At 39.2% G+C, this 144,179-nt stretch overlaps 1 protein-coding gene and 1 pseudogene across 2 annotated transcripts; one reads left to right on the top strand and one right to left on the bottom strand.

Moving 5' to 3' along the window:
* The first annotated feature begins 19,711 nt into the window (after positions 1-19,711).
* Hnrnpa1-ps23 (heterogeneous nuclear ribonucleoprotein A1, pseudogene 23) lies at positions 19,712-23,893 on the top strand (annotated as a pseudogene).
* Positions 23,894-37,905: 14,012 nt separating this feature from the next.
* On the bottom strand, positions 37,906-122,644 carry Rspo3 (R-spondin 3). 2 transcript variants are annotated; one of them, XM_017589545.3, is made up of 6 exons: positions 122,452-122,589; positions 93,091-93,282; positions 91,293-91,439; positions 86,194-86,391; positions 39,609-39,781; positions 37,906-38,253 (listed from the first exon to the last, which is right to left on the bottom strand). In XM_017589545.3, exons 1-6 carry the CDS (start codon positions 122,546-122,548, stop codon positions 38,236-38,238), a joined length of 825 nt encoding a protein of 274 aa, XP_017445034.1. In that variant the 5' UTR covers positions 122,549-122,589; the 3' UTR covers positions 37,906-38,235.
* Between the last annotated feature and the right edge of the window lie 21,535 nt (positions 122,645-144,179).

Raw genomic sequence — 144,179 nt, 5'->3', positions numbered from 1 at the left:
TGAGTCAATGATTTCTATGGAATCTTCTGCTCCCGAGATTCTTTCTTCCATCTCTTGTATTCTGTTGGTGAAGCTTGTATCTACAGCTCCTTGTCTTTTCTTTTGATTTTCTATGTCCAGGGTTGTTTCCATGTGTTCTTTCTTGATTGCTTCTATTTCCATTTTTAATTCCTTCAACTGTTTGATTGTGTTTTCCTGGAATTCTTTCAGGGATTTTTGTGTCTCCTCTCTATGGGTTTCTACTTGTTTATTTATGTTTTCCTGGAATTCTTTCAGGCATTTTTGCGATTCCTCTCTGTAGGCTTCTACTTGTTCTCTAAGGGAGTTCTCCACGTCTTTCTTGAAGTCCTCCAGCATCATGATCAAATACGATTTTGAAACTAGATCTTGCTTTTCTGTTGTGTTTGGATATTCCATGTTTATTTTGGTGGGAGAATTGGGCTCCGATGATGCCATGTAGTCTTGGTTTCTGTTGCTTGGGTTCCTGCGCTTGCCTCTCGCCATCAGATTATCTCTAGTGTTACTTTGTTCTGCTATTTCTGACAGTGGCTAGACTGTCCTATAAGCCTGTGTGTCAGGAGTGCTGTAGACCTGTTTTCCTGTTTTCTTTCAGCCAGTTATGGGGACAGAGTGTTCTGCTTTCGGGCGTGTAGTTTTTCCTCTCTACAGGTCTTCAGCCGTTCCTGTGGGCCTGTGTCTTGAGTTCACCAGGCAGGTTTCTTGCAGGGGAAAAGTTGGTCCTACCTGTGGTTCCAAGGCTCAAGTTTGCTCGTGGGGTACTGCCTAAGTCCTCTCCGCGGCGGCAGCAACCGGGAAGATCTGCGCCGCTCTTTCCGGGAGCCTCTGTGCACCAGGGTTCCAGATGGCACCTTTGGTGTTTTCCTCTGGCGTCTGGATGTGTGCAGAGTGCAGTCTCTTCTGGTTTCCCAGGCGTGTCTCCCTCTCTGAAGGTTTAGCTCTCCCTCCTACGGGATTTGGGTGCAGAGAACTGTTTATCTGGTCTGTTTCCTTCAGGTTCCGGCGGTGTCCCAGGCGCAGGGATCCTGCCGCTCCTGGGCCCTCCCCTACGGGAGCCCAGAGGCCTTGTACAGTTGCCTCTTGGGCCAGGGATGTGGGCAGGGGTGGGCAGTGTTGGTGGTCTCCTCTGCTCTGCAGCCTCAGGAGTGCCCACCTGACCAGGCGGTGAGGTCTCTCTCCCACAGGGTTTGGGAGCAGAGAGCTGCTGCGGGCCGGGATCCGAGCGTAACTATTCTTTTTCTGTGTTTTTTGGCTTGAAGTGTCTTTTCTAGTAGCTAGAATTTTGCAAAGGCTGAGACCACGACTACCTATTCCTGTCAACATAGATATCAGCACATATTTATTAAATCAATGACAATGAGAAACATGAATGATGATCTCATCAATTAGAGAAACAATGTGATAAGGGCTATTTTGTAATAGTATCTAGAATAGACAGAATTCCTTATTGTAGTTAAAATTCTGGTGAATGAAAAATTCATGCTAAGTAGTACTCATTAAAAGAATCTTAATCCAGTTGCTCTATTTGGAAGTGATACTCTCTGCTATGCTGATTCTGTGGTCCCTGACTGTGACGTTGTGTCATTTCCACCCCTGGAGAGTGGATAAAACCGTTTGTATAATGGGCTATTACTCTCAGAACTAGGTTACTACTCAGTTGGCTGAGTGATCTCAAAATGGAAACTCCTCACTGACCTTGTTACAGCAGAGAAGCTCTCACAAGCCTGTAAGTAGAATTAGTCGAGTGTCCAGGCTGGAAAAGTGAAAGCATGAATGATGTAAACTGACTGTGGAGGTTGCACTGTAAAGAACTGTAGGTATTTTCTTGTAACCAGTGATGGGTTAAAACCAATAGTGAGAAATGAAATAAGGATTCAGCACACAACTTCCAGGAACTGAATGTATCAACATATACAAATAAGGTTGGAGAAGAGCCCGACCTGCAAATAAGGAACCCTACATTTTGGTAGGTTTTGTTTGATTGATTGATTGATTGTTTGATTGATTGATTGATTGACTGATTGTTTTTAATAAGAACTGAAGCAGAAGAACCATTTAATTCATTTCAAGGTTCCCAATACTTAGACAATTGAATTGTTTGGAGGATCTTAGTTTGTGCTTCTTGTTTTCACAGTTTATGTACACTATATTATCTTAGAATGCCCAGACTTTGTTCTCTTTTGAAAGATTAAATAATTCACTGAAGTTGCCTAACTGAGAATGTGTAAAACACATCCTAGAAAAGCTGAGGGGCCAGTAGAAAATTCTACACAAGGAGTTTCCAACTCTGCCTGGAACTAACCTGGATCCACAGCTCTCTGTACGCAAATCCCACGAGGAAGAGAGCTGGACTCACAGAAGTTTGAAAATCCTGAGAGTTCAGGGGAGACGACCACTTCTGCTCACATTCCTGGCCTCAGTAACCCACCTAGAGCCCTCTGGACACAAGAACCTAGGAGTAGTCATGGAAAGGATCCTTCTGGTACTGTCTGCTCTCAGAGCTGAAAGCCAGTCTCTAGGACCTCTGACATATCAGAGAGCAGAGGTAAAACCACCACTTCTACTCCAAGGGACCAGCCTGGACCTCTCAGGACACAGGAAGCCAGGAGTAGTCTGGGACAGGATCCTTCCATTTTCTGCTTGCACCAGGGCCTGACCTTGTGAAAAAGCATTCTGTACTCAGATCCCAATGGGAGAAAGCCAGTATCCAGGAGCACTGTCACACAGATTTATAGGGGGGACAAGCTGCAGTCAGAGACAGAAAGTCGAGCTAACACCAGGGGCAACCAGATAGCAGAGAGGCAAGCACAGGAACCTAATCAACAGAAACCAAGACTACTTGGCATTATCAGAGCCTAGTTCTTCCACCAGAGCAAATACTGGATATCTAAACACACCGGAAAAGCAAGGTTTAGATTTAAAATCACATTTCATGATAATGATAGAGGACATTAAGAAGGACATAAATAACTCCCTTAAGGAAATACAGGACAGCATAGATAAACAAGTAGAAGCCTTTAAGAAGGAAACACAAAAGTCCCTTAAATATTTACAGGAAAGCACAACCGAACAGGTGAAGGAATTGAACAAAATCATCAAGGATTTAAAAATATAAATAGAAACAATAAAGGAAGCACATAGGGAGACAACCCTGGAGATAGAAAACCTAGGAAAGTCATCAGGAGTCATAGAAGCAAGCATCACCAACAGAATATAGAGATAGAAGAGGAAGTTTCAGGGGCAGATGATAACATGAAAAACATTGACACAACAATCACAGAAAATGTAAAATACGAACAACTCTTAACCCAAAACATCCAAGAAATCCAGGACAAAATGAGAAGATTAAACCTAAGGATAATAGGTATAGAAGAGAACAAAGATTCCCAACTTAAAGGGCCAGTAAATACCTTCAGCAAAATTATAGAAGAAAACTTCCCTAACCTGAAGAAAGAGATACCCATAAACCTACAAGAAGTCTACAGAACTCCAAATAGATTGGACCAGAGAAGAAATTCCTCCCATCACAAAATAGTCAAAACACCAAATGCACAAAACAAAGAAAGAATATTAAAAGCAGTAACGGATAAAGCTCAAGTAACATATAAAGGCAGACCTATCAGAATTACACCAGACTTCTCACCAGGATCTATGAAAGCCATAAGATCCTGGGCTGATGTCATACAGACCCTAAGAGAACACTAACGTGAGCCTGGACGACTATATCCAGCAAAACTCTCAATTAACATAGATGGAGAAACCAAGACATTCCATGACAAAACCAAATTTATATAGTATCTTTCTATAAATCCATCCTACAAAGGATAATAGGTGGAAAAGTTCAACAAAAGGAGGGAAACTACACCCTAGAAAAAGCAAGAAAGTAATTTAATTTCAATTAACCCAAAAGAAGATAGCCATACAAACATAATTCCACCTCTAACAACAAAAATAACAGGAAACAAAAATTATTGGCTCCTAATATCTCTCAAATCAATGGACTCAATTCCCCAATAAAAAGACATAAACTAAAGACTGGATACTTAAAGAGGACCCAGGCTTTTGCTGCATACAGGAAACATTCCTCAGTGACAAAGACAGAACCCCTCTCAGAGTAAAAGGTTGGAAAATTTTTTTCCAGCAAATGATCCCAAGAAACAAGATAGAGTAGCCATTCTAATATCAAATAAAATTGACTTCCAACCAAAAGTTATCAAAAAAGATAAGGAAGGACACTTCATATTCATCAAAAGAAAAATCCACCAAGATGAACTCTCAATCCTGAATATCTATGCTCCAAATGCAAGGGCACCTACATCATAAAAGAAACCTTACTAAAGCTCAAAGCATAGATTGCACCTCACATAATAATAATGGGAGACTTCAACACCCTACCCTCATTTAATGGACAAATCATAGAAACAGAAACTAAACAGAGACATAGAGAAACTAACAGAATTTAGGAACCAAATGGACTTAACAAATATCTATAAAACATTTCATCCTAAAAACGAAAGAATATACCTTCTTCTCAGCACCTCATGGTACCTTCTCCATAATTGACCATATAATTAGTCACAATACAGGCCTCAACAGATACAAGAAGATTGATATAGCCCAATGCATCCTATCAGATCACCACAGACTAAGGCTTGTCTTCAGTAACAACAAAAATGACAAAAAACCCACATACAAATATAAGTTGAACAATGGTCTACTTAATGATAACTTAGTCAAAGAAACAATAAAAAAGGAATTAAAGACTTTTTAGAATTTAATGAAAATGTAGGCACAACATACCCAAACTTATGGGACACAATGAAAGCAGTGCTAAGAGGAAAACTCATAGCTATGGGTACTACCAAAAAGAAACAGGAGAGAGCATACATCAGCAGCTTGACAACACACCTAAACGCTCTAGATGAAAAAGAACCAAATATACCCAACAGGAGAAGATGGCAGGAAATAACCAAACTCAGGGCTGAAACCAACCAGGTAGAAACAAAAAGAACTATACAAATAATCAACAAAACCAGGAGCTGGTTCTTTGAGAAAATAAAAAAGATAGATAAACCCTTTAGTAGACTAACCAGAGGGCACAGAGAGTGTATCCAAATGAACAAAATCATAAATGAAAAGGGAGACATAACAACAAAAACTAAGGAAATTAAAAAAAAAATCAGATCCTACTTTAAAAGCCAATACCCCACAAAACTGGAAAATTTGGATGATATGGGTATCTACACAGACCAGGTAGCAAAATTAAATCAGGATCAGATAAATCATCTAAACAGTCCCATAACTCCTAAAGAAATAGAATCAGTTATGAAAAGTCTCCCAATCAAAAAAAAGCCCAGGTCCAGATGGGTTTAGTGGAGTATTCTGTCAGACCTTCATAGAAGACCTAATACCAATATTGTCCAAACTCTTCCACAAAATATAAGCAGAAGGAACACTACCCAATTCCTTTTACGAAGCCATAATTACACATATGCCTAAACCACACAAAGATCCAACAGAGAAAGAGAACTTCAGAATTTCTGTTATGAATATCAATACAAAAACACTCTAAAATTCTCGCAAAAACAATCCAGGAACACATCAAAATGATCATCAATCATGATCAAGTAGGATTCATCCCAGGGATGCAAGGATGATTCAATATCTGGAAATCCATGAATACAATAGACTATATAAACAAACTCAAAGAAAAAAAACCCACATGATCATTTCATTAGATGCTGAGAAAGCATTTGACAAAATTCGACATCCCTTCATGATAAAAGTCTTGGAAAGATCAGGTATTCAAGGCCCATACAGAAACATAGTAACAGCCATATATAGCAAACCAGTAGCCAACATCAAACTAAATGGAGAGAAACTTGAAACAATCATACTAAAATCAGGGACTAGACAAAGCTGCCCATTCCCTCCCTACCTATTCAATAGTAATTAACGTCCTAGCCAGAGTAGTTAGACAACAAAAGGAAGTCAAAGGGGTAGCAATTGGAAAGGAAGAAGTCAAAATATCACTATTTGCAGATGATGTGATAGTATTCTTAAGTGGCCCCAGAAGTTCCAACAGAGAAGTCCTAAACCTGATAAACAACTTCAGCAAATTGACTGAACATAAAATTAACTCAAACAAATCAGTAGCCTTCCTCTACTCAAATGATAAACAGGCTGAGAAAGAAATCAGAGAAACGACCCCCTTCACAATAGTCCCAAATAACAGAAAATACCTCAGTATGACTTTAACCAAGCAAGGGAAAGATCCGTATGACAAGAATTTCAAGTCTCTGAAGAAAGAAATTGAAGATCTTAGAAAATGGAAAGATCTCCCATGCTCATGGATTGACAGGATTAATACAGTAAAATGGCCATTTTGCCAAAAGCCATCTACAGATTCAATACAATCCCCATCAAAATTTTAACTCATTTCTTCATAGAGTTAGAAAGAACAATTTGCAAATTCATTTGGAATATGTCCTCAACAATAAAAGAATTTCTGGGGGAATTACCATCCTTTACCTTAAGCTGTATTACAGAGCAATAGTGATAAAAACTTTATGATACTGACATAGAGACAGGCAGGCAGATCAATGGAATAGAATTGAAGACTCAGAAATGAACCCACACAACTATGGTCACTTCATCTTTGATTTAGGGGCAAAAACCATCCAGTGGAAAAAGATAACATTTTCAACAAGTGGTTCTGGAGCTTAGCATAAAGAATGAATGCAAATTGATCTATTCTTATTGCCCTGTAGAAAGTACAAATCAAATTGGATCAAGGACCTCCACATAAAACCAGATACACTCAAAATAACAGAAGAAAAAGTGGAGAGGAGCCTTGAACACATGGGAACTGGGAAATTTTTCCTGAACAGAATACCAGTGGCTTATGTTCTAAGATCAAGAATTGACAAATGGGACCTCATAAAATTGCAAAGCTTCTGTAAGGCAAAGGAGACTATCAATGGGACAAAACAGCAACCAACAGATTGGGAAAAGATCTTTACCAATCCTGCATCTGATATAGGGTTAATATCCAATGTATACAAAGAACTTAAGAAGTTAGACTTCAGGGAATCAAATAACCATATTAAAATGGGGTACAGAGCTATACAAAGAATTCTTAGCTGAGAAATATTAAATGGCTAAGTAGTACCTAAGAAAATGATCAACATCCTTAGTCATCAGGGAAATGTAAATCAAAATAACAGTGAGATCCCACCTCACACCAGTCAGAATAGCTAAGGTAAAAAACTCAGGAGACAACAGAAGCTGGTGAGAATGTGGAGAAAGAGGAACACTTCTCCATTGTTGGTGGGATTGCAAGCTGGTATAACCACTTTATACCCAAAAGATGCTCCAACATATAACAAAGACACATGCTCTACTATGTTCATAGCAGCCTTATTCATAATGGCCAGATGTTGGAAGGAACCCAGATGTCCTTCAACAGAGACATGGATACAGAAAATGTGGTTCAGCTACACAATGGAGTACTACTCAGCTATTAAAAACAATGACTTCATGAAATTCATAGGAAAATGGAGGGAACTAGAAAATATCCTGAGTGAGGTAACCCAATCACAAAAAGAAACACACATGGTATGCACTCAGTGGTAAGTGGATGTTAGCCCTAAAACTCAGATTACCCAAGATACAATCTACACATCACATGAAGCTCAAGAAGAAGGATGACCAAAGTGTGGATGTTTCAGTCTTTCTTAGAAGGGGGAACAAAAACATTCATAGAAAGAAATATGGAGACAAAGATTGGAGCAGAGACTGAAGGCATGGTCATTCAGATCCTGCCCCACCTGGGGATCCAGCCCATTATACATACAGCCACCAAACCCAAACATTATTGCTGATGCCAAGAAGTGTATGCTGACAGGAGCCTGGTATAGCTGTCTCCTGAAAGGCTCTGCCAGAGCATGACAAATACAGAGGCAAATGCTTGTAGCCAATCATTGAACTGAGTATTGGGTCCCCGTTGGAAGAGTTAGAGAAAGGATTGAAGGAGCCAAAAGGGTTTGCAACCCCAGAAGAACAACAATACTGACCAACCAGAACTCCCAGAGACTAAATCAACATCCAAAGAGTACACATGGTCAGACCCATGGCTCCAGCTGCATATGTAGCAGAGGATGGCCTTGTTAGGCACCAATGGGAGGAGAAACTCTTGGTCCTGCCAAGGCTGGACTCTCCAGTGTAGGGGAATGTCAGGGCGGTAAGGTGGGAAGGGGTGGGTGGTTGGGTAAGGGAATACCTTCATAGAAGTAGGGGGAGAGAAGATGGAATAGGGGTTTTATGCATGAGAAACCTGAAAAGGGATAACATTTGAATTGTAAATAGAAAAATATCCAATAAAAAATAGAAGGAAAAAAGAGAATTGTATACCATGCATATTCTATGTTGGAAAAGGAAGAACCGAGGCTGCAAGTGCCTCTGACCGGCTAGAACTGCTTCCATTCAGTGGCGTGCCTCTTGAACTCTTCAACTCTCTATACAATTACAACTTGATGACCTAAGATCAAATCTTAGACTTTCAATTACACAGAGGCAGTAAATTTTACAACCATGTTTTACTTTGTAGCTCTGTTAGTGTAGAACTTGTTAAGTAGTCTAGTGTAGCTTCAAAATCATGCTGGAGGACCCTGCTTCAGGTCTTGAACACTGAGATTACAGTTGTGGACTTCAATACTTGGCTTTTATGGTTGCTTCTTAAGGGTACCTGTGGTGTTTTGGATATGCTGGGTCCAAGGAAAGTGGCACTATTAGTAGGTATGGCCTTGTTGGAGAAAGTGCATCACTGTGAAGCTTCGAAACTCTGCCCAATGCAGAAGAAGCCCTCTTCCTAGCTGCCTGCAGAAGACATCTCCTGGATGCCTTCAGCTCCTCCAGTATCATGTCTGCCTGGACATTACCATCTTCCTGCTTTTGAAACTGAAAGACAGCCTCAATTAAATATTTTCCTTTATAAGAGTTACCTTAATCCTGGTAACTCAGAAACCATAACTCAGACAATGCTTGTGATTTTTTTACTTTTTACCCATATGTTTTTCAGTCTTTTAAAATTTTGATTCCATTATTGTATTTGATATATTCATGCTGCAAAACCTTTCAGGCACTTAATAACATGAAATATTAAAGGGAGAAAGAGGAGGGCTGGAGGGATGCAGGGAGAAAAGGAAAGGTGGAAGAGAGGGAGAGAAATGGCAGACACTACAGAGTGATTTTTACAACTGGGTAAGTTGGGAGTCACAAAGGTTAAGTGAATTACCCAAAGCCACTTACTTTACAGGTTGTAAAGCCTGGTCCCCAAATAGGGTGTTAAGATTTAGGCACTTTACAGACTGAGGAATGCTTGACTCTTCTTAACAGAGGGCTTTCCTATCTTACCTTAACATGTACAGTTGAAGGTCGCACCTTCTCTACCTTGACATCAAATGCTTCCCGATATTTTGTAATAGACAACTAAGCTCATAGCTGATTTGAGGGTTTTTTGCATTGTTAATAGAAAGAGACTGAGCGAGAGAAAACATGAAAACACAGTATGTTCAGATGAGCATTTCCATCCGTGTGTACTCTACTAATCACAAGTCAAACCCATAATAAAAACAATGCTTCAAAAAGGAAACAGGCCACAGTTGTTCCCAAGTAAGTTTCCAACACTAGACAACAGAACAAATAAGCAAACAAACACACCAAAGACCAAAATGGAGGAAGGAAGAGGATACAGAAGAGTATAAGACAAAATTAAAAAAATAGGCTTTTCAAAAATAAATCCACTCTGGGTTTTATATTGCAGTTTTTGCAAGTCTTAAGCAGTTCCTGCTTGTGTCATGCATTATGGATATAGTCAGAGCTGTAAAGCTCTTTGAAGCATAAGGAGTATCAGAGAACCTAGAACATTCTGCTCCATCTGCCTTTGCTCTCATTTCATTTTACAATTGGACCTAAGATTGCTTGCTCTGCATTATATCATTCTTCAGGGATCAGTTTAGTTTTTGAAAACATTGAAGTCCAATAACCACTTTTGTACACTGAGAAAAAAGGATAAGCTAGAAGATAAAATATAAATGCTAAGCCCTCTCTCAGAGTCTCTCATTCACAGTGGCATCCACTTCCTCCATGGTGATGTGTGTGGCAAACCCAAAACCTGGATTTCTTGGCATTTGGATCTCTCATTACCACACAGTTGGTGAGTGTTTCTATTGCTCAGAATGGCTTCGCAGACTCTTGTAGGTTGTTTTGAAGCTCAGCCCTCTGAGAAAGAGCTTCTGCAGCCGTTCCTGCTCCTTGGGATACTGACTTCCACACAATGGCAGGGTGTTGAGAGCCTTCAGTGATGTTTCCTCAGCCACATCAAAAAGCAGAAAGGAATAAGGTGAACTGACTCATTTTCTATGCATGCAACCAGCAATGCTATTTTATTTTAACTGATTTGCCAGCTACAATGTTACCCTCCTTTGCACTTAGGTCAAACTTCCCAAATTTCAGGTAATACCTCACACTCGGTTAGTTTATCTTGGAGTACCTGTAGAAGCCAGCAAACTAGGAAGAAGGTATTTGGTATTTGTGATGGAGCATGCCTTAAGAAACAAGGGTCAACAGAACATGGGTGACGTTAAAGCAGGAAGAACAACAGAATGATTTAAGGAGAGTTATTCTTGTGGTTTAGTTATGCAGACATGACATCAAACTGCCTTCTAAGCATCTATGCTTGTATCCACAAACAAATGTCAGCCTTAAAATCCATTGCATTCACGAACTCACCACTGCTGTGGTTACATGCACTGTGTCTGCCCAAGATTTGGTCTGTCAAATATCTAGCCATGAATGGTGGAGAAGCTTATGGGACTGTATTCTTACCTGCTGAGCTATTGGGTGATGGATTCTGGGAGAGGTAGAGTCATTGTTTTCACATGTGTACCTACTATTAAGCACAGTAGGTTCCATGTGATGGTCCCCTCCCCACAGTCACCCTGATGACCATAGTTAAACTCGGTGGATTACAAGACAAAAAAAGATATGACCAGGAGAAATTGACCTGCAGAGAGGAGTGGATGATTGACGGGTGGGTGGGAGTTAAGAGTGATTGGGTGTAAAAATAATCAGTGTGAAATACACACATGTATGAAATGGCCCAACAACACAATTTCATTAATAAGAAACTCACATAACCATAGAAATGTCTACTCATTGTGGGCTATTTTATAAAGGAATCAAAAATAAAGTTAAGAGACTATTTTAAATGTGATATGCTATAAATTGTAAAAAAAATAATAATAGCATTAACATCAACACTAATTTTGATTTAATGATGTCATTTCTCACTCCATCAAGTTATAAACTAGAATTTGAATCAGGAGTTCAAATCATGACCAAGAACAAAAACTTCATGATGACATCATTACCTAGTGAAGTATTTTACTAGAACTTTCAGTATATGAATTATAAATTTATGCTCTCTGTTTTTTCAAATACATTCAGTAGCAGCCCACGGTACACAATCTTGTTTAATTCACCTTGTTATATTGTGTAGCAGCTTATAACACTTTTACAGATTGGCGTGCTTTCAGCTATTCAATTAAAAATGGGATGTTTTATTAATGTAGTCAGCTGTTGATACAAACCATCCTGTATTTTCATATTCAGCAATATGCAGCTAAACTCTCTCCATTAACTTCTTACTTAACAGCTAAAAATAGAAGCCTAATGTAATGTTTATAGTACAGATCCAATGATAAATATAGAATTCTAGTTTTCTGCCCAGTGGAAATTTAAGCTGGAATAAAAGGCACATGTTCAAGTTTCTTCTGAGCTAATGGTAAAGAAATGCTTGCTTTCCAGTTATATATTACTAGGTACAAGGTCAGACAAGTCATTTTCTTGTGTTTTCATCCTTTGAGAAAAACCTTAGGTCCCATGTCTGCTCCGCCACAGGGCTAGGCCACTCAGGGAGCCAGGAGAAAGCTGAGTGCTCTAATCCCAAACTGTCATGGCCTGGGTATTGGCCTGTAGGGAAGCTGCAGGACTTTGCTCTCGGGGTGGGGAAGCATAGTCTGAGGAGCAAGACATCCTGAACTGGCTTGGGGTTCCCTGGCCTGCAAGGAGGCCTGGGCCTTCTGGTTCTCAGGCTCTCAGACTCCCAGGCACCACTGAATGCTGCGGAAGGGCTGAGAATGGAGTGGGGGCCTGTGGGCTATATCTAGCCGGAGGCTGAGGGGGAAAGACAGGAGCTCTGGCTGGTCCTGCCAGGAGAGAGTCCTTGGCAACAACTGAAGGCTGGTTTGAGCTGATCTTGATGCCTGTGGCTGGGAGAACAGAGAGGCCTTCTACAGGAGATTAGACGGTGGCTCTATAGGTGAAAGCCTTCTCCATGGTTCCCCACGGCAGATCCTGATGAAAAGAGACAGTCCATGGTTTTAAGGCATTTATTGTCATGGCAGAAAGAGAATGTGTAAAACTATACCCCACTTCTCAGGGTGGGCCTGAGATTAAATACATTTTGCAGGGAGGAGTGCCTGGGAAAAATGTTTATTGGCTAAGCCCTCCGGGCCTTTGGTACCTCATTAAAATGGAAATCTGTCTTGAGCCTACTTAACCACAGGTTGTGTCCTCTACATGTGGAGGCGCTTGGGGCATTGCCTTTACATGACTGATGGCCACAAATCTATGGGAGGCTGAGGGTGGTGGCAGGAGCCTGGTACCTGGGAAAAAGCGAAACTCCTACCTTTGCTTCAGGGTCTCTAGGATTTCTAGCCTTAACTCAACTAGGGACCAAGCTATCTTTCACTGTACCGCACATGTCAGCGTGTGCACAGACACACACACACACACACACACACACACACACACACACACACACAGAGAGAGAGAGAGAGAGAGAGAGAGAGAGAGAGAGAGAGAGAAAGAGAAAGAGAAAGAGAGAGAGGCAACTAACTTTTAAATTGTTTTATTTCCCCAACATATTCACCTTAAGGAGCCATTTCCTGAAGAACAAGTGGGAATTCCAAATGCTGCTCAAAGTTCCCTGTGGCTATCTGACAACATTCTAAAATTAATATGAAGCATCGGACACAGCTTTGCCATAAAAGGTGGCAGCATAGGAAGGTTGAGTCACAGCAATGTTCGCACCTCAGGCTCTGCCTTGCCCATGTTACTTTCTTCCTTTGTGGTGGTTGTTGCTTAAAGTTTTTACATTTTACAGAATTATATTAATTAGAAGACATGGCAGTGTTTTTAAGGGTATCTTTATGAATAATAGTTAGAGAAGCAGCTATGAAGAAGCAGGCTTCGTATCTTACTGAACAACTCGTGTAAGAGATATTGGTAGAAATCATCAGCAAGTTGCATATCAGTATGCTAGAGTACCTGTCACTGTCACCTCAGTAACCCAGGCAGAGCTAAACAGATAAATTAAATTTGAAACAATAAGGGAACAAAAAAGGAAAAAAATGATGTATGGCATGAGAAAAATTAGGATAATAAAAGAGTTACATGAGCTAGAATGATAGATTTGGGACAAGTGATAAGAAAATCATGGCCCCTCTGTACCCAGATCCCATGGGCAGAGAGCTGGATTCTCAGAAGTGCAGACAATTCTGAGAGCACAGGTGAGACCACCACTTCTGCTCACATTCCTGGCCCAAGAGAAACCCACCTCAGGACACAAGAACTGAGGAGCATTCTGGGACATGATCCTTCTTGTTTTCACCTGCACCCCGCAAGACCCTGTGCCACAGCTCTCTGTACTCAGATCTCATTAGGAGAACGTTGTCTCTGGAAGTGCTAGCAGGGAGGTCAAAAAGCCACTGTCAGAGACAGCAAGACCAATGAACATCAGATATAAGCAGATGGCCAGAGGCAAGAGCAAGAACCTAAGGAAGAAAGAAGGCCACTTGGCATCATCAGAACCCAGTTCCTTCACCACAGCAAGTCTTGGATACCCCAATACTGCAGAAAGCAAGGTTTTGATTTAAGATAAAAACTCATGATGATGTTAGAGTACTTTAAGAAGGACATCAATAACTTCCTTAAAGAAATACAAGACAACACAGGTAAACAAGTAAAAGCTCTTAAAGAGGAAACACAAAAATCACTTAAAGAATTAGAGGAAAACTCAACCAAACAGATAAAGGAATTGAACAAAACCATCCAGGATCTAAAAATAGAAACAATAAAGAAACCACAAAGGGAGACAACATTGGTGATAGAAAACCTAAGAAAGAGATCAAGAGTCATAGATGCAAGCATTACCAACAGAATACAAGAAATAAAAGAAAGAATCTCAGGGGCAGAAGATAACATAGCAAACATTGCCACAACCATCAAAGATAATGCAAATCATAAAAAGCTCCTAAGCCAAAACCACCAAGGAAATCCAGGACAAAATAAGAAGATATTTATTATAGGTTTAGAAGAGAGCAAAGATTCTCAACTTAAAGGGCCAGTAAATATCTTCAGCAAAATTATAGAAGAAAACTTCCCTAACCTGAAGAAAGAAATGCCCATAAACCTAAAGGGAGCATACAGAACTCCAAATAGATTGGACCAGAAAAGAAATTCCTCCCATCACATAATAGTCAAAACACCAAATGCACAAAACAAAGACAATATTAAAAGCAGTAAGGGAAAAAGATCAAGTAACATATAAAGGCAGACCTATCAGATTTACACCAGACTTCTCACCAGAGACTGTGAGAGCCATAAGATCCTGGACAGATGTCATAGAAAGCCAGCACAGGCTACTATATCTAGCAAAATTCTCAACATACATGGAGAAACCAAGATATTCCAAAAGAAAACCAAATATCTTTCCACAAATTCAGCCCTACAAAGGATAATAGATGGAAAAATCCAACACAAGGAGAGAAACTACACCTTAGAAAAAGCAAGAAATTAATCTTGCAACAAATCGAAAAGAAGATAGCTACAAAACATAATTCCACCTCTAACAAGAAAAATAATAGGAAATAACAATCATTGGTCCCTTATATTGGTCTCTCAACATCAATGGACACAATTCACCAATAAAAAGATAGACTAACAGACTGGATATGGAAAGAGGACCCAGCATTTTGCTGCATACAGGAAACATACCTCAGTGACAAAGACAGAAACTCCCTCAGAGTAAGAGGCTGGAAAACTATTTTTCAAGCAAATGTTCCGAAGAAACAAGCTGGAGCAGCCATTCCAATGTCGAATAAAATTGACTTTCAACCAAAAGTTATCAAAAAAGATAAGGAAGAACACTTCATATTCATCAAAAGAAAAATCCACCAAGATGAACTCTCACTCCTGAATATCTATGCTCCAAATGCAAGGGCACCTAAATTCACACAAAAAAAAAATTACTAAAGCTCAAAGCACACTTCATACCTCACACAACAATAGTGGAAGACTTCAACACCCCACTCTTAGCAATGGAGAAACAGAAACTAAACAGAGACACAATGAAATTTGCAGAAGTTATGGACCAAATGAATTTAACAGATATCTATAGAAGATTTCATCTAAACAAAGAATATACCTTCTTCTCAGCACCTCATGGTACCTTGTCCCAAAATGATTATGTAATCGGTCATAAAACATGTCTCAACAGATTCAAGATGATTGAAATAATCCCATGTATCCTATTAGATCACTACAGACTAAGGCTGGCCTTCAATAACAGCAAAGAGGACAGAAAGCCCACAAACACATGGAAGTTGAACAATGCTCTACTCAATGATAACTTGGTCAAGGAAGAAATAAATCAAGAAAGTTAAGACTTTTTAGAATTTAATGAAAATGAAGGCACAAAATACCCAAAGTAATGGGATATAATGAAAGCAGGGCTAAGAGGAAAACTCATAGCTCCGAGTGCCTCCAGAAAGAAACTGGAGATAGCATACATTAGCAGCTCGACAGCACACTTAAAAGCTCAAAGAAGCAAAGACACCCAGGAGAAGTAGATGGCAGGAAATAATCAAACTCAGTGCTGAAGTCAACCAAATAGAAATAAAAAGAACTATACAAATAATCAACAAAACCAGGAGTTGGTCCCCTGAGAAAATCAACAAGATAGACAAATACTTAGCCAGACTAACAAGAGGGTACAGAGACAGTATGTAAATTAACAAAATCAGAAATGAAAAAGGAGACATAACAGAAACTGAGGAAATTAAAAAAAAAAACTTTAGATCCTACTAGAAAAGCCTATAGTTAACAAAACTGGAAAATCTGGATCAAATGAACAATTTTCTAGACAGATCCAAAGTACCAAAGTTAAATCAGGATCAGATAAACCATCTAAACAGTTTCATAACTCCTAAAGAAATAGAAGCAGTTATTAAAAGTCTCCCAACCAAGAAGAGCCCAGGACCATCTGGGTTTAGCATAGAATTCTATCAGACCTTCATAGACCTCATACCAATACTGTCCAAACTATTCCACAAAATAGAAACAGAAGGAACACTACCCAATTCCTTCTATGAAGGCACAATTATGCTTATAACTAAACCACACAAAGACCCAACAAAAAAGAGAACTTCAAACTAATTTCCCTTATGAATATTGGTCCACCATGGTCAAGTAGGTTTCATCCTAGGGATGCAGAGATGGTTCAATATATGGAAATCCATGAAAGTAATCCACTATAGAAACAAACTCAAACAAACAAACAAACAAACAAACAACCTAAACAAACCACATGATCATCTCATTAATGGCTGAGAAAGCATGAACAAAATTCAATATCCTTCATGTTAAAAGTGTTGGAAAGATCAGGATTTCAATCCCATAACTAAACAAATTTAAATCAATATACAGCAAACCAGTAGCCAACATCAAACTAAATGGAGAGAAACTTGAATCAATTGCACTAAAATCAGGATCTAGACAAGGCTGCCCACTCTTTCCCTACCTATTCAATATAGTACTCTAAATCCTAGCAAGAGCAGTTAGACAACAAAAAAGAGGTCAAAGGGATACAAATTGGAAAGGAAGAAATCAAAATATCATTATTTGTAGATGATATGATAGTATACTTCAGTTAACCCAAAAATTCCACCAGAGAACTCCTAAACCTGATAACTTCAGCAAAGTGGCTGAATATAAAATTAACTCAAACAAATCAGTAGCCTTCCTCTACTCAAAGGATAAACAGGCTAAGAAATTAGGGAAATGACACCCTTCACAATAGTCATAAATAATATAAAATACCTCAGCGTGACTCTAACCACACAAGTGAAAGATCTGTATCACAAAAACTTAAAGTCTCTGAAGAAAGAAATTGAAGATCTCAGAAGATCTCATACTCATGGATTGGCAGTATTAATATAGTACAAATGACCATATTTCAGTAGCAATCTACAGATTCAATGCAATACCCATCAAAATTACAACTCAATTCTTCATAGAGTTAGAAAGAGCAATTTGCAAATTCATTTAGAATAACAAAAAACCCAGGACAGTGAAAACTATCTTCAACAATAAAAGAACTTCTCGGGAGAATCACCATCCTTTACCTTAAGCAGTAATACAGAGCAATCATGATTTAAAAAAAAAACTGTATGTTATTGATACAGAGACAGGGAAATAGATCAATGGAATAGAATGGAAGAACCAGAGATCAACCCACACACCTATAGTCACTTGATCTTTGACGAAGGAGCTAAAACAATACAATGGAAAAAGACAGCATTTTCAAAAAATGGTGCTGGTTCAACTAAAGGTCAGCATGTAGAAGAATGCAAATCAATCCATTCTTATTGCCCTGTATAAAACTCAAATCCAATTGGATCAATGACTCCACATAAAACCATATACACTCAAACTAATAGAAGAAAAAGTGGGGAACAGCCTGGAGCTCTTGGGCACTGGGAAAATTTTCCTGAACAGAATACCAATGGCTTACACTCTAAGATCAACAATTGACAAGTGAGACTTCATAAAATTGCAAAGCTGGGTTGGGGATTTAGTTCAGTGGTAGAGCGCTTGCCTAGCAAGTGCAAGGCCCTGGTTTCGGTCCCCAGCTCCGAAAAAAAATTGCAAAGCTTCTGTAAGGCAAAGGACACTGTTAATAGGACAAAACAGCAATCAACAGATTGGGAAAAGGTCTTTACCAATCCTACATCTGATAGAGGGCTAATATCCAATATATACAAAGAACTCAAAAAGTTATACTCCAGAGAATCAAATAACCCTATTAAAAATAGGATACAGAGCTGAAAAAAGATTTCTCAACTTATGAATATCAAGAGGCTGAGAAGTACCTAAAGAAATGTTCAACATCCTTGGTCATCAGGAAAATGCAAATCAAAACAACCCTGAAATCCCACTTCACATTAGTCAGAATGGCTAAGATCAAAAACTCAGGAGACAGCAGATGCTGGAGAGGATGTGGAGAAAGAGGAACACTCGTCCATTGTTGGTGGGATTGCAAGCTGGTACAACCATTCTGGAAATTAGTCTGGAGGTTCCTCAGAAAATTGCACATAGTACTACCTGAGAACCCAGCTATACTACTCCTCAGCATATATCCAAAATGTACACATGCTCCACTGTGTTTATAGCAGTCTTATTCATAATGGCCAGAAGCTGGAAAGAACCCAGATGTCCCTCAACAGAGGAGTGGATACAGAAAATGTGGTACATTTATGCAATGGAGTATTACTCAGCTATTAAACACAATGACTTAAGGAAATTCATAGGCAAATGGATGAAAATAGAAAATATTATCCTGAATGAGGTAATCCAGACACAAAAGAAAACACATGATATGCACTCAGTGATAAGTGGATATTAGTCCCACATATCAGATTTCCCAAAATACAATCCACAGACCACATGAGGCTCAAGAAGAGGGACAACCAAAGTGTGAATACTTCAGTTCTTCTTAGAAGGGGTTACAAAAATATTCATAGGAGGAAATATGGAGCAAAGTTTAGAGCAAAGTGTGCAGGAAATGTCATCTAGAGACTGCTCCAACTGGGGATCCAGCCCATATACATACAGATACCAAACCTATACAATATTGCTGATGCCAAGAAGTGCATGCTGAGAGGCTCTGCCAAGGCATGACAAATACAGAAGCAGATGCTAGCAGTCAGCCATTGAAGTGAGAATGGGGTCCCCATTGGAGGACTTAGTGAAAAGATTGAAGGAGCTGAAGGGGTTTGCCACCCCATAAGAACAACAATACCAACCAGAGCTCCCAGGGACAAAACCACCATCCAACTACCATATGAACAGAGCCATGGCTCCAGCTGTATATGTAGCAGAGGATGGCCTTGTTGGGCACCAATTGAAGGAATCTTTCGTCCTGCCAAGGCTGGACCCCCACCCCCCCCAGTTTAGGGGAATGTCAGGGAGTGGAGGTGGGAAGGGGTCGTTGGATGGGTTGGGGAAGAAGCGGGAGGAGGATGAAATAGGAGGTTTATGGACGGGAAAGGGAATAACATTTGAAATGTAATAAAAAAATCCAATAAACAGAAGAAATGTAAATAAAAATATAATAAAACAAAAAATAAATAAATAAGAATATCATGGCCCTTCAGTAAAGAAATGACACACGATCAAGGTATTAAGAGCAGTTGTCACAGACGAAGATCATTCCATGGTGGTTTTTATTAACCAGAAATTTAAAAGAAGTGAAAAAGCCATCATAGTATCTAAAGGAGTTAAGGAAGCCATGCGGAGTGGGACGCCTGCCATCTTTGGGGCTGGAGAGAGTGGTGCTGCTGATGTTTCTACTTCAACAACAGGGCCTGAGAACGATGTAATTTAAGGTTCATCCTGAGCTAAAGTTTCTTCAGAGACAACATGTTAGTGTCTTATGATTTCATTTGGAGTCTTTAAAAGCAACTACTCAATTGTGCCGTCAAACCAACATTTGAGAGTTCAAGTGATGGTCTAAGTTTTATCAAACTCTAGCAAGTTTGGTGCATCTACGGGCTTCTCAATTGAGAAGTCATGTGCTGCGGTCTGAGTATAAACCTGGGGGAGATAGAAGAGTGGGTAAGTCAGATAGGAAGCTGCAGAGATTTGGAAAGGGATAGAATCTGAGGAATGAAATGGTAACTTCAGCTTAAAAATCTTCACATCTGGGAAAACCCTGGCTTTCCCCATGCTGTCACTACTTCTTCCCTCCCAGTTCCCCCACTGGAGAGACATGACTGCTCCTCAAAGACACATTGCCAATCCCATAATCTTCTTTTCCCCTCTTCTAATTTCTGTCTTGGTAGTTCTCAACCCTCCTAGTCTGCAACCATTTAATACAGTTCCTCATGTTGCAGTGATTCTCCAGGCATAAATTTATTTTTCTTGCCACTTCACAACTATAATTTTGCTACTGTTATGAATTGTAATATAAATATCTGATACTTATGATACTTATCTAATGTGTGACCCCTGTGAAAGGGTTGAGACCCACAGTAACAGAACCTCCATTCTATGTTGATGACTGTCACTTTTGTGTGGATCGTAACCCAACACTCTCACTTCAGGACGTGCATAAACACAGATGACACCAACTCAGACTTAAACAGTTCTGGGATCACCATTACTAGAGTACCATTTTTTCACAATCACCTCAATTTTCTGCTGTCTATTCCTTTTGGTCTTCTAGTAATATTCTGAGTGCCAAATTTATCTTAATTTCTCATCTGCACACTTGGTTCATTTAATCAGTAATCTGAGCTCATTTTCCTGGTTTATAAGCAGGAAACCAACCTCATCTATCTGATGCTATAAATGGAGGTCAATGATGCAAATCAACATTGCTTTCTTGCTAAGAGGAGACACTGAGTAATCCATGTTATTCACCCCATGCGTATAAATCTTGTAATATGTTACTTTCAAAGCTCTTTTTGAGACTGGAAGTTGTATGTCCTTTCTAAAAACCCCATATCTAACCCTAGATCAACCAGTCCCTCCCTTTCCCATCATACATCTGGCTGCCAAACCCCAATGAAAATAAAGGCCCTGACAGCATGGCTTGCTGCCACTACAAACTCATAGTTTCCCACATCACTGGAGCTATTAGCCCTACACAGTAAGACTTCTAACTACTCATTGTCCGCTTCCTCTCTTGTGTCCCACAACAATATTTTTGAGCCTTTACTACTTTGATGTTCTCCATCATTTTTAGCAAATGAATTCTACATCAGAGAGGAACATGCAGACCCTTTTGGAAGTACATTTTTCCACTTCCGGATTCTTCTCACGATGCACACTGTTAAATAGCTGCCCCATGTATTGGATATCTATGTGCTGTTTGGATCACATCTTTCTATTTCTGTAGGCGCCTTGGTTAAATCAGGTATATTTTGAGGGCTTCCTTTCTTTCTTTTTTGATTCTCATTTATCATATTCCCACATCCTGAGACTCCCTGATCCCAAACTATGCTTCATTGTCTCAATCACAAGCCCCACCTTGCAGATGTTTTTCGTTACTAAAATCAACAGGCACATTTCAGTCCTTACCTTATGTGCCCTCTGATTGCTTGAGATTCTTGCCTTCATCTTCCTGATGCCCTTTCCTTGCATGGTTTCCATGGTATCACTCCAACTTGATTCTCCTGCTTTATCTGCCGTATTAAAAACTCTGGTCCATTTGTAAGATATTAACTACATTTAACAAGGATCCTCTGTCATCTAAATTTCTAATGCTAATCTTCTCCACATCTTTATAGCTAAAGGATAATTCAAAAGAATTCATATGAAACTCATTTCTGGCGCCCTATATAGCATTTCAAACATATGCTGCCACAAGCTGAATTGTCATCCTCCTGGTGTTAAATTTACATACCGTCTGTCTTCTGGGGCTTGACAAACAGTACCACATTATACCCTCCCCTCTTAGGCCAGAAGTTTATTTAATCTGCTTGTAGAGTCTTTTCCAATTTTTCCATATTATTTTAAAGTCTATTCTTTAATTATCTTCCTGTGATTGCTGTTATATCCATGGGTTTTGTTGTATTTTCTTCAAAAGCCCCCTCCTTTGTTTCTTTCTGCCCGAAGGCACTGGATTATACTAACCATCATGTTCCTGTTAAAGAGCCATTATGTTCAACTGAAATTCTCTCCATACTTCCTATAACTCTCAACTTTAAACACAATTTAGTAGAAACTAATTTATATTGAACTAAGTACTCATTATATGACAGTAACTTTTTTGTTCCCTATAAATTCATCGTAAACATAATCTTTCAGATTAAAAATAAAATAGGAACAAATGAAGATTAAACCATTAGGAGATATATCGAAGTCAGAATTCAAGGAAAATACTTTAAAACACAACCAAAAAAGGGCCTCATAATGCCTCGTATTTTTTGTTACAGAAATAACACAAAGCTGGCGTAGTGTCTTGGTCTCTAGATTATTTATTTCCTCACAGGAGGCTGAGCTCCACTGGCTTAAAAGTATGTGCCAAACTCTAATTTATACATTCAGTTCCCTTAAACATAGCTCAATCAAACAGAATTTTAGACATTTAGTGACTGCCAGCTGTGTGCTCTTATAAAACTTCTGACCACCAATAAAAGTTTTGCAATTACAAGATTCCAAGATACTACGTTTCAAACACAGTGGAGTAGAGGCAGAGGGTGATAGGTCTGAGATTTAAAATTTACTCTTGGTAGACGCACTCAAGAATTTCTTCAGAGGACCTTCCAGAATATGTGGGATATGTCAACAGAATCGCTATAGGTGAACAAAACAGAGCAAGAAGCTGAGAGAAGTGGATGTAGCAAGGAGGCAGCTGACGTAGATCTACCAGTAAGGGTTCTCAGCCAAGAACTGTTTAAGAAACCGAGCTACTGGATTTTCTCAGTGGTTATGACTGGGATGTGCAAGAGAAGGAAAAGGATAAGAATGGGCCCCATCCTTTATAGTGCGAACAATAGAAAGGTGGAAGAGCTGTGGAACCCAAGAGAGCTTCGTCAAGAGAAGATTCCCAGAGACCAGGTGTCTGCTTAACTGTAAAAAAAGATCTGAAGAACATCACTTTTGAGGTTATTTTGAGCAGTATGGGGAAATGAAAGTGATAGACATTATGACTGACAAAGTCAGTGAAAGAAAGAGGGTTTTTGCTTTAGTCACCTTTGATAACCATGACTCTGTGGATAAGATTGTCATTCAGAAATACCATACTGTGAGTGGCCATAACCTTGAAGTAAGAAAAGCTCTGTCAAAGTAAGAGATGTTTAGTGCTTCGTCCAACCAGAGAGGTCAAAGTGCTCCTGGAAAGCTTCTTGGTGGTTGTAGAAGCGTTTTTGGTGGACAAATTTGTTCGAGGAGGAAACTGCAGTGATCACTGTGGTAGCTTTGGTGGGAGCTGTGGTGGTGGTGGCAGTAGGGATGGCTATAATGGATTTGGCAATGATGGTGGTTATGGAGAAGGTGGCCCTTGTTATTCTGGAGGAAGCAGAGGCTATGGAAGTGGTCAGCAGGGTTATAGAAAGCAGGCAATGGCTATGGTGGGAGTGGCAGCTATGACAGTTGTAACAGGAGAGGAGGTGGAGGCAGTTATGCTGGTCATGGAAGGTACAATGATTTTGGCAATTACAGTGATCAATCTTTAGATTTTGGACCCGTGAAGGGAGGAAACGTTGAAGGCAGGAGCTCTAGCACTTATGATGCTGGAGGCCATGACTTTGCTAAACCAAGAAACCAAGGTGGCTGTGGAGGTTCCAGCAGGAGTAGAGCAGTAGCAGCAGTAGCTATGGCAATGACTGGAGGTTCTAGTTACATCCAGGAAACAAAGTTTAGAGTAGAGGAAAGCCAGAGAAGTGACAGAGAAGCTACAGTTTACAACAGATTTGTGAACTCAGTGGTAGCAGGGCTAGCAACTACAAAGAAGACATGTCTTTAGACAATATTAATGTGTATGGACAAAAATTCTAGGACTGTTATTTGTGACTAACTGTATAACAGATTATTTTAGTTTCTGTTCTGTGGAACGTGTAAAGCATTCCAACACAGGGTTTTACTGTAGACTATTTTCACGTATGGTGTTGATTGCTAAATGTAATAATCTGATCATGATGCTCAATAAATGTGCCTTTAAAAGGGGGGAGAGAGAGAGAGAGAGAGAGAGAGAGAGAGAGAGAGAGAGAGAGAGAGAGAGAGAGAGAGAGAGGACCTAAAAGAGAAAACAGAAATATCTTCTTACTGGAATTGTTAAGTATTACAGAGAATAAAAAAAGAGAGAGAACTGGAAAGATGTGTTGGGGCAAGTCAGATGGAAATACTGTTGAAACTGATATTTGTCCATTGCAATTAATAGTTTTAGTTGTGATTCTAGGCTTGTCACAGGTTACAACTTAATAAAACTGTTTATTATGTTAAATATATTAAAAGTAAAATAAGTTATTGACTTGAGAAGGAGGGGCATGGGAGGGGTTCGAGGCAGGCTGGAGGACAGAAAGGGAGAGGAGAATGAGGTAATTAACACATTGGAAAAAGGAAGGAAAGAAAGAAAGAAAATCATTCCTTTTTCCCCTTTGCCTCACATGCTCTTGTCTATTTTCTTTACAAAGAAGACCTGTTTAAAAACATTAGGTCCCAGCCCACTGTGTGTTATAGCTCTAAAATGTATTATTGTTGCTAAATAAAAGTACTTTCAGCACCTCCCCCAAACCATCACCACCAGCAGACCACAGCAGGCCTGAATAAGTGATACCATCACTGGCCTTGAGTGCCCTCTTTCCCAGCAATGCCAGAGCTCCTCTGTGTCCTTGTCTTCATCTGCACCTGCAAATTCCTTATGTTTAATTCCCTTTCCAACATACCATTCTATTCTCGTGATTTCATTGAAACAGTTAATGGAAGGTTCTCATATTGGCAGATCTAGGGGGACGTGCCAATATTAAATAGCTTGATTTATTATGTTATTTGATTTACTTCTATCCTCAATGGCTCAGTGCTACCATTTTCTTGGTTCCTCACCTATATACCTTTTGTTTCCCCAGTCTCAGATTCTTTTGTAATATATTTTTCTTCTACTAATGTTTAAGAACTGATAATTTTACTTGGCCCATTTCTTCGCTTCAAATCAGGATTCCTTTGGCTTGCCTGCTTTCTCTCACTGGGGGCTCTGTGCCATGGCCACCACCTTTCAATGCTTCTGAACATTTGGTCCCCCACTTCGGTCTTTATTTACTCAGGCTCCGTGCACTGTGGATTGGCCTATAATTTTATACTTCATGGTCCCAAACTGTTGCTTATTCGTCTTCTTTACTCATTCTTAGCAGAATGAGTAAAGCGCCACTTGCTCCTCTCCAACAAACAAAATCTTGCAAGGGAAATAAAATAAAACCATGCCATTGCCTTCCATAAATGTAAAACAACAAAAGCAAAACAACAAAAAATTCATCACTGTTTAAAAGGCAATGTCAATAGCTTTCTCATATATATATATATGTATACATATATGTATACATATATGTGTGTGTCTGTATATATGTGTGTATATGTATATGTACATGTGTGTATATGCATATATCCTCACACACACTATTTGTCATTGGTTTCTTGCCTACATAAATACTAAATTTCTTACCAGAGTCTGTAATTCTTCCAAGTGCAAATTCTCCTTTATTTATATCTCCTCTCATGGTCAGGGCCGCCCCATGCATCATCATTGCTCTACTTTGCTTTACAAGCAAAGAAAAATAGTCAAATTTGAGGAGCAGATTCGGGCTTTTGTACAGTCATCCTTGATGTCTTTTCCATGCACAGCTGAGTAATGGGCCTCATTCCACTCAATGACCCCATTGTTGTGCATATCAGTAAGAACACATTAACAGCATGTGGATACAAATGGGTGTTTCTTCCTCTAGGAAGATTCAAGGATGACAGAGTATCTTATGAACACGAGAGGATGTATCAGGAGCATTAAGCATGCTTCCGTCAAACAATAGATATGACAGGAATACAGTCACATGTATGTAATGTATATATTTATATGTTCATGTACTTTTATGTAAGTGCTTCTGTTTTAGACTGACTGTTTAAATTCTCTTTTAAACAGTAGCAAGCCTAACAAGCAATAGTTCCCAAGGACCCATCTTGTGATTCACATACTCTGTATTTTGTTTCATTATCCCATGTAGTGACTCTATACAGTAATAAATTGCTCATTTGTATGTAAAGATACTGAGAATCAGAGCTTAAATCACTTTTTCCAATGTTGCAGTGTCAACATTAGAGAGATTTAAAGTGTGTGTCTTCCTGTTCCCAAAGCCTATGTTTTTTCCACTAACACACCCAACAGCCCTGCAGGCCCACCTGATGTGCCAGTGTTCTCCAAGGAGTCCATCTGACTAATCCTGGCAGCTTCTCTAGAAGGTGCATCTGGCTGTCCCTGGAGACACCAGATGGAGTGGGACAACTGGGAGAGAAAAAGGGACAGATGAGCAAATTCTCTGCAGGCTCTGGGTAGAGGACAGCGTGACAAGGCACAAGCAAAAGACTGGTGATGTCCGTTCCTCCTACTTCTCTTTTCTCCTTCCCTGCCCTCTGTCCTCCCCTTTTCTTTCTGTTGAATTATGGTGTGTCTCTTCTCGCCTGGTTCTGCTATGCTGTGCTACACTGAGAAGCACACACAAAATGGAAACGGTCCTCTTAAAAATCTCAGTAGGAATCCATCTTTGCTTTTATTTAAACTATTAATTATGAAAAATCAGGATGAGCCTTTTAAATTTGTTACAACTCATTACTTAGGTATGTCTTTGGAGAGAGTGCCTGGAATTTAGGGCAGCCTGTACACAGCCCACCTACAAGGAGCAATTAGGTCAATTCAATCAAAGGCAGAGAGCGTTGCGTATCATGGCTATTAGCTGTAAAAACAAAATGTTACAGTGAAGCTCATCGTGCTGGTTTGGAACATCTGAGAAATACATAACTACATGTCACTAGGAACAGGCTGTAGCTCAGGCTCAGCTAAACGATCCTTCTCTGCCAAATGGCCCTCCGTGGAAGAGAGACACGTGCACTTTAAAAGTATTTCTACAGAATGAAATATTGTTACGTATCTATCAAATACTTCAGAAATATTTACTTTTTCTCTTTTTTTTTAAACGAGATTTGTGATTGGGAAAAAGAGATAGAGGAGGGTACACAAATTAGGGGTGGTTTTACTTTTATTTATTTTCTCTTAAATTTACTAAAGCTTACGTGTTTGAGTATTTGGATTGCATGCACGTCTGTGTGCCACGTACATGCCTGGAGCCTGAGGAGGTGAGGAAAGGGTGTCAGTACCCAGAGACTGCACTTGATGGGGACCGGTGAAGTGCACGAACTGCTCGAAATCGAACACAGGTCCTCTGCATATACAAGAACAGCTTTTAATCACTGAACCATCCAGCCAGATGGTCATCTGAAGTTTTCTTGGTTCTTATTAATAAGACCTAATGATTTTTGAAGGGGTATTGTAGTTTATTAACACATTCTATGAATTTCTAGTACCTTCGTTTCTTTGGTATCATAGATAAAATGCTTAATGCATTATCTACAAAGATCTTGTTTAGGGCATTACATAGAGTAAGTGAAAGGATTGGGGGACAAGGATCTACATATTTGTAAGACTTGCCTGCAGTGATTCGAGTATTCTACTGCTTAAAGGAGCTTGGTCACCATGGAGTCTCTTTATAAACATTCATTGAGTGAGGGAACAACAGACACACATTGAATGACTGCAGGCAGCATGGAGCTTGCTCTCTTTGCTTATTATAATGAGAGATGTTAAAAACCATAACCACAATAGCATGGCTGTGCCTTGCTAACACATTATAGTTGAGACTTTGTGATTGTTTTTAACTCAGAATATAAAACATAGTTTTTATTTCTTATAACTACAGGAATAACTAAAGCTAACTATGAAGAGAATTAATATGTTTTACCAAGATCAACCCAACTTGAGAAAAGAGATTTTGCAGACAGTATTATGTTTGAGATTTTAAAGTAAAACCAGTTTACTCTTTGGTTTGCTTTGGTTGACAGTGGAAACCATTTCTCAAAAGAGAAATCCATTGTCTATTAGCAGTACTAAGAAAAGTCAGCTCCCCCCTCACCCCACTGCGTGCAGAGCCTTCCCTCCAGATGTTATTTCATATTTATTTTGCAATGTTTATTATGACAGTCCAAGATGTTGATGTCTTAGAGATACATCTGGGAGTTTATTTATAGTCAAGCAGCTTCTGGAGGCGAAGAAAGTTTACTTTGGGTATGGGCTAAGCCACATAAGCACCAGAAAAACTGGGTGTGTCTGGCTTCCTTGAGTGTGTCCCTATTACCCCTCATTTTCTTTCCTTGTGAGGACTGTTTCATTCTTTTCTTTCTGTTTGTGTTTTTAGTACTGGCGGTTTTGTACAATTCATGTTACCTTGCACAGCAAATGGGAGAAAGCCATGGCTGGGCGGATGAAAGACCAGGCACATTTGCTTATGAGTATGGCTGCCATTAGAGGTGAGACAGGAGTAGATGAACTTTCTCAAGGCAACCAGGATGGAGAGCATTTGGCTGCATGTTGACAGGAACACTGATATTTCTCAAGGGAAACTTAGGCCAGGAGAGCACGGAGGACACAGATGTCCACCTCTGCTTGTGAACCAAGTTGGCTCGGAGACGCTCATGGATGAAAGATTCTCTCACCTTTTTATGCATTGTATACTAGAGCGGTGTCAAACTGTAAAGGCAGAAAGAGGAAGCTCAGATAAGTTTTCATTTCTTTCCCTTAACTACCTCAGGCCCATTTTGGTAATTGATGTTGAACAGAATTTATTTCAACAACCATTTTATAATACAAAGCAACACTATCCCTGGCCTCAGTAGGCTGTTTTCCTTACTTCACTTTGCTGTGTTCCTCAGAGTGTGCTTAGTTTTACTCATAAGAAATACAGTGTGTTCGTAAGAGGTTAGGGGCATTAGGAATCTGAGAATCAGGGAAGGCTGGGAAGTGCTTGAGACACTTGCCCCTAGGATTCCACTGACTTGGCAGTGAAGCCCTTTGCAGGAGCCTGACCCTGAGGGTAACTCTGAATCCCTCAATGCTCTGCCCTCTAGGTCTTCTCTTCTAAGGGCAGTCTGGGGAAGGGTGTTTTCTGAAGTGTTTTCAACTCATTTGTAACATAATGTTTGTTTTGTTTCCAAAGGACAGAAGGGAAGGCAATGCTACTAGATGTCACGCCCACCTCCGCCCGCAAGGAAGACACAACACGGTTGGATTCTTCTCAACAGCCTTTACTGCAGGACACCTTCATTCTTGATACAGGGAGGCAGCGGAGGCAGCAGCCAGCCCTAAGTGTTACAGCTCCAAAAGTGTTACAGCTCCAAGTGTTACAGCTCCAAGTGTTACAGCTTCAAATGTTACCGCTTCAAATGTTACAGTGCGGAGCGGCAAAGCCGCTCGCCTTATATACACAACAGTATGCTAATATTCTTTCAGGGATTGGTGGGGCATGAGTCACCCCACTGTCATCCCAGCTACTTGTCCTCCAGAGATTGGTGCGGCATGAACTTCCATTAGCATAGTACCGCCCCAGCCAGACTGCCGGCAGGTGCAAAACCCCACGCATGTGCAGTACTGTTGTTCACCACAGGAGGGCGCCAGATTCACCTCATTATCATACAGCTGCCCTGACAGGGGACAAGCATGCGCGGTAAGTTATTCACATTCGGACGGGGCTGGCTGTCGGCGCCATCTTTACTTCGCCGCGCCGCTCCCTACAACTAGATACTTCTTTGAGGAACTGTAATGATCTCACTCCCAGGAAGTGTCTCCTTGATAAACAAGTTGCCTGTGTCTAGCCATCATAACAGACAATACCATTCAATGTTCCTCAGGACTTAATTTTAGTTTTTAGTCATTTGAAACACTGCTGAATGTTGATTTTTTGTTCAGTCCAGGAAGTCATTCTTTATTACAATGACACTTTCTTTGAAATTGATGGTTAAAAACCCTTGTTTTATATTACTTAAAAAATGAAACAATTTGTATCCCTTTGACCTTTTTTTGTTGTTTAATTGCTCTGGCTAGGACTTCAAGTACTATATTAAATAGGTAGGAAGAGAGTCGGTGCCTAGTCTAGTCCCTGATTTTAGTAGGATTGCTTCAAGTTTCTCTCATTTAGTTTGATGTTGGCTACTGGTTTGCTGTATATTGCTTTTACTATGTTTAGGTATGGACCTTGAATTTCTGATCTTTCCAAGACTTTTATCATGAAGGGGTGTTGAATTTTGTTAAATGCTTTCTCAGCCTCTAATGAAATGATCATGTGGTTTCTTTTTTTGAGTTTGTTTATATAGTGGGTTATGTTGATGGATTTCCATATATTGAACCATCCTTGTATCCCTGGGATGAAGCCTACTTGATCATGCTAAATGATCATTTTGATGTACTTGGGTTTGCTTTACAAGAATTTTATTGAATATTTTTGCATCGATATTCACAAGGGAAATTGATCTGAAGTTCTCTTTCTTTGTAGGGTCTTTGTGTGGTTTATGTATAAGAGTAATTTGGCTTCAATTTGCAGATGATACGATAGTATACTTAAGTGACCCAAAAATTTCATCCGAGCACTCCTAAACCTGGTAAAGAACTTCATTAAAGTGACTGGGTATAAAATTAACTCAAATAAATCAGTAACCTTCATCTACTCAAAGGATCAACAGGCTGAGAAAGAAATTAAGGAAGCAACACCATTCACAATAGTCACAAATAATATAAAATACTTTGGTATTACTCTAACCAAGCAAGTGAAAGATCTGTATGACAAGAACTTCAAGTCTCTGAAGAAAGAACTCTTCATAGAGTTAGAAAGAGGAATTTGCAAATTCATTTGGAATAGAATTGAAGACCCAGAAATGAACCCACACACCTATGGTTACTTGATCTTTGACAAAGGAGCTAAAACCATCCAATGGAAAAAAGAGCATTTTCAACAAAAGGTGTGGTTCAATTGGAGGTCAGCATGTAGAAGAATGCAAATTGACCCATTCTTATCTCCTTGTACAAAGCTCAAGTCCAAGTAGGTCAAGGACCTCCACATAAAACAGGATACACTGAAACTAATAGCAGAGAAAATGAGAAAGAGCCTTGAACACAGGCACAGGGAAAACTTTCCTGAACAGAACACCAGTGGCTTATGCTCTAAGATAAACAATTGACAAACGGGACCTCATAAAATTGAAAAGCATGTGAAAGGCAAGGATACTGTCAATAGGACAAAATGGCAACCCACAGATTGGGAAAAGATCTTTACCAGTCCTACATCTAATAGAGGGCTGATATCAAGTATATACAAAGAACTCAAGAAGTTAGACTCCAGAGAACCAAATAATCCTATTGAAAATGGGGTACAGAGCTAAACAAAGAATTCTCAGCTGAGGAATATCGAATGGCTGAGAAGCACCTAAAGAAATTTTCAACACTCTTGGTCAACAGGGAAATGAAATTCAAAACAACTCTAAGATCCTATCTCACATCAAAAACTAGAAAGAACCCACATGTCCTTCAACAGAGGAATGGTTGCAGAAAATGTGGTACATCTACACAATGGAGTACTACTCAGCTATGAAATTCTTAGGTAAATGGATGAAACTAGAAATTATTATCTTGACTGATGATCCAAGTCACAAAAATCACACATGCTATGCACTCAGTGATAAGTGGATATTAGCTCAAAAGCTCGGAATACCCAAGGAATAATTCACAGACTATATGAAGCTCAAGAAGAAGGAAGACCAAAGTGTTGATGCTTCAGTCCTTCTTAGAATGGGTAACTAAATACTCATGGGAGGAAATGAAGGGACAATGAATGGAGCAGGGACTGAAGGAAAGTCCTGCCCATCGGGGGATCCATCCCACATGCAGCCACAAAACCCAGTCACTATTGCTGATGTATAGCTGATGGATGTCTCCTGAGAGGTTCTGTCAGAGCCTTTCTGATACAGATGAGGATGCTTGCAGCTAACCATCGGACTGAGTACAGTGACCCCAGTGTAGGAGTTAGAGATAGGATTGAAGAAGCTGAAAGGGTTTGCAACTCTATGGGAAGAACAACAATATCAACCAACCGGACTCCCCAGAGTTCCCAGGGACTAAACCACCAAGCAAAGAGTTCACATGGAAGGACCTATGGCTCCAGCTGCATATGTAGCAGAGCATGCATTGTCTGGCACCAATAGGAATTGAAGCCCTTGGTCCTGTGAAGGCTAATTTCCCCAGTGTAGGGGAATGCCAGGGTGTTGAGGTGGGAATGGGTGGGTAGGAGTGAGAGCATCTTCATAGTAGCAGGGGGAGGTGTGGTGGGGGAATTGGAGAGGGGGGAAAAGGATAGCATTTGAAACGTAAATACATAAACTATCCAATAAAAATGAAACAAAATAAAAAGCAATAGTATGCTTTCACTTTACTTGTATTAAATGGAAAGCATTAATATTTATTGTGAGTACCAAGTGTGATACATGAGTTATTTTAAAATAACAGAAGTCTTTAACCTCCACTGAGAGACTTGATAATTCTTTTTTTCTTCATCTTTATTAAACTGGGTATTTCTTATTTACATTTCAATTGTTGTTACCTTTCCCAGTTTCCAGGCAAACATCCCCTAACCCCTCCCTATCCCCTTCTATATGGGTGTTCCCCTCCTCATCCTCCCTCCATTACCGCCCTCCCCCCAACAATCCTGTTCACTGGGGGTTCAGTCTTGGAAGGACCAAGGGCTTCCCCTTCCACTGGTGCCCTTACTAGGATATTCATTGCTACGTATGCATTTGGAGACTTGATAATTCTTTTCAGAATATTCAAATCTATTCTGATAGCTTTCTGGGGAGTATCACAACACTGTCAGTTATGTGCCATCCATTATGGGTGAAGGAATCTGTGCTGCCATCAGCTTGACTTATTTATTTACATGATGCCTTTCTGATGGATGGAAAGTGTGTCTATTAGCTTGTTTTATATTTATGTCTCAAAGAGAGCACCATAAACACGAACTAAATGCTCCTTGTTAAACAATTTTACTTAATAACTCATTGATTCCTAATTATATTTTATTAATTTAGTCTTTATCTGTTATCTAATTCATTTCTTGGAAAAAGGTATCAGAAAGGCTGTAGGCATGGAAGAAAATTATTAAGACCTTTAAAATGCATCTGCGCAAATGATCTGTTCTAAACATCATGGATCTGATGATGTAAATTTGGAGGTATCTATAATATCTAGTGATCCTAGACATACATGTTCTAAAATGATTTCTTCCTTTCTTTAAATAACACTATTTTGGATCCTATTAGATGTTCTGTATGTACAACTCACATATCTTCTTACTCTTTCATGTGTACATAACAAGTTGGTCTTTCAACATTCTAGTCAACAAGGGAATATGTTGATTATGTGCAATAATTCCCTATTCTTTTGCCTCTATGTAAAAACTCCAGCATTAGAAAGGAAACTGGTAATCAAGAAAACAAGGAGTTCCCTGTTTGAAGCTGACTCAACTCTGTAAAGTGACCCTGCTTGTCCGTGTCTTGGATAAGACCGAAATATATTTTGCTGGGGCATTTGAAATCTTACTTCTTCTTCTTTAGAGACTTTAAGGTACTGAGGTCAGATGGTTGACAGTTTGAGGCCAAGCAGGTCTGGGATGATCACATCTGGGAGCACTCAACCAGTGATTCACAAAGGACTCCAGTTCAAGTGTCAAGAATTAGTAGAGTTTATTTTATTGTCTTTGGCTATCACAATATTTACGGTTGTTGTTCTTGTTGTGCTCCTAATGCAACTCTAATGCTGGAAGCTATAGGAACCAGAAGTCTTGGGGGTGCTCATCTTAGGCACTGGCACTTCCATCCACTCATTTTGAGAAAAGTTCTCAACACTATTCTCTAAGAATAAAATCCACAGTGAGGCAGCAGTGTGAGGAATATGGAAGGAAAAGCAGTCTCTTCAATATGGAAAGTTAAAACTTCCCTGATATTTGCCAGCTCTCCATCTTTATGAATAAAAGTTTAATTTCTTTTAGTATTTCTTGATTGACTGATTTGTGTATGTGAGTGCGTGTGAGTGTGTATAAGTGTACATGTATATGAGTGTGTATGTGTGTATGTGTGTGTGTGTGCACGCGTGTGTGCATGTGCACGTGTGTGGAGTGGCATAGAGCGCATGTGGATGTCAGAGAACAACCTTCATGAGTCTGTCCTCTCCTTCCACTGTGTAGATTCACGGGGTCAAACTTACACTATCTGGCTCAGTGGTAAGCGCCTTTATCTGTCAAGCCAATCTTAACATCTCCAATTTTGGGCAATGAAATACTCCAGTTGTTTATGTGCCAAATTACTTTATGGTTATGTAATTTTTGTCTGCTGAAATGCTTATGCTGTTGGTATAATAGGAAATGGGTATTTGTACTAGTCAGGTATCCCTGTATCTTAGTGGCTAGGAATAAGTCATTGCTGTCTTGGAACCTCCTCATTCACTCTCATCTGTCTCTCTCTCTCTTTTCTCCCACTCTAACCTTTCTCTCCACCATCATTTCTCTCTTTGTTACATCAACCAGATGAACAAGAAAAGGTGCATGAACATTAGAACACATGGACTCAGGGTCAGAATGTGGCTGAAGACGTCACGGCATCATTTGAGGTTGCTTTACCTGTTCCAACATTGAAAAGGCATTTCTGCATTTCCATGTAACTGCATGAGAGCTAAGGGAAAGATGACCATCATTGTGTGAGCAAATAAAGGACAACTGAACTGAAGGCTGCAAAATCCTTCTGGGTTCTGGGATTCAGACCTGCTGATGTCTTTTGACTGATATTTGTTTTTCTCCAATAGCACATGATGCTTATTCTCATTTTCAGTCCTCTTGCCACTCCTTATTTACTACCCCATCCCACTAGGAGCCATGGTTCTGCTTTAGGGGTAAGTCTGATCCTGGGACATTCCTCTAATAAAACTTCTCTATCCTCTCTATGAGATAGATTCTTAGATCATGACATGTTACAGTCAACCTTGCAACAGAAATGAAATGATTTTTAAAAGATAACAGTGAATGGAGGTTGGAGTTGGTTAGAGATAGGCTTGACTTCCAGGCTTACTGTGTCTGGTCGAGTGATTGTTGGATACTTTTCTGTGGCTCAAATCTCTCATTATCACTAACTTCTTTAGAGGCATTTTGACAGAATTATATAACACATCTTACTGAGAACATTACTGGCTACCATAAGAAAGACTCAGCTATTTCTCTTTTTCTAAAAAAATGAAACAGAACAGTAACAAAAGCAATGGAATAAAATAATAATATGTTAAATTAGCGACAATATGTATTATTGTTTAAAATGGGATTTTTTTCTGAGTTACTATTGAAGGCTCAGTAATAGATGGGACATTCATTATGTAACTTTCTTTGGAGTTCATAGCATATGATAGATGAAGGGTGGGCAGAATCCAGGAACTGCAGTAAGGGTCAGGGTTGTGGAGCACTAAATTCTAAGCACTCTGGAATTCATAGCTGTTGTGCTTACCTGCATGAGAACTGCATGAGACTCAGTTCATCAACAACCTGTCACTGGTGAAGGGGAGACCATGGGGTCCCTGAGGGTTTATAACCTGTTAATGGGGTCAGGAAGGTAAGTTTTCTGTAATGGTGTAGCTACTGGCCAAGATGTCAGTGTACCTGTAAATCACTCCTCACCCATGCTGCTGTGAGTAACTTTAAAAACCTCAGTGGGTCACAAACCAAACCAAACCAAACCAAACCAAACCAAACCAAACCAAACCAAACCAAACCAAACCAAACCAAACAAAACCAGAAGAACATAAGAGTAAAATAGGACCCAGTTCCAAGGAAGAAGAAGAAGAGGAGGAGGAGGAGGGGGAGGAAGAGGAGGAGGAAGAGGGGGAGGGGGAGGGGGAGGAGGAGGAGGGGGAGGGGGAGGGGGAGGAGGAGGGGGAGGAGGGGGAGGAGGAGGAGGATAGTTAATGGAGTGTGAATATGATCAAGATAACTTATGTACACAGTGGACATATACGGGCATGTAAGGAAACCCATTATGATGCACAGTTAATATATACTAGAAAAGAATTAAAATGGGATTTCTCAATTGATCTACCAAGAGCTTTCATTAAACTTTTAGTGGAAGATGAATTCCACACACACTCCCTCAGCATGGGAGAAGTTACACCTCATAACAAATATGCCTGAGAAAGAATTCTTTCCCCTTTAATTTGCCTAAAGACAGTACTACAGAGAAAGAGTTTAGTCAGTCATTTTGCTATTCAAGCAGAGCTCAAGGAGGGCTGCTTATTTGAGTCTACATGGCTATTTAAAAAATGTGCGTATTTTTGAGAATAATCATTTTTTTGCTTTAAGAATCAAACACAAATAATAAATTGTTATTCATTCTTGGGTGACTACTGGTCTGTTTTCACAATTCTTGAATTTCAATTTATTTCTTAAAATCATTACTGAGATTCTGTATGTTAATCAAAAAAATTGATTTACCTGTTTGACTCGTAGACACCATTTTGTGTGTGTGTGTGTGTGAAATTTACTTGTTTACAGAATAATTGTTATACTGAGTCGTGATCTTTTTTATTCTCATTGCATTCTTGCCAGAAAGGACAGAGACTACAAAAGGCCACCAAGCTGGTCCAGGGTTGCTTAAATTATAACCCAGTGTATGGCAGAATTTAGGCATTAACATTGCCTATGTCTAGGTACTGCACACTCTCCACTTTCTTTCTTGTACGTTTTGTGAGGACCAGCCTCTATTCTTGGGAGTAGCTATTTTATACACCTTTTCTTCCCTCTGTTATTCGTTTCAGTATTTGAACAACACTAACATTAGCCAGGGTAACTCAATAACACTGGAGCAGTAGTTAGGTCTGCCTCATCTTACATATGTCTACTTTCCTGAAAAACAGAGTTTGAATCATTTCCAGAGGACATCTTTACCAGTGAAGATTCACTAAGAACATCACGATGATGCGGAAGAAATGCCGAATGTCCTCTGGCCTGAGAACCATCTGCCAACCCCAGTCTTGTTGCAATGGAAAATGGAGGCCCCCAGTGGTTAAGTGACATACCAAATGACTGCAGACCTACAAGGACAAACGTTCAGGTTACAGAACAGCTATGATGTTTTATATGTAGAATTAGGAGATTAAGATAGGGGTATGAAGTAGGTACCTACAGATATGTGATGTTCTACTCTATGCACTTTATTTCTATATCAAGAATTTCCTGAACATTTATTACTGTCAGCAATGTCTTGTAAGGTGAGTGCAAGTTTTCCCTAAGTCAGTGGTGAGCTCAAGGAGGGCTGTTTATTTGAGTATTATATGATTTCTTATGCTTAAGGATCTACCCAGGTACACTGAAATTTTAATAGAAGTTATTATGTCTTCATGTATATTCTACCAAAAGTATAATTAATATTAATTGTAACTTGTTTTTTGTTGTACCTAATATATTTAAGTTTTGCAGCAAAGATGTAAATGTCTTGTGGAATAGAGGGCCATATGGGAACACATGACAATAATTTCCCTCTCTTTGCTCTGTCTTTGTTGATTGTGGTCTTTTTCTAACTTTACCCGGAAATGTTAGTGGTAGAATAAAAATATTGATGAAGAGAAGTATATGTAAAAATATGGTGGTGACCCACACACACCAAAATGGAGCTGCTGTTTGATACACCCAAAAGCTCTTAAGTGAAGACATATTCCACTTAACATAATTCTGTAAAAGTTTGATTCCCTTGGGTAACATAAACTTTACATGAAGCTTGAATGAGAACTCTCCAAAATAGAGGGTATAGATCCAGTTGACTGGAAAGTTTATAGCACGCAGATGAGAAATGAAACACCAGAACAAGAAACAGGGATGCACTATTTCAAAGTTTTATGTCTTAAAAGAGAAGTGGAAAACCATTTAAGCCAGGTGGCCCACGTGAGCAGTACAGTTGGTGAAGAAAGATGGTCCAGAGACAGACAGGTGGAAGGCAGACTCAGTGCAGTTTCTTCAGGAGGCAGTGACCTTGAGAGGGCTGGAACCACGGTACCCAGAGTGGCTGCAAATCTGTTGTTGTTGCAGAAGGCTAAAGTGGACCATGAGCGTCTGTGTCACACACTCAGGGACTGCCTCCTCCTGTGCAGGCCTGCCTGGGTCCTCTGGGAAATATAGCTGAGGCTTCCTGTTAGGGTGACTCCAGTTCTCAAAAGAGATCCACAGACTGAGGAAATATGGAGAAGAAAAGGCTAAATGTTGAAGAAGCAGAAGGAACAAAGTACTCATTTCTAAGAAATGAAGGGGAGAAGGGTCAGTGAGATCATTTAGGTAGGCTCATGTGCCCATAATATTTTATTAAAGTAAGAAAGATTAATAAATATCTCCTGCATTCCATAAGTAAGCATCTACTGGCTCAGGCAACAATAGATTCATGGAGGAAACATCGAGAATTCTAAATTTATAAGAAACAGGTTCTCCACAGAGCAGATTCCTTTTTTTTCTAGTTTGTGAGTCTATAAATCTTACCCAATAAAACAAAGTGAGCCGAGCTTTAAAAACTATTAACAAATATATTTATTGTGGTGGATTTCTCTCCTACTAGATACACCTTGTTAGAAAGTAGTATCCCTTTAGTTCCAGGTGGACCGTTAAGCAGGCAATAAAATAGTTTTCCCCTCATTAAGAAAAAAAAAAACACTCAAATTTGCAAACATGTCACATTCTTCTCACTATAGTTCTGTTTTCCATAAAGTCAGAATTTTCTTCTAAGAAGTATGGTTTCCTTTTGGAAGAAAGTTACAGGCACATGTTACTTATATAAACCAAGGTGTAGCAGAAGAGTAACCACACAGTGCTAATATAGGTTGGAGCCCTGTCCAAAACCTCTCACAGTTCTGGAAAGCACAGATGATCTCCGGTTCTATGATTTCTTCCACAGCGTGCCTTACTCCAACCCCACACAGTATATTTAACTCTGCTATGCACGTTCAGTTTCTTGCAGATGAGGGCAACAGAAGTAATCTTAAAACACTTGCTTCTGTGATGATAAACTCTAGGATTTCAAATGCCAGGCCCTTATTCTGAGCGTTCACTAGTTCTCCAGGACAAATCCACCCTGTAAATGGAGCGATGTTTCTCTCCCCTGACAAAGCTTTGTTGAGGGACACTACATTTTTGGAGTTGCAGAATTATCTTTTGCTTCTTAAAGACAATTATTTGGAGAGTAGTTTTTATAAAGAAAAGGTGGTTCTTCTCCCGCTGTCATCGTTACATTGAGGATATCTTATAGCTTATCGATAGTTATATACAAATTTTCTCATCTTTTAAAAATACACAGAAGCACATAAGATAACCGTCTGAAAGTATCCCTTCTTTGAATGTTTGGCTCTTTGCTGTTAACTATGCTTGTATGAATATAGCAAATATTAGGAATGTTGTTTAGACAGAGTGGTAACTGATGTGTTGTCCGTTTGTAGTCCTAATGGCCAGAACAGTGTCCTGGACATCTGGTTGAGATAGCAGCATCATGAGTCTACAGTGACCTCACAGGACCCTCTAGTGTACAGTGCTGACTGATACCGATTTCTGTTGTTTCTCTCGGGCTCTTCTCTTCTGTTGCTGCTGTCTCTCTTTGCTTTCGTGCTGCTCTGAGGTCTCTCTGCTGGACTCCAAACCTTTGCTGTCAGAGGAGCTTGTTTCCTTTTTATCTTCTTTATTGAGTTTTTTTCGTTTTCGCTCTCTTCCCTTTTTCCCTAAAATAAAAGGACATTCATTTAAAAAATCATGTTTAATTATATTCTCCTTGGTTATTTTAACTTGCTAAATAGAGCAATTTTTCCCCTCAAGTTACATATTATACTCATAGATAACAAACATCCTCTTTAAGCCTTTCACTCAGTTGCTTTTGTCAAACCAGTAGAATTTGTGTGACTAATAGAATTAAAGGGCTTATTTTACATGACAGTCACTTACGCACACTAAATAGAAACTTTCCATATATTTTTTACCACATGAAATCTCTATTAATATGTAAATTTATCTGGCTCATATTTAAGGCACTCTTTTATACTCAAATTTACAAATAGTAGTTACATATTTGCAACCTGTTACTCTAAGAGAAGAGAATTGATTTGTATAACAAATATGGAAATGATAGTTCATATTGCATACCAAAATAATTATGAGTTACTTTAGCACAAAGTAAATTTAATTGCATTGCAATTTCTCTATGTACAGGGTGTGTTGATACAATTTATTAATACTGCTACAGTATAACTTACAAGGACAGAAACATTTTGTTTTAAATTGATCAAGCAGATATTTCTCAGATATATGCTGTATTTTGTGGAGGCTCTTGACCTTGAAGTGGGTTTGTAACACAGATTTAATTCAGACTCATACTGTGAGATGATTATTTTTTCCATTGAAATCAACATGACTATAAAGGTATTCATGTGGGTAGGCACACTGTATCCCATATGGAGCCAAAATGAATGGGAAATTTTATGCACTTTTATTAAGTAACTATGAAAATTTTTCATATTTTGAAAAGACACCAACATGGATAGATTTTTTTCCTATTTCCTTAAGAAAAGAAAATTAACTTCTGTAAGGTAAACTTTCTACATAAAACTTATAATTTTTAAGGATATGGTTTTAGCAAGATTCATTAACACATCTGTAATAAGACATTATTTATACTAGAATCAATTCATTATAAACCAAAACTTGGAACCAACTAGTCTTTGATGTGAGAAGTCTTAGACATTCATCCCCCACACTCTGATCCATGCAAACTTTGAAACCCATCTGATTACACTGAGGTGTTCATTATGGACGAAAGTACTTTGGAAAAGTTATTTGTATGAGAGAACCAAAATATTTTTATGTCATGAAACAGGCTACGAATAATGAATTTGGTGGTTTGCCTTCTCTTCTTGTGTTCTGGCGACAGAATCCCGGGGAATGGTGTTATTAATGCTTCGTATGTATACTAGGGACACCTCGGTCTCCTCAGATTAATGATTTTATGTCATGAATATCTTTGTCATGAGCTTGTATTTATAAATCACTCCAATTGTTTCAGAAAACTTGCCTGGTTGAGTTTAACCAAGTACATGTCCAATTGTTGAATGCTAGTGAAACAATTAATAAAAAAATGAGAGATCAGAGGAGGGCGAAATAAGCATCAAGTTACGTAGTTATTTGAGGCATAGGGAGGGGGACAAAAGCAGTCAGCTATGACTTCTAAGCTCAACTACTTATTCACTGGTTGTCCAAATTCATTTTTCTATTTCTGTTAAGGAGTATTGTGTCTGTAAAATTTCTAAAGACAGAGCCCAGGCCTTCTTATTGGTTTTAATGATATATTGGTAGAGCTGTCTTGAGTAAAGTAACTAAACAAACAAACGAACAACTCTGAAGGTCAAATTTCCCTTTCTAACCACGCAGCATAATTTCAGCTCCTTAACACCTCACAGGCCTAGCTGTTCTTTCTTCTCAGGAGTTGCTTGAGAGCAATGGATGACATAATATCTCTCGTTTCAGGGCCACCTTGAGGGTGTTTGAGTTCAACTCTAAAAAAAAAAGCCAACAAAAATCATTCCAACGTTCTACAGGAATTACTGACCTCAAACAAAATGTTATTTTAATGGAAATTATCCAGAAGTCCAGTGTTTGACATTGTTCCCTAGATGATAATCCAACACATTACAGCTGTGATCCCAGCCACAATTTTTCTTTTTCTTTTTATTGAGTATTTTATGTATTTACATTTCAAATGTTATCCCCTTTCCCAGTTTCCCCTCTGGAACCCCCCTATCTTATCCCCTCTCCCCCTGCTTCTATTAGGATGCTCCCCCTTCCACACATCCACTCCCACCTCACCACCCTGGCATTCCTCTATACTGGGGAATCGAGTCTTCACAGGACCAAGGACTTCTCCTCCTATTGAGGCCAGACAATGCCAATCTCTGCTTCATATGTGACTGGAGCCATGGGTCCCTCCATGTGAACTCATTGTTTGGTGGTTTAGTCCCTGGGAGTTTTGGGGAGTTTGATTGGTTGCTATTGTTGTTCTTCCTGTGAGGTTGCAAAACCCTTCAGCTCCTTTAGTCCTTTTTCTAATTCCTCCGTTGGGATCCCTGTCCAATGGTTGCCTTGAGCATCCACATCCAGCCGTAATTTTTAGAAACATAAGAAATGTATTGGATCTTTCTTGGTTATGGCTTTATTTAAATGTTTTTTTTTTTTGGCCACTTACAACAACCAGTTCAACTTCCCAGGTATTTTTGCTTATTAGCAAACTGATATGATTATTTCTTAGACAGAATCATGTTTGGAAGCATCTTGAAGTTTAGTATTATGGCTTTATTGTCCAAGAAATAGCTATTTAGTCTGGGTGGTGAGTGAAAACGGAGTCCCAGCTAAAGCAACAGAAAGCTAGCACTTCGTGCATGGTCGCTGCCCGCTGGAGGGTTATTATTGCACAAGAAGAAAAAAATGGGGCTCTTCTTTTCTTCGCAGGCCATGTGTTAGTAGTTGGAAAGTTCACTATTTTTCAGCACAAATAATACATTTTACTCTTGTCCAAGAAATAAAGTAGATGTTCCCAGAGTGGCTGCAGCCCATTAAAAAAAAATCACGTGCAATTTGGGATAATTTTGTAAGGTTTTCATTAAAGGGAACTTCTGTTTCTATTGTAGTAACTTGGTGAGTTTTCATTGATGTGGTTAATAGTTATTTTGTGACTCTTTTGCAATTTTGCAAACTAAGCATTTCAATTAGAACAATCTGGTGTGTGTGTGTGTGTGTGTGTGTGTGTGTATGTGTATGTGTGTGTGTATGTGTATGTGTGTATGTTTGTGTGTGTGTGTGTGTGTGTGTGTGTGTTTTCCTTCACTGTATTTATATGTGTATTATACTCATGACTACGTGTAGGTGGGCCTGACTGGATTGTGACATCTATTTCCCTCTGTGTTCTAGCTATGTGAAGTAGGTTTGAGAAGAAATCATCAAAGAGAAATTCCTGTTAGTAATTTGGTAAAATCTGAACCTGCTAGGATTTGAGTGTCCTCTTTAGAACCCATGTTAACATTTAATTGCCACAGTAACCTTAGTTTTAAAGGGGCCTTGAAAGGGTGATTGCATTTTGGGAACTCTGCCCTTGTAAATAGATGAATGTTGTTATCATGGCAATGGGTTATTGCAGGGATGGATTCCTGATAGCAAGAACGAGTTTGGTTCATTTCTCCTCTCGGCCTCACACAAACACACTGGCTTTCTAACATTAATCATGCAGCTGGAGACTCCTCATGAAACAGCAATGCCGCATCCTTCGCCTTCTCCAGATCCACGAGATAAGTAAGCTTCTACTGTTTACAACACAGTCTGCGAGAGCCTTTTAGAAAAGCAGAAAATAGACAACATAGTCTTGTAGAGAGCCACTTGCTGTGGAGTTTAGAATACCATCCTTCGGGTCAGAGAACACTGGTCAGATTCTTTGTCTAATTCAAGTAGTTGCATAACGTTTTGCAAGTGTATGATAAGCCTCGGGATTAACTGATACTTCAAATACAAACAGTCCTTTCTCTTTGCTGAACTATTAAAGGTCGAGTAAGATGTTTGTAGAACACTCTGCATGGTGCCTGACATGGCAGCCATGCGATAAACAAAAGCTAATATTGTGATCATACAGCATCGGCATGTTATTACTCTTCGCCTCATGCTAAAGGTATGCTCTAACCTGAAGCCACGTGTGAGGAACACAAAAACCGTGGTCACATGACTAGCAAGCTCTCACAGGGAACACGCAGGAAACACAGGACTCCGCTGAGAAAAACTTCGTGTAATTCTTCAGATCATGTTTAAGTTATACCTAATCGAAGGACAGTTTGCCAGGCAGATGAAGAAAGAGGTCAGAGTAAGCAGTGGGTGATGCCAGCATGTGACGGCATGCGAGGACATGGTGACCTGGGACGCTGAAGGTACACTTCCGTGGTTTGATCAGAGTCTATATATAGGGAGTTACTGAGAAGTCCTGGATTCGATAGCCACCTTTGGAATTTGTCCCGAAGTGCCAGTGTCACTGAAAACCCTGGAAGGACAACTATCAGAATCCCAGAACACAGCCGAATTTAGAGATTATGTGATAAGTTTTGAAGGGGGGGGGAAAGCAACTGTATATTTTAACATGTGATATTTCAGTTTCCAGAAGCTTGTTCTATGTGACGAATCCACAAAGGGAGTTCAGCTGGTATTTATAATTCAGCCTGACAGTTTTATACTTTTAATTTTTGTCAGCTTCCTACCCTCACACAAATGTCTTTTAGACATATTCATCGCCCGATGCACTCCTTTAAGACACTGACTTTCCAAAGAGTAACTGGAACCTCTGTGCAGACAATGAAGCCATACCTGATTTAAGGACTTAATAAAAATTAGCATCACAATTGTGAATATGCAATAGATAATGTTGAGATTGTGAATTTATTTTCTACTGATGAGAAAACCACATATAGACTTTTGCGTAAGCACTGTCTCGAATCTTCTATAGCTCTGCCTCTAAACATAGATGACTTTTTAAAATGCAAGTTCTTACACACTGTGTCTGGAGACTAAGGCTTGCTTTTTATAGAGTCTGTAGTTAACAAGTACAGCCTAACTTCATGTTTCCTTTCCTTTCCTTCTTTCTTCTCCTTCCTTCTTTCTTTCACTTTCTTTCCTCCTCCTTCTTTCTTCTTTAAGTATTTTCTTTTATTGCCAATGATTTTTATGTGAAATAGAATTATATCTCTTCTTCCCTCCCTTTTGCTCCCTCCAACCCCTCTCTCAAATTCTTTCCATGTCCTTCACCACTCTCACATTAACAGCATCATTTTCTTTGTTACTGCTACATACCATATATATATATATATATATCTTACATACATATACAATCTTATACACACATATAATGTATTGAACAATAATTATGCATATATAAATATACGTTACATATTATATATGATATGTATCATATATATATGCACACATACACACACATATATACAAGCTTATGAGTTTATTTTGATATCTGCCACACCTGAAAACTGTATTTATAGAGAAATAGGAGAAGCCAATTTTCTTAAATACATGCTATTAAAGTTTAGTTGAGATCACATGGTTACTAATGATACATTTTCCATAATGTTATAAAATTTGCCATGACTTATTAATTTGTAAGGCAAGTTTTAAATTAGGTATATTTAAAGTAGGAACTGAGATGGGATATGAAAATTAGTTGCAAGCAGTGTCTTAAAAATATGTCCAAATCCAATTATGACCAAAAAAGATGAATAAACTTTTAAAACGGAGAGTAGAATATATCTTGAATTATTTTCTCTTCATATATTCCATGGTATATATTCTGTATTAGACATGAAAGTTCCATGGGAAATCATAAACCTTATATGTTCAATGTATGTTCAAAAATGTGAATGAGAGGAGCTTTTCCTAGAATCATAAGTGAGAACAATTACTTAGATTATAAATTCCCAGGGTTTTTTGTTTTTGTTTTTTTCTTCCACTTAGAAACGTTTAATGGAGATATTTGAATTGTAGATAGAGAACAAATACTTTTTATGAGGATTGTATTCCATGTGATTCGAAGATATTAGTATTAAATAATATGTCATTTGGTAGAAATGAAAAAAAAATGTTTAAAGGGTTTATTTGTAAAGTTCTCAAAATTTCCATTAGGGGGAGCTAAGGAGCTTTAAGTAGTTCCTCGTTTCAAGAAAAGCTAGGCTAAACATTTTAGTAAAATCTATAAGTGTATTTCCCATTGTAGATTGAGAAATAAACATCACCAATTCCATGACTCCAACCAACTAGGGAAATAACCCTTCAGAAAGATAAAATTTACCCACTAGGCCTTTAGTGGGATTCAACCCACCAATAGCCTGTGGCTTTATATGTTAAAGGGGAGTTAGTCTGATTCTGATTCGTGAGTCTAAATTTGGCCCGTTTTTATGTACAAAGGACACAATTTGCAACTTTCAATAGTTTTAGGTACTCTGTTACTGCAGAAAGTTGCAAGGAATGGGGGCTACAGTACAAGTATTTTTATGCAGCAATTATGATCTGTTGTGCAGATACATACTTAAAAGGCCTTTGACCTGTGGGCTGTATAAACACAGGGCAGCCTGACCCAGTGTTGAAGAACACAGCTGACAGCTATCAAGGCCAAATGTCCTTCTCAGCTATATTACTACCCAGTAGAGCTGACATGAGAAACACATTCAAGCCTTTTGTCCTGCTTTGCTTCTTTGGTTTTAGGAAAATAGATCCAATTATTGCCTCTGCTGCAATTTTAAGAAATATAGTTTAAAAAACAGTAAGAGACTGGACATCTTTTATAGATGAATTAGGGAGACATTTAATTTCTTCAACTTCAAATTAAACGCTCTCCAAGTTATGTACTCTGTCAGTTTATAGGCAAATCAGTTCTGTTCCTTTTCCACTTGACTTGTAGGGTGCTTTTGATTAATTAGCCAAAGTTAATGTGACATATTAGTCTGCACTCTACTACATACTGTTAATTAGGGTAGTCTCCTGATGAAGTCATGTTTGCAGTGACAGCCCTCTGATCAGTGGGGTCTGTTAAGACTTAGATTTGGGTTTTACCCTCAACTGGAAAATCAAATTTTAAGAGGCACCGCCTATTCGCATTGCGCTCTTTTCAGAATTCAGAAAAAAGGAAACGTTTAAGGAAGACACTTGATGTACATGTTAGGAGGAGGCGGAAGGAGATAAACTAAAGGCAGACTTCGGGGTTCTTGTCCTCTGTGACTTTCCCTGCTTCCTTCCTCACCCACTTGGCTGGCCTCGCACTCCTCTTCCGGCTAGTTCCTGTATCCCTACCCCTACCCCACACCCGCATATTGTCTTTTGATCCCATACGCACGTTAACTGGGATCCACAATTTCTAGAATCCCCTGCCTTCCCTTATATTAAATTCGCTGGCCATGCGACCTTGTCAGGGAACCATCCTTGCTTTCTAAACTTTCCCTTGGCTTGCGTATCTTACTTAGCTTCTCACGTAGGTGCCCTTGGCTCCCAGGGATGATTGTAGAGGCTGGGGACAATTCTGGAGGTGCAGGCCTGCAATGGCACCCACTCAGGAGGCCGAGAAAGGGTCTCAATCAAGTTCAAGGTAAGCCTGAGCAAGTTAGGGAGAGCTTGTTTCAAAATAAAACAAAATAGCTGGGAACTCATGAGCAGAGTGCTTGCCTACTGTGTGCAAAGATATAAGTTCCATCCCTAAAACAATCATTTTTTTCAAATTTCAGGCAACATATATTTAAAAGAGTAATGATCACCAAAATTCAATGAACCCTTCTATAACTTGTAGTTAACATCCTGATGAGGTAACCCAATCACAGAAAAACACACATGGTTTGCACTCATTGATAAGTGGATATTAGCCCAAATGCTCGAATTACCCTAGAAGCACAGAACACATGAAACTCAAGACGGATGATCAAAATGCGAATGCTTCACTCCTTCTTTAAAAGGGAAGCAAGAATACCCTTGGTAGGGAATAGGGAGGCAAAGTTTAGAACAGAGGCAGAAGGAACACCCATTCAGAGCCTACCCCACATGTGGCCCATACATATACAGCCACCAAACTAGACAAGATGGATGAAGCAAAGAAGTGCAGGCTGACAGGAGCCAGATGTAGATCTCTCCTGAGAGACACAGCCAGAATACAGCAAATACATAGGCAAATGCTATCATTAAACCACTGAACTGAGAACGGGACCCCCGTTGAAGGAATCAGAGAAAGGACTGGAAGAGCTTAAAGGGGCTCGAGACCCCATATGAACAACAATGCCAAGCAACCAGAGCTTCCAGGGACTAAGCCACTACCCAAAGACTATACATGGACTGACCCTGGACTCTGACCTCATAGGTAGCAATGAATATCCTAGTAAGAGCACCAGTGGAAGGGGAAGCCCTGGGTCCTGCTAAGACTGAACCCCCAGTGAACGTGATTGTTGGGGGGAGGGTGGTAATGGGAGGAGAATGGAGAGGGGAACACCCATAGAGAAGGGGAGGGGGAGGGACTAGGGGGATGTTGGCCTGGAAACCAGGGAAAGGGAATAACGATCGATATGTAAGTAAGAAATACCTAAGTTAATAAAGATGGAAAAAAAAAAGAATGTGTCTGTATGCTTTTTAACTTTTCGAAAATGAGAAAAAATGAGGGTTTGCTAAACACCCTCTATTTCTTATGTCAACTCAACCCCACATATTTTTCCATGGTAAAGTTTATTTTATGTACTAGGCATGTTAGGATATTAATAATGATGGATAATTATTAGTGAAAACAATGATAACAACATATTGCAATAAAAGTTACGTTGCTGTGTCTTAGTCTGTCTTTCTTAATGTATTTTCTGTATCCATCCCTGTTCTTATGACAATATGAGGTCTAAGGGCTATGATAAGCTACTATACTCAAGTTCCTGAAACATCAACAGTGTGATGCAGGGAGAGCCCATGTAACTGAGGTGGCTATTTAAGTGAGTATACGTCATTCACAAGGCAGGTATGCTAGACACAGAGTGGATGGCACGTGGTTTCTTTATTTCTAGAATATGTCACTTATGTGTCAGAACCACAGTTGAATGTGAGTGTCGAACAACGGGAAGTTAAACCTTGGGTAAGAATCGATGGCTTGACTGGGATTGGAGGGGTCCATGAATGAGAGCACTTGCTACGTGAGCAAGACAGCCTGAGTTCAAACTCTAGCCTCCCCATACAGTTGTGAATACCTGTAACTATGGAGCTGGTGGCCAGAGACAGATGGAGCCTGGCCTAGCTGAAATAGCAAGAGAGAAAATATATCAAAATACACACACACACACACACACACACACACAAACATATACATATATACATACATACATACATACATACATACATACATATGGTAGAATGCTATAGTGAAAGACACATGATCACTTAATAAAGTCGTCCGGCCTCCACATGAAAGTGCTAGGGTGTGTTCATTCAAACACGTGTACATATTCAATGTACACACACACACACACACATTACTGTGCATTATATTTATTATATTAAATTCAGAAACATTATTTTGCTATTAAACTACCACCATAAAAACGGTTTTAATCGTTTTCAAAATTATCAGGTAGTTTTATATTTTCTTATTATCAAAATAGATAAAAGCTCTTGACATCCTACTGAGACTTGAACACAGTCCTTTTATGAACCATTTTATTTTCATAAACAACATAAAAATCTATTATTACAATGTTTTAGGAACTTTATTTTAGTAGTTTTTTTTTTCCCCTGGAGCTGAGGACCAAACCCAGGGCCTTGTGCTTACTCGGCAAGCGCTCTACCACTGAGCTAAATCCCCAACCCCCACTTTTAATAGTTTTAAAGAACATTTTTTTAATGACTTATTTATTTTTCCTTTCCTGTGTTTGAATGTTCGTTTGCTTAGATGCATGTGTGTGTTGACTGTGGAGGTCAGAGGAGGGCATCAGACTCCCTGGGGCTGGAGTTACAGGTACTGACCTGTGTAAGGCTTACATGTGGGAATGGAGCTCAGGGCCTCTGCAAGAATACGTGCTCTTAACCACTGAGCTATCTCTTCAATGCCTTTAGGAAAATCTAAGAAAGTTCTCCCACTTATCTTCTGTTTACGTACATTAATCACTTAGCAGTCAGAAATTTGAATTTTGGTTCATGTCCTGATTAAGTTTTCTATGACCCTTCACACAGTGATAAATCAATCCCAAACCATGAACTCTGTCTCTCTGAGCCTGTGCTCCTTGACTGCATATGCCCTCAAGAAACTTTATGGTACTGGATATTACTTAGTAGTACATCTTCTTGTTGTAATGAGTTTTAAATGAATTAAAAGTGAAAAGAGAAAGTAGCTAATTTTTAAAAAATCCAAAGTGTTCGCAGTATTTTAAAAACGTACTAGTTTTAAATGTGAAGTGAACCTTGCTAGATAATATTTTTAAAACAAGGTAGGGAATTGTAGGTTTAACGGTGTCCCCTGTACACTCCTCCTCCCCCATAGGGTTCAGCAGATCCGGGAAGCAAAATGAGGGCAGTTTTATCTGCTTACTCCATACTGCTGCAGGGCGGGTTTCAGTCTAGGGCAGCTCCAGGGGTTGGGAAGTGTGGTCTTAGATTCAGGAGAGCTGGCTGGGGGGTGTGGGGGGTGTCTCGGGCTCTTGGAAAGAGCTGTAGGCAAGGGGCTTCTCCGTGGCTCCCCATGGAGGACCCCAAAGAAAAGAAGCCGTCTGTGGTTTTAAGGTGTTTATTGTCATGGTGGAAAGTGGATGAATAAAACTCTACTCCACTTCTCAGAGTGGGCCTGAGATTAAAGACCTTTTGCAGAGAGGCGTGTCTGGGAAGAAAAGGTTATTGGCTAAGCCTCCAGGCCTTTGGGTATCTTATTCTTATGGAGATCTGTCTTGAGCCTACATCCCCACAGCTCACATCCTCTACCACTTAAGTGACTAATGGCCACAAATCTATGAAGGGCTGCAGCTAGTGACTGGCCTGGTTTCCCGAGAATGAGGCAAAACGCCTACCATCCCTTTCAGGGTCACAGGGTCTTAAACCTCAACCTGGAACCAGGGTGCCTTTCACAGTTCCACAAGGCATGGCACTTTATATTAGATATTTTATATTTAATATTACTTTTGTGGTTATATTTTTCTTAAACTGCTTGTTATTTGTCTAAATGTTCAATCGAAGCTAGTTATTTAAGTATTTTCAGTGTAAGAATTCTTATTCTTCTACCGCATAAGGTCTGACTACAAAACTCTTGGGCACTGAATCAAACATATTAATTTATATGTTGAAATGTCTTGATTGTTGCATGTTTGAATAGCACCTTTTGAAAGACCTGCTGAGTTTTAAACAATCCTAACTACTGGATAAACATATGTATTCTGTTAGTCACTTAATGTCAAATGTATCTTTAAATTCATTACAGTTTAGTTCATTAAATTTTTTTGGTTCATTTCTTTACTCATAAAAATCATGACTACCTTATCTATATTACAACCTACTAACAAGTTATTTTGCATCGAATATTTTGGTTGTTTTATATGCCAGCCATAAACTTTTATACACTATAAACTGAAATGAGAATACTTACAATTCAGGGATTTGTAGAAGTTTTTATTGCTTGTGAATGTATTTTTGATCAAGTATATTCTCAACTATTTCCCTGTCAGTGCTCCAACTGAACTATTACCTCCCAATTTTAATTATTTGTTTTTTAAACCCATTGAGTCCATTTAGTGCTGCCAGGATGTTCGTGAGTCTAGGGTCATTTTATGGAGCATTTGTAGCCTCTCAAGGGCTGAATTACAGAAAGACAAAAAACAAAAACAAAAACAAACAAACAAAAAAAACCAAACCAAAACAAGAAAAACAACCAAATAAAATCCACTGATTTTCCCTGTTGCAGAAACCATGGGTAGCTCTTCAGTTTAAAGGTGGGATTTTGTGACCGCTTCTCTTCCCTGTGATGGGACTTTGGCTTGATCTTGTGCATGTCCTATACATGTCCTATGCAGGCTGTCCCAACTACTGTGAGTCAAATGTGCATCCGCCCTGCTCTGCCCAGGAAATGCTGTGTCTGTAGTTGTCTACTGTCTCTGATTCTTACAATCTTTCTCTCACTCCCTGATGTCATGCTCCCTGAACTTTGGAAGGAGTGGTGTGATACAAATATCCCCTTTGGGGCTGAATATCCTGGAGTCTCCTATTCTCTGCACCTTGACCAGCTGTTGGTTTCTATGTCAATTACCATTTACTGAAAGACCAAGCTTCCCCAGTGAGGGTTGAGAGCTGCATTAATTTATGGGTATAAGGATAAGCCAGCAGAGGTTGATTTAACGTTATTTTCATTTAGCATAATAATAGTAATAGGCTCTCCCCAAGGACACATGACCCGCCTAACCATGGGTTGGCTTTATCAGTGGTATCAGATATGCGTTCCATTTTATGAAGCATGTCTTAAATTCAGTAAGAAAGCTACTGGTTACAATTATAGCATTCATACCAATATTGTACCAGTAAGCAGTGGCTAAGCTCTAACATTTTCATAAAATGAAAAGACATAATCATAAAAATGTACTTGTAATATTATGTCTTATTAAAAAATTTCAATTTGGACCTAATCTTTTCAAAATATTAACGAGTATCTCCAAATAGACTTATATGCTCATGTTCTTTGTGTGTGTGTGTGTGTGTGTGTGTGTGTGTGTGTGTGTTAGTGAGAGAGAGAGAGAGAGAGAGAGAGAGAGAGAGAGAGAGAGAATACATTGTCTGTGAGAACACAGGAGGAGGACATTAGGTGTTCTGTTATACTATTTTCTACCTTATTCCTTTGGCAGGGTCTCATACTGAACCTAGAGTTAGACTGACAGCCAGGGGGCCCTAGAAATCCCCATCTCATGACAGCTCTGGGATTATAGGTGAATATATGGCCATACACAACTTTTTATGTGGCTATTGGGGATTTGAAATTAGATCTTCATGACTATGCAGCAAGAATTCTTAACAACTGAGACTTCTTTCAAAACCATCCTCTTTTTATTTGTGAGATATGTGTGTGTATATATATATATATATATATATATATATATATATATATATATATATATATATAAAATGCAGTTTTCCTTCTCACTCTCCACCCGGTTTGCATCCTTGGTTCATTAAGAACACTTATAAGCCTGTGTAATATTCACATCCAATATAGTTGCCCTCAAGGAAACTCCAGTGTCTTACATAAAGTTAAGTAGAATTTATATATAAAATTAAATAGAATTTATAACCTACAATCTTCTTATACACTTTAAATCATTTTTACAGTATTTATTATACCTAATACATTATCTACAACTTGTAAGTAAGTCATTATGCTTACTTGTTAAAGAATAATGACAAGAATAAAAGTCTGAGCATGTTCAGGACATATGCCTTTTCATCTGAAGTTAGTTGAATTGTCAAAGTGTGGTTTGGAGAATAATTTTTTTTCAAAGAACTTCAGCAAGTTCTCTTGGTAATTTATACATTAAAAGCAGAGAAAAGACTCTTAGAAATCTCTATATGCAGATTTGGATTATAAAGCACATAAATTATATGGTCTGTAAATTTCCTATAAAACTATTTACAACTATTGGTCAGACTATCCAGCAACTCCACTACATTTGGAAAAATGTCTTCTTTACTTCCTGACTGTAATTAGCTCCTTTATAAAAGAGTTTTTAGGGTTGGGGATTTAGCTCAGTGGTAGAGCGCTTGCCCAGCAAGCGCAAGGCCCTGGGTTTGGTCCCCAGCTCCGGGGGGAAAAAAAATTAAAAGATTAAAAGAGTTTTTACATTCTTCCTCAGAAATTCTGTGCCAATTTAAAATGACCCTGGCACCAATCAATAGGAAGGCCACAAGTCCTGTCTATAGGCCAGATTGCTCAGAAAGCGTACATTCTCAAAAGAAATTTTCTTTGTGTATATTCACGTTCTTGGTCTAAATCGTTCTGAGTTGACTCATGTTTTCCCAGCTCCAGCTGAGGGACTACATTCTAGCCAGAAGCCTGATAGGCAGACAGGTACACTGAGGTGGGGGGCGGGGGGATACAAGCCATAAAGAAGGCATACTTCTGTCTTCTATATTCAGGACAAAAGAATTGGCAAGCTTCTGTCCCTTCTAGTGAGCTGTCTTTCTGACTGACCTACCCAGGCAGGCCCTGGACATTGGCTGTGAGCCAGGCAGCCAGGGGAAATGATTTCAGAAAACAACATCTCTTCTCCATTTTGTAAGAGCCGTCTTTCCTCTCTGCTCATGCTTCTTTGCTTTGGATAAAATTTGCTCCTAGCTCCTGACTGCTGTGTCTGAGACATTCCCTCCCTTTCGAGTGCTGTACCCAGTGAGCCATCTGCTCAGTCCTGTGTCAGTATTCGACTCTTGATATTTAGGTTTTGATATTTCCCTTTTGATATGAGGTAGTATAATCATGGCACTTTGGGCAGAGTTGTGAATAAAAATGCACTTGGTCTTACCCATTTTTCTACAGCTGCTCACAGCATAGCCTTCCATGTGTAGAAGAGATGTTCTCAAATCTCTTCATGGTTACTACTCAGCAGAAGCTCCTGTTGGTATTGTTTTAAAAAGGGAATCTCTAAGCCAAGGGCATTGTCTTCATCTTTGATGAAATATAGCTTTTTAATTAGTGGGAGAGGCCGTTGTTTCCAAAAACTGAACAGAACGCGACTTGGGAAATTTACTCCAGCTGGGAAAATTGAAGAACTGAACGAACTCCAAAGATAGACAGTTCTCTAGGCATGTATCATTTGATTTTCATTTGGAGAAATTTCTCCTTGCTCCAAGAATTTGTCTCAGAATTTTGTTCTTCCCAGACAGAAAAGGAAGTGTTGATAGCCATGTTTGATTCTGCTCCACTTCCTCCCTTACCCGAGCTGTCTGCTTCGGTGACTGACAGGACTGGATGCCGCATCTTTGCTGACAGGCTTGCAAGATTGATTATACAAGAAACTGTGGCATTATTCTCCCCCTCTGTCACCCCCTTATGCGCTAGTTCACTCTGCTGTCTATTTCTAGTTCTCTGACAGTCCACCCTGTCTTTAGTTTGAATGGTTTTCTATCCTGTGGGTAGAACAAATAATTGTAATATAGAGTCCCATAACAGCAAGAAAAACAACCTGGAAGTGTGCACTTTGTGATAGTTTTGCTAAACACATCACAGACTTTTATGGCTGCTGATTATTATTTCCATCTACTTATCGATTACATAAAGCTAATTATAACATGCTTGAATATTCTTAAGTGCATTTTGGGGCTTAGATTCACTGTTCCCTTTGTCCTTGTCTTTGCTGTATACCATTTCCAACTCTTGTCCTAACTGGTTTGAAGAACACACAGGAGCTGAGGTCATACTACAGCAGTAGGGAGCGTGTTTAACACACACAAAGTCCTGGGTTCTGTTCCTAACACCAGGCAAGCATTCTAGTCGAAGTACTCATAGAAACTTTACATAATATTCTAATTTCTTTCTTGCTGTGATAAAACAAACCCTGTCATAAAAGCAACTGAGGAGTAAGGTTCACAATTCCAGAATATAGTCATCACCACAGAGAAGTCAGAGAAAAAGATGCTTGAGGTGGCTGGGTCAGATTATATCCATAGCCAAGAGCAGAGCGAAACATCAGTGTGTATGCTGCTTGCTTGCTTGCTTGTTCTCTTGTGTTCAAGCTGGTGTCTGGACTCTTAGATGCTTCAGACCTTCTATTTGCCACCTACCTGGTGTCCCATTCCACCCGGCTGAGAGAGCAGTGTTGAAAACACTGGACTGTGTCTTACTACACCACTTAAATGTTAACACAATTTGCCACAGACATGCTACAGGCTAGCCCAAACGTTGACAACCCTTTATTGAGTTCTAGGCTTCACCAAACAATAAAAGCTAATTATCATACTTATATTAAACTTCGTGATCAATTCATTTCACTTATAATGTAAGAAAGAGCCAAAGGATAGAGTTCACCTGCAGGAAGACGTGTGGGTTGTTGGAATGATGGCTTCTCCCATTCTCTATAACAATACCGATTGAACATGCTTTCCACATGCTTTGTCTCACCCAGCAAGACAGCTCTTTGTAATTGCTTTCCATAGTGGTTACATAGTGACTTCATTTACTTAAAATATTTTCATGGTTGAATGTTCAATGATTTATAAGCATTAGAAAGGTTTTACTGTGTCTTATTTATAACATTTCACCATTCTTTGTCTATCACTGTCTATGTAGCCAGAGTGGGTGAGGGTTGGAAGAATAGACACATGTGTATCAAATATGCTTGGTTGTTTGTATGTGTATGTATGCATATATTTATTTATAGATCCTTTTCAACCACAGATGGATAAGTTCTATTTTTTTTGGTAGATTTAAAAATATAAATTCCAAGACGGCTGGCTTTCAATTTAATCTTTGATAATTTTAAATGGAAATTTTTCCTTTGAACGACCATTTCAAAAGTTTGAATCTTCAAGAGGTTTCTCTTTTACTATCTTTTCCTTTTTTCTCCTTTTCCAAAATAGTGTCTCTAGCCCAGACTGACCTCTAAGTCCCTACATAACTAACATGACCATGAACTTCTGAGCCTCCTGCCTTCACCTCCGGAGCTGGGATTACAGGTATAACCTGTTATGCTCATGTTGTGCAGTAAAATTTTTCTTAACTATAGTTTCATATATTGAAATAGCATGTAGCCTGCCTTGTATTTTTCTTTATAAAGAACTATTAGAGAAGACAGAATATGGTTTTGTAATAAACACCTGATTAAGGCAAAATAAATCAAAGAATCACTTTCATTTTGAGGAAATGCAAAAATCTTGATATTTTAACAGTATTGACAGAATTATAACATAATTTTTGTGATGCTTCTTTGTTTTACGTAGTATGGTTCCTTCTATTACTTTGATTTGCTATTACAATATATAAACAAATTTGTATTTCTTTTACAGAGTATCTAAGTGATATTGAATTTTGTTTCTATTTTTTTTATGTTAAGTAGAATGACTTGTGTGGAAAGACTGAAGAACTTATCCTATAGAAATTCTATCTTAATTTTGCTCATTAGTTTTCTAACATGGAGTGCAGTGCCTAGGTCAGGCTGAGGTGAGGATAATGTTGCGAGGTTTCTAGGGATGGGTTTCTAACCCATTTGCATGCTTTCGTGCACGGGAGAAGCATGTAAGATACATATTCCTCTTTCCTTGGTGAGTATCAGCTCATTGCTCTGAAACCAGGTGGTAATTCCACTTTTCTTTTTGTCAAGAGTCATGCCATAGCTGCTCAATCAAGATGTATTGACTAAATTCGATGAACATGTAGAACTCTTTTTCCTTAATTTCATGGGCATCGTGCAATGAAGATAAGGTTAGGATGGGCACACATTAAGATAGATGCCTGAACTACTATATTTCTCCTGTGTTTAGAACTCTGTGTTCCAGACAAATTGTCTCAATAAGCCTTATTACTATGGAGTTCTCATCCTGTTAGAGAACTTCTCTTCAAATACTGGATTCAAGTGGTGACAGCCCACTCAGAGTCATCATGCTCCTCGCAAAAATCATTCCAGCTGGTCACATGCTAGTATGTCCTTTTTGGGACCAAGCCAATGATTGAGTCACTTAGAGCACGACAAGAAGAGACTCTGGGAACTCACGTTCCAGAGACAGAAGAGTCTCTGGATTATATTTCTTCTTACTCTACAATTTTGAATTTTGGAGGATTCTTAGAGAGTTAAGAGCTCCCATATTTCCAGGAGGTTGGGCATGTGGGCACATTCCAGTCAAAGCTCAAAGCTGAGTAAAGACCTAACAAGAGTTTTTCTAAGATCAAATCTAAGAGATCATCTTGTACAGCAACAGGAGGGAAGGAAGAGAGTGGATTGTGAAAAGTTGAAAGTTTCTAAAAACAACTTTCATTTGCTTAAATTATCTTCCACAGCAGACATACATGGTGGGTTTGGGAATGTGGCTTTCTTTTAAAGTCATGAAATATGATCCTGGCTCATCTTGCATCAATGCTGGGGCTTTTATTCTCCTTTGAAGTGGTGCTACATAGTTTCAGAAGCCTGAGTTGCCCTTGGGTCTTGAACGACTGTGGCTTTTGCTGTAATCCACTGAATTTTGCTTTCTGCGCGATGCCACCCAAATGAAAGACAGTTGAGTAGTGTGAGGAAACTTCTACTTTAGAGGGTATAGTAAGGGCAGCACGCAGCATTCTTGGGGAAATTAATGGGGATAAAAAGTCTTGGGAAAAATTTAAATACGTGACCTGAAAATGGAAGAAATATGTGTCAGGGTATGACGTAATGAATCATGCTGTCTTGCTCAAACTTGAGGAATGTATTTGTTATTTAAATGAGGTATTTAGAAATCATATAAGGTGACCCTGGAAACAAGATCTGACAAAATAGAAATGATTGTGCCAGTTTGAATGCACGTTTGTATGTGGTGTTAATGGATGTGTGGACTTTTGGAGGCCAGAAGCTGACTTAGACCTTTGGGTCAAAAATCACTAAATCAGAAAAATAACAGGTAACAAGCCCTAGAAATTCATCTTCATTTTCTCTTGCTCTGCAGTTCCATGCACGCGCATAGGCACTTTTTAGCTTTTTGGAGGTGTGCTAAGATCTAAACTTAAGTCCTAATGTTCACAAAGAGGACACTTCTTCCCCTGGAACCACCTCTCCAGCACCAGCAATAATGGTTTGAAAAGTATAAATACCTTTAAATAGTCCATGCTTTGAATTTTATTCTCTGAGCAAAAGGAACCACTTTCTTCTGTATCTGAAGACCATCTTAATGTAGAAAGTGGATTGTGAAGTCAATGGTTGTATAAAAACCTTGCTTATAAAGATTAAAACAGAGACAGAAGGAACACCCATTCAGAGCCTGCCCCACATGTGGCCCATACATATACAGCCACCCAATTAGATAAGATGGATGAAGCAAAGAAGTGCAGGCCGACAGGAGCCGGATGTAGATCTCTCCTGAGAGACACAGTCAGAATACAGCAAATACATAGGCGAATGCCAGCAGCAAACCACTGAACTGAGAATAGGACCCCCGTTGAAGGAATCAGAGAAAGAACTGGAAGAGCTTGAAGGGGCTCAAGACCCCATATGTACAACAATGCCAAGCAACCAGAGCTTCCAGGGACTAAGCCACTACCTAAAGACTATACATGGACTGACCCTGGACTCTGACCTCATAGGTAGCAATGAATATCCTAGTAAGAGCACCAGTGGAAGGGGAAGCCCTGGGTCCTGCTAAGACTGAACCCCCAGTGAACGTGATTGTTGGGGGGAGGGCAGCAATGGGGGGAGGATGGGGAGGGGAACACCCATAAAGAAGGGGAGGGGGAGGGGCTAGGGGGATGTTGGCCCAGAAATCGGGAAAGGGAATAACACTCGAAATGTAAATAAGAAATACTTAAGTTAATAAAAAAAAAGTAATGGGGTTGTGGATTTAGCTCAGTGGTAGAGCGCTTGCCTAGCAAACGCAAGGCCCTGGGTTCGGTCCCCAGCTCCGAAAAATAGAAAAAAAAAAGAAAAAAAAGATTTAAAAAATACCTAAAGTAATGCTTAATTATGATGACGCTATGAAACCATGTGTCGATTAAGCCATTTCAAGGAATCGAAATGTCTTGATCTGGCTCTAGTAAAATCTCAGGAGCACTTAATTGATTTATGTTTGGGGGCTACTTCTTAACTTTTTCAAGTCCACAGGCATTAGTAAAACTATGAAACTATGAAACTTCCAACTTCCTGTTTTCAGATGTGTGACTCATTTGTCGACGGCTAACCAGTTTATTATTATCACACGTGTACTTACACATGAACGCACTTCCCATGCTGTGAGTGTGGAAGTCAGGGGACAGCTTTCCTGGTTCAGTTCTCTCCTTCCACCATAGGTTCCTGGGATGCAACTCAAGTTTGTACATCAAGTATTGAGCCTCCACACCTAACTGCTAGAGTATCTTTTCTGTAAAAATTGTTTTAGGTTAAGTGTGTACATGTGTGCATATGTGTGTGCATGCACATGTGTCCCTGCATGCATGCATGTGTGTATGTGTATATGTATGTATATGTGCATACAGGCTTGTATGTATATGTGTATGTGTAAACATGTGTGTGGGTGTGTGTGTGTGTGTGTGTGTGTGTGTGTGTGTGCAAGTGCTTCTCTGTACCTTTTACCATGCTGTGATGTTGCCTACCTACAGCACAGACAGCTATCCTCTTCTTTTGTTGATACCTTGGTTTTATGTCTCCAGTGTTGTCTGCCTTAGTTTCACAAGGTATAGAGACCCCCACAAAGCTAACTTGGTTTTTTTTTCTGTTCAATTTGTTTTTGTTGAATACCTCCCTTTTCTATCTATAAGTTGCCATATTGCTCTACTCAAATTCTATATCTCTGTACTCATTGGTTATCTGGCATTTTCACTTTGATAAATACTATTCAATCAAAAGTTCTTTTGCCTTTCCACAGACAGAAAATTCACTTTGGCCTTCAGGACCCTAAAGAGTTTATTCCCTCTTACAAAGTCTGCTTTTGCCCCTTTTTATGAGAAAACTGTAGACCTCTAAGTAAGTCTAACTAGGCTTACTTAGAAGATACACATTTTTACCTCCTTACTCTAATTTTATTGCTACTGTCTAACACAGTTACAGGGAATGAGTAGCTAATATATGTCTGACTACATCAGTTACATGAAAATCAAACAAGAAAATCAGCAGGTAAAAATCTTCAACATTAGAATCATGAGCAGTAAAATGGGCAGTGATCTCTTAAGCTGAAATAAAAATTGTTCTTAAATAACACACTTTGATAGCAATTCTATTCCTACACAAATTTTCTTGTAGCTCAGATCATTTCATACTCTTTCCTTTAGTATGTTCCTTTGTCTCTCTTTTTCCTTTTCTTTTTGAGCTACTAATGGTAGAGGAAACATAGAAATTGATGATAACATTACCCAGTGGATAAATTTAAGGCATGGAACCATTGACCACTCCAGCTGGACTGGGCTTATCTGGAGTCCCATCACATCCACCTTCTAGTTTGATTTCTAACTAGTTTATGTTAGTTAGGGAGAGAAGGTTTAGCTAAATTTTTAAAAACTATATTTCTGGGAAGGATTAGCTCATTAGAACCACTGGAAATAGATGGGTAAAAGACACAGTAATAAAAACCTGGAGAGGATTAGCTGAATTTGCCTGCAGTGATTATGGCGAAAATCAGCGACATGTATACTCACTGCATCAAAATGAGTAATGTCAGCTCAGGTCTGTCCTTAGCAGACCATTCATCTTAGCACCGCCAAGAAAGCATTCTTCAAGTTAGGTTCCTTCACATTTGAAAGAAGCACAAGCCAATTTTGTAAAATAATGCCATGGCAAGCTCTGCAAAGAGGAGGACATGGGCGTGCTTTGATCCTGGCACCCTGTGAACCGGTTACTTTAAATGCCAAAAGGCTACCAAGACCGCACATGGAGTTAAAGTTGCTAAGTGGCTGAACTTGATATAAGAAGCATACTTAGGGCTCTTCTGATTCATCCACTTAATCACACAGTCTTGAAAGAGAAGAATGGAGAAGAGATTGGACCAAAAGATGCAATACAGAAAAGACTCAACTTATAATTTGTGTGTGTGAAGATAGAGATGAAGAAAAGGTGACAGGGCCAAAAAAGTAAGTTATCTCTAGAATCTGAAAGAGACAAATGAATAGAGTCTTTCTAGAGTCTATAGAAAGGAAGACCGTCTTGCTGGCCTCTCAATTTTAGACTAGTGAAAATCTTCTGTCCTATGTAACTATAGCACAATAGACTTTTGTTGCTTACGTTACTCATCCTCTATCATTTCTGGTTTCAAAGTTAAATAAATACAAGAGAAACCCTGTAAGGATTTCCTAGTATCTCAATTTATATATGTAAGTAACATGTTTAAGACTACTACTGCATTATTCAGTGAGGGGGCATATATTCAATGAAAGCTTATGGTTTATGAGCAGCACATAACTTGTCTATACGGACTTTTGGGACAGGAGAGCCTTAGTTTCCTTTTGGAAAATTTTATCACAACACATGTAGAGAAAATGAATTTATCAATGGCCATGCAAAATGATAAAGGTCTGAGTTTCAGACAGAAACCTTTTCCCAGGGTTGGGGACTTAGCTCAGCGGTAGAGCACTTGCCTAGCAAGTGCAAGGCCCTGGGTTCAGTCTCCAGCTCCGAAAAAAAAAGAAAAAAAAAAAGAAACCTTTTCCCAACTCCATTTCAAGTACACACTTTTATTCTGAATACAATTCTCAGGAGTAGCAAAAACTTTGCATAAAAGTGATCCTATTAAATATTTATTACATCATGAACAAGGCTTAACACACTTGGAGCTTCTGTGCTGGAGGAGGTTTCTGCACACGGTGTATATATTTTCATGTCAATTTCTGAAAAATCCCCTCTTATTAAGCAGAAATTCATCTGGACTATATCAGCTGGAGGATCAGAACAAATCTAAGAATGAGAACCTGTGACTCACTAAGAATGAAGTTACTCTTACCCATCACCTACACAGTGAGCGCAAAGAGTTGTGGGGTCCACTACTAAAGTTCTTCCCATCAGTGTCTCCTGAGGCTGGAAAATGTCGCCCTTTACAGGGACTGTTTTTTGGCTGGAGAAGACTCTGAGCTAACCAGAATCTAACACAGGAGGCTGCATTACATCAGAACTGCATGTTTAGTCTACCTCTCTAGAAACAATCAAGAAAAGTCACATGTGAGAAGACACAGACCCTGGTTCAACATGTTCCTGCTTTTAATTCATATAAAAGAAACACTAGTATATCTTTAGAAGAATATGTATTTCAAATATCCATGTCAAATATTTATCAATGTTCTTTATAAGGCAATAACTTCATATTATGTTGCCTCTAAGCCCCACATATTTTTACTTGAAAACTTAGGTACTATTATATGTCCTGACTTGTAACCAGAAATATTTATATGTATCCCAGAGGCTTCACTTAGTTGAAATTTCATATACTTAAGGAAAATCATTAAAGAGGAACCTAAAACTATTTTGTCCAAAACTTAATTATTTTATTAATATTTGTACTTTATTTAGTTATTGTAAAAACAGAACTCAAGGTAAATCTGATATATGACATATTTTCTATTAAGAAATAGTCTTTTTGATTAACTTAAAATTATATTTTATATATTGCATATAATTATATGTGCAATATAATTATATGTATAATATAATTATATGTAATATATTATATATAATTTGAGATTTGCCTACATGTATGTCTGTGCACCCGAGGAGGCCAGATGAGGACCCTGGGTTCACTTGAACTGCCCAGTGCTGAACAACCGTATGGATGCTGGGACTCAAACCCAGGTTCTCTAGAAAAACGTTCTGTGCTTTTAACCCCTGTGCAATTGCTCCAGCACCTCTGATAAGAATTAAAAAATTATGTATAAAACTTAAAGAACCTCAAAGTCTTACATGTGATATTGCTATTCATTGTCTAGCTCAGTGGTTCCCATAAAATGCAATATCGAATACACCTTTAAGGATTTATACTAGGAAATGTAACAGTTAACACTCCTGTATTTTAGTTTCTGACATCACTCCCTCATAGAATGACAGTCCAATCCTGCAGTTAAGTGTATCCTGCTAACACCTAGTCGCTAACTGGATTCATTTCTCATTAATTTCTGAAACATACAGACTGTATATGAATAGTAATTGATAAAAGATGTTTCACTATTCTTGAAACACAACACAATTCCAATAAGAAACACAAAGCTTTAAGCCTACTATTTGGCTTTTTCTAAAGTTTGGCTCCTTATAGAGTCTCTCCTTTTTAAGCTTTTTTACATGGGTCACAAAAAAGAAAGTAAACCCAAATTCTTTGGACTGATATTTTTAAAAGTTCATTTCTTATTCCACTACTTTTTTCTCTGACTATTCATGCTTATGGTTTGTGCCATAATGTGTTATATATTGTTACTGATTGATACCATGCAGAATAAGCTCGAGATCAGTCAACATCAAATCCATTTCACATGTCATGGTCATCTGGGTTGTGTCCCCTACAGGGTCCTACCTATCCTGAGCACAAGGTCAAGCACGCCTCACGTGATCATATCTCTTCTGGGTAGGTTTGCCATTGGTAAGCATTTGGTAGGAACTGGTCACTTAAAAGACCACGAATTCACACTGATGACATTGAAGCAGATTTTAGTGCTACTGGCTTGCTCTCAAGAATTGGGTAACATGCTACAATTTTTTGATGATTTGTTGGTTACTTGTTATTCTTTTAAATTCCCAAAGAATGAGCAACATACCCAGTGGGAGCATTGATGTCAGCAACAGACATGGCAGTCTCTCTCAGGGGACATCAGCCTTGATACTTCGCAAGAAAACCCCAGAGGCAGGCCCCTCTTGGGTCAGAGTTCTTAGTCCAAAGATGTCATTCCATCAAGAAAGAACCAACTTTGAGAGAGTTTTTGGCTTAAACTGTTAAGATCTACCACTCAGTCTGCTTGGTAGAAAGATAGGCAGTGTTTTAAAGAGTGAAACCTTTCTACCACAGAGAATCTCTAGGATCACAGAAAAACAATTTGCAGCGTTTGAGGCTCACAACTGAACAGTTTTCTCAATATCTGGAGCATGTACTACCAGAGATAAATGTACCTTTGACCTCTAATTAAAATTCTATAAATGCAGGAAATCTAGAGTATGCTCTTTCTTCTCAAAACATCTTTTGAGCTTTAGCTTTGCCCTATTGTCCTAAATTCACCTTAAGCTCTTTTCTGGTGACTCCTAGGCAAACAGACATGTTTGCTTCCTAGATGCTAAAAAGCCATCGAGCTCTTTTAACTGCAATTGTTTTGTATTTGATTGACCACATTAATGGTAATTGCGGTATTAAAAATAGCTTCCTTAAACACGTGAGATTTTAGAATACCCAAAACCAATGATCAGGAATATTTTAGGTTTACTCAGAAGGAGAAAAAGAAAAAAGGAAATAGCTTCTTGACGTTAGAGACCAGTACCTCTTGTTACAGGCTCGCACGCTGGCTTTCTTTTCTGCTTAGTCATCGCCTGAACTCCCTCCCACTTTAAGATTAATTACATGACCCCTGGAGATGAATGATCTTCCACTTAATTTTAGCCAATGCAATCTGGACAATCTCAGGTTGGGCTGGTGAGGCTCCTCTTGGGTGGTTTTCCCTTCTTTTAAGAACATTAAAGCATCTCATAAATCTATATTTATTATATTGTTGAATACTATACTCTAATTAAATCTGAAATGCTGAAGACAATGTTAAGGTAAGAGTGGGGTCACAAACCTCTTCTTTGGTAGCTTCAGAATTGGAAAAACATTGTGGAATTTGGTTTTGTCTCTGTGCCTGGATCTGGTTAACATAACGTAGTATCCACAGCACACTCTTTTCAGACCAGGACTTTGTGAATCTTCTAAAACAACAATCATTTCTAACTGGCAAATACATAATGTTTTATAAGAAAATAAGATTAATTTTACAGGGAATTCGATGAACAATATGAACAGTTTTCTTATTCAATTTGCTGTGTTTCTATTAAAACATAGTAGACATTTGTTAAAAGAATCTTAAAGAATTTACCAGAGCTACAATTCTTAGTGTCTTCTCCATTATGAATGATGGTGTCTTCGAGCTCTGAACCGAAGCTTTCCTTCCTTAAGTGACTTTTTTCTGAGGACTCTGTTGTAACCACAAGAAAAGTAACAAACACACTCAAACCCAAAACTAATTAAACCTTAAACTCCCCCAAAATATAATGAACTTGGGCCTTTCTCTTCTATAAAGAATAAACAACATGAATGGGCGAAGCAAAGATAACAGACAAAAAGCAGACCTTGGGAAATTTCTGAAATGAATACACAAATGCTCGACCGTAAGTGAGCTGTAAGGTGAGCAATGAGCGGCTTGGTGTGTGGATGAGCGTGCATCTCGTTCTGTGACTCATGGGTGCTACTTTCAATTAACTTAAGTATCTGTGTAGCATCCACAGATTTTCTCAGTGTCTGTGCTATCAGTGTCTCACTCGTAAAGTCTTTCTCCTGTGCCAGTGAGTTCTATTTTCGATTTTCTCTTCAACCACATTCAAAGTATCTGGCCTTGTGTGGAAGTCCTCGGTTCATTGGGAGTTGAATTTAGGCGGAGTGATAAATGTGGCTATCTTTGAATTGTTCTACATGCAGCCATCTAGTTTGGCCAGCACCATTTGTTGAAGATGTTGTCTTTTTCCAGTGTGGGTTTCTGGCTTCGTTGTAAAAATCAGGCATCCCTAGGTGTGTGAATTTACTTCTGGGACTTCATTTTGATTTATTGATCAATGCTGTGCTTCCATTTAAGGCTGATTATGGTCCTTTCAAATTTTGAAAAGAATTGTGTTGGAATTTTGATGGGGATTTCATTGAACTGTAGACGACTTTTTGGAGAATGACCATTTTTAGTGTATTAATCTTACTGATAGATTGGTATGAGAGATCTTTCCACCTTCTGGTAGTCTCTTAAATCATTTTCTTCAATGTCTTAAAAAGTTTTTATTATTCCAAGATATTTTTTGAAATTGCTGTGAAATGTATTATTATTTCCCCAATTTCTTTCTCATCCCATTTGTTCTTTGTATATATTTTTGTTTGTAATTTTGTATCCTGATACTTTGTTAAAAGTGCTTAGCATCTACAGATGTCTCTTCTTAGTGAGGCCAATGGGAAATGACATCTTTTCCAACAGGACAAGGCCAGAAAAATAACATCCAGTGCCACTGTAGAGGCATGTATTCATGACTTCGACACTCTAAAAATAACCCGTGTTTCTTTTGCTTTCTTTACACTTCAACCTTCTCATAAAAGCTGCTATTCATAGACTAACTGAGATGCTCATAACAATATACAGATGGAATTCTACAAGGACAACCTTGGATCCACAAACATCTAATTTTATTTCGAGTACTTTATATGGCTTTATAGACAACTGGTAGGGGTTCCATGACATCTTAATTCTTAAAGATGCATATATAATTTATAGGAAATAGACCCATTTTTAACTTAAAAAATTTAAGATTATAATTTCATTATATCTGCTGGATAGTTTTATGCCAGTTTGTCCAACCTCGAGTCATCTGAGAGGAGGAAACCTCAGTTGAGAAAATGCCTCCCCAAGATCAGGCTGCAGGCAAATCTATAGGGCATTTTCTTAATTAGCGATCGATGGGGTAGGGCTCAGTCCATTGTGGGTGGGGCTATCCCTGGGCTCATGGTCCTGGGTTCCATAAGGAAACAGGCTGAGTAAGCCATGGGGAACAAGCATCCTGTCATGGGCTCTGCATGAGCTCCAGGTTTCTGCCCTGTGTCAGTTCCTGTTTTAACTTCTTTGATGATGAATATTGATATGGAAACAGCCCAGTAAGCCCTTTCCTCCCTGAGTTGCTTTGATAAGGTGTTTTATCACAGCAATAGTAACTCTATTTCCTCATTCCCCCATTCTCCCTTAAACCTTCATATGTACCCCCTCCCCTGCTAGTTTTCCAAGTCATGGCCCCATTTTGTTGTTGTTATTACGTACGTGTGTGTGTGTGTGTGTGTGTGTGTGTGTGTGTGTGTGTGCATGTGTACATAAACACAACCTGTTTGTCTATATAATTTTACTTGTGTGTATATGTTTCCAGGGATAACCATTCGGTATTGAATAAGCAATTGATATGCTCTCCTCTGGGGAAGATCAAGGAACTTCTCTTTGCAACAGATGGAGAGCATTTCAGAAAACCACAACTGATAAAAGTAAAGTTGTATCCATGTGTTTTGACTAATTTGAAATTAAGCCTGTTTTATGAGCTCAATTTCATGTCTAAAAAACATATTGTTCCTTCAATGATGAAAGAAACAATAATCAGGCATGTCATTTGAAAGGGGCTAGTCTTTGATTACTTGTGGTAAGGCAACAAGTTGGTATCATATAGTACTTGTAGAGGAAACAATGTTTTTGTTTTCGTTTTGTTTTGTTTTTAACACAGTTCACTGAATGCCGACCATTTGCAACCTTGAGTAAGTACCCTGTAAAGTGATCACGTTAGAACAGGATTCTGACTCAGGTCCTTGCCCTGTTCCTTCTTTCCAGGATTGAAACACAATCTCCTACGAGAAACTTTGCACCATCCTCACATGCCTTGAGCAGATGTCGACAGCAACAAGAGCAGCATGTAACTTTTTTCTACATCATCCCAAGCTTCAGAGAACATTCCTAAAAGCCATGATGCATCTGCTCAGTGACACACACACACGTGCTGTTCTTTCTTAGAGCCCTACCCGCTTGCACCTTGCTTCACCCTCAGAGGACTCTGCTCTGTGTGTCCAGCATAACCTCTCATTCATAGAGTATGTGTAGAGACCATATATACTTTACAAGTTGAGCAGAAAATCACACCTCTTGAATCCTTCAATCAGTTTTCTGTTATGTCTTTAGTGTTACAAAATAGCAATTAAATGTGGCATTAGCATTCATATCCTTTGAAAAAGCTTCATGAATATCTTATTAAGACTCTTACTTAAACACAGCCCTGTAAAATGTGCACAAGGCCCATGGTGCCTGAAGTTTACTGACTCTGTTGACAATGCTTTTGTTTAGACAGTGTGATATGTGAACACAGATATTTCTACCACCTCAATACGATGTTCACAGTTTTCAAAAACAATATGGGATTAAAACATGGGTGTACGTAAACAAAGGGGAAATCATTGGCAATTTGTTAAGTTCATGTTTGATTTTTGAATAGTGGAATAAACAGAAAAAATAAACAAGTTTGGTGGGAGAAACTGAATGTTTTTGATTGTATCAGCAACATCAACAAGAATATCAAGAAAATAATGGTTGTTGTTAACCCTTTTGATTAGGATATGAATGGAGATGTGGAAACAAAAGAAATATACCTTCATTCTGAACATGGAGCAAAAGTGTTAAAGCAGATAGGATGAAGTTTATTCTCAAAAAGACGCAGATTGTAGGCACAATTTTGCCCCAACTATTAGTGGCTGATCATAGTAGTTTATACATACACTTTTCTGTCTAGGATACTTGAATCGCACTGGGGTCAGAACTGGACATTATTACTGTATAAGCCAATTACTTAATATCACTCAGCCGACTATTCACACAATGTCTCAATTTGCTCATGTTTAAGTTACAGTTTTGAATAAAATGCATACAAGCCTAGGATACTTAAAAATACATAAAATAATCATGTAAAACTGTCAAACATTCAGGAAAGAGAATTATTCAATCACAGTCCAATTGGGAAGAATCTGTGTTAATGGATATGGTTATATTGAATGGATTCTGTTGAATATGGAAATAAGTTAATCAAGTTACTTTTCCTCTCTGTTTTTTTATAAGTTTTTTTGACTTTTCCTGTAATTCCCTTCAAAAATCTTTTACTTCACCTTTAGTAAGTGGAGGATTCATTTCTATTTTAAGCATCTTACTATGCTCCTGGGATTACACAACCAGGTACCTGAATCACTGAGTCTTAACTCTTTAGTATCCAGAAGTGAATGAACCATAGTTTTATCATTTAGTAGAACTCTACAAATTTAAACCAACACAGCATTTGAATACTGATTTTTTTTCTGACCACAAAACCTGTGCACATTAAACACTTTGGTTTCAGACTTCATATCTGTTGATTTGTGTATATTATGTTCATTTTGTATAAATGTTTGTCTATGGTTCATAAGGCTATTTCCCCTAGAAATATAGGCTCATAAAACTGACTTTTGGCCTAATGAAATAGAGTTCCATGTCAATCCATATTTTAATATTATGAAAAAAATGTCTTCTCTGGATACTTAGGTACTTGCGTTTAGAAGAACATTTGGATCGCATGTCTGTACTTTTATTCCTTTTGATACTTTAACACGTATGTTTTGATCCTTTCACACTGACTTTTTTGAAAACTTAGTATTGCACACACATAGCTCAGTTAGGCAATAAACATTTGTCATCTGCCATTAATTACTATTAATTATAACTGGTCAGTGACTTGTGGAATCCAAGCTTAGCAGCTGAGAGTTGTCTATGTTTGACCTCCTTAGAGTTTATATAAAAAGTGTTCGGAATAGTTCTCCTGAGGTTCCAGCCAATTTAAGGCCAGTTGGCAACCTAGTGTTTTACATTATTTATTTAGAAATCAGCAAAGATGGAACAAATGACAAAAACCCAGAAGAAAGCATGAGGCCAGGAGGTTAACAGCACAAGATGTGCAGAACAATACACACTGTATGTTAAATGCTACTTCAAGGTAGGTCATGCTTCTAATAGATCTGTGTGGCCCTGTTACAAATTTTACCTCTATTTTCTCTAGTTTGCCTGCATTACAGAATAAATGGGGGGACCATCTTCTTAAGTTTGCACAAGGGAATATAAACAAGAGGGAGAAACCAAGAAACAAATAAATGCAAGGCCCAGAACAGTGTATCTCAAGGAAGCTACCTGTCACAACAGCTTTGACTGTTGATTATCTAAACTCACTGTAGTTATAGCACAGTAGAGGCTAGAATCTCATCTGGAATAAATTGCATGGCCCCATGTAAAAACCATTGTTTTCCCTTTCTAGATTCAAGCTTTTTTTTTTCCTAAAGAGGCTGGGGAAATCATTACTCCTTTCTATAGCAAAGAACCAAGAGAAATGTCAAATTCAGATTTTACCGTGAAGGTAAGTGAGAACACCAAAGATGTTTAGAAAACATGTTCAACCAATGGCTTATGCTGTAAGATCAAGAATCGACAAATGGGATCTCATAAAACTGCAAAGCTTCTGTAGGGCAAAGGACACTGTGGTTAGGACAAAACGGCAACCAACAGATTGGGAAAAGATCTTTACCAATCCTACAACAGATAGAGGCCTTATATCCAAAATATACAAAGAACTCAAGAAGTTAGACCACAGGGAGACAAATAACCCTATTAAAAAATGGGGTTCAGAGCTAAACAAAGAATTCACAGCTGAGGAATGCCGAATGGCTGAGAAACACCTAAAGAAATGTTCAACATCTTTAGTCATAAGGGAAATGCAAATCAAAACAACCCTGAGATTTCACCTCACACCAGTGAGAATGGCTAAGATCAAAAACTCAGGTGACAGCAGATGCTGGCGAGGATGCGGAGAAAGAGGAACACTCCTCCATTGTTGGTGGGATTGCAGACTGGTACAACCATTCTGGAAATCAGTCTGGAGGTTCCTCAGAAAATTGGACATTGAACTGCCTGAGGATCCAGCTATACCTCTCTTGGGCATATACCCAAAAGATGCCCCAACATATAAAAAAGACACGTGCTCCACTATGTTCATAGCAGCCTTATTTATAATAGCCAGAAGCTGGAAAGAACCCAGATGCCCTTCAACAGAGGAATGGATACAGAAAATGTGGTACATCTACACAATGGAATATTACTCAGCTATCAAAAACAATGACTTTATGAAATTCGTAGGCAAATGGTCGGAACTGGAAAATATCATCCTGAGTGAGGTAACCCAATCACAGAAAAACACACATGGTATGCACTTATTGATAAGTGGCTATTAGCCCAAATGCTTGATTTACCCTAGATGCCTAGAACACATGAAACTCAAGACGGATGTCCAAAATGTGAATGCTTCACTCCTTCTTTAAAAGGGGAACAAGAATACCCTTGGCAGGGAATAGAGAGGCAAAGATTAAAACAGACTCAGAAGGAACACCCATTCAGAGCCTGCCCCAAATGTGGCCCATGCATATACAGCCATCCAATTAGACAAGATGGATGAAGTAAAGAAGTGCAGGCTGACAGGAGCTGGATGTAGATCGCTCCTGAGAGACACAGCCAGAATACAGCAAACACAGAGGCGTATGCCAGCAGCAAACCACTGAATTGAGAATAGGACCCCCGCAGAAGGAGTCAGAGAAAGAACTGGAAGAGCTTGAAGGGGCTTGAGGCCCCATATGAAAAACAATGCCAAGCAATCAGAGCTTCCAGGGACTAAGCCACTACCTAAAGGCTATACATGGACTGACCCTGGACTCTGACCTCATAGGTAGCAATGAATATCCTAGTAAGAGCACCAGTGGAAGGGGAAGCCCTGGGTCCTGCTAAGACTGAACCCCCAGTGAACTAGATTGTTGGGGGGAGGGCGGCACGGGGGGGGGGGAGGATGGGGAGGGGAACACCCATAAAGAAGGGGAGGGGGGAGGGGGATGTTTGCCCGGAAACCGGGAAAGGGAATAACACTCGAAATGTATATAAGAAATACTCAAGTTAATAAAAAAAAAGAAAAGAAAACATGTTCAATGGTTCTCAACTATGGAACTATGGTCAGTCTAGCCCATAGATGTTGACTAGCTTGAATTCATTCCTTACACAAACGCTACTATAACAGTAAACTTTTTTCACTATCATGGTGCATGTGTGTACATAATGTGTTCATGTTTGTATGGGGGGGTCAGTGCTTGTACCATGGCACATTTGTGGAGATTAGAAGTTGGCGGAATCAGTTTAATCCTTCCACCTTTACTGGGTTCCAGGCATAGAGCTCATGTTACCAGAAGTGCAATCCTTTACCTACTAAGTCATCTTTTCAACCCACAGCATTTATTTTTTAAATTGAGGTAAATCATTCATAAAGATCCTAGACATTTTAAGCATAGAGTTTAGTGACATTAAGGTATTCATATTGTGAAGCCATCACGGATGTCAATTTGGAGGACTCTTCATTTTGCAGAATTGAAACTCTTACTTCTCAACAATGTCATTTTCCTTTTCTCCCTATCCCTAGCATCTCTGTCTAATGTCTCTCTGGGTGATTTTTGCAGTTCTTGGTAGCTCATCTAAGCAGAACCATTGGGTATTTGTGATATCGTGAATAGCTGGCTTCAGCTAGTATAGTGCCTTCAGTTTTACTCATGTTTTAGCATGTATGAAAATGTCTTTCCTTTTTCAAGTAATGATGCACCACTGATTGCACACACTACACTTTGTTTATTGAGTCTTCTTCAATGCTTACATCTTTCGACTACTGTAAGTAATACTTTTATTAACATGGGCATATAAATGTCCTCTTGATTAACCTACTTTTAATTCTCTTAGTATACACTCAGAATTGGAATTGCTGGGTCATATTATAATTTCAGTTTGGATTTCTGTGGAAGTGTCTGGCAGGTTCTATCTTCTTCCATCCCTATGGGCAGTGCATACACGTTCCAATTACTTTCTGCTTGCTAACAGCACAGTTCTACTATTAACCTACTTTATGTAATGAGCTTCTGGTATACACATATATGCATTGCTTTTGCTTTACTTGGCCAACGCTTGGTACTTACTACAAGATTTTTACATTCCAGGCACAAGTATAATTTTATATACATTGATGAATTTTTATTTTAATGTTCTGGTAGTGTCATCTAAAAGATGAAGAAAACAAGGCATAAAAAGTTGACATAACTTGCTTAAAAGCCATAGAGCTAGTTAAAAGTCCACTTGAAGTTTAAAAGCAGGTGTGTCATCTATTGCACCTCTGCTAGAAATGACTATATTGCAACAGTTGAAAGAATAATCTGGAACAAAGATCAACAATTTAATATAACTTTTCTCAGAGGATGGAGCTATCCTGAGTGGAGGGATATTGTTAATTTTTAATTTTATACATTCAAAAATGTTGAGCTTTTACAACAGCAGATATATAATTATTGGCAATAAAATGCTTTAGCAAAAATTAAAAAGTAAGGCAAATAACACTCACGGTAGACTTGTGGTTGAACTGAAACAGTTTCGACCACAAATATTTTTGACTTTTATTGAAATGATAATGGAAAACCAGACATTATCTTAAGATTCTGAACATGCCAATAGACAGCTAGTTTAAAATAAAAGCTTTTCATGTGGATATTAGCTGTTCAGTAAATAGATGTCAAGCTATAATTCCTAGAACCACAGAGTTAATTATAGAGTAGGGATTAGGTTGGATAGATAGATCTCCCTCAGAAAGGAAAATAGAATATATAGCTATGAATGAATAGGAGATGCTGGAATGGGAGTATCAAATAAGGAAAGGGAGAGGAGAGGGAGGGTTCTCCACCTACCCTCCTTCTGATAGATAGTAGTAGAAGCTTTCTAAAAATATACAGAAATGATTGTGGTCTAAATGAAATAACCAAATAATATGAAAGATAGAACCCCAAGTGGACATTTCTTGTCACAAAGCTTCCAGTACTGGGAATGAGTCCTTCTAACTGAATTGTTGGCCAAAGGGGTTCCATGGGAATCTCCAAACACCTTTGGCTGTTATCAAACCTACAGTTTGCTCTCCATCAACTGACAGCAAGGCCCCATTGCTGTAGACAACACCTACACAACTCATTGAACATGGAGAAGTCAAGCTGGTGCCTAGTGGTAAAGTTATAGAGACTTTACTACTATGAGTTAGCATAGAGAAGAAACTCTGCACACTACAAAGGTTAACATCAACCCAACTATAAACCCTTTGATCTACAGTGGTATGCTGCCTGTAAGATTATTATTTAGAAGGCTGCTTGTGTTCTAATGAGAGCTAGAAAGGGAATGTATCTGAATCAGAAGGAGGGTAGATGGGGAATTGTGAGGAGTAGAGGGAGGGAGAACTAGTTAGGATATATTATATATTATATATGAAAAATCCATTTTTAATGAAAGGGAAAATTACAACAGCTGGATGTAGTGGTACACACTTGTAATCCAGCCTTTGGAGGAAGAGAAGAAACAGATTGTGAATTCAGGGTCAAGCTGGCATTGACCTGGGTCATTTAAACGTGAATGTGGAGATGTCCTGTCTCAGGATATAGGTATATATTAATTAGCTAATTCATTAATTAGCTCAGTATACATGTGTATATTAATTGATTGGGTAAATGTGCATGGGTGGGGAAAATAAGACAAAAGGAACAACATTAAAAAGTTGCCACAGGGTTGGAAGTAGCTAAAAAAGGGTTAAGTAGAAAAATCTGGAGCTGTTGAGAAGTCTCAGGTTCAAGTGCTTGCCCGGTGAGCGTGCCAACCTCAGTTGATCCCTGGAACTTAGTGGAAATAGAGAACTGACTGCTGAAAGTGGACCTCTGAGAGTCACACCTATACTCATATACACACATCACACCCCCCAATACACACTTACACTAAATAAAATATGTTAGATATATGTGAACTCCCTTCTTTTACACACTTCAGAACAGAACTTGAGAAGCTGGGCAAATATTGAATCTACTAGGGCTTTGCTCATAAACTACGGTAGTAAACTAAATTGTAATATCTAGGAAAAGAAGTTAAAGCCTAGATCCTCAGTCTGTGATATGAATCAGAGAGTATAGATCTGACACAATGTTTAGTCACTACCCTGAGTGGTATTTCTCTCTACATGTGAGCATTTCATAAAATAGTTATCGATTAATCATACTGATTACATTTTGGAAAAGTAGATGATTGTTTCTGTGAATTAAGAAAATGCTTTTGTTCATGAGTTACAAGTAGACAAAAGCTCTTAATTTTAATTATGTATGTTTTCTTTAAAATTGTTTATCATTACATTTTATTTAGTGTTTGTGAGTCTGTGTGTGTGTGTGTGTGTGTGTGTGTGTGTGTGTGTGTGTGTAGAACTGTACGGATAGGGCTTACTTCTTTCCCTCTCTTGTGTGGGTCCCCAGGATCCATCGCATATCATCAGCCTTCCTGGCAAGAACATTGGACCCACCAACCATCTCATTAAAGACACACTTCCTGTATTCTGCTATACTTTTGAAATGAACAATTGAATGTGCACATGCATGCATGTGTGGTGTTCCTGCACACACACTTATAAACTCAACTGTGAGTTTAGTATATCATCTCCTTTCCTGAATTTAGATATTATTCCACAGTAAGAAATAAACATGCCTCCCAATATCCTATTGCTTTTGGTGCAAAACATAAAGCAATATCTCATGCATTCATGTACATATCCGTCCCTAGTCATGGACTATAATTATTCTTTGTTGAGCAACTCTTCTGAATCTTTGCAAAGGCAGAAAAAAAAGACTCCTCTAGCAGAAAAAACAAATAAACAAAACAATTCCTCATAAGACATATTTTCCAGTTTTAGCAGCCTGGCCTCATAGAGGCTAGAGTTATGACCCCGTGGTGTATGCATAACATAAACACAGGGGTTCAGTAATTAGGTTTGAGTTCATCGTAAAGTTCCAGTGGCAGGGTGAGTAATTGAGCACACGGTCATTACCCACACTGGTGTGCTCCACACGGAACCCTGAGCTAGAAATGGAAATGAGTATCCTTGCTTGGAGTCTGCAAATCCATCCCAGAGACCATTGAAGGAGAAGTGGATTCGGTTAAAGTCAGTTTAATCCCATAAAAATGTTCCTAAAAACCCAGAAACTGGAAAAAATGGTTAAATGAAAATACTATTAGCATTATGCTAGACATGCACATCTGGTCAAAACTGGAAAAAAATGCTTAAGCTTTACTGTTTAAATTGCTTTTGTACATATTGGCTGGAAACTATCTGGTGAAAGGATAGGTTTGTACATTGAATAGTTTTGAGCACGTTCACACTGATGTCTGCATGTACTGAGCTGGGCCATTTACACATACATCCTTATTTGTAAGTTAAACGACTCACAGTGGCACCCGGTTTTAATTGTAGGCATGTTACCAATCGAAAGGCAGATCAATCAACATATTGTAAATGTCTGCTGGAGTGATTGCTTCGAGGAATGGACATGTGATTCAAACTGATCAACGAGAATCCTCCATGAATAGACCAGGTGGACAGGAAAATTAGGGTAAATTGGGACTTCTTCATATGGACCATGGACTGGAGCTGTTTAGAGCCAGTTTTCTTCTAAATTTTAGAAAGATTCACAGCTATGGAAAACAAACCAATAAGTAGGGAAAGAGGGAAGATGAATTGAAACAATGAAGAAAGAAAACAGATGGTTCAATGGCGTTGCAATTTACAAAATCCTATGCTTAAAGCTTTTTTTGTTTGTTTAAGATAATTTTAGATCTGTCTTTTTTTTTTTGTAAAAATAGATTCATTCATTTATTTTATGTATGAGTGCTCTATCTGTATGTATACCTGCATGCCAGAAGAGGGCATCAGACCCCAGTATAGATAGTTGTGAGCCACCATGCAGTGGCTAGGAATTAAACTCAGGAAGGGTTTAATTCTGTGTGGAAGAGCAGACAGTGACCTTAACCAGTGAGCCACCTCTCCAGCCCCTAGATCTGCTATTCTGAATGCATATGTCCTGATGAATCCTGGTGTATGATTTTTCAATACTGACAACCAGTTCATACAGTTTATGAATAATATATAGAGATGTCACAATCAGAAAGAGAAATAATTGAAAAAAAATTGGTCTAATTTTAGATCTTAAGGAATAAGGATGGTTTGAAGAAAGAAATGTGAAAAAAAGAATTGAATTGAAAAATGAAAATATTTGCGGAAGCAAATGAGAATCCAGCACCTTAAGAGGTTTTGGAGAATTTTCTTTTATATCCATTCACTACATTAACAGTAAAGCTTGCTGGTGAAAGACACCAAACCAGGACAACCTGCTCGCATTTGTTCATCAGTAAAATATCCACCTTGTTCTGAGAAGTTTGGCTCAATGCTCATACAGGGTGAAATCCCTTGAGCTGGAACAAGGCCTTATCCTTGTAATGTCCCACATATACAATTTTTAAATACAGAAGCTATTTGATATTTTCATAACTTAGTTTCCACAGCCTAAGTTTGGCATCAGACAAAGCATCTTAACGACATAGTAAACAGTTTTTAATTTTTTAAAATTTTAAACTTGAGGGTATTTCTCTTCAGTGATGCCACAGAGACAAACTGTTTCCGGTTAGATCAGCTCCCTCACACCTCTGGGGAGGCCTAAGAAAGTGTGCGCTCCATCCTGTCAGACACGGACATACACGGAGTTTCTCTGTGAGGCCTCTGTGAAGTTGCTGGAGTAAATAGGGTGACTAAGATAGCACTCTATGGTTAGAATAATCCCTTTTCTGTCTGCAAATGTGGGCTCGTCTCCTGTGCCGTGGATCTCAGCAAGAGCAGCACTTTTAAAGAGTGGAAGGGGTGCGAGGAGCTAGACCGGACCGTGAAAGAAGAAAGTGTCTTTTTTGCTGAGAAATGTTTATTTTGTGATTAGCACAGGACAAGAAAGTCCTTTTTGGAAACTACATTTGGGGGTTCAGAATTTAACTTTACGCTGATGCTCTTGGAGTCCCTCTCTAGGGAACCCTACTAATTGGCAGGAATCTTAGTTGGCCAGAGCAGGCTACAAGTGAAGCCAAAGGTCTTGAGGTCATTCTCCAAAGGCCCTATTAATTCAAACTCTGTTCCACAGCCACAGGCTGTACCTTTAACCCTACTCAGCCGTTCGAAAAACGTGAATCAGTGCATCAATATGGTGGTCACAGGAAAAACACCGTATGTTTGTCTTGAAGCTAGAACAAAATATAGGCAGATCTATTTTATATTTTACCAGTGAAAAATAGATGCTTTTGTAAATATGGTAGTAAACTTTAATGGAGACTGTAGCTCCTAGTGGTCTTATCGTGAAAATGAAAACTCTCAACACAGGTTTTTGCTACAAGGAAGTTGAACAGGGTGATCAAAGCTTTAAGGAGCACCAAGCATATGTTATTACCTAGAATATGAAAATAATGGTAAAGGCAGAGTGGTTTTTTTTTAACTTTTTATACATTAGAACACCTAGCACAAAGTGCTACTTAAGTAAATATTTAGTACATGAGTGTATCTTGACCTGGCTTTTTATAAACAAAAGATTATTTATTTTATGATTGTACATGACTGGGCTTTGGCATCCATGTGCCACCCTGTGATGCTAGAGGATCAAACCTGTGTCCTCTGTAAGAGCAACAAGTGCTCGTCATGGCTGAGCCATCTTCCCCGCTCCCTGGCTTGACTTTTAATTTTTTTCTTCTAGTCTCCTTGTGATGGATAACTGTGTCAACTTGGTGTGATTTAGAAATGGAACCATGGAAACAAACCTCTAGGCACATCTGTGAGGAAGTTTCTGTATTAGGTTAGCTGGTGTGAGAAGAGTCAGGCAAAGTGGGGGCAGGACCATTCCATGTGGTGGGGTCCTATACTGAATAAACAGGAGGGAGAGAGAGAGAGAGAGAGAGAGAGAGAGAGAGAGAGAGAGAGAGAGAGAGAGAGAGGGAGAGAGAGAGAGAGAGAGAGAGAGAGAGAGAGAGGAGGGAGAGGTGGAGAGAGAGGAGAGGGAGAGAGAGAGGGAGAGAGAGAGAGAGAGAGAGAGAGAGAGAGAGAGAGAGAGAGAGGAGGGAGAGGTGGAGAGAGAGGAGGGAGAGGTGGAGAGAGAGGAGAGGGAGAGAGAGAGGGAGAGAGAGAGAGAGAGAAGGAGAGGGAGAGAGAGAGAGAGAGAGGAGGGAGAGGTGGAGAGAGAGGAGAGGGAGAGAGAGAGGGAGAGAGAGAGAGAGAGAGAGAGAGAGAGAGAGAGAGAGAGCTCCCTGAGTAGTCATCTCACTCTCTGCTTCTTGACTGGGGAAGGTATGCAACTAGTTGCCTTAAATTCCTGCTGCCAGGGCTCTGATCTCAAACTGTGAACCAAAGTCAACCCTTTGTCTTTAAGTAGTTTTTGCCAAGTATCTTGTGGCAGCCGTGGGAAGACTAACTAATAACACTTCATTTTGCACATGGAAGGTACAATAGAAATAACATACTTCATATCTATACAGTAGTCCTCATGCTTCTATTTAATCAGCGATCTGTGTTTCCTGACGCTGAAGGTCCTTGCCCCCAATTGGTTTTTGATTTCTCAATAAAGATGCCAGTGGCCAATGGCTGGAGAGGAAAAAAAGAGGTGGGAGAAGGCAGGAAGAGATCGAGATACTTGGGGGAGAGAGATAGAACAGACTCAGAGCTGTAGGGGAGATGTTCCAAAATGTAGGTAGAAAAGGAAAGTGACCCATGGGAGGGCAACCCTATAGTGTCCTCAGGTAAACCTACTTTACCATTCTCCTGTGGACTTGATGCACCTTCTTGATATTGAACATAGGCCATTAGTCTTAGTTCTCAGCCATCCAGAAGGAGCATGGATGAGCCACATGAAGGAGCCCAGCTAAGCTCAGAATTGTTGAATGGATCTCTATTTAAACTACCCAGTCACGGATCCTTTAATGCATGGCTGTTGTTCTAGCCTCTATTTTGAAGTTACTTGTTGTGCAGTGTAAATTTATGGAAACATCTCTCATAGTATCTAAACATATAAACAAGGGTAAGATCATTGATTAGGGGCTAAGGAATATTTGTAGTATAGTTAGCCCTGTGTGTTATTTTAAACACATTAAAGAAGGCATTAAAGAAATGTATCAGCTAATGAAGTCCCTGCCACATAAGCACAAATCCTGAATTCAGGACTCTAGCACCCCTGGCACAACCACATGAGTTTCAGTCCTGGTCTGAGTGGGAGAGACAAGCAGATTCCAAGTAGCTCATTGCCTGCCAAGACATTCTAACCAATCATTGAGATCCAGGTTAAATGAGAAGCCTTTTATCAAACAACAGCATAGAGAGTCATCATGGAAGATACCCAACATCAACTTTAGGCCTCTACAGCCATATAAACACACACACACACACACACACACACACACACACACACACACACACACACACACAAATGTGCATAGAAAAACATACACTTAACACTCACACATGACATAGAGATAAAGACAGAAACACATTAAAAGATAAAATGCGTTAGGTATTTAAATGTCCTCCCTAAAAAGGAATCTCAAAGAACATAGGCATTTGCAAGCATCTCTTGGCTAGATTACATTAGAATAGCAATGGCAAGGTTTCTGCCAACACAGAAGTTAACACATTTTTTTCTTTAACTTTGCAAAGGACAGGCCTAGATGAATAACACTAACACAAGTATTTCTACCATAAATGCTATTTAACATAAATTCTCACTACCATTAATAGTATCCCATGTTTGGAGCTTAGAAGATGCTAATGATAAGAATTTTGTTTTAATTATAAAGAAGACTTGACAACCACAAGTTGAGATAAAAAGTAACATAAATCAAAGAATGCAAGCTATGAAATAAAAGTCTTTCTATTTTCTGCATAGCTTTTAGCATTAAGAAGTTTGTGAGTGCTGGAAAGGGTGGTCCAAACTTTTGATCCTAGCATTTAGGAGGCAGAGCAGATCTCTGTGAGTTTGAAGCCATCCTGGCGTACATAGGGAGTTCCAGCACAATAAGAACTATGTTGAGAGCCCCCATCTCACAAAAAAAGGAGGAGGGGAAGAAACAAGAAGAAAATGAAAGAGGAGGAGGAGGGAGAAGAGGAGGAGGAGGATGAGGATGAGGAGGAGAAAACAAGTAGTAGTAGTAGTAGTAATAGTAGTAGTAGTAGTAGTAGTAGTAGTAGTAGTTGTTGTTGTTGTTGTTGTTGTGGTTGTGAGCATACATTTATATTACAAAGTTGACTAATGCCTTCAAGGATTGAGTATCTCCCTTTGGGTCACTATTTTTTTTCTTTCTACCAAGTACAAATATCCAGTGTTGGCAGAAGCTTCTCCCCAGAATCTGAACAGTCTATTTGTGTAGGACTAGCTATGTACAAGAATGGTAGCAAAAGCGTCATTAATTTACATCAGTGTTTCATCTACATACTATTAGCAGGTTGGAATGTCCCATCAGAAACAAAACAACTCCTAGTGTCTCCTTACTATTTTGAAGTGGTTAATCTACTCATTTACAACCACAACCAAAGAACAGAAAGATCTCATTTTGAAGTGAGAATGAGGGTCTTGAGGTAGCTTGTCTTCTGAGAGATGAAAATGGAGAAAAGGTACAATTTTAGTCCCTATTAATAAGAGATGCATCTAGGGCTGGAGAGATGGCCCAGTGGTTAAGAGCAGTGGCTGCTCTTCCAAAGGACCCAAGTTCAAGTGCTAGGACCCACATAACAGTTCACAACTGTTTGCATTTCCAGTTCCGGGACACTCTGACACAGACACACATGGAGGCAGGACACCAATGTAAATAAAAGTCCATCTATTTGTCCCTGATAAAGAGGAATGCATTTATTTTGTTTCCAAGAAATTATTCTGGAATTCTCAGTGATGCTGAAATGCTATTTAATAAACTCTTCCTGTAAGTAACCCCTCTCTAAGTCAACAGAACAGTTACAAGTGTTAAAGAAGTTGACCAAGCTGAGTGTGGTGGTTCATACCACACCTTTAATCCCAGCACGCAAGAGGGAGAGACTAGAAGATCTTTGAAGTTTTAATCTAGCCTGGTCTACCTAGTAAGTTCCAGGCCCGACTAACCTATATAATGAGACCCTGCATCAAACAGCAACAACAACAACAATAACAACAATAATAACAAGTAGGCAAACAAACAAACAAACAGAACAGAGAAGTTGACCTCTCAAAACTTTAGATCATGCTAACATTTTTGTTAGATTTTATAAAAAGTCATCTTGCTGTGATGGTAAAAGTAATATAAATTTATACCATTGTCAATAGAGTAACACTCATTTAGAAGTTAACATGTTGCACATCTTTTATATAGTTTCACATAGTGGTTCACATCTCATGTGAAACTATAATCTACAACCTGAGAAGATACATATTGCATCTATAGTTTATTCATATAAAATGACGGCATGATAATTCATACTAGCATTTTTCCTGAAGGACCTCTAGATGCTTTGTTCTATTTAAACAACTCCTCTTTGCTTCCAGAGGGAGTTGGTTCACCTTTAGAGAAGACAGACTGTTGTTCCAGTTTGTTTTCTCTCTTCTTTCTATTCCAAGATCACATGACACCTCTGATTACAGAAAATCCTTTATACAAGTTAAAGAATTTCCTTCATCATATGTCAACTTCCCTAAATACTATCTGTACAGTAAATTGATGGAATCTACAAAAAAATAAGAAATAAATGGATCCTACACACACACACACACATACACACACACACACACACACACACACACACACACACACACACACACACCCCAAAACACATACTGCTATAAGTCAAAATCAGGCATATACACGTCTTTTCCCCTGATCTGAGGTATTATCGAGCATGTCAAAAAGTCAGTAATTCTGAACTGACAACCACTGAAAGCGCATGAGCTGTATTTCCTTTTTTTTTGCTTCTTATTCTTTCTTTATTATTTCAATATTTCAATTTTAATACCTATTTTACACAAGTCTATATGCTAGCCTATAGAACTTTTTAGAATACATCTTGTATGTTATAACAACTCAATATATAATTAAGTTGATAAAAGCTCAAGACAGAGAAAACATTGTAGTAATAATAACTTTTATGATAGATTTATGAATAATTCAAAGCTGATTATAAAAGAACATGACAGATTATGGAAGATAATCTCAAATTGTAAACAAGTGGTACATTTAGTGAAAATTAGAAATTGGAACTACAAAAAACACATTGACTTCATGAACCTCACTTCCAATAGTAATTAGAACCACAATAAAAATGGGAGTAGGAAAGACACATGGGTAAAATATTTCACCTTTTCAAAACACAATCCATTCTATATCTAGAAACAATTTCCTTCTATTTAACTTTTTTGAACGCTTCTTGGAATGTTATTTCTGGATCTTATCATTCTTCCCTAGAACTTCTGCCTTTGGAAACTAGAACTTAGCAGGAAAAAATACTGAAAGCAAGTTCTGCACCTGTTGCAAAAAATGAGTGGCCTACTTCTGTCTGCTGTGACCCTCCCAGGCAGATCTCAGAAGTAGTCTCAAATCAAGATTTGAAGATGCATTTTATAAAAAAAGACCAGGTCATTTGCTTCACCCATCTTTCAGTGGTGAAGCTATAAAATTAGGAGACGCTTCCTGTTTTATACACCTCTGAATCCTGAAACCAGAGCAATCAGACAATAGGCAGATAAGCTGGCGGATAGATCTTCTGCTCATCATTTTACAGCTCTTATCTCTTAAACTTTCTGAAGGTTTCTTATGTTCACAATTCTAAGATAAAGATGATTAGCTCATCCAGATACACTAACTCATATGTCTTCTAGTCAACTCAGCCTGCTGGTAGCCTTTCTAAGTGTGTTTATTCTTTGTAGCATTTACATTTTAAAATGCTTCATGGTGTATTACACATATTTCATAAATGTATACCTAAGGCTAAATGAGAAGTTGGGTAATGTTCCCATGTCCTATATAGTGGATAGAAAGCATGGAAATAGGTCAGAACTGTGTTTCCTTGAACTCTTACTGTTTTTTAAATTTATTCATTTTACACTCTGATTGCAGGCCCCCATTCTGGTCCGTCTCTCACACAACCCTTCCCCAGTTCCCCCTGTTAATGTAATATATTCAATAAGTAGACATTTAAAGAATTTAAGAAAGGCGTTAAGGAGGGATGAATTAGGATCACGGTTTGATTCCTTCCTTATATTTCCAACCTACCTTGAGAAAAGAAACAGGCTCATTGAAAGACAAATGAAGAGTGAGAAAGAGCGGAGTGGGGCTAGGGATGTCATCACAGGGAATCAACAGTGCCTGCCAGTACATGCATTATTCAATTTGAAAAATAAAACCTTTATACCGTCATATTTGCATAAAGCTCTCTTTGTGAGAGCAAAATGTTCCTGTATCCTTAGAAGAGAGGAACAAAGATCAGAAACAAAGTTTTAAGTGCATGCTTATGTTACAGGTTGATACTGAAACGCCTTTATGGCATAACTTCTCTTCTAGCTACTAGCCATAAGAAGTGACATTTGTGACATCAATGTTTATGACAGGTGCAATGAGAAGCATACTAGAAAGGCATATTCTCAAACAAAAGAGAAAAGATAATATAATTTAGGCTCCCTATGGGATAAGCTTCACTTCATTTATATTTTTAAAGGAAAATGTATAAAATACTGATTAATGCTGTAGGTTTTATAGAAAAGAATATGGTTAAGGCAAGATGTAGTTCATCAAATTTCAAGATCTTTAGTAAACAGAAGTAACTCTGTGGTTATGGGAGTGTACCAAGAGAGTACGCAAACATTTGGTTTCCAATGCCAACTTTTAAAATCTGAGATTTGAAAATTAATTGATAACAAATGCTAAAAAGACCGTTTTCTCTAGCCAACTTGCATTTCTGAAACCAAGCTTTAACCAAAACCTCTTACAGATTTACAAAAGTTCGATGTTCTCCTTAATATAACCCATATTTCCAAAAATTTTAGTATGCTAAGTTCTGAGTTCCGAAGGTAACAGAAGACTCCATATAGCTTCATGGTGGGCAATTGATCCTCTTGATACAATAAAAGGTATTTTGTAAAGCTCAGGTGATTCAAATTATTTTTTCTATAAACAATGCTCATGTTTGTAGGGTCCTCTTCTGGGTTCCTAAGAAACTACTTTGCTACATGATATTGTTTATGATCATGAGTTTAAACGTCTCGACTTCCCATTGGACTCTGGGTTTAACTTCAAGGTACTCTCAGAGAGGATTCTACTTAGCTGTGAATCTTTAGGAATTCACATAATATGCAGACACGGAAGTCAGAGTTTAATAAAAGTCAAATCAATTAGTGAGGGAGTGACTGACGTAAGCTCAGGAAGTTCATCCACAGAAGTATTCAACTCCTGTCAAATGACAATTAGCTTGTGGACAGGGCCATTCATAGGCTCACTAGAAAACTGCCTATTACCTATAATTATTTAAATATATGCAACATATTTGTACCGAAGTACTGAGGGCATGATTAAGAAATGTGGGAGAATGATCATTTACAAATCAGCAGCTGTAGTTCTAAATGAAATTTATTTCCACCCATGGACTATACTCAATGGTTTCTCCTTGGTGCTTACAGGATTTTAACAAATTCTGACATAGATAATCTAACGGTTTCTGCAACCTGTTACAAAAGTCTATAAAAGCAACATGGAGACAGAATGCCCACAGTGGTCTTAATCCTTTACTTAAAACTGGAACTTAGAAACATTTGCACCATTTAATTTTTAGGCAATTGTGTAGGGAATGTCTCCTTTGATAGGGGGATGTCCCTTCGTTATGGTCTCATACCAGATGATGTTTACCTTGTGTTTATGAAACTTCCCAAAACTTCTTAGGCATTAACAAGGCAGATCACAGAAAAAAAATCAAACTTAAAATCTATAGGAGTGTCTGGAACTGGGCTTCATTTATCACATTATCACACTAAAATGCTGATATCAGGTTTCATACTGGAAAAAAAAACCTTATGAGATCTATAAACTGTAACGTAGATCCACAGTGTTCTTTTTCTGCACATTTTAGGGCGTCAGTTATGAAGAATATGGCCAAGTATTCTATAAGGTATAAAGTAAAATATGGATCACATTTGGGAGGAGTCAAAGAAGAATGCTGTGTTAGTGAGTTTGTACCTCGCTCTCCCTTTGAACACTTCTTTCTTTGTACTATACACGTTCTTGTCTCGCTGGTTGGGGGACACAGGTTCCCCTTGGCTGAAGGATGCTGCAGTATATCTCGGACCCGTGTTTCAGTCCCTCTTTTGAAGCCACATGTTTTTCCTTTCTTCATGCATGGGCTCCATGAACTCCAGTCACTGGCCTCACAGTGTACTGCAACCAAACAAAATCTCAGTTGGATCCCAAGCACTGGCAGGATTGTCAAGGAAACAAACAAACAAACAAACAAACAACCACAGCGTAGCCCTTTAACCCACCTTGTTTTTAGAATAGATTCTGCATATCATATAGGCAAGAAAACATAAATAAGGGGCAGACGTAGGATATGTTTTTTAGTACATGTACTGTTGGGACAGTTTCTTCTCACCAAATTGGGATTCTGCAGTGGACCTAGTTAACTCAGGCACACCTAGTCAATATTTTGTAAATTTCCTAATGCCATTGTAACTTGTGGGTGATGCTTACTAGAGCTTGGGGGGCACAGTAATTGTTGACTAGATAATTAAACGTTTGCAGTTCTCAGAATTATTTGGAGGGCCCGATAAAGCACAGGATTCTGGACCCCACCCCAGAACTTCTGACGACGTTTCTAGGTTGGAGCAGATGTGCCGTCTTAATGTAAGAGATGTTATGTGCAGACATGGGAACATCATTTGGTTTGAATATCTGTGTTAAAGAATGGTAGACAGAAAAGTCATTTAGGTCCTTGTCCTGGACTCATGCTGTGAAATGCCTACACATTATTCACTGCTCAGTAAATGAACAGCTGCATCCCTAACTTCAGGGAACTTCTGGTCGGTGACAGCTAATAACTTGTGTCTGGACTGGATGTCCTTGCGTGGTGCTTAAAGGGCAGGGTGTGCCCTTCTGAAGCTGTTGTACAGATTTGTTTCCTCTGTGAGTGTAGCTTCTCTGCTTTTCATTAATACTTCTCCTGGGTTTTGTAGCAGACGTTTATACTTTTAATGACACCCCAAAAGTGCTATTTTCCCTTCCTTCCCTCCGTCCCTCCTTTGCTCCTCCCTCCCTCCCTTCCTTCCAACAATGTCTCTATACGCAGTCCAGTCTAGACTCAAACTCATGATCCTCACGTCTGTGTCTCTCGATTTCTGTGTAGTATAGGTGTATCCTGCCCTGGCCAGTTTTTAAAATGCTGTTCCTGTTCTTATGACCACGAAACCTCAAAAATTACAACAGAAATGGCTGCCAATTGTAAACATTTCATATAATACAAACTTGTCTCCACAGGAACATGTTTCCGGTAACCTCTTGCTTTGTCTTCTAATTTATTATTCAAGAAGGCTATCTCTGATGGCAACCTTAAGAACAATGACCTAACTGTTAAGTGTTCTAGAGATTTAAAATTAAGCCTCTAGAGATAATAAAATAATATTTAATTAAATTTTTATTTTAAATTTAGAGAATTAAAATGTCCTTCATTTTTATAGGCATTTTAGTCACTTGCAGATACCCAAATGCAGCAAAGAGTCATATAAAAATGAATTTGTTTCAGTAAAGCTTAAATGAACTCTATTGAACCATCTTCAAAATAAACTTCATATTTAATTTGCCCATTGTGATTCCAGTCAGCAAATAAAGCAGCTACAGTTCTTTATAGTATAATCTTTTGCCAATTATGAACATTGTCTCCTAGGACCTTCTCTCTAAATTAATCGCCAAATAGTAACACAGATTAAAAGGTCTCCAAGAAGGCAAATAGAAAAAGAAATTTTCGTCTGTATGTTTACTTTGTGTATGTATTTATCGTACAATTAAGAGGACACATTGGGAAAAAACATTATTTAATTTGGAAGCCAAAATATTGTTGGTCTTTCACAAAAAAAGGTAATAAAATCAAGTACACCCTTTTACTTTATGAAACTGGAATTGAAAAATTGCAACATAGGTAATTATCATTCTAAATATCAAATGATGACTAGTTATTAAGATGAAATTCTGATTGTGTCTTAGATAATTCCATTGAAAAAGAAAATGTAGCTAATGAGATTGGATAGTAAATACCTTCAAATCAGATAGTTAAAACCCATAGGAAAGGAAGAGATGTTTTTTCTTCAGAAATACTTTAAAAGGATGAGAATGTAGCAAAACTATGTTTTCATAAAAATGGAAACATTAGAAAAATGGTAGAGATAACTACAAGGGCTGCTTATGTTCAATTTAGATTGAACAAACAATGCAGAACTGTGATACAACTGTGTTAAAAGATGCTTAAGTCAGATGCAGATACTTATACCCAACTGATGGATGGATGGATGGAACCCAGGGACCCCTGTGGTCGATTTAGGGGAAAGCTGGAAGAAGCTGAGGAGGGGGGAAACCCCATAGGAAGTTCAGCGGTCCTAACTAACCCAGATCCCCCTGAGCTTTCTCAGACACTGAGCCTCCAACCAGGCAGCATACACCAGCTGATATGAAATCCCCGACATATCTAGAGCAGAGGACTGCTTGGTCTGGCCTCAGTGAGAGAAGATGGACCCAACTCAAGAAGAGACTTGAGATCCCAGGGAGTAGAGAGGTCTGGTGGGGTAGGAGTGGGGGGTGAGAACATCCTCTTGGAGATGGGGGAGGAGGTATGAGATGAGGAACAGTAAGAGGGTGGACTAGGAGGTAGATAACAAGTGGACTGTAAAAACGATTAAAGAATAATAATTAAAAAATAAATAAAATAAAGTAAAATTAATAAAATAAAAAGAATGATCTTAAAATAGGATGCCATCTCCTTCCTTTCACCCTTCTTTCCTTCTTTCCTTCTTTCCTTCTTTCCTTCCTTCCTTCCTTCCTTCCTTCCTTCCTTCCTTCCTTCCTTCCTTCCTTCCTTCCAAAGAACTAAGAATTTCAGAAAAATTCATGAGCCCTAGACCCTAGAAAGTGTCAGACTATGATTCGTTGTCACTCTGAGATGTAGTGAAAGTGACAATAAGTGTGAGGTGAAGGTGGGATTGGGTGAGCTTGGGTTCAGCCACTAATGGCGTGTCCAGTAGAAGATACAGTGAGGTCATGAGCTCCGGTACACTGGCTTCTCTGTGAAGAAGGTTCCTCTGTACTCTCAAGAGGAACAGTGAAGAACACAGAACTAACTACATTTCAGAGGGAAAGCAAGTATCTCAAATCCAAAGCGAAAACACTATGCCCTCTTATAAAGGTGGAACTGTAGACTGAATTGATTTATGAACCATGGGGACTGGATACATTGTGACAATGATCTTTTATCCACCTCTAGATGTGGGCAATAGTTTTTTGTTTGAAATCTATTTAATCAGTTTACCTTCTAAGTAGAAACAAGAACAGGGTCAGGGCAAAGATACACTGTCTAGTAAGCAGTGGAGAGTTCTAGCCACGATATTAACCCAAGCACTGAAACTTATGGTGTGGTTTACAGCCTACATTTCAGATCCCTGGGTCCTGCTCCTCCATACCTTGATAATCCTTTGTTAGTGAGGTGTGGCATTATTTTCCCTGATAATCTGGGCAGGCCTGCACATGCTGTGCCTTAGGACTGAACACCAAGATAGACATCTTCCCTTAGGGAACAGGCTAAAGGAGTCAGTCCTGATGAAGTTGCCCATCTTCAATACAAATGTGTCCTAGGTCATTTGTTCAATAAATGGCCATTTGACAGCTAGTGATATTTGAAATAAATAATCATCATCTAAAATTTATGCTAAGAAATAGACTTGGTAACTTTGGGGATATAAAAAACAATTTTCTTTGGAGGCTAATCCCACAGTGCCAAATTTTAAACACACTCCGTGATAGGAAAGTTTAGGTTTTAAAGACTGACAATCTTAAATATCTGTCCTTTCTCCTCTGTAAAGAAATCCCACAAGCTTCTGGTATCTACACTTTAATATTCACAGGAGTGTTTCCTAATGTTTCCACTGCTTGGAACTTACTACCTTCAATCATCAGCCTTCTGGATGAGTAGGCAAGAAGAGCTCTCATGGACACTTTACCCCTTTCCTAAGTTGTTTGTCTGTGTTTTCAGTGATTAGGGAAGACTCAAGCAAAAAGAGTCACACATTGATTTGAGATTGCCGTTTCCCAGCATTCCTGGGGTTAACTTTTAATCACTTAGGTGTATTGTTTCCCTTCTACCAAAAAAGAATATACAAACATAAGAGTTGTGTTTAAACTGAAATAGTTGAGCCACCAATTTAAACTTATTTCTCCAACACTTTAGAGTCTAACAGAAGCGCATTGTGGGGAGCCTGGGGCACTCCTGGAAACTATCTTGTATGGAATCAGGAGGCCCTGTGTACACATGCCAGCACCAGGACAGCATCAAAGGTTCCTGCAGCCACTGCCCAGGGGACTTTGAGTTCTCTTGTTCTGTTTTCCCATTTGGGTAAGCATCTGTTCCACAAGTGTGCGTCAAACCCATAGCTCTACTAGCTGTGTAACACTTAAAAGAGAAAACATAGCCCAACCGTGATCTGTTGTTTAGATAGACAACTTGTCTGAGGGGCTTCCCCTCCAGAAAACCAGGCCTATAATTAATCAAAGTTTGGACTGTCTCATTCTGTCAGCTTTGTGTGTGTGTGTGTGTGTGTGTGTGTGTGTGTGTGTGTTTAATACCTGGACAAGAAGGCTACAGCAGGATTAATGGACAATATCAAGAAAAAATACCACCATATGGAAAACAACTTTGATTATGGGTTGTTGTCAAATTTAGGGATTTTTTTAAAAAAAATCTTAGTCTAAAGTGAAATCAGTTAAGTTTGTTCTCTCCCTCACACACACTTTCTTCTTTCTCTCCCTCCTCCTTTCCTTTGTTTCCTTCTGAAATGTAAGAAACCTTTGATGATCAGAATAGTTTGAAGCAATTATGAGTAGTTCTTAACAAGTAGTAGAACAGTCTTAAATTACCTATAATACATGCAGAATATGGCTAGGTGAGTATAGGTTTTGAGTAGTATCTTTGTAAACAAAGATGGGTAGGGCCTACTAGATACAGCCTCTCAGGATCTTATATAAGATTGCCACTGTCATCGGAAGTGTTTCTCATGGATTATAAATTATGGGGCCTTCCTTACCAATACTGACACATTCCATGGTATGGTTGCTGGCTTCTAACCCTTCTGGGCAACTGTCAAGGCACTTTCCAAGGTGTAAGTAAAATCCACTTTTACATTTTGTGCAGAAATTTTTGTTGAAACAGGTATCACAGTCAGCTTTGCATTCTGAAAGGAAAAACAGAGGAAAAGAATTGTGACTCTGTTACGTTCTCCAAACTACTGCTGGATCATCTTTCCACTGTACAGGCAACTTTGGCATCAAAGGTGGGGTTCAACAGTATTTTGAAAGACTGAATTGAGGACACTCCCAAAGTCATCTAATTGACATGTCATCAGTTGCTCCTTTAAAAATCATAGTAAGGATTGCAACATGCAACTACCTTTGTAACATATGCTGGGCACACTTATTTTCAGCATTTCCAGCATCTAAAATACAGAATCTCTAAGATATGAGACACGTTGATGACTGACATCATGTTATAAAACGTTATAGATTTTTGGATGTTCAGGTTAGGGATATTCTGCCAGTAAAGTCTACCCAGCCATTCTCAAATCCTAAACCTTCCTGAAACATCCCTGTTTCCAGGCATTTCATGTAAGACACTCTCAACCTGTCCACTTGTCCAAGCAGCTCTTTGCACTAAGTGATAGTAATGATGTATCATTGGAATTTGAATAACATACACTGAGGAAGGATTATTTGTCCATTTAAATATTAAACTGTTTACTATATGTCAAAAGCTGTAGATACTGGTTGACCCCATTCATGGAGTTGATGCCCAGTGTTCATAAAGCTCGCCTTTTAGAAGAAGACACAGTAAATAATATCAGCAATTGACTCTTATGCAATGATTACTATTAACCATGATTATTATTATGAGTATTATTACCTAAATGTTAGCTAAACCAATACAGTAATCACTGTAATGATTCTCATTCACAACTATGAGAGCTGAGACTCAAATCTAACAGTGGATCAATCACACAGAAGGGTTAAAGGTTCCAAAATGCTAAGTGTTCTGGAAAACAATAATCACAATAATGATGGATAAATGTAGGAAAAAGAGAACAGACTAACAAATGGAAGAGGCTAGTTCTTTTGGAGGAGAAAACCTTAGGCCACGTCACTGAGAAAGTGACACCTTTAGAACCTTGAATGAGAGTTCAAGCAGCTTCCAAAGTACCAGAAGAACCAATGAGTTACAAAACTGCCCTGACATATGCTGCCTGGGATACTCTTAGGTGGCAGTGTGGCAGGGAAGGGAGACACAGGTGGTGACTTGGAAGGGCAGGTATGGTGACATGTGATATTTGGGGAGAGGGCATTTTTCCTAGTTTGGACCTTTCAAATATCACTTGGTTTCCATTGCTAAGGCTGAAATGTTGATGCCAAAATGATAGTCCTCATAAACTTGATTTCTAACTGAAAAATGTTTTCGTTGTTATATTGGAAACCTATAAAAGCCAAGATAGTTGAAACAGTTCTTCCAGGTACTGATACTTGGATATTTATAAGATAATATGAACTTGATTGGTTTTGATACCTATATTCATTTTCTATAGGGCCAGTTATTAATAATCATGTTCTTGATTTTAGGTTGCTTAATCAAACATAAACAAACAAACAGAAACAAAACTTGAGTGATGTTTTTGTAAGTTATGTCCTGAGAGCTAAGTCTATGTGTGTGTTTTCCTAAATATTATGTGAATATTACTTATTTTTGAGTATTTTAGGTTGATTAGGATCTCTTTCAATCAGGAGAAATCTCCTGGGATGAGGTAAAAATGAAAAATATAAAGTGGTATGGGCACTTACTTGTACACTTATTTATATCTGGATATCGAGTTCCATAATATCCACTTGGACACGAAGAGAGACACACGCCTATCTGCTTCATGCCAATTCTTTCCAGAACAAAAAATAGTCTGGGCTTACATGACAAACATCCATTGTAATCTGAACACGTCGCACAGCCTCCTTGGCAGCCTTGGCTGACGTTAGGATGCACTGGGGAGACAAATCAGAGGGAGAAAGAGTGGTTAGACTGTGGATATAAGATTAAATGACATTTTCCTCTGTATAGACGTTACTTTAATTACCTTTGGACTTGGGGATAGTGGGTAAATGAGATAAGATTTTTCTCTACCTTCTTTTTAAGCCTGGAATTTTCCTCAGTCATATATAATATTTTTATTTTAAATCTTGTACATTTGTGCATTTGAAAATTCAAAATATATTTAATTCAAATGATTCATTTAAAAATCTCATTAAAATATAGTTACTGAATCAGCACACAGGAAAGTAAGATTTGGCAATTTTGTGTTTTTTTAAATTTTATTTATTTTATGTGTATTAGTGCTCTATCAGAACGTGCACCTGCACGGAAGAAGAGCGTGTCCGACCATAGTACAGATGGGCGTGACACACCATGTGGTTGCTGGGAATTGAACTCAGGGCCTCTGGAAGAGCAGACAGTGCTCTTAACATCTGAGCCATCTCTCCAGCCTCTGTAGGGTTTTTATTGTTGTTGTTGTTATTGTTTGTTTTGTTTTGTTGTTTTGTTCTTTTTGCAATTAAACTGGTAGAATTGGCTTGATTGTGTCATAGACATTAGCACACACCTTTGACTTCTCCAGCAAATGTAATAACGTGCACTTGAGTGTAGTGTCCGAGAAAGGACCTTGGATCTATTTCACCCAATAGGATACTTTACTCTTTGATCCAACTCAAACTGATTCAGAGAGTACAGTACCATGCTGTCGCTACCCAACGCTTTTCTGAAATATTTCTTCTTACCTTTCAATTTGGTATAAAGTAAAATCTTTGCATCTAAGTCTTAGTAAGTCTATATGAATCAAATGCCAGCACTTACCATAATTTGTGTTTACTATTTTGGGTTTTTTTGTTTGTTGTTTGTTTTTTTTGGGGGGGGAGAGAAGTCTTAGAGTTTTTTTGTCCCCCTCATTTAAATCTATTCATTCAAGTAAATGGCATTTTAGTTAAGGACGGACAAATCTAAGGGAAGGATCACTGTCACCTCACTCCCCTAGATTTCTAAGTCATAAATGCATGAGGCAAGATGCTCCCTGGCAAGTCTGAACAAATATAAACAAATGTTGGCGTAATCACTTACTAGAGTTCCTCTCATTTAACTTGATATAGGCATTGATTATGTGTTATCTAACAAGACCAGATAAGGAGCCTGCTTCCTGTAGCCTGTGTTTAAAGTTATCCTCTTTCCAAATGCATTCTGTATTCAAGTACAATGCTAATCCTGTACAGGACTTTCTAGAAAGTCTACCATGTTCCTTTGAGAAGCAAAAGTCAACAACACACAGGTATCTAAAGGTATCTTAGTGTATTTCTGACTTCTTTTATTGAGAGAGGAAGGTATAAACATCAGTAGACTTGGCCACTATTAATCTGTCTTTGCAGTGATGTCTGATAATAAGTTCTTTATTGCAGAAACAAAGCCCTCCCGTCTTATGGTGCCACACCAGGACGCAGAGCACAGGAGGAGAACTGTTGTCTGGGCAATAAACTTCAAAGGTCCCTCATTAATAATCTTTGTCCTCCAGCAAGGCTCCACCTACCCCTTCCCCAGATACTATTACCTACTGGCTGGGGATCAAGTATTCAAAACATGAGCCTGTAAGTACTATTTCTTATTTCAAGTATAATAATTAATCTGTATTTACAGTGATATTTGGTTATTAAGCTCTTCACTAGAGCAACAAAGTTCTCCAGGCACAGTTAGAAATGATACCCATAACAAAGATCCTTCCCGTTGGGGTATATGGGTTAGCTACATAGAGGTCATTCAGTTGACCCACTTCCCTGGTCTGCAGGAAACCATTCCCTGAATAAGCCACAGGAACCACAAGCAGCTCGCTCTCATTCCAAGGCATTTTATAAATAAACTGAGGAAACGTGTGGGGGAAGGGAGGGCTGCTTTTCCTGTACATGCTCTTTGGTAGGGTGGGGCGGTCCTATAAAGTGGATAGGGAGGGTTTGCCATTATGGGACCTGAGGGATTTGTACCATAAACTCCTTTCCAAGTATCATGGTCATTTTTTTTATGCCAGGGGATTGGGGGTTGGGGAGGCTTGGGGAAAATGAGAACCTGTTTTAAGTAGGGGTGTATCCTCAAGAAAAAAGTTATAGGAGAACCCTAAGTGTTCAGAATCCATCAGAATTGAAGTCAGAAGCTAGAGGTCCAAGTGAAACGTGAAAAATTTTCAAAAATCCCATCTGTGGAAAAGTAGATCATACTTGAAAAACTAATTGCTTCCAGTTCAGTCAGGGAGTGATTCCAGTTCAATGAAGAGGAGTTGCACCGATAGGTTCTTACCACTGGAGTGTTTTACAGAAAACGCAATTTTGAAATTTTATGTACCTTTATGAAATTTTATGTAGTCTTTATGAATTATGAAACTACTTTAAATAGATCAGTTATTGATATTAATATGGTTTACAATTTCAGAACCTCAAACCCTAGTATTCCTTAAGATATTTCATTTGAAGCATTAGAGTTGGGTGGCCAGAGACTTCTGAGTCAGGTCTGAGTTTGTCTGATGATTGGCAACCACTTCCTGTGACATTGTAAGATATGCTAAGACCTTATACTCAAGTACCTGTGACTCTAAGACTTTTCCCAGTGAAATGATGCAAGTCAACGTTGTGACAAAACACATTTGTCTGCATTTTTTTCATTGTGCACAAAGTTTTCAAAAGAGCAAAGAAGGTTCGTTCGTTCAGTTGTCCCAGCTTTTTGGTGCAGATTTGCTGGTTTGTAATCAGAGGATGTATGATATGGGCAGTGATGCTTGAGCATGAAGTGACTAAAAAATGTTTCTTTTGGAAAGGTTAAACAGCCATCGCCATGGGAAATGACAGACATTAAGACTCCGCAGTTCAGATTCTGGGATCCTGTTTTTATGGGTGAATACTGTAGTGATTGGTTTCATGAATGCCATATAAGGATCACTGAAATTATTGTCAGTATTACACAACTAGATACCCATTTCCCAAACTTCATCTTAAGGCCTTTTACTTTTTATATGGAAACCACAGAAAACTTGGGTCTGGATTGTCTGTAAGAACTCTTCCAGCCATAAAACCTTGTGATTCTAAGACAAAACAAAATGAGAATTTTAGTTTGTCATGCTCCTGCCCTTTTGGCCCACTCCATTAAGTTTATTTCCCTTTATATATTATTGTATTTGTCAAACAATATCTTTCTACTGCCATTGTATATGGACATCGAGACTGTGGAACTGGAGAGGAAAGGGGTGCGCCATAGGAGAGTTTCCACTTTGCTCTAGAAAGTAGTTAGAATTTATCAGCACATGCACGACTATGCCAGCCTAGAGGAGGAAACACCAGGACTGCTCCAGTTGACAGGTAGACTGGAATGAGCTTGATGCAAGGCTGTGTACGTTTCAGGTAAAGGAAGAAATCAGCTTGTCAAGTAGAGTGGAAGCATAGGGTGCATTTAGATATGAAACCTTTTGTGGACCACCACATGCCAGCCATTCTGTGGACAAGCCAGGTTTCTATCTGGTGAATGAGACATTGTAATTTCTATTGAAATGGTTTTACCCTGACACCTTAGCAGACCTGAGGATCATGAGATACTCCACGTCCTATTTTGGGTAAAGTACTCATAGTAATTTCAAATTAAGTTAAGGCAGAATGGTATGATAAGGGTCGGAAGCATGTTCCCAAAGTACCAAGGTGGTGTAATAAAACAGATATGATAACTAACAAAATAACTTGGACAAGAGAAGTATGTGGGAAGTTGTGTTTTTGAGTTCTTGATAGGGGAGAAGAGAGTAAAAAGTTACAACTTAGGAGGAGGAAGCCTGCAGGTGGAGGATTAGAACAAGGTTGAAAGGAAAGGGGAGTCTGCTTATCAAAATGTGGCATAATCTGACATCATTAAAGAGAAAGAGCTTATATTAGACTGTTTTTTGGGGGTGTACATAGAATTTTCTGGTGATAGCTAATTAAGGTGTTGAAAGGGATTGGAATGCATTGGAAACATTCTGAGACACTTCACATGTAAGTGTCTCATAAAATAAGAGAATTTGCCAGGACAACCGTTCTGCAACCTGTGGAAGTAGATGTTACCATGATTTTTGAATTTCCAAGCTCGGTCGCAAGAAAATTGAAAATTACTGAGCAAAGAAGAGCTGAGATCAGAAATTGAAATATACATCTTTGGTACCCGGTAACTCTCTCTGAATGTATGTATTTACCTACAGTTGTTAATGTACAGGGGGTTAGATGAGAGTGCGAAAATGGATACAATTTACAGCAATTCAAATTGGAATCTTTTGACACTTATGCAAAACTAGTAGTACCTAAATTACAACTAAGAAAGAGAGATACATTGTCATAACTGTTTTAAAATATTTTTTCTTATTTTATTTTGTTTTGAACTTGAAATGTTTGAGATTATAATATAATTATAAAATTCTTCCTTTCCTTTCCTCCCTCTAAACCCTCCCATTATACTATCTTATAAAAGCTACCTATGTGGAAATATTAAATCAATGAATCATTTAAGAGCCATGTCCAGTGTATGAGGCCAAGTCTTCGTGAGTGATTCTTAACCAAGTGTTCTGACTATCTAGCTGAGAAAGTCGAACCTGTGACTCATAGTGTTTACTATGCATCAAGCCAACTGAGTATCAAGAACTGTGTGCGAAACTTCAAAGCAAGCTTCATGGGTCTGTCTTCCTTTACTCCATGTCTAATGTTCAGCTGGAAATATGTCTCATCTACTTAAATTGAAAGTAACCGATTGTGTGTTGCCAATTATCTGCCCTCCTCATTTACTTGTGACCGAAGAATTTCCCAAAATGCAAATTTAATAACTAAGTTCAATGAGGTTTGATTGGATTCGATGTAAGTGCTCATGCAATTGTGTAATTTTAAAATTTATATAGTTAATATGTAATGCATTCACAAATTTGGTGTATATTATTTTAATCAAAAAATAAAGAAACAAGCAAACAAAAAACATTGTCCCTGACCCTGACATGGAGAAAGGACAGAGAGAAAAGACTTCATATTCACTTTAGATTTCTCTCCTTTTATGCACATGTTCACACTGAATGTTTCTTGAGTTAAGGAGTTTATTTAGTCTGATAGTTTCTTGATAGTCTCTTTGATAATTTCCTGCCTCTATACAGAGTGACTATTGCATTGATATTTTTAATAACGAGTATGATTGAATAAATGAAGCCAGTAATGTAAAAAGCTGTGTAATTGTCTTTTTAAAGGCAATTGTTAAACTGATAAATGTTTAACAGAAAATTAAACAAAAAAGATGTTTCTTGATGTCCTTTATAGTCCATTTATTTAGAAGTTGTTTTTTAAATCTTGACTAAGTTAGGAAATGAATGTCTACACAATCAAGTCCCCAAGTGATTGTGGCAGCAGTCTCTCCTTGTGTTATTATATAGTGTTACTATGGTGACTGGAGATCCAGGGATGATTGATTCGTGGTTCCTTGAAGATCAAATGTTAAAAAAATAGAATTTCTTGCTAGTCTCTTAAAAATTTTTTGGTGAATATGAAAGAAAACATTGAGACATTTTAAAATCCATTTACTAGTTAAAGCTTAAGCCTATAGCCTTTTAAACATCTTGGAGGAATTAAGCATAGGTGTCAACGTAGGCACAAAAGCTCAATTTTAATATGCACAGTAATTTAATGAAATATAACAATGCTACTTTTCTCTTTCATGTATGTATGTAGTGTAAGTGTGTGGTGGTACATATGGAGACCTCAGTTGGCATGGGGAATCTTCATGTTAGTCACTCTCACCTTTTTCAGTGAGATAGGATCTGTCAATCAAATCTGAACTTCCCAAATAGGATTAGTCTCACTGTCCAGCTGTCCTCAGGTAGCTCCTGTTTCTGCAGTCAAGGGCTCTGGGGCAGTATTCTCAACCTTCCCATTGTTGCTACCTCATGTTCTCATGTTGTGGTCCACCCCCACTGCCCCAACCATAAAATTATTTTCATTGCTACTTCATAATTGTGATTTTGCTACTGTTAGGAATCCTAATGTAAATATCTTTGTTTTCTGATGGTCTTAGATGACCCCTATGAAAGGGTCCTTCAATGCCCCAAAAGGGTGACCACCCCCATGTTGAGAATTGCTACTCCAGTTACAGGCAGATGCAGCATCCCCTCAGCATCTTCATGCACTCTGGGTATCTGAACTCTGGTCCTCATGCTTGCCTGGCCTCTCTTAACTACCAAATTATCTTTCCAACCTCAACACTGTTTTAGATCCCCATGCCATAATAATGGGATTAAAAGAGAAATACTTGGTAGTTAGAAGTGAGTTTGGAGATGAATGGAAACATTGTACATGGATAAAGGTTATAAATTAAAATTTAAGTTAAAAAAAAGAACTCATTGTGTTATATGATACAGAGAATAGATGTGGAAAGGTATTGGTAGTACATTAATACCTAAAGTTGTTGGTAATTTCATAAATGAAGAAGTGCATAAATATAGATTGCACTGGATCTCAGGTGACTACCTACAGAGTCACATGGATGTGCTACTATAAACACAGTGATGAGGTCAGACATTTCAACGTTTTCATGGTTGAAGCCTTGATGGTAAGGAGAAGCCCTGGAAACCATCCTTGAGCATCCAAGGAAGCATCTACTCAGTCAAACACAAACAAGTGCAGAGACAGCAGTGAGGACCAACTGGCTACAGGGAACAGCATGAAAGGAACCTATGAGGCTCCAGCACTGTGATTGACAGGTGATGAGGCTAAAAGAGGGTAGGCTCAGACCCCAAAGACTCGCCTTACATGATGTCACAGATCAAGTGCGTGTAGACTGTACTTTGTGTAAACATTTGGTTTGATAGCCCAATTTGCTTTAATTTTTCTTAATCTTATGTTTCATGAAAATATGTTATTTATTAATTTTTATATTAGAGGAAATGTAACTAGGCACAAACTTGGGGATTTGCACTCAGATTCCAACCCTTGAAGAACCCATATATATGTATATGTCTCCGTTTTTTTATTTTTTTTCTTTCTAATTTGGGAACATTCCATTTCCCCTTTGTTCCCTTCTATCTCCCACCAGCAGCAATTTTAATTGCTTGGGGGTTTTAAATATTCATTCCTCTTTTAGTGGAGTACATTTGGAGTTTGGGGTAGAGAAAGGGAAAGGGAAAGTTATGAAGCATACAAGAGATCATTAAAGAATAAAACTTAAAAGACAGTCTTGCATATATTCTCTTGCATTTTCTAAATTATACCATTAGTGATGCAAATTGAAATGACTAGTAATTCAGGCCACTAACACTGTGACTTTCAAATCTAATAAAACTTACATAAGAACCTCCATCATATGTTACTTTACTCCTAAAAAGATTAATAGTCCATCGGTAGATTTCAAAGTCGATGTGATTAGTAGGAATAATCATTCGTCGTGCCCAGCCAGCCTGATCTACTGGTTCAGTTCGATGCCGGGACTGTATCAAAGGCATCTCAAGGATCAAAAGTGAAGAGTCTTTCCCTTGACCACAAATAGAAACTCCATCATAAAGTGAGCACGCTCTGCTCTGGGTTGAAATGTATGGTACTGAGTCAGCATTCCCAGCTGTTTCTAAGGGAGGGGAAGCTTCCCTTACTCCAAGTGGCCATGTTCCCAAGTGGAGGTGAACAGAGGACAAGAGGGGTTGGAGAGGGCTGAGAGTCCAGATCCTGCAGAGAGCCAGGACTGTTGATGAGTTCGTGGGTGGTAAATAACAGCGTTTTTCAGGAGACAGGTCCAACAGTGTTCATCCAACAGTAGGAATCATTATGTGCTTTGGCTTGGCTAACAGAACTTTTCCATTTTTTTTAATGGGAGAAATAATTAGAAGTCAACATAAACAGAGAATGTGATCGTTTAATGGTACTGACCCTGCATGGCTGTGAAGCCATAACTACCAACTTGCATTCTTGAGCAAAACAAACTTCGGTTTGTGTGAAAAACAAACTCTACTTTGTTATATCATGAATAAGCTTGGATCTTCACGCCACATAGCATGCTAAGGTAGCATATCTGATGGCCGAAGCCTTAGCATAAGCAAACAGCAGGAAGAGATTTGTGGTGTTTTAATAGGCACAAGAAGATGTGCGCATAGCAAGCACATCATTAAACAAAAATACCTGGCTTTATGTACCACATCTAACGTTCTGAGAGGAGAAAATCACTGGCTGTTTCTCCTAGATTCATGAAACTGAGGATGTAACAGAAGAATAGCAATGCACCTTCCGGAGCAAGATACTTGGCAAACTTTGATCCGCACTCCCTCTATTGGTGCCTCATTTGGAAAAGAGCCCTGCACACTTCCCAGGGGAGGCCAACAGAGTAGTGTGTGCAGCCTCTCAGACCACAGTCTGCTTCTATTTTTTTCTGGCTAAATTGCTAATATTTATCTCCTAATCCAACTACTTCTTTAAAAATCAAGTTATTCAGTGCCTTAACTCTGCCAGCCAGCAAATGCTCAAAGATGAACAACTCAGATTACCTGTATCCAGATAGTTAAAATCTGGCTATTTATCTTGGCATAAGCTGCTTACTCATTTTGAATCTGGGGTTGCCTATGTGCAGTCCAGTACAGGAACATCTACTTGATAAATTCTGAGAAGGTTGACGGTGTGTAAATAATGTCATTAAAATCCATTAAGTACTGGACCTTCTATCTTCCACGGCTGGAAGCCCCACACTATCTCCACTGCTCCTTAGTAATAAATGGACATCCAGAGATATTCCAAATCCAATGCAAATACCCACAAGTGATAGAAAATGTGATGTTTATCTCTCAGGAATTTGTCTTAGAATGATTGCGTCCAGCTTCATCCACTTGTCTGTAAATTTCCTAATTTTTCTTTTCTTAGCTGCGACAGTATTCCATTTGTGTAAATATGTCATACTTTCATCGTTTATTCATCAATGGGTGGACATTTAGGCTGTTTCCATTTACTGGCTATTACAATAGAGCAGTGGTGAAACATGATCCATCTATTTTCAGCTTTTTAGGGACGTTCTACACTGATTTACATAATGGCTGAACCAGTTTATACTACATTAGTACTGAATAAGTGCCCCCCCCCCATATCCATATCCAAGCCAGCATTTGTGGTCATTCAAGAGAGGGAAAAAAGAATATAAACGTTTAAAGGAGTTAATGGAACAACAAAGATGAAATTGGGGTTGAGGTGAGAACAATGTAGAGGAGGGAAAGAAGGGAGAGGGAAGAAGGAATAACACTTAAGATCTTCTGAAAAGGTCACATGGAAAGCTATCCACTACTGTAGAAGCTCACACACACCAATTTATGATAGAGCCCTGTACTGGCTGGTTTTATATGTCAACTTGACACAAGCTGAAGTTACCACAGAGAAAGGAGCCTCCCTTGGGGAAACGCCTCTATAAGACCCAGCTGCAAGGCATTTTCTCAACTAGTGATCAAGGGTGGGGAGGACCCAGTCCATTGTGGGTGGTGCCATCCCTGGGCTGGTATTTTTGGGTTCTATAAGCAGAACAAGCCAGGGGAAGCAAGCCAGTAAGTAACATCCCTCCATGGCCTCTGCATCAGCTCCTGCTTCCTGACCTGCTTGAGTTCCAGTCCTGACTTCCTTTGGTGATGAACAGCAGCATGGAAGTAAGCTGAATAAACCCTTTCCTCCCCAACCTGCTTCTTGGTGATGTTTTGTGGAGGAATACAAACCCTGACTAAAACAAGACACTTTATGACAGAATGACGAGATACCAGGAGCTAACAAAAGATGACAAAAGCAAGGCAAAGCAAAGCAAAGCAAAACACAACAAAAAACAACAACAACAACAAAACAGTGCCAGGAATGGGCTGTACCTTTGATGGAGTTGTTGACAAGTGAGGTTTCACAATTCCAATCTCCCAAACATTGCAGACTAATGCTATTGCTATATTGCAATGCCAGTGCTGTATCGATGACCCTCCAGAACTTTAAAGTAAGAACCTATTGCTGAAGAGACAATGCACTTGAGTCACAGAACATGAAAAAAAAAAAAACAAGATGGTGCTCACTTGGAAGCTTCATCCTTATAGGATAATCTTTATGGTTCTAGAATGTGCTATACATGTTATTAGAAGATAAAAATATCATCCATCTTACTAGGGTATGACTCTTCTGAGCTATTATAATGACTGGCTTAGAAAGGCATGCCCACTGAGGCAACAGTGGCATCGACTCACAGTGGTAACAGACTTCCTGGATGAATGTAAGTTATGCTCTCCCAGATAAAATCCATCCATGATAACATTGTTGGTCCAAGAAACTGTGGCTAAATAGACATAGGCCTAAGGGGAGAACTTACCATCATTATTCTGCTAACTAGACATAGTACTAACCCAACTCCTAATGGCTTATTGTTATTCCTATAGATGAATGCATCTCTCAGCTGTCATTAGAGAACCTTCTCCTGGCAACGTACAGTGTTTAACATAGAAAAGCACAACTATCCAAGTTACTAAGAAGGGACGTCTATATCACATCATCTTCTACCGTTGTGGAAGAGGGGCAGAAAGAATAAAAGTAGCGGAAGTGGTGGATATAAATACAAGAAAGTCTTGTCCTCCAGCTGCAGAAAGGCAGCCGTGCATATTAATTCACAGTAATTGCAACAGCATACCCAAGCCCCAGCATGCTCAAGCCAGTCCAAATCCTAGCATGGACATGGGAGGTGGGCATGAATTCTGATCCCTAGCGGAGGAACTATTGGCAATTGGCAGCCACTTAGATCAGGGAATCAACTTTTTTCTAACAGTGAATTCCCTCAAATGAGTTTGTTGAGTAAGGAGAGAGTGGTAGATCTGGGAAGTGTGAAAAGGGGTGACTATAAATAAAGTATGCTTTGTGACATTCTCAAGGAACTAATAAAAGAAAGAAGAATCCTAAGTAGAGCTGGGTGCCATAGTCAACATGTTTAACTATTAAACTGGTCTATACACCAAATCCAGGCCTGCTGGGATATTCAGTGACACCCTGTTTCAAAGCACAGGAACCCTAAGGAGAAGATTATTTGTTGTGCTGTACAGTCTGTTTGTCTGTCCGTGTAAATTTGAGATAGCTGGTAGATTTAGCCAATACTAAATAATGGAAAGAGAGCATATGCTGATGCTTCTTGGTAATATAAGAAATCTGGTAGTGTGACAGACAGAAATTCAGTAAGAATCAAAGAGAGAAGCTGCTTTGTAAGGAGCACAGACACAGACTGTGAGCTTTACTGATGACCCATGAACTGCATTCCAGGAAGGAATGCCTACGGGGTGACCGACTCACCGAAGACAAGGACGTTAACAGAGTAAGACAGATAAGATGAATAATAAAAAGATTAGCAGTAAGGCTGAAGAGATGACTCAGCGGTTAAAGACAGGTACAGCTCTTTCAGTGTACCTGAGTTTATTCCCAGCGTTAGTGGGTGCCGCATAACATGGCCTAGATCTCCAGTTCCAAAAGGATCCAAATCCTTTTCAGGTCTGCAAGCTCACCAGCATTCCTACGCACATATGAGAACACATAAATAGTCTGTATTCATGTCTCTGTGGCCCAAGGATGGGTTTAAAATCCAAATAGTTAGGTTCTGCTTCTAAAAAAATTTGGTTTGAGAATGGGGAAGGCAGATTTTAGCATCTTCCTTTTTAGGAAGCATTGCAGGGTACTCTGACACGAAGGATGGAATCTCCACACATTGTCAATTGAAGAGTTTCAACGATTGCTGATAGAAGTCTCCCAGAGACTGGAGATAGCATGGTGATAAAACATGGTCTCTGGTTCAAGAAATGTATAATGGTTTTAGAAATTCTCTTTTTTTCTATCTAGAAAGCGTCACACAATATAAATTAGAACATTTTCGCAACAGAAATAAAGACATGACAAATTACTGATAGTTGCATTGTGTACATGCCCTAGTCATCAGTTAGGAGGAAAAGTATTCAGAAAAATGGAAAGATGGGGAGAGAGAAGGTAAATAAAATTACTAGGTACACTCTGGGAATCAGTCTGGAGGTTCCTTAGAAAATTGGACATGGTGCTACCTGAGGACCCAGCTATACTTCTCTTGGGCATATACCCAAATGATGCTCCAACATACAACAAAGTCACATGCTCTACTAAGTTCATAGCAGCCTTATTTATAATAGCCAGAAGCTGGAAAGAAACTAGATGTCTCTCAACAGGGGAATGGATACAGAAAATGTGGTACATTTATACAATGGAGAACAACTCAGCTTTTTAAAAATAGCGACTACATGAAATTCTTAGGCTACTGGATGGAACTTGAAAGTGTCATCATGAGTGAGGTAGCCAAGTCACAAAAGAGCACACATGATATGCACTCACTGATAAATGGATATTAGCTCCAAAGCTTGGAATAACTAAGACACAATTCACAGATCATATGAAGCCCAAGAAGAAGGAAGACCAAAATGTGGATGCTTCATTTCTTCTTAGAACAAAATACTCATGGGAGGAAATACAGGGACAAAGAGTGCAGCAGGGACTGAAGAAAAGGTCATCCAGAGACTTCCCTACCTGGAGATCCACCCCTTTTGCAGTCACCAAACCCAGTCACTACTGATGATGCCAAGAAGTGTTTGCTGACAGGAGCCAGTTATGGGTGTCTCTGAGATGTTCTGTCAGAGCCCTACTGATACAGATGAGGATGGTTGCAGCTAACCATTGGACTGAACAAGGGGACCCCAATGGAGGAGTTAGAGAAAAGACTGAAGGAGCTGAAAGGGTTTTTAATACCATAGGAAGAGCAACAATATCAACCAACCAGACCCCATAAGAGCTAAACCACCAACTCATGAGTACGCATGGAAGAACCCACGACTCCAGCCACACATGTGGCAGAGGATAGCATTGTCCAGCATTAATAGGAGGAAAAGCCCTTGGTCCTGTGAAGGCTCATTTTCCCAATGTAGGGTAATGCCAGGGCATTGAGGTTGGAATGGGTGGGTGGGAATGGGAGCACCCTCATAGAAACAGGTGGGAGGAGGTTTCAGGGGAAGGGATAATATTTGAAATGTAAATGCATAAATTATCCAAGAAAAATAAAAAAAATGACTAGGTACATATGCAGAAAGAAGATTCATGAGGATGCTGTGATTGTGGAATTTAATAGGTTCTTATAAATCTTCTTCTCTATAAATTTTCAAATGAGACCACTAAGATCTGCATAACTTGTTAACTCCTAACTTATAGAAGCATAAATGCCTAATTGGATAAATGTTCATATATTTATTAATTATTCATATGAATTATATACATAATTATTTTATGGAAATATTTATTAAAACTTTTCCTATATAGAGCCTCAATTTCTTCTTTCTCCTTTAACATGATGGTCTTGCCTAAATAGTTCTTTTTTTCCCATGATGGGAATTTGATTGAACGGGCCCTTAATGATCTGCCAGTAAATTTCTTTTCAAGCAGTAAAAATTTCACAAGTAACAAAGATTTCCCTTAGCCTACATGCTGTTGAAGCCAAACCCAAAGAAATTATGAAAATATTAGATATTTCAGTGGAAATATTTGGGGATTTATGCAGTGTAGGAAAACTTACATACTTGCACTGGGGGGAAATAGTAAATTTCCTCCCTTCATGCTATATTTTTTGCTGCTTACTGTGTTTGTACTAAAATACTGTAGAAATGATATATCTGGATCTTGTTAGATGACTGTGGCTAAACCTGCCGCCTATTTTAAAAGTATATTGAGCAACTCAGGTAATGACACACACACACACACACACACACACACACACACACACACACGTATATATCATGCAAACCACAGTGAAATAAGCTGCTGCTGACAATCGCCCTGATACTCTACCAGCCTAGAAACAGTTACAAGGCCCTCCATCCCCAAGAATAGAATAAGAACATCCTTGATGGCAGGCTACTTGATGAGAAGTTTGATAATTCGTAAGAATAGTTTGCTTTCTAACATGGTGCTTTGTCCTAGATGATAGAACAGGGAAGTAGCCTACTGTGACCTTGGGAGCATGCCCTTCAGTAAGAAAATGGAGAACATGTGAAGTAAATCTTCAGTGTAAGAACAGGCAGTTCTCTTGAAAAGGGCTACAAATTAAACAAAGTTGCAAAGTTTGTAGCAACAATCACCACCATGTAGTTCCTAAAGTCAGAAATCGTGGAGCCTTATTGAACCCTATTTCCAGTCAGACTTTTCTCCACATTGTCTGTCTGTAAGGCAGAGAGCTTATAACTTTGCTTTCTCACCAATATTACTGATGCCAACTAGCAACCAGAATAACCGTTTCGAAATCCCAGCTCTGATCTCATTGATCTTCTACTATAAAACCATTTAATGTTTTTTTACTTCCCAGCAACAACCCTGCCAATTATCCAGGTTTATTCCTTGTCTCAGACTGACTTTTGTCTAATGAAGTAAAAATGGTATTCGCATCTCCACTGCTGAAGGATGTCCTTTTTTAACCTCCCCTGCCCCGGAGTATCCTCTTTAATAGGCTTTATGAGAAGCAGAGTGTCACAGTGAAGGCTGTTAGGTTAAAATTTGCCTCTTCAATGTCTGTATCCTTTTCATGTGCTCCTTCGATTTTACTTATCAGTTGTCTATGTTTCATATATTTGTTGCATGGAGTAACACAAAATAACACAGGTGAAAAGTTTCTTTACTATAATCCTCCATGAGTTAACTATAAACTACAATAAGAAAAGATCTCAAACAAATTGGTTTCATGTCTTTATATTTTAGGAAGGAAACTCTTTAAAGCTATAAACTGGTGTTAGAAAAATCACCAACAGATTTACAGTAAACATCCAAATAGTGTGTTGATGTGCATTTGCGAAGCTAGAGTTTTAAGTAAATTTGGTTGTAGATTCCATGTTGTGGTCAAGGGTTGGTTGGTGACCATAAAAGGTTCGAGAAATGCCTTGGATTGCTGAACAAAAATGCAAGATTTTTAAACATTAAATATTTCAGTTTGTTTGGTAAAAAGTAATTCCAGTTAATGAAGGGGTGTGAAAGTTCAGCTATTGAAATCAATCAGTGCACCCAAAATGGAAATTTGCTCAGCCAAACTATGCCACTTCATTACGAGCTTTACCTAACAATGCCAACTACGTTTACAGTACGCATAGCATACTTCCTGTGATTGTCACAAAGGTCACACTAAGTGACGACGCCTATTCATTGGCCATAAATTTAAAGACAAGAAAATGCTGAAAGGCCCAATAAATTCCAGTGTTTTAGGCTTTGCTTCCTCCCATCTTTGTGCTTCATATCCACAATGCTGCTCTCCAGATAAATATCTGGATATGAGTTAGACTCACTCATTTCCAATATAATAACATTTCTATTCAAACAGACCTAAAAATGAGTATGCCACCACTTAGAATTGGGATGTAAGCATTCTGCTTTTACACACACACACACACACACACACACACACACACACACACACACACAATTGTGGCTTAACTCAATATTTTAACAAGTTCAGAATACAACAGGAAAAGTTTTCTGGTGTGTCTGAGTCACTTTCGTAGCTCTACAGCATGATAAATGTTAAATAAATAGCTATTCAATGAAATGTATGCTACTTTAACTAGAGTTTTATTTTTGCCCTGTACTTTTCCCCAGAAGCCCAGAAGATTGGTTTTGGCTTATCTTCTTAAAATATAGTCTTAAAAAGTCTTCAGACATATGAAGAAAAACTTATACTTTTAGATTTAAGCCCTAACTCCATTTCTATGAAGCTTTGATAGATAAATTTGTATGCTTAGAGCATGTTCATCCTTCCAAAGAGAAAAAGATCTCTTTGCTGTCACTCTTGAAAGGACTTAAGGCCAGTAGCCTACTCTCAGGCAAATGAAGAAGTAGTAGACCCATTTAATAGTGGCTACAGCCTAATCAGAGTCTAAATGAGTTGTGAAACTTTGGCTACCAATTATAAATCAAATGTCTTTGCCTTCTTCCTCTGAGTCGTCTCTCACTATTGTCAAAACTCAAGAAAACACAGGTTTTGAGGTCTCTTACAATGGAGTTTAGGAGGTTTCCATTTGTATCCCATAGAGCCTATTTATCATTTTCTTTGTCAAATCGTGCTACATAACCAGGATTCAAATCTGAACCAGTTTAGTAAATACTATACATTTGACATCAGAACCATAGGAAGAAAAAAACTCAGTGTAGATGTTGGGACAGTTGTTAGGCTGATCTTGAACTCACAGAACAATACCTTCTGTCGTTTCCTGAGCTCTGCAATCACAGGTGTGCACCTACACATCTGATTTCTGTAATTTTTTCATAAGAAATATTAATGCAAATGTCCTTAAAATCTAATTTATAAAGAAAAAAACAGAGACCCAACAAGAACTCTTAGGTTGTGAATTGTCAACCATTAAGCTCTGTTCAGACAGACAGATTTTTATATTTTAGTATCATTGTCAGAGGAAGGATAAACATATTTTCTAAGGCGTGTGCTTATTTTCCAGCCCACAAAATAAGATCACTGATAATCTGAAGGTCAGCCTGTGACATTCTTTAAAGGGTTAAATTGCTTAGCTGTGTCATGCTTAGCCTGCTTATCTCTCTGCACCCATGACGCTACATGGCCAAGTGAGACCTTAAAATAATTTTCAAAAGCTTGTGTCTGTATTAAACTTACCTACCCTTTTTCTTTGTTATTTTTCCTCTAAAAATACAGCATAGCAACTAGTTGTAAGTACTAAGTAATATGAGTAACTAAGAGATAATTTAAACATGCTGGGGGATGTGTATGAGTTTATATTGTATTGATTTCGTAAGAGACCTGAGCACCTGAAGTCTGGACTCCAACCAATTCCCCTGATGCTGAGGGAAACCAGTGTGTACTCATTACAAGAAAATATGTGTGGACAGGAAGCTTGCTCCTCAAAGCTGAGGGCGACAGTATTTTAACAGAGATACTGTCTATAATCAGGAGAGCTCAGCCCTTATCTCCTTTAAGGCTAACTCCTGAGCAATAACAGAGAAATGAGAGCTTATGTGAGAGCAGATCGCACACATGTTGCTTAAGTCTGATGAGCACGTGGGAAATTGCAAAGGGGCTGTTTCAGTAATAAACAGATTTGTAATTCCCCTATCTTTTTGGTCATTTTAATCATTCGTAACTTATTTTTGGTATTTTGAACTTTTAATGAATTCATTTTTCTCTACACTAAGTGCATTATTTAAGTGCAAGCCTTGGAAGGAAAACCAGCATTTTGCAGTTCAGATTACATACAATACACTGTAATTCCTGTCTTGGCTCCTTTTCCTTTGGTCCTTCCTGATGGTGTCAGCATCTATGCATCAGATGAAATAAGATCTGCTATTGCAAACATTAATAAAGATCTATCATTGCAGGGCAATTACTTATACTTTGTTTAATCTCTAATGGAAAGGATTTCTTTAAATATTTACAACAGAACAGTTGTCAGGATGAATGGTGAGAAACCTCTGGCAAACTTCCAGAAGGAGAGGGCTAGTAGAGGGGGAGAAAGGGGATTTCTGGTCATATAATTTTAAGCAACTCTGAATTTTAGGGAGCTTCCTGATAGAATATGAAGAGTTTATATTAATAGAAGGTACTTCAGTTATAAAAAGCAAGTCAAGTAAGACATTTGAAGAACCACTTTAGTTTATTGCTCTTGTAATAATGACCATTGGTTCCAGGTTTAAAGAAGGGAAAACACATAGGTTTTGGAGACTCAATAAATTGCCCATGAAGAAAGAAACGTGTAGAAATATGTTGAAACATCAAACTTTCAAACTTATTCTGAGCAGTGCTTCTAATGGCAGTTGCTACGTGGAATCAGTATGCAGGCTTTATATGCTGGGAGAGGACTACCGTCCACGGAGATAAATACCAGCATAAAAGCAACATGCTTCTCTTGAGCTGGATCACTTCTCCCCCAGTAAGCTATAAATCAAGTTATTTGGCTAAGAACTATTTCATAAGGATCTTCAGAATTAGAGACATTTCCTTTAGATCACGAAAAGAATATCCAAGTCATTGACAAATGGTTCTCAGTGTGTCTGTCTCTGCATGCTGAAGATGGCTGGGGTAGTGGGAATCATTAAAAAACACCTTTGTAGCTCAACTGGGGAAGCAAGACTGTATGTTTCTATTCCCAGATTACTGTCCAATGCAAACCAAAGGCTATGGTTCTCCTATATTGGACACAATGACAAGCGGTTCACTGTACCTCAGTATGAGGACATGTATGTATTATATACAACGACAGAATGCATCTGCCAAGATACCTGGAGATTGCCAGTTGAAAAAATAAAATTAAAAAATAAATCTGATCAACAAATTAATTCGACTGTGTATTTAAAAAGTTATCATTTGCTTCCGTATGTTTAAACAAAGATCTAGTAGTAGCCTGAGATCAAAGTAGTAAAGGGATACACAGAAACGTCATTTTAAATTAGGAAGGAATTTGAAAATTTAAGGACAATGAGTTCTGGAAGCTTTGAGGTTTTGTTCAATTAAAGTTCCATCATATCAGGCGATAGCTACTTGAGTTTTCCAGGCAATGGCAGTGGTTTCAAAGGCAACTTTCCTCTGAATTATTGAGCACAGATCCATCTGTGCTTCTTGAATGGAAAGATTTAACAATCTTGTTGTTTCTTATACTGAAACTTTTGAAAGACAGCCTCACTTCTTTCTTGATCATGTGTATTTACTGGCTTGGATACTAGGTTTCCAACAGGGTTTTTTTTTGGTACAAGGAATCCTAGATCTGCCCTTAGCCCTTGCTTCTAAGTGCAGATCTCAGCACTCCCGTCCTGCAGTAATGGGTTACCTTTTTCTTATCGATAATTGTCCTTTCACTAATATTATGTCTAAATTGACGTAAGAACGCTTATGAGGATTTCTCTTTTTAACTCTTTCCTTTCTTCTTCCCACAGATAATTCTTTCACAAAAACTTAATTCCTGGGGCTCTTTTTAATCATTGTAGGAAGGGAGGTGCAGACTTGAGATGGTTACAGCAGTTCTCTGTGTGGGTTTTGACTCTCAGCAGACATACAGGTGGTTCATGGGGACTGTGACACACAGTGCCGCCAGCAGTGCTAGTGACAAATTTTCATTTTGTGTGTGCTTAGGGTGAATAACCTATTGAGAAGAAAGTTGGTGGAAAAGTATTGTTTTCTGTGGGTTTCCTGCTTTCTGAAGCTTAGGATTGCTCCCAATCCTTAGGGACAAGTAACTAGGTCTGACCGTGCAGCAATGTCTCAAGCATGTTATGATGACCCTCCTCCAAGAAGCCTGGCTTTCTTCAGTCTAATTACTTCTGGCAATTGTGGTTATTGGGATTTGGCCTAGTGACTCATTGCAACCCAAAATTTCCCAAAGAGCCCCCTTTAACAAGCACAATGAAATCTGACAGGAAGCCCAGACTTCCACCTCGTTTTTACATGGAGCTTTCCCTAATTTATGGCAAGGTTCAAAATTTCTGCATGGACTAGAAAAGAATAATAAACAAGACTTAACGAAGACAACAGCTTAGAGAAGAGCAGAAGATGAGTAAAATAAAGGCATCTGCGAATTAATGATCTTCCATAAAACTTCATCCATTGGATAGAGTGTAACCCATGCTATTTATAGCAGTGTTAGTGATCACCAGTAGTCCATCCAAGCTAGTCAGAGACCATAAAAGAAAGGAATGTGTACCTCCTGTTAGGCAGTTGCCTCCGCATTAAGATTTTCCTGACATCAAGGAGGGGTAAGACATAAAAATCAAACCAAATCAAACCAAACCAAACCCAAACAATAAAACCAAAAAGCCAGCAGTTGTTTATTATTAAGTAGCTTCAGAGAAAAGTTTGAGTGTGGCTTCTACCCTGCTTTGCCTCCACAGTTGCTCTGTTCACTGTCTCCCCTACCACAGCAGTGCAATCATCTTCTCCCAAAGGCATTGTTGCAGGGAGACAGCATCTGGTAAGGTCACTATCAGGCCTTCCTGCAGGCACTTTGCTCTTTTTTAGAATGAAGTGATTGATTCTCTCTCAGATAGCCCTGCTTTCCACACTCAGTGTCTTGAGTTTATCAATTCCCTATTGAGAAATAACACCGTGCACAGGGATGCTCTCTGCTGTTCAGGTGGTACATACCTTAGCCTCTATCATGCTCCCCACAGGTTGATTTTGTCTGTCAAACCCTCATAAAGCTGGCATAGTTTTCAACAGTTGCCGAGCTGTAAAGGCTATTCTTGAATTAAGGGTCCGACAATATGTCACTCTCAGCTGTGTTTTGGAGTCACCGGACTAGGTTTAAAAATAAGATTATCTGGGGCGTATCTCCAGAGATGACATCATTTTGTCTTGTTTTTATTTCTAAAGATCTCCAGGTGATTCTAGTATGAACCCAGCATCAGGATTCTTGTATCAAAGCCCATAAAGCAAAAATTCAGGCTGGAGGTAATTACTAATGTTCATGGTTAAAGTAATATAAACAACAGATTTTATGAAACATCATAAAGATAGCTTTCTGAATAACAAAAGAAACTAGCCAGGGAAATGCCAATTGTGACTGTAAATTATCTACAAGGCTTTTGACATTTAATTCCAGAATTACAGCTTTGCCCACCTCTCCATGACTAAGTAAATCTTGTCTTGGACATGTAAAGACATACTTGAGGAGAAGGATTTTAGAGTACATCAAATAAATGGTGCAATTTTACTGCTTGTGATAAAAATAAAGTTCAGCGACTTTGTTTAGAAACTGTCTATGGGGAAGGTTAGGAGGAAGAGGACAAAGGGAAGTACTGAGTGGGAGATGACGAAAGTCTAAAGTGGGATTGAAAACAATGCCTTGTGTGGCCAGTGCCTCTAGAGTGGAAAGAGGGCGACTCTCTGAAGTCCTGGCTTTGAAGTTAAAGCTGAACTGTAGACTAGGAACTGAGTAAATAATAATTCAGAGTAACAGAGTAAATAATAATTGATAAGCAATGGATAAAACGAAGCTCTACACTCCATTTAGAGTGGGTGTGACAGCTAAATGAGGCCATTTTTGTGAACATATTCAAGGAACGGGTTTCTACTGAGAGGTGAGAAGATATGTAAGGAATTTATTTATTGTTACCAGAATATGCACTGTAATAGACAAATGCAATTGTGTACTATAGAAAATATATAGACTGCAGCCTTGACTCTTGTGAAGCTGTACTTGGTTATGAGGCATATAACATACTTGGACATATTATTTTACCACTTCCCTGCTGAAAGGACACTTGCTCTGTGTGCATGGCAGCCTTTGTCAAGGTGATTATGCTCTCCGGTTGTAAGGTTCCTTTGTAGTAATGAGAAGCAGTCATCCTTTTCTTACTTGATTGAATACATGCCAGGGAGATGGATTCTCATACTGTACATCGTGTGGTAATAGATTGTGTTATGTGTAGTAAGAGGGCTGTTTCACCAGTCACTTTCAGGAATGCACTTTCTACCCAGATGTAGTTACAACTATGCTCATGAGCATATTTCTAGAAACAATTTTGGGGAGTGATTATGTAGCCTACATTACTACACATTAATTTTAGTTCAAAGGTAGGCTAAATCCAACTCATACTTCTGCCAAGTCATTAAAACACTGGGAAAATATACTCCTTTACCTATGAAGCCTCAGAATTAATAGAAGGAGCCAGTGAGAAACCACAAACCTGACTGTTACGATAGCTGGTCAAATAATGCACTGGGGATGCTGCTCAGTGGAGATGAGTAACTAGACGCCTTCAGATTTTATCCCATCCTGAAAGGAGCACATGCTCATTGAGAAATCGACTGAAAGTGGTAATGCTACTGTGGGATGCTAGGTCCAGTAGGTCACAAGCCAGTCAGTACCTTATACGAATATATCTTCCATTACTATAAAATCTTTCAAGTCTCCTTATGATCTGTGGCAAAGCAGCACGTTAATAGGTATTAAAGGTTCCAAGCCTTCCTTATCTTCAGCTGCAGGATTTGACAGTTTGGAACTATCATTCATGACAGCAGCCACCATTCTCTTACATAACAGAAAGTACTATAAACGAGAAAGCGCAGTTGGAAATAATACATTAGAGCATTTAGAATGAGATTTAATGTAAGCTCATTGACACTGCAGGAAGCAGTCTTGAGGCCAGCGAAACAAACGCTTTTGATAAGTAAAGGAAGGCACCCATGTTTTTAATCTCATGTGCCCAGCCATCTTTTTTTATGAGTGACACTGCTGTCCTTGACTTCAACCCTTGATACATTCTGAAATTAGAGCTCAAGTCCTAAGTGTCCTCTTAGCTCCCCAGTAAAGATAGTTCAAAAGCAAAGTCAGTTTCTTACCAAACCTACTTGTCTCATTCTTGTCTGTCTTTGTGTCATTTTCCTATTGACAGACATCTGAATCCTTAGGCTTCTAAATTGATACCAAATATGGTCTTGCTTCTTCCTACCAAATTAAGGGCCCAGCACTCTTTATTTCATCAAATGGAGTCATCTACTGCATTATCTGGCCCCATCATCCCATGTCATAATGTAGGCCTTTTGTCTTTAGAAGTAAATCAACAAAGTTACTTTTCCTTATCTCACAGGCCATCTCTAAGCACTTGTCAGGACAGGGAAACAGAACATTCCTCTGCTTGCCACTCTGAGCCAGCTCCAAGGATACTAAGGCTTGGGACAAGATGAGCCTGCCTGACTTTGCTGATTTAAGCCTTGGCTGTGGTTTTCAGACACTGCAATATGAGAAAGATACAGAATGTCACAATGTAACCCATTCTCCACTTTACAAAGTCACGCAGTCAATCTCTGTAATAGGTCTTTTGGGATAAATTTACCTATTACAAAGGAATGAATTTGTTTGCTTTCATATCCCTTACCTGATAAACTCAGTTAAGATGAGTACATTTAGAAGGAATATTTAACTCTCTGCTCATGACTTTTTTTCCACACAAAAAGATTAATAGTTGTTAAGACTATTGAATGATATAGATCTAATGACTTAAAAAATAATTAACCCTCTTATTTTTGTCATGGAAAATACTGTCTAGCATTTTTTAGGTAAAGGGACTTGCTTAGGTCATCTAAACACTTGTGACTATGCTGGATTGTAAATCAAAGTCTTTAGCTCTCACTCCACTCTTCCTAATGCTCACTGGTGATTCTCCCTTTCAGGGTTCAGTCTCTATCACAAACATGAAATTTGCACTTTATCAATCATAAAATGCCATTTGTAACACCATATAAGACAGTGCTTTGAACAGGTAGGCTATATTTTGCATAAAACATAAGGTTACAACTATTCATCTATATAATTGAGTGGGAAGGTTTTGGTACCACTAAATTTCTTTTAAAGAATTTCCAAATTTTAGTGTAAACAATTGGTGGCAACATCTCTTGCTGACCTCATAGTTAAGGCGGAGATGGTCTTAGCGAGTAAGAGGCACCACAACTGGATGCTTTGTAAATGAGCACTCCTCGCGTAAGTGATGATTTTTATTTAAGTGTCACGTTGTTAAAAATTTTCAGCTGGAAAAATGGGAGTTCTTACCATTGGGACACCCAGTCATTCTTTACAAACTATAGTGTTCTTGACAAACTCTAACCTTTGAATAATGGGCTATATATAATTCCATTGTTTTTAGTATTGATTTATGAACAGTTTAATCAGAATGCTAGTAATGCTTCTGAAATAAAACGTATGATTGGGTACAGTAAACAAACAAAACATCTCCAGCATTTCCCCTCATATTCATATTTATATTCATGTATTTTTATTAAGGCTTAATTGCAAAGCTCTGCAAATCTACTAGAGGGCTCAATAGATGGTAATTTTTAAGGTGATCTACTCATTGTAAGTGTTTAAAAACATAACAAAGAAAGCCATCTATGTTTTCCAACAAAATCAAAAGCAAGACAAAAATCTACTTATCTTATGAATCCATATATTTCAAATTATTGTTTTGTAAATAACACTACTGAACAATATCTTATAAGAGGAAAGCTTTGACATTATCAAGTCAAATAAAATTGCTATACACTATCATGACTAACTCTTGCTATATTCTCAAAACTTAATGATAGTTTTCTAATGGCAACGAAGGTTGATTCTTACATTTCATGAAACACAATATGCACTGTGCTGGCATTTCGTGAATTCACTGTGAATTTGGAATGACCTTTGTGGTGAGTAGGAATAGGTATATGAGTCAATAGTGAGGAAGAGGAAGAGATCAGGGAAATACCAACTTGAGTGTTTAAAGAATGATAAAGAGGAAAAAATAGAAAATTAGAGTCTGTGTAATAGTATTTTTGAAAGTTTACGTAATTTCAGAGAAATGTTTTGGTATTAAATATTTATGTAAGGTTCTGAAATGCTTTGCTATGAAGGATGAAAAACACTACACATATTTAAAGGATTAGATATTTAACTAAAAATATTTTTAGACATTTAGTAGCAATTTGGAGATACCTACACAGATTCAAATAATCTGAAAGGATCAAATGTCTATGAAAGTGGTTTTGAAGTAATGTAGCAAGGGTTTTACTGTAACAACTTAAAATCAAATTTTATTGCATGTTGTAATTTCAGTTCATTGCTTTCTGGAGACCTAATTTGTAGAACATTAAAAGCCAGGGAACCCTTTCCTTGGAGAAATGGCCCATCTATGTACAATTTGAAATACGTCCCTGTTGCAGGCTCAAAGGAATGTTGAAATGACTGTGAGAAATTCTTTTCACTTATTCTTCTACCAATTCTTAGAATGAGTTGAGTTAAGATGACAATATTTCAAGTCACTAATTTTTAAGCCACTCAGTAAAATCTTTCTGCTGGAGCAGAAAGTAAAATGGAATAACAACAAAGAATTTTGGGAAACAAATTGCTGATGCTTTAGAGCTAGAAAGGGAAATGCACTTCGTTTTTCTTTTTGTGTTGCCACTATTTCCTAGGAAATTGCATTTATCTTTGATTTGCATTCATATCATGTGATATGCTACAGAGTGCATGTTCTCCAGCAGATCTTGGTCATATCTGTCTCGAACTATTTTTCTCAAAACCGAAGCATACAGGTGACAAATGCAGGTAAGAAAGGTAAAACGACTTTGTTCCCAATCTCCAAATAAAACATTAAATTAATATTTCAACTTCATAGTGTTTTTATTTTATCTGTTAACTTGCTAACCAAGATCAGCAATAAAACCACCAAGAGCACATCAGAACCTTATACTATGTCAACATAAGGAATAATCAATTCCAATAAGTATATTATCAGAATAAATATTTTTGTTGTACTCTTGATTCTTTTCCTCTTTCTCTGTAGATTGTAGTAGCTGTATTTTCATTATGGGGCATATAATGAACTTCTAAATCTGAAAAACTAAGATGAAATTAATAGTTGCCCACAATTAAAGAACATTGTACCTGATATCCTCTTGCAGAGAGGCTATGGCCTCTGGGGCAGTATCATCCTACTGAGGCTTCTGGATAATCAAATAATGAGATACGAGAGAAAAACACTCTAGTCCTATTTGGTGTGTAATTAATTATTTGACATTAGTCAGCATTATAGCAACAACACTTATAAAGATTCCTAGTTAAGCAAAACAGCCCAGTCTCTAAACATATCTGGAAAATCATAGTCTTGAGATCATCAAGTTAATTATTTCACTAGCCTGACCTGATAGCTTCTCTATAGCAGGTCAGCACATAGTATAAATATATAAAGGGCAGGGAGGTTTATGTAAGGAGAAAAGTTCCATTGACTGGCTGTCTGGCCAGCTAGTAGGGTCCTGTTTCTTAGACCCCTTCTGTCCAGAAGGGAGATTCTGCAGTACCAGCTTCTACACTTCAAGTGACAGTTTCTACCCCCACATAAATAATCCAGGTGAAAAGGGGATGCATAGGGAAAGGATTATGATAAAGATGATGTTTAAATGCTACTAACACAAAAGTCAAGGGTGGACTTTACCGCACTTCAAAGGCTGAGCTGGAAATGAGATCAAAGATGGAAGGTAGGTTTTGTAACTCACTGTCCAGTGCCCACAGCTAGAGATTGCTGGCAAAAATCTTCTGAATGATGACTTCTTTGAGTAGGGGCTTTACATTTTATCCTGAATAACTTATTTTGTCATCTCTAGCCGCCGTATATCAATCAAAATCAGTACAATTTTGTTGGTTACGCACCATAATTATACAGACATTTATATAGGTGTGAGACTTCGGTTGGAAAGCATTGCATATTCTTCTAGAGAAAATGGTAGCTTCTAATAATTAGAATCATTGGTATGTGGAGATCAATAGAATATTGATTATTGTAGAGAAAAATAAGAATATTCGCATAACTCTATATACCTGAACATGTTTAACAATATAAATTATAATCATTGCTAGCAAGAACCTTAGGTACTAAGACACTTAAGAGACCACTTTAAAAAACAAAAAGACTTCAGAAATCTTTTATTTTTACCCTTAATTTTCTGCCTCTCTCATTAGTAATATTTCTAAACGTTTAAGAAAATGAAACTATTTACTACCGGGCAAAAGCGATACGCTTAATTGCTCTCCTAAGTTGCCTTATAGTGGAAAAAAAGGAATGTCTGGCCAGTTTTAAAATAATTTGACTACTGCCTTATTCATTATAAAATAATCCCAAGTCCTATAAAGGAGGTTTTTATTCAGATATTTTAAAAATCGCGGTCCAGGTGATTTTATAAACCGGCTGCGTTAATTTCCAGTTTCTGGACATTTAACAAGGATCTACCTTCTGGTCTTAGTGCAAAGAGCTGCGCCTGCCAAATCTTTTTTCTGTCTGCACGGAGGACGCAAGGGGTCGCCCCTCTCCCAGGATTGCAGAAGCAACCAAGCCGCAAAGGCAGACTTTAAGAGCAGCCGCACTAGGAGAGCTGCGGGAGGGACCTCTTTTCCAGACCCTCTCCCATAGAATCACTGGAATTTCAGCTCGATTCCACTTATTTTTCTCTCTTAACCCCGCAACACAACCAGAGGGCGCCTCTGACTTGGTTTTGAGATGATACAGGAAGAGAGAAAAGCAGTCTCTTTTAGACTTCACACATCATCGCCCTAGTTCCAACCCAGATGTGCGCACCCTGAGTTTCCCCCGCTCTCGTCTTTAGGAGTGTGGAAATGGAAACTAATACACAGCAAACTATCTTTGCTTTCTTTTATTTCCTTCAGAAACAGAGCCTCCCAACTCCCAGAAACTCAGGTACCAGTGACACTGAGACACAGACCCTGCCTCATCCCGGCAAGTGTGTGACTCCGAGGTCGAGGGTCGAAGGTGGGGACAGGATGGAGTGGTCTGGGATAAGTACACTGGCATGAGCGATACGGGCAAACAGCTATGTTCCTCCTGGCTTTGTTTTCCCCATTGACCTCCGAAACTCGGTGCCCAGCGGACCTAGCTTGCCTGAGAGAGTGGCTATGCGGACCTCTGGGCCCTCAGGCTGCCACTTCAGTATGCCTCAGCAGCAGGGCCTGAGCGATAGAGTGGGTGGGAGGGTTGCAAAGAATACAAACCACTCAGAGGCCAAGAATAATAAATCGGATGCCCTGACATGTTTAGTTTAGGCCCTCCTGCGCTGAGACGCGATCCTTAAAGGCAATGGGGCCAACTCTAAGCCTCTGGCGTTCTCGCCCAGCCACGATTTTTAAAGGCAATTTTCAGGTGAATCAAACTTTGTCTGGCTTAGACTAGCGGTACAAAGGGAGCTTTCAGGGGACCCTCACGTCCAGGACCAGGACAGAGACAAACAGTGGTGAGAGGAGATTGCTAAATTTCCACCCCACACAAGTGCTGTGTGTCCTGAGAGCTGCCAGCATTCCTGACCGGTTTTGCGGGTTGGACACTTTGGAAAGAGATCTCATCTGGGGACCAGACAAGGTCGTGGGCTGACCAGCCGCCCAGGTCCAAGCTACCAAAGCAAAAGCTTTACTGGGTGTTTTCTGTTAGTTTCCCTTAGTAGCTACCCCTGGGGCCCTAGAGCCCTCTGTAGAGCCAGGATCGCCCATAGCTCTGCGAAAAGTACTCCCTTTGCAGACACTGACAACAGCGGTGCCGGGCCACCCGGGAACAAATAGAGAAATCACCCTCGCATCTGTGTTAGGATCTCTGAAAGATGCCGGCTTGCCTCAGACCAACTTAGGTGGAGGCTGCCCTGAGGGAACCGTTTAATTCCAGCAAAGGCACAGTTTCACACAGCCGGGACATAAGACGCTCCCATGACTGAAGAGCAGAAGGGAGATGAGCTCAAGGGGGGAACCCCACTCTCAGTATGCGTCTGTCTCAGGGGGACCCGCTTGAGAGAGTCTGAGGTGGCCAGAGCATTCACGTGGTGACAGGCAAGGCATGAAAGTGACTGAAGTTCTGAGCCTCTAGAGTCCGGCTGCCTTCCGACCGTGGAGCATGGGACATGGGGCAACTCCTCAGACAGTCCTGGAAGCGCTGGCGCCTCAGTGCCACTCTACTGTGCGCGTGGTGGGAAGCGGCAGCACCCGGCGCTTGCTCGCTGTCCCTCGGGCCCGCCCCAGGATGCTTGACTTGACTACCATAAAGCAGCCTGGGGGGCTCAGCCAAGGTTCCCCTGAGCCAGGCGGGAACTAGGGGTGATCCTATGTCGCGTTGCGCCAGAATCAAGCAACCCGAAGGCAGGGTGACCCAGCCGCCCGGGGCTTTAGGCCTCCGTCGGAGCCTCAAAGGAAAAGCACAAATCCCTAGAGTGAATCTAAGAAAGAAACGAAGATTTCCAGATCTTGAATTACAAGGGGGCGGGAGCCAGACTAGCCCCGGGTGCGCGGAGTTCGGCACTGGCTTGTTGTATGCTGGGGTAGGAGAGCCGGTGCCTGAACTGCTATCTCCTATGGGAGGCATAGGGTGTAGGTCGGAAAGACTGTTTCCTCTGGCGGGTGACTCCTGGCAGGCAAAACAACCTGACAGGTGAATGTGGTGGAAGGGAGCAAAGGCACAACACAAACCAAAACCAAAACAACTACGAAAATAAACAACTACCCCCTTCCCCCCCAAAAAAAAAGAAAGAAAAAAGAGAAAAGAAAAGAAAAGAAAAGAAAAGAAAAAAGAAAACCCCGCACTTACTTCTTCGCTGCCGCCTTCCTCGGGTGGCGTTTTGGCTGCCGATGTATTCCATAAAGTTCAAAATGATAAAAAACCAAGAAATCAGTCGCAAGTGCATAGTAACCCAGTAATGTTACCCTTCTCTTTCTCCTTTTTCTTTCACTGTTAGTTATATTTAATGTTCTTAAAAATCTGTATGTAGGTGTTAGGCGAGTCTATATGGAGAGCTGGAAAACCAGAGCAGCCGGACTTCTTCACTGAGATCCAACAGGCATGCTGTGATGGCAAGCGAAGCGGGACGGGTGGACAGGGAAACCAACAATTGCATTCTCAAATTGTCTGAACACAGCCGGCTGCTCTGGGGTGGCTGTCATCGCCACGAGCGAAGGTTGCAGGAGCCTCCTGGCTGGCCGCAGGTTAGCCTCGGTTGCACAGCGGCGGCGGCCACGGGCGGGATCCAGGCGAGCAGTGGCCCCTGGGGCTTAGAGGCTGTGGCGGCTGCGGCAGTGGCAGGGACCCCGGGAGCGCTGGGGAGCGGACACAGTGGGTACCACGACCATGGCCAAGGGGCGCTGGAGAGATCCGAGCTGTTTCTGGCGTTCCGAGCAGGAGCTGCTCCAGTGTTGGGCAGGGCTGGGAGCACCCCATACGGGAGGAGGGGGAGGGAGGGGAGAGGGGATGACTGCGGGGGGCGGGGGGAGCTCGGGGGCGGGGAGGAGCAACAACCCCGAGCGACCTCAATAACTTTCAATTTCAAGAGGGAAAGAGGGAGCTGGAAAAGTACAGGCGTTGCGATTTGGCAGAGGGACGGGAAGAGGCGCCTAAGGGGTCCCGGGTCTGCGGCGGAGCATCTCTGGACACAGCAAAGACTGCAGGAGAATAGGCCCTCGATGGGACAGTTTGAATCCGGCGAGGTGGCGCACTGGGGTTTGGTATGCTTGAGGCTTCTGACCCAGCTGTACCAAATACCCCAGACCCAATGCCTCTGTTGTCCTTAGCCGTGTCCTTCTGCTCTTTAGAGACCCTGCCTCACTCCCGCAACTGCTCATGGGCAATCTGCCCCTTGTCTCTCATATTCCTAGTTTCCTGGGATTTCTGGCTACAGATGCCTTCTCAAGTCTTAGCCTTTCTCCGTGTCTCTCTGTTGCTTTATCCCTCCCCCACCCCACCCCCCCTTTTCCAGGGAAAGTAGCTGTGGTTGTGTGGTCTCAGGGGTGTTAGGCGGGGTTTACCCTTCAACTTGAAGATGCTTTACCTGATTTTAAGGGGAGGACTCAGAGGTATGAGCTCTCTGGGTAATCTGGATGGAAATGCAGTTGCATTATGGCTTTTTCCCAAGCCCAGCCTTGCTCTGGAAGATCCCTCCTCCCTCAGGCACTTCCCCAAGTAGTCTGCTTGCCTATTAGGTTCTCTCTCTCTCTTGTCTTCTTAAGTTCTCGAGAAGAGAGAAGAATCTGCTGTACATTCTGATCTCTCATCTGGGGGACTGGGAATACTATATGGAAAGATTGTCCCCACTTGAGGGTAATGCAAAAATGTTTATTTCTTGCTTCTGTTTCCAGAGCAAGTGGAGGGGAGGTAGAGGGCTCTTGGCAGTAGCAAGAAAAAAAAATCCAGGTTCTCAGGCCAAACCACCACCAGGCCCTAAGATGATGTCCACTGTTGGGCATCCTACCTCTTCCCCACCCCTCTTCCCCACCCATATAGTTATAAGTATTTTGTTTAAGGTCACGTGTCTCAAAGCATTTTTAATGTAAACCTGTCCTAAGGGTACTGATCAGTATTCTAAAGGGTTCTTTTGCAGTGAAAATGCCTTATGAAACTTTGGATTACAAGGAAGCTACTTAGAAAAGAAGTGAGATTTGCAGGAGTGCCTTCGATTTATGTGTTCATGAATTAGAGGGGAAGCAAGGGTCACAGGCCCTGCCTGTCTCATTTTGTAATCTTTAAAAGCACTCCAGGTTACAGGTCTCTGGAGTCTGTTATATACCCCAAGATTGGGGTTGAGATGGAATGGCCTGGATACAAAAGTCAGGAAACTTCAAACAGGTACTCTTTGCAAAGCTTTGCAACACAGAACTTGGGAGGCTGGCCTTTGTTGCTAAGTCATTACTAAATGTTTTTCCTACTTGTACTGGAAGTTTGAAAACAGGCACAATATGCTCTAAGTATGGTGTAAGAAAAAGGCAGTGACCCTGTTTAGAGTATGATTTGTGCTTGCTTTTAAGAATATATCACACAACTCCATTTTCTGGGATAAAACTTTTCTGAACATCCCACAAGTAGTAGGAGCTGCATGAGGAACATGTGCACACGAGCGCACACAGACATACATACATATGTGCACACACATACACAGGTATACATACACACATATGCACACATACACACATAGAGAAAGACAGACAGACACATACACATACACTATAGAGACACACACACATAGGCACACACATACACAGAGACACACACATACATGCAGAGAGAGACACACACATACATACACATACATACACAGAGACAGACACACAGAGACACACACACACAGAGACACACACACATACACATACACAATACATACACACATTTACAGAGAGACACACTCACATACACACACACACACAGAACGAGAGAGTCAGAGAGAGACAGAGACAGACACAGAGAGACAGAGAGAGACACAGAGACAGAGACAAAGAGACAGAGAGAGAGACAGAAAGGCAGAGAGACAGAGACAGAGAGACAGAGAAAGACTGGGAGAGAGACAAAGAGACAGAGGGTTGGAGGGAGAGAGCACCCACTCTCCATCTGTTGAATAATGTTTACTGATAAATGACAATTTATCACTCTGAACTAGAGAAGATGCAGACACCCTCAATTCCAATAATGACTATCTAGTAAAGAAGCCACTGTATTTCTTTTTGCCTGTCCCCATCAGCTTTTTGTTCCTTCTTGCTTAATACCCCAGATCTAGAATATCTGCACCATAAAGTGTGTAGGGTTTGAAAGCTATGGGAGGCTCCCTTTGAAAAGGACTCCAGAGACAGGCTTTCTAATCCAGGATACTTGAGCCGGATGGGATGAGATTGCAAAAGGCATATAAAAATGCAATTTGGTGGAAAAGTTCAGGGAAATAAGCAAGAAGACAGACACCCACTTCTCTTCTCGCCTGTGCTCTGCAGACATATGTTCTTTAGGATGAGAACGGGAATGGCAGGGTAAGTAAATAAACAAAGCCAGTGATCAGCTAAGGTTCTTGAGCTGTCCCAGAAAGAAGTGTTAGATGCAGCGGGCAGGAAAAGCTTGTCAAGGAACAAGCGCCATTCAGAGGAAACATAAGGAAAACATTAAATAAATCGAGAGAGCATTCTTTCTTTCTTGACACCCTGCTTTAGAATAACTCATTTTTTTTTCTTTTTTGGTCTATGTTACCTTAGTATTAAATGTGTGTTTACTTGCCTGGCTGAGTCTTACATTCCCTCGGCTGTTCCAGAAGCTTACGGAAGGCATGCCACAGACTATTTTGTGCAATAAAGTCCCTAGTTTTTCAGTTCAGCAAAGAAAATAATGCTCCTAGAAGCTGACAGTGCCTCACTGAGCTCCCTACTAAAGCAACTTAGAAGCCATGGGTGCAGCACAAAGTTGGAAATTTTCTTATGATTTTAACATTTATCACATCAAACCGGGATTAAGAGTTGGAGACTCAGGACAAGAGAATAGTGTGGGTTTGGATAAACATGGAGAGATAAACATACCCAGAATGTGACTGCAATTTCTCATCTTTCCCTACTGCCTCCCCCAACCAGTCAAAGGCAACAGTAAGAAGTTATTTTTATCCACTGCAGCAGGAGCACTTTAAGGAACAAACATGATTGTCATGGTGTTGAAACCATACAGCGAATTTGTGGAAGGAAGCTTGCTCCAGAAAAAGAGAGAGCAAACCTAAGACTTCGGAATGGGGTTCGGCTTCTAATGATGAGAGATGTTTGACAAAGTTGGAACTGACGTCAGCCACTATGCCATAGAGCTCATATGCAGATTCAGAAAATGCTCTGCTCTCCAGTTGCTCAGATCTGGATGCATTCGAGTGAATAAATCAAACAGGGAGCTGCTGGCAAAGTCTGTGTTACTAATGTAGTCAGAAACCACCTTGGAATTACGGAGCAGATAGATTATTTAAAAGCCATTGAAATTAGTAGATGGAGTCAACCACTATTCCAGACAGATAGTAGCGTCCAAAGACTCTGCTTGTACTGACTATAATGACACCACCTTCAAGAAAGGGAGAGAGAGAGAGAGACGGGCTTGTAATTCCAAATGCTGAAGCTATTTCTAGCCGTGTGACATCACACTTTGCACTTACAGGCTTGGGTTTAACTGAATAGGTCCAGATTTAGAAATCTGCTTTTGAATGCGTCACTCGGCTGGAAATGCCCAGCCCCTTACAGGAATCCTAAAGGACTCTGATCTAGCAAAGATAAACCCAGGACTAGTTTGATAAGCCTCTCTATCTGCAGACTTTCGCATCCCAAGCAAGTGTACATCTTAACCTCCTAATTCTGGGCATACTCCTATAGAAAGCAGAGATGGGGACTGTTACATCTCATGGAGACACTGGTCTGGTTCAGTTTGATTTGTGAACCCTACCTGGGGAAGGGGTTGGTAAAGCTGGACTCTAGGGAGTAGGGGCTTAAAAAATTCATGTCACTTTAGTTTTTCAGAGAAAAGACAAAAAAAAAAGCTTTAATTTTTCCCATTTGTGCCTCTCTTTTTACAGGGCTGTATATCCATGTTTCCTTTGTTCCTGGAGACTCTTCCCAAGTTCACAGTGTAGCTTGAGTGACTGTATTGGCACCATTAGGTTGAGGAGTGACTATCAAAGACCTGAAGGCATTATGGCATATCGAAGCCTATAGGAGAGGGGTTGTTGATGAGAAAATGCTATACTGGCATATACCATCCCAAACAGATCTCAGAGCACATTGCTTCCAGGATGAGACATCTGGGACCAGAAAATCAGTCACATATGGCCAAGCTTATCAATATTAACACTATCTTTTATATCTGATTTTGGTGCCATCTTTGACCACAGGAAGTTGACAATTTTGAATTACATCACCAGAACTCTTAAATCAGTGCATAGGAGCAAAGGTTGTTTCTGCTCTATTCTTGCTTTAGCTTTGTTCTGGAAATAAGTGTACTCCATTGGTGATGAGCACAGCTTTGAGGAGCAGTGCCTTTTCCATGGCTCCAGGTCATTCTCAATCAGGCTTCAATAGCAGAGTGTTATAGCATCTTCCTACTTTTTGAGCCTAATAGTAGAAACAGTTTCCAACTTTTCCTAATCTCTAGGTGAATCAACATTTCTCACTGATTCCTTTTGCCTTTCCTATGATATTTAACTTTTGATCTGACAGTAACATTATCCGAAGATCTCCCCCCAAGTCCCTAAGTGACAGGAAGTTGTCAAAGCTGGGACTGGAAACTAGACTGACTAACAGCACTAGCATTCTTCCTATCTCATCCCACTTCTCCAGAGGAACATACGCTTATTAGCTGGGCATGGTGGCATATCCATTAACACCAGCATTGTGGACGCAGAAGCTGCAGGAATTCTATGAAGTTGAGGCCTGCCTTGGCTACATACCGAGTTTCAGGATTAGAGCAGGATGGGAGGGAAATCTTATAAGGTAACAAAATGAGCAGGCAACAGATATCAGAGCGATGATGTCATGGGTTCAGTCAGTGTCAATTACCAGAATCACAATGGCAATAGCAAAGCAAAGTTCATGTTCAAAGTTAAACCTAGGCAATGGTACAAGAGGAGACAAACAGGAAGTAAAAGAGCAAAGCAGCCAGGAAACAGCCACAGCAAAAGTGAAAGCTGACATTGGTTTTGAGGCATATTTTCACAAAGACTTTCTTTCTTTTTTTTTTTTTTTCCGGAGCTGGGGACCGAACCCATGGTCTTGCGCTTGCTAGGCAAGCCCTCTACCACTGAGCCAAATCCCCAACCCTCACAAAGACTTTCTTATTGCCCCACTGCCCCCCCACTTTCTGATGCTGACTGTTGATAGGCTCATAGTATCTCTTCCACCAGTGAGTGCAAGTACCTTATGACAAGGGGTAGGCAGCTCACGAAGTGTTGTTGGGTATCTTCTATGAGTAATTCCACTTTAGACTTTGTACTGGCTGGTTTTGTGTGTCAACTTGACACAAACTGGAGTTATTACAGAGAAAGGAGCTTCCCTTGAGGAAATGCCTCCATGAGATCCAGCAGAAAGGCATTTTCTCAGTTAGTGGTCAAGGGGGAGGACACAGACCACTGTGGGCGGTGCCATCCCTGGGCTGTCAGTTCAGGGTTCTATAGGAAAGCAAGCTGACAAAGACAGGGGAAGCAATCCAGTAACAAACACCCCTCCATGGCCTCTGTATCAGCTCCTGCCTCCATGTTCCTGCCCTGTGTGAGTTCCTGTTCTGACTTCCTTTGGTGATGAACAGTGATTTGGAAGTGTAAGCTGAATAAACCCTTTCCTCCACACATTGCTTTTTGGTCATGATATTTGTATAGGAATAGAAACTCTGACTAAGACAGACACCAGAGTAGTCTATTAAATTTAATCTATTAAAAGGGCTGATATTATAGGGTTTCTGCATCTCCGACTGAAAGCAATGTTGGAGTTTAGATGAAACTTCAATAGTGTACAGAATTCATGAGGCTGTGCTCTTTGTGTTTTAGGAAGTCTTTAGAGCAGCAGGTACCTTTAATGACAGAACAGCGGCCTCTCCACCTATACATATCCTTCACTTTATTCATGTTTTACTGCTATGCATTTGCATAGCTACCTTTGATCAAGTAGTTATTTTTCTTTCAATATTGACTAAACAATCTGGCAAACACCATCTAGGTCCTAGAGACACACAACTGAAAAGAATAGGATGCTGTTTTCATAGAAATTGCCCTCAGTGAAGGGGACAGACAGGTCAATCATTAAACCACCCATGTGATAAGTGCTAAGTGCTAAGAGCTATGCATCGGTATGCTATGGGAAGAAAACCTTGGAAAGAGGGACAGTGTCTTCAGGTCATGTAGTGTTTGGCACATGGATGATGAATCCTACTGTAGATAAGGAAGGGCTCCTTCCTCTGCTTTACACTGGCTCTGATTCAGTGCTGGAGGGAAAGTGCTTCGTTTGCCTTATTTTATGGAGGAAAGTGGCTATGGTTGGCCGCCTGCTTGCCAGGGAGGAAGCTCTACTTCACTGGTGACATCACACCTCCTCCAGCAATTCATTGTGTTGTGTTGACTGTGTGGGAGGACTGTTAATAGCTGATACCTGGTGCTGGGGTCTTTGTAAGTTAATGATTTGACCCTTTTACTGTAGCTGGGGCAGAGTCCTTTCATGTGGGGAAAAAAGAGGTGTCATCCCTCCTAGAAGTTTTTGAAAGACTTTAGAGTAATTGACAAAGAAATGGAACCTCCTATTCATGTTTTCTATTCCTCCTGGTAACTTTTCTTGTCACCTGTGACATGGTGTTTCCAGACAGGATGTGGTACACCCATTATCAAAGTCTGGCCCGCTGTGTCTCATTCATTTACTTTCCAGCCTTCTACATGCCACAAGTTCCAGACTTTGTAACTCCATCCTCACTTTGGTTAGTGATAATGGCTGGTTAAACCTTCCGTTCTTCCCTTCTTTCTTTCTTAATCTTTTCTTTCCAGGAGCACATTCTGGTTTCTCATTGGTCTATGAGATGTGTCCATTCTGGAGAATGAACAAGGATGGTGTTTAGTTGACTGGAGCTCTTTGGATGCTAGTTCATTTGTCACTCTTCCAGACTTGGTGGGAGGCACTCAGCAAAAATTACTGCTCATAGTATTTGGCAAGAAGAGAGAGGGAGCAAAGGCGTTTCTTCCCAGGAAGCTTGTGTCGGCCATGCACTGCTGTACAACAAACAACACCCATGCAAAGTGGCTTAAATGCCAGCTCCTTATGGCTTCTCCCAACCTTATGTGTGAACTAGCTACCCTGACCTCCCATAGGCTTGCATCTCTGTGGAGAACGGAAGAGGGCAGATCTCTTTTGCTAGATATTTATTCATCTTCGAGTACAAGGCTGTCCAGGTTCTAGAACTGGAAGCAGAGAAATTTCAAGGTGGGGGGGGGGTCCTTTAATGTTGCTTTTATCCTATTTTTGATTTTGGCCTAAGCAAGTTATAGGACCAGCCTAAATTCCAAGCTTAATCAGTAGATGCCAAACTTTGATAGGGTGAGATAGAAAGAATCTTCGTCTATCTTTAATATACTACAGAGCTAATGGACACACCAACCTTTGCCTAAGGTCGTGCTTTCAGTTTTTTAGACCAATCAGAAAATTTGACATTGAGTAAATTGTAGTTTACTCCACACTTTATCTGATCACCAACAGAGCTCTTCCATGATCTAGATTAGTTCTTGCTCTGGATTGAGTTTCAGTTCTAGGCTTAAGGACTTAGAATATAATAATACAGATGCAAACGTTGTGGTTTTGGGTCGTAGGTTCCCAAGCATAGGAAACTGTGGTATGGAACACAGAGGGGAAAATTTTCAGTGTGGTCTCATCTTGGGAGAAGTTGTAAGGCTTTCCCTACAGAATTTTAGCTTATGATTTCCTCCTTTTCCTCTTTTCTTGAGAGCTAAATTGGTAAATGTCATAGAGAAAGCTCCTTGTGGAAAGGAGCCTCAATGTAAATGACTTCTTGCCAGGCAGACTCCCTTTTACCCATTAAGAGTCAATGTCAGAACTGAACAGATTATGTTCTGTAACCTTGAAATTTAGGAAAGGTCACTTTCCTCTTATAATAGATTTACCTTAAGGGTTTAGGAAAAGAAACAAGGGAAGCTAGGGCTTTACTTCCTCGGTACCACTTTATATTCTGACTTAATTGAGAGTTCACTACTGTGGTATTAATATTCAGTACTTAAATTATTTACCACTCTAAAGGTAATGGGCCTAAAATAGTGGAGCCTAAAATGAGGTTACTAAAGTCTCATGCAGTAGCCGACTTTATCCAGAGCATCAGACAATTTATACTCTGAGGGCTAAGAAAACTTTGAAGAAGCTGTGGTCACAAGACTATTGTCTGGTTTTCTTGGCATTTTCTCACAAGTGCTCAAAATTCCCCACATACAACTCCATTTGTGGATCATATTCCAACATTGTATAATATCGTTTCTTCAGCTTTTTAAAGGATACATAGTTTTGTGATTTGAATGTGGTTTCCCATCCAAAATTCATGCATAAGACATTTAGTAGCAGCATTGTAGCAACATTTAAAGATGGTGAGGCCTTTAAGAGACAACTGGATCTTGGGAGACCCAAGAATATGAAGTATTTAATATAGTCCCATAACTATATAATGCAATGTAACAACTGTGAGAAAGAGTTTTACGAGGTAATCTTGGCATCTCCCTCTGGTCTGTCATCATATATGATTTCTGTCTGCTCCTACCTGCTTCTCCCTTTGGCTTTTCTGCCACAATTTGATTCAGTACAAAGGTCCCTACTAAGAAGATGACAGGGGTATGCTCACATGCCTTTATAACTATGAGCTAAAATAACATTTGCTTTTCCCTGAGAAAGACTCCTCAGAATTCCTTAGTCATCTATAATTCTTTGTCCAGTTTTGAAGAACCATGGGCTTTCCCCTCTCCACGTTATCATGCCTACTGGTGTTCTCTATCCTTCTTCAGGTCTTGTTTAGGCAGACATGTTGGTGAGACTTCATGGGTATAGCTTCTTTGACATTTCTAGGAGATGAAATCTTACACCAAACTTCCAGTTCCTCGGGCTCTCACAAGTTTCCACTCTCTATTTTGCAATGATCCTTGAACCGTAGGTGCAGAAATTGTATTGCAGACATGTTTGGTTTGAGCTGGGTACCACATTTTCTCTCATTCTGTGTGTTGTGATCAGTCATGAGTTTTTGTAATGGTTTCTGGTTTGGGAATGGATGGAGGGATGAAAGGAATGAGAAAGACAAACATCCTAAAATATTTTTAAATAAACTTCTTAGGCTCAATTGTCTTGGTATAGAAATAGAAAATGGACTATGGCACATGATTCTATGGCCTGAATATGTTCCTTTCCATTAGTATGTTGAAACTTAATCCCCAAGTAATATTAATAAAGGTGGGTTTAGGGGGAGCTAATTAAGTCAAGAGTGCCACCTGTTGTGGTAAAGATTATTTGGGGGTTTCTTACTCTACCTTAGATCATTTAGTTCCCAAATAAAAGACATAAAAAATCTTTATGTTTATAATAAGCCTTAAGGCGCTAGAGCTGGGCAGATATCAACCCTCTATGCTATTTTGTGTACTTCCCTGTCAATAAGCCTGAGTTATCACTTGCCATGTTCCTCTTGGGCCACTCCTACTCCAAGTGGCCAGCCCTCATGTCCATGCTCTCATGATTCACACTACCCCATGGCATTTTCCTTCCTCCTTCTGCTCTTTCTCCTCTTTGTGCTTTCTGCCTGAGACCCCAAACCTGGGAATCTCTTTGTCCCTTTTCTTTGCCTACCCAAAGTTGTAGGCATTTTTACTAACCAATCAGAGATAACTGGGGGCAAGGTTTACACAACAAAAGCTGGTGTACATGAAGATTTCTTTGTCTTAGAGCCACCAAATCTTGGGGTACAGATACAAGCAGCATCAGACCAAACCTCTATAGCTACCTTCATAACTCAAACTAGTGCCTTATAAAAAAAAGTATAGATAGTACTTTTACCCTTTTATCTATGTGAAGACTTAGCCAGAAAGTGCTATCATGCTATCTTCATATTAGAAGCAGAGGGACAATCATCATCACAGGCCAACTATGCTGACTCCTTGACTTTGCACATTCTACCCTCCAGAAAAGTGTGCAACAACTCCCTGTTTTTTGTCTATAAATTACCAGTCTTTGGTGGTTAACCATGAAAATCACAGCTGATCAAATGTAGCGGTTAAGAGAGAGTGAATGCTCAGTAGAAATGGGACACCTCCTATCCTTCCCCACCTAGACTTGGGCACCATTGTGGAAAAGAGAGTAGAAAGACCCTTCAAGCCAGAGGATAGAGAGGCAGAGCACTGTCTTCTAGGTATGGCAGAACCACTACAATCACAAAGCATAGTATCTGTGGTTGCCTGCACAAGACCTACACCAAACAAAGCCAGTCAACAATGTAGCACAAAGGAGGGAAAGACTCAAGAGTCCTTACACCGAGCTAAGGGGCTATTGAGCAGCTTCTGGGCAAGAGAGAGTCACATTTTTCTAAGGATGTGGCCCCTAGAAATTTAAGCATGCTTTTGAGCAGTGGTTTGAAGCCTTACTAATGCTGTGGCCATTTAATACATATCCTCGTATTGTAGTGACCCTCGACCATAAAAAATGTTTTAGTTGACAATCATAAGTGTAATTTTGCCACCATTGTGAACCATAATATAAATGTGTGTTCTAATGGTCTTAGGTGTCCCTGTAAAAAAAGGTCATTCAATGCCTAAAAGAGTTTCGACCCACAGGTTGAAAACCACTTCTCTAATGGCTGGCCCAACACTCATGAGGCAGCACAAATGGACTCTGTGGAGTCTTAAAAAATGATCAAAGTTGAGAGGTGGTCGCAGTATAAAGTGTGAATCTGGGAGGAATTAGGGGAGAAAAGTGAAATGAATAGGATTTTTATTTTTAAAAGCACTGTATGAAATTCTCAAAGGAAAAAAATACTAAAAAATAGATTACCCATCCTGAAATATTTGCTTATAGCAGAAAGAACAGATGCATAGCATATTTATATACACATCCAGACTAGCTTCTAATAATAATTCCTTGAGCATTTTTCTCTCAAATAATTTCAAGAATCATTTCCCTCTCTTCTCTTTTCTTCCTTGTGAGTGCATGTATATTTGTATTTCCCTCTGTGTTTTCACTGTTAACATTACTTATGGTTATCACACATGGCATTTGAAATCATCACAAACAAAATTTATGTTAAAAACAAATAGACCTTAGAAACTGAAGGGCATGAACATTATTTAAATACATCATTTTCTTCTGGACAGATCTTTGACATTTGGCAGGCAAGGGATGGGTCTAACTCAGCAGAGCTTTATCAGATGCACTTGAGAGTCTCAGGAGATCAGAAAGGACTTGTGAAGTACATGAGGACTGAAAGCAGTACACGCTCCTGGACACGAGGGAGGAAGACCAGGAGCACTGGGGCGTTTTTGCATCTTGACTATTTCCTTCTAAACTCATAAAATTTTCTCCTGTGGTGTGTATTTGTTACTAACAATTATATAAAATTATTTTTTTGTCTGCCATGACCAATTTTTAAATGGTTCCTAGAGGGAACCCTCAGTGTGGCTGCATACTAATGCCTGATTAGAGACTAATAACTATCTTACATTCTCATTTAAGGATGGTCTGGCTACCGAACAAGATTTTATCTTATGCTCTTGAAATAGAAGTACTTTTGTTTCCCAAAATTATGTTGTCCTGTAAATACTCTTTCTGTTGAATCACAGCTGTTTATCCCTCGAAGGACAATAGTGTCATTATCTAATGGACTATACAGTTGTTTTGGTTTGGGTTTCAAAGCTACTTTTCTTGGACTTCTAGTGATAACATCAAGGATGTTTTAGTGATTTCTATAGTCATATATATATATATATATATATACACACACACACATATAGTCACATTATATGTATGTATATATATGTATAGGGGTAGGTAGATATAAGCTAAATTGTATAAATATGCAATTTTACTAAAAAGCACAGCACAGTAAGAGTCAGGAATTCAAACATATCATTGTCAGAGGAGAGTAGTAAACCTTTTTTGCATATGGAGGGAAAGAGCAGAATGTAGACCAAAGAAGGCAGATCCAAGTCTTTTGAGATTTAATCCTTCATGTATACTTTCTCTCAGGAGTCAAGAATTACCATGCACATGAGGGATTTGGAATTGGACATCAGATGATGTGCTGACATTTATTGCTGGACAGAATTGTTAGTTTTTATTTTTTCCAACCAGAGAGTTTATGGAGGCCAGACCCATCTTGTTTACCACGAATGTGTAAGTAAAAGAGGCAGAAAGAGCCTCCCTGTAACTCTGCCCTGAATTGCACAATGCTGCCTCTGGTTCTCAGCTTTCTGAACACAGGTAGAATTCACATTTCCCACCACTTCTTTACACATTGGGTATAGATTGGGAAGAGAGGAGAACAAACTTGACATTTGTAACTTTAAGAGAAGTACTTGAAGAGCCAGGATTGAATTCACTACATTCCTTTTTGACTGATGCTGTCATCATGGGCAACACTTAGGAAGCCTTGGATGAGATCCCTGCCTGGGAAGAGCATGGGTGAGACACACAGTTGTGTGGTCATTGAGCTGCTAATATTTCTTTTGTCAGGTTTGGAATCCCTCATTCAGAATAGGCTCCAGCATATATAAACCAACACATATGCAACATGTGAGCAAATAAAACTTTAAAATTAAGGGAATGATAAGGAAAAATAAGGAAAGAATACGTTCAAAGGTTCTCATTGACAAGTGGGCTAGAATAACTGAAGGGTAGAAGAGTTGAGTTCTTTGAAATAAAACATATCTGCTAATTACCAGCTCTGAAAGTTCAATGATCTATTTTCTTTTATGTGAAGTGTTTTTTTGCTATTGTTTTTGTTTGTTGCTACTGTTTTATTTTGAGACAGTTTCTCTTTTCCACTAGCCAAGGCTAATCATACAATGAACTCCTGATTTTCCTGTTTTATTCTTACCTTTGTTAAGCTCTGAGATTGTACATTTGTGCAACCATAGCTATCTTATGGTTAAATAATTATTTTTGGTAGTCTTGTAGTGTTCATCACTATAAGGAAATACTGGAAACAGGCTAACTTTATAAAGACTAGAGCTTTATAAGATTGGTCACAGCATCAGCTTCACTCATGGCAGGAGCATGAAAAGGGAGGGGGGGAGGGAAGGGGGAGAGAGAGAGAGAGAGAGAGAGAGAGAGAGAGAGAGAGAGAGAGAGAGAGAGATTCTTGTGGTGTGAGAATGATTCAAGAACCAGGCTTGGTCTTTTAACAACTTCCTGTTACAGAGTTTAGAGGCCCCTAGGATGACTACCATGATCATTCCCAAGGAAAGCTCCTAGTGATCTAAGGATCTGCCAACACTTCTCACCGCTTAAAGTCTATGCAACCCACAGGGAATAAAGCACATGCCAAATTTAGTTGAGATGCATGTGTTTCAGAAAATATGAAGAGTCTTGGAGAGAGAAATTAATTTAATCTTTTCTACTTGGCAAGTACTCCAGTCTGGCACACATCTACTTCCTTTGGATGTTGTTACTGATACAGTTTCAGGATTCTACATTACCAGTCTGCAGGGGGCTTCCTAATGTTTTATGTGGGTGCTGTGTGCAGTCTCTGTTAATTCATAGGAGCTGAAAGACAGTAGAAAACAGGCTTGCAGCTTGAACTGGAGGTTAGGGGAAAGGAGGAAGGGGGCATTTGAGAAACCAAAGTGCATGGTGCTTTAAATGAGTCTGTGGTAAGAGAATGTTGATTTCCCTTTAGAAGGTTTCCAAAATAAAATGAAGTTAAATTCTCATGAATGGCACGTCACGACAACGTTGTAAGACTTCTCCAATAAGCTGAAATTTCAAAGGGAACCAGGTGTGGTGGCTTGGCACCTGGGATGTAGGTCTATGAATTTTAGGCCAGTATGGTCTATGTAACAAGTTCCAGATCAGTTAGAATTGTATAGTGATACCCTGTCTAGAACTGAAAGCTCTGAGGGAGACCATTTAGCCATTTAACATCTATTATGTTATTTTGAATATGGGCACTATTACCTGAGACATCACGTGATTCTCTTGACATGCTCTTGGCAAGATTAGGTCTCTTTGCAGCTAGAATACTGCTGACAACACCAGGGTAAGCTGTTCCCTTATACATATCACATGTCATCAATATTCTGCCTTAGAAGTCTGAAACTTTCTCCTGCAGTTCTGGTGTCCGAGAAAGGTTCACTCCTTAAGCAATTCATCTGTCCACTCCCATGGCTCTAGCCTTTCTATACTACAGGGCTGTTTTGACCTTGCCCTTTGTTTCCTTTCAAACTAAGAACTCCTCATAAACTTTAAAACAATTAGGATTCTGTCAGATTTCTTGGGGACAACACTTTAATTCTAGTTCTCTTTAATAATTGTTTACTGGCTTTCCTCTGCATTTGTAAAGTCTATGGTCACCGACTTATGAACATAATTGAGAGAAGGCAGTCTTTCTGCATGCAGCTTAGCAACTAAAGGCTGTATTTGTTTTTAGAACTAAGAAAATCCATATGAGCTTGCCTCTCAAACTGATTCTGTTTTTATTTTTCAGCTGAGATTAATGAAGAAAATAACCTACTCAGAAAATAAGGCATCGTGTTTATATATTGTTTATTTTTGTATTGCTAAATTTATTCATTTATTTTTAAATTACTATGATGACTAAAAACCACCTGGATTCTATTTCTACACAGTCCACCAGTGAGCAAGCTGGGCCTTGACTAAGTGAATGGTAAGCTTAGAAATATTAATAGAGAGAACGAAACCAAGGAAATAAAGAGCACAGGTTTTTGGAAGGTTAACTTTATTTATGAGAAAGGCTTTAGAAATTATTTACAATAAATACATTCTTCTATATTAACTTTTTATGACTGAAAGAGAAGGCGCTCTTCAACCGTGACAGAAAATGAGCAGAATTAAGTCACTACCATCAAGGTGCCATCTCCGAAGCCTTGTATATTAAATTAGACTCTGAACCATTAAATCTAAATCTGAGGGCAGTTTTGCAAAAGGCCAGCTCAGATGTTCAATATATTACTTTACAACGGCAGTCCTATACAACAATTCTTGTATCCTCCAAAATCAACTGAAGATTCACCCTCTCTATAGAGCCTGTTAGAATGTTCCTCAGTTTCTGAGAACACAGATTTTTAACCTCTGATTGACCTGGGCCATGTCATAGGCATTACATTCATTTATCTACTTTGTGGGTTTGCAGGTTATTTTCTACCTTTTTGCTTGTGCTGGGCATCTTACTTTTCATCAGATGGACAATAAAGAACTACCCATCAAATTAAATGGATATTCAGGAGGCAAGGGGCAGATAGATTGAAGAAACACAGTAAGTAATGTTTCTATTACTCTTAGAAATATATGACCTATAAATCGCATGCATGTGTGTGTGTGTGTGTGTGTGTGTGTGTGTGTGGTGTGTGTTTGAACACTCCAGAAAGGAATAGAGGTTGTAGGCGAAAGTAGAGTTCAGTTCAGGCTCCATTCCCAAGCACTCTGTTCAATGGTCTTTATAGGTGTGTCAAGGACTGCAGCACCAATAACGACTGGAACGTGGTAAGGCTCCCATAGTCACAGGCCCTGCTAAATCATTATAGATTTAGACATTTTAAAACCCCCTTTTTTTTCAGGGTTTCCACAAGACTTAAAGTCAGAGAATCTGTGCCCTGACACATACCCACCCAAGAGCATAGAGAGCACCAAGAATGAGCTCCATTTCAATATAATTAACTCAGAGTTAGTGAATGGGGAATAGGTGTCTGTATGATTTAAATGCTCGCCAGGAGATCTGACTGTGACCCAGGGTTGAAACTCACTGCTCTCCTCATGCTCAAAGGCAATTGTCTCTTAAACGGCTTGTTAAATATAGGGGAAAAAATCATCGGAGTCTATGTTGCTAGTGCCATTGAATCCTAAGTCTGACTGCGGAGAAAGCTGTTGTCTGTACGTTTACCTGCACCTTAGGTCGTTTTAGTCTGGCTACCTTGAAGAAGAGCATCTTGCTCTGTGTCCTTGGAACCTTCATCAGCTGACAGAGGATGAAGAGCGAAGCATGCAAAAGGACAGAATGGAGGATGAGATAGATTCCAAACTGATAGGTGGGGGCGGGTGAGGAGGTAGGGCTCCAGTCAGTCAAATCACTAGCTCATTATCAAGAATGGCTGAGACACCTAGACAAGCAAAGGATCATAGAAGCGCTCCTTGTTTGGAAAAGAGCTGCTGGAAAGGTCCCTTTAAAACATGATAGCAAGCCATTGGGTGGAATCGTCTTAATCAGAATGATTAGCAAAGTCTTATGAGTCAGTACAAAGGGAAAGAGAAGCTGTTCTTCCTGCCTTGGGCTGCTCACTTTTAGGTCTGTTTCATCTTCGTGTGACGGTCAGAGGAAGGAATATCCACCCCAAGAACATACAGTCTCTTTACACGGCACACAAAACCAATGCACTTCTAAGAATAGAAACATTACCTACCGCGTTTGTTCCATCTGTCTGCCCCTTGCCACGGAACGTTCAGTTAGTTTGATGAGTAATTCTTGATAAAACTTTGTTGCCTCTCAAGACTTTGTTTAATATTGATCACTGATTAAATAGAATTAATTTTATGACTATTTTATAGTGGACGAAACACTAGGTATCCCAAGTAACTCCCATACAAAAGCATGCGAGCCACATGGCAAGGTGTTACAGACAACACCAAAGCACAGCTTCTGAAGGGTTTATTTATTGATTTATTTTCTGTGGGGAGGGGACCAGGGATTGCAACAGGTAAACAGCAACAGAGAGCACAGATCCAAGTGCCAAATGAGACATTTGGGCAGGAAGTGCTAAGGACACCATGAGTTCTCTAATTGCCTATGGTGATGCTCTTAGTCCCCTCCCAGACCTTGCCTGTGGGAACCAGGGGCACTTGTCTATTTCATCTCCAATTCTCAGGTATAACCTTGATGGTTATTTAACTCTGGGATCTTACAGGAAAGAAAACAAAACAAAACAGTGCTCCCTAGATACTCCGCATGCTTAACTTAAAGGAACGCCCAAGTGCCAATGAATAAGCTTATCTAGCTTGAATATCTCCAGAAAGTACAAGACCTCAAGATAATTAGCCTTTGTAAGAAGCAGCCAAACTGAACATTTGGCTGATAACTTTGTTCTTCCTTCTCATTCTAGCAAGGGCTTGTGATTTCCCAACAGAGGCAGTGGAGTTGCAAAACAGCAGGACTTTGCTACAGTCAGTAATTAATGAGGTGCTAAAAGTGCCAGAGCAGAGGCTCCCAGACTCAGTGTGTGACTCAAAGGGATAAGAAGCACCCAGCCTTTCAAACAAGTGTCAGTTAAATAAACAGAGAGTCAAGTGAGTCCAGTCTGTGGAATGGGAGATGGGAACTACTGTCGGGAGACATCACAACACTATGTAATACAATATTAGAAAGGTTAGTCACTACATTTTGCAACTTGTGAAAAACTGGAATTTTTTTCCCCCTCTTCCCTCAGTTCTTTAGAAGGTGCGTAATTATGTGCTTTCAGTATTCAGGGGAGTCAAAATGAACTCCTAATCAACCCGGGTGTTCAAATAAATAACCAATCTGTTACAGTTTCCCACCAGCATGACTTTGCTTTATTCCTTTAATGTATATTAATCAATCAAGTTAATTATTAATATTAGTAGACAAGTCAAAGTACTTTACTTGTCAACTATAGCTGAGGACCTAAAGAGTAACATGAGCCTTTTTTGCTAGAAGAACTTTACTGAGAAAGAATGACATAAGGTATCATTTTTTGCCAAAAATAAAATGTGTGGTATTTGCTTTTTTATTTAAGAGAAAAGGAATTCTTGAATAAATTCAGATGACTGTTATTATTCACCCTGGATTTTATGGTTTCTTCTTCCTTATTATTTACAAATTTCTTTATGTAAGGGGATTTTGTGGTTGTCTGCACTCGTCTGTAATTATAATAGGGTCTACTGTTGTATGTTAATAAATTTCTTCAAAATGACTATTATATATACATGTATATGTCTACAAAATATTATTTACATCATATACATACATATCTATCTATCTATCTATCTATCTATCTATCTATCTATCTATCTATCTACCTATCTATCTACCTACCTATCTATTTCTCGGCTCCTTATGTGGTTGGAAGTCAAAAGTAATTTGATGAACTTTACTTCCTAGTCATGACGTTCTCTTAGGGATTCTTAAACATACTTCCATTTTCAATGATGTGTGCTGCATCTGCTTCAGGGTCACTAAAATTTTTCGTGTTTAACAAATGTACTGAGATTTGACATGCAAAGCAAATGAAAGAACACTTTAAATACATTCTAGTGTTAATGTTTGTGAGAATTAAGCAAGTCCCCGTTCTATTCCTTCACAATATGGAACTAATAAAAGCATGCTGGCCATAAAAAAGACACTTGACATTTATGCACTTACAAATGAGAGTGCGTGCTTTCTGTGTACAAGAAGTTGTATCTCGTACCACTGGGTTAGTGCATTTCAAATTGGAGAAATAAATTCTTCATGATGATAAGTTTATCTGATTTGACAGAATTTATTAAATATGTGTTGATAACAGAAACTAACGGTCTCATGCTAAAGCTATTGTGAATTTGGAATTTTAAAACTTTAAGTCACAAGGGCAGTCATTAATGACCTTACGCCAGAGATCTCTGGGCTGGCACCCATGTTAGAATGAGACAGAGATTTGAATCGCTTGAGTTCTACCCATTAAGAAAGACCCCAGTTGCTGTGCCTTTGTTTCTATTTGACTGTGTTTGGAGGAGAGTTGGTTTTTACACAGGAACTTCCCATTTTGACCTGTGCATTGAAAAAAGGATTTTACTGATGAAGTCTTTTCCTACAACATGCTCTAGAGGGAGTCAAGTCTAAGAAAGTTGTGTTTGAGGGATTTCGAGTACTGTTGGCTCTTTTCATAAATTCCTTTCCTTGATGACAATCGGCTTTGATTCTCTCAGTTAATAAAGACTGAGGCCAGGACTTGCTTAGAATCTGGAACTCATGAGGCCAAGGGAGAGGCAAATTCCTGTGTGAATCAATTATTATCTCACAGAGAACATACCCTGTCCCTGTCTCAAACTGATTGGATCATGTTGTGGACCAATATACACTTTGGCATGAATGGGAAGAGAGAGGGAGAGAGAGAGAGAGAGAGAGAGAGAGAGAGAGAGAGAGAGAGAGAGAGAGAGAGAGAAAGAGAGAGAGAGGATGCAGATGAAGAGGGATTTTATAGGAGAGGAAAAAAAAAACCCTCTCAGTCCACCCAACCCCCCACCCCCAACTGGAATGGTAAATTTGGAAAAAGTCTTAACCTTGTTGAAATTCAAGTCTTTTCTTCTGCTAAATGGAGGACTGAATTAGGTCTCTGGCTTAAGCTTTAGGATATGATTTCTGGAGATTTCTGGACAGGAAGATTTCAACATTTGTTCTTTTTATTGCCCCATTATTTTCACTTGGTACACTATCAGCTTCTATGCACAGATGTAGAAATCATGTGTAGCTCTTAAGGCCCAAATCAGAGATATCATTCTATGAACATAAATCTTGTCCCCACTTCATGCTACAGGGACAACTGCTCCTTCAAGTTTCACCCAAAGTTTGCTCTTACTTTCCTCTGCTAGTATCAGATCTTGCCTGTATCATAGGAATTTTCTTAGATGTCGCCCACCTCAACAAAATGCTTAAGGTTTATAAGCATAGAACTGAACTTCACACCATTTATAGTAGATATTGAACAGACATATTAAGAAACTGAAAACAAATGCTTTGATATAAGAACGCTTTTCAAAAATGTACTGAATTATGATTTAAAAAACTCAGTTCAGGACTGCAGCTCCTCAAGCTTCAGTAGAATGCCTACAAAGACATCATTTTTGGAAATTTTCTCTTCGGAAATCGAAGGAGAAAAAGTTATTCAGTAGTTTTCCAAGCTTATTTTTTAAGAGCTCTTGTAGTTTCAACATTTCCTGTTGACCATTAGCTGATGTATACCCAAATTAATTTTGACCTAAAGAGCATGCTTATTCAGTTTTCTATAGTCCTTGGAGAGATGGAGTAACCAGCATTTTTCTTAAGCAGTGCCATCTTACCTCCATTGCTCAAAGGGACACAAGTTCTCAACAAGAGTTAATGGTGGGATCAGAGACAAAGTGCTGGATTAGATTTCTTCTGCAGGGTCTTATCTACTGTGGGATTTTCCAATGTGATGCCTTCTTGTTATGCTTTTATACTCTTATTTCTATTCTTGCTCCTTCTGTTATAGTTAACAATTAGCATCAAACGATTCTCATTGCCCTCTCCCTCTATTGACAGACAGGATTTTAAGCAGAGAAAGGAGCCGCATTGGATCTTGTCTTTTGAGGGCTTTAGTTGGTCAAGGTGCTGAGAAGAGGTGACCATTGCATGCTCTTCCTCAAATGTGATACTTTTAAATAACAAGCCCTACCTAAGGTGCGGGGAACACTGAGAAATAGGAGAAGAATTTAAGAGCTGAAAGAGTACTGTCAAATGATGCTTCTCATAACAATTCAAAGGGTATAGATTTAGCTATGAACAGTGATAACTTCTGGGGAAGGAGGTTCATTTTTTTCTGGACAATGGCTTCTGTAAGCTTACCCATGCTGAGAGTGGATGGTCCCACATCCAGGTACACACAGGCAGCACTAAACAGCAATCAGTGGGTTATAAAACAAAATAAAAGCAGAAACAGAAGAATGGGAGGAGCAAGAAGACATAAAAATGGAAGGGGGAAGTATTGGAGGGGTCTGGTCAGAGTGACAGGATATTTGGGTTAGATGTTATCACAATACGTTATACTAATCTATGATGTTATCGAAGAATAAATAAAAATATTTTAA

Source organism: Rattus norvegicus, chromosome 1 (assembly GCF_036323735.1).
Source record: "Rattus norvegicus strain BN/NHsdMcwi chromosome 1, GRCr8, whole genome shotgun sequence".
NCBI classification, from domain to species: Eukaryota; Metazoa; Chordata; class Mammalia; order Rodentia; family Muridae; genus Rattus; species Rattus norvegicus.
Note: the sequence above shows the minus strand (reverse complement) of the source record. Positions and strands in the feature narration are given on the sequence as shown.

Bases quoted from the DNA above. Each gene is read 5' to 3' on its own strand.
- Rspo3 (XM_017589545.3), bottom strand. From the start codon at position 122,548: ATGCACTTGCGACTGATTTCTTGGTTTTTTATCATTTTGAACTTTATG. The intron at 93,283-122,451 runs GTAAGTGCGGGG...TTGTCTCCCCAG, and splicing joins AGGAAGGCGGCAGCGAAGAA to TGCATCCTAACGTCAGCCAA. The intron at 39,782-86,193 runs GTACAAACTCAC...CTTTTATTTTAG, and splicing joins GTGTTCAAAGGGAGAGCGAG to GGAAAAAGGGAAGAGAGCGA.